General features: G+C 38.9%; 3 protein-coding genes and 1 long non-coding RNA gene across 4 annotated transcripts; all 4 read right to left on the reverse strand.

The window, feature by feature from the left end:
* Positions 1-7,349: 7,349 nt before the first annotated feature.
* adgre14 (adhesion G protein-coupled receptor E14) lies at positions 7,350-20,381 on the reverse strand. Its single transcript, XM_056454129.1, has 10 exons — positions 20,216-20,381; positions 19,619-19,738; positions 18,004-18,185; positions 17,755-17,919; positions 16,679-16,882; positions 8,644-8,876; positions 8,490-8,556; positions 8,319-8,410; positions 8,084-8,246; positions 7,350-7,514 (listed from the first exon to the last, which is right to left on the reverse strand). The coding sequence occupies exons 1-10, from the start codon at positions 20,379-20,381 to the stop codon at positions 7,395-7,397; spliced, it is 1,512 nt and encodes a 503-aa protein (XP_056310104.1). The 3' UTR covers positions 7,350-7,394.
* Positions 20,382-28,602: 8,221 nt separating this feature from the next.
* Positions 28,603-60,864, reverse strand: LOC130221585 (uncharacterized). Its single transcript, XR_008836289.1, has 3 exons — positions 60,720-60,864; positions 60,490-60,642; positions 28,603-28,630 (listed from the first exon to the last, which is right to left on the reverse strand). It is a non-coding gene; the product is annotated as an uncharacterized LOC130221585 (long non-coding RNA).
* A 23,747-nt stretch (positions 60,865-84,611) lies between these two features.
* On the reverse strand, positions 84,612-110,957 carry LOC130221586 (4-galactosyl-N-acetylglucosaminide 3-alpha-L-fucosyltransferase 9-like). The gene is made up of 3 exons (XM_056454131.1): positions 110,871-110,957; positions 109,976-110,064; positions 84,612-88,170 (listed from the first exon to the last, which is right to left on the reverse strand). Exons 2-3 carry the CDS (start codon positions 109,980-109,982, stop codon positions 87,086-87,088), a joined length of 1,092 nt encoding a protein of 363 aa, XP_056310106.1. The 5' UTR covers positions 109,983-110,064; positions 110,871-110,957; the 3' UTR covers positions 84,612-87,085.
* Positions 110,958-121,882: 10,925 nt separating this feature from the next.
* Positions 121,883-126,167, reverse strand: LOC130219681 (4-galactosyl-N-acetylglucosaminide 3-alpha-L-fucosyltransferase 9-like). The gene is made up of 2 exons (XM_056452138.1): positions 126,056-126,167; positions 121,883-123,200 (listed from the first exon to the last, which is right to left on the reverse strand). Exons 1-2 carry the CDS (start codon positions 126,060-126,062, stop codon positions 122,119-122,121), a joined length of 1,089 nt encoding a protein of 362 aa, XP_056308113.1. The 5' UTR covers positions 126,063-126,167; the 3' UTR covers positions 121,883-122,118.
* Between the last annotated feature and the right edge of the window lie 18,012 nt (positions 126,168-144,179).

Consider the following 144,179-nt stretch of genomic DNA (forward strand, 5'->3'; position numbering starts at 1 on the left):
CTGGAGTATGTTTGCTTCCAAGGCCACATGTGGCTCTCACACAGACATTGACAGTTACACTTCCTCTGTTCTGGAATATATCAACACCAATGTAGACAGTGTTACAACCCAGAAACAGATCACCACATACCCAAATCAAAAGCCATGGATGAACAAGGAGGTGCGCCTCCTGCTGAAGGCACGCAACACTGCCTTCAGATCAGGGGATGCACAGGCCTACAGCACTTCCAGGGCTAATCTGAAGAGGGGAATCAAAAAGGCCAAGCACTGTTACAAGCTAAAGCTAGAGGAGCACTTTTCCAACTCTGATCCTCGGTGCATGTGGCAGGGCATCCAGGCCATCAGCAACTACAAACCAAGCCAGTCCACCCCCACAGCCACAAATGTCTCCTTCCTGAACAAGCGAAATGACTTTTATGCCCGCTTTGAAAGAGACAATACAGAACCCTACACCAGGAACAATCCCTTAACCGACCACTCACCTATCACACTCACCTCCTCAGAAGTCTACACCGCACTGAGTCGGATCAATGTGTGTAAGGCTGCTGGACCAGACGGTACCCTCAAAGCATGTGCAGAACAGCTCGCTGGGGTATTCACAGACATTTTAAACCGGTCACTTAACCTAGCAACTGTGCCAACATGCTTTAAAACCACCTCTATTGTGCCAGTGCCCAAACACTCCAGCCCAACATGCCTGAAAGACTACCGCCCTGTAGCACTCACACCCATCATCATGAAGTGCTTCGAGCAGTTGGTCCTGGCACACCTGAAAGACTCTCTGCCATCCACACTGGACCCACATCAGTTTGCCTACCGTGGCAACAGGAGCACAGAAGATGCCGTCTCCATAGCACTGCACTCTGTCCTCACACACCTGGACAATAAAAACACTTATGCACGAATGCTGTTTGTTGACTTCAGCTCAGCATTCAACACTGTCATACCCTCTAAGCTAATGATCAAACTTGGACCTGGACATCGACGCGTCTCTCTGCAGCTGGGTTATGGACTTTCTAACTAACAGACCTCAGAATGTTAGATCAGGCCACATCTGCTCCACCACCGTCACACTCAACACTGGTGTACAACAGGGCTGCGTGCTGAGCCCCTTCCTCTACTCCCTTTTTACCACCGACTGTAGGCCTGTGAGCAGATCCAACACCATCATCAAATTTGCAGATGACACCACAGTGATTGGTCTAATCAGCAATAATGATGAGACTGCCTACAGGGAGTAGATACAGTATCTGGCCACTTGGTGCACTGACAATATTCTGCTCCTTAACACCAACAAGATCAAGGAGCTCATTGTGGACTTCAGGAAGGGACAAACAGGCTCACATGATCCCATCCACATTAATGGGATGGCCATTGAGCCTGTCTCATCCTTCAAGTTCCTGGGGACCCACATCTCAAAGGACCTTTCCTGGACCACCAACACCTCCAGCCTGGTCAAGAAGGCTCACCAGCACCTATTCTTCTTGAGGCAACTTAAGAAGAACCAGCTTTCATCAGCTGTCTTTGTGAACTTCTACCGCTGCACAATAGAAAGCATCCTGACCAACTGCGTCACAGTCTTGTATGGAAGCTGCTCTGTTGCTGAGCGTAAGGCACTGCAACGGGTGGTAAAAACTGCCCAACACATCACAGGGACTACACTGCCAGCCATTGAGTACATCCAGAAGAAAAACTGTCTGCCACGAGCACGCAGTATTCTTAAGGACACCCCTCACCCTGCTCACAGACTGTTTTCTCTTCAGGCTCCCCCAGACAAAAACCAGCAGACTGAGGAAAAGCTTTTTTCCCAGAGCTGTCTCCCTTTTGAACTCTGCCCCTCACTGACTCTTTTGCCCCCCCCCCCCCCCCCCCCCCCCCACACACACTCCTCTAACTTATACTTCTCACAATCACTGCACAATTTAACATTTGCACATTTAAAGTTTGCACATATTCATTGTACTACATTGCACTGATTCACTTATTTGAACTGTACATACCCACTGCACATGGACATTTGTAATTATGTTTATCTATCTGCACACTCCTGATTATTAATAGCATCCTGTACATGTATTCATTTATTGTAAATCTGTTCATAGCTAATACAACCTGTATATAATGTTCATAGTACATCCATCTGTAAATATTACCATAGTTTTTCTATAACTGCACTTTATAACTTATACCTGTATCGTGCACTTGCTGCTATTGCACTGCTGGTTAGACCGAAACTGCATTTCATTGCCTTGTACTTGTACATGTGTAATGACAATAAAGTTGAATCTAATCTAAATCTAATCTTATAACTTATACCTATATCCTGCACTTACTGCTATTGCACTGCTGGTTAGACCTAAACTGCATTTCGTTGCCTTGTACTTGTACATGTGTAATGACAATAAAGTTGAATCTAATCTAATCTAATCTAATCTAATCTAAAAAATACTGACCGACCAGGGCACCCCCTTTATGTCCTGGCTGATGGCCGACCTCTTCCACCTCCTAATGGTTAAACAACTGAAAACATCTGTATGTCATCCTCAAACTGATGGCCTCGTCAAACTGGTTTAACCAAACCTTGAAACAGATGCTCCGCCGAGTGGTGGCTGAAGATGGGCACGACTGGGACATCATGATCCCTTACGTGTTGTTCAGTATCAGAGACGTACCTCAGACTTCCACAGCGTTCACTCCGTTTGAACTGTTATTCAGCCGTCAACCCCATAGCTTGTTAGATGTGGCCCGGCAGCCCTGGGAACAGGAGCCAACACCACATCGCTTGATTGAACACATACGGGACATGAGGGAATTCATAGACAAAGTCATGCCCATTGTCCGGGACCATCTAGACTGCCCAATCAAGAGAATTTAAACCTAGTGACCGAGTGATGATTCTTATACCAACCACAACATCAAAATTCTTGGCGCCATGGAAGGGTTTGTACACTGTACACATTAATCTAATGAAGAGCTGGAAAGCATCCCCTGGCGGCCTTTATGGAACCACCAGTGGTCTAGAAGAACAGCTCTCAGCTGCCCAGATGGTGGAGCTCCAGGCCCTGGTTGGTCTGTTCAAGGATGTGTTCTGTGAAAAACCGGGCCGAATGTCAATCACCCACCATGACATTATCACTCTACCTAGGCCCCATCGAGTGCCAAAAACTTGTCGGTTGGCTATCAACGGAGAGATCTAAAAGATGTTGAAGTTTGGGATAATCGAGGCTTCACAAAGCCCATAGTCCAGAATAACATCCTCATTTTGATAGACGCCGTCAAACATTCAGCCCAATTGTTCTGGAGAGACCTAAAACATACATTTTTCCCTAGGCTAGGTAATATGACAATTAATAGGTAATTCCCCTTTATTTAAAAGATTACATTAAATATGTTGCATATTATTCCGTTATCTTAAGTAAAGGAAACCATTTCAGGTAAAGGAAAAGTGTTTTAGGGCATAAGAGCAAGTAATAAAATATAGGCTTATTAACTTATTATACTTATAGGCTTATTTATAGGCTTATAGACTTATATCGTTGCACTCAGAAACTATCCACAATCCATCATTTTATTATTATCATTTGATTAAAAGATTAATCAATTAAATTACATTAATTAAAAGAATTACATAAAATTTTAAAAATCCTTCTAAACCTTTTTAATTTACGATTTAAAATATTAAATATCCTTCTAATAAAGCTCTACATTTAAAATGTCATTTAAAATTTTTAAAACATCACATAAAATATATATAACATCATATAAAATCATAAACATTTGTTTAAGGCCATAGAACATTTTTTCATGCAGTTTTTTCTAATCCGTTTGTAAAGCAGCGCTGCAGGACTGGATCACAGAAAATAAGGTAGTTTCTGATGGTTTCACTTACCCAAAAAATATTCTGTTTCCACGATTTGATTAATATTGTGGTATCCAAATACATAATCAATAATATTTCAAAACTCCTCCCTTGTTTATTGTTTTTAGAAAATATCTAAAATCTTTTTTTTTAGATATGACTTTGTAAAATGAAAGTTAAAAATGGCTTGAAACGGTTTAGTTGTATTGTGAATACCTAAATTGTTATAGCTTTTGTTTGTTTTATATTGGTTTATTTAATTATTGTGATTTTATTAGATTCGATATTTGTAACTCTTTAAATAATTTCAGTGAAGCTTAGGCTATTTTATCTAGATATAACACTATTGTGTTGAGCCTACAAAAGTGGACACATAATTTGTAAAGTTGTATGTCTTTCTGTTGTTTTCATATTTTGTATTATCCCCAAAATAATGAAAGAAAGAAAGAAACCCAGCCACTAGTTGCATCGACGGAGCTGTGAATCGAGCGCAATGAAAGTTATTGGCTGCTGTGTCTTTATTGAGGTGTAAAGAATAGTATGCGTTATTAAAACATCAAGGAGGACACAGCAAAGAAATATCACTTATTAAATTAAAACTGCCTTATTATTTTATGCAACACCTTTAAATTTAAAAGGGAAACCTAAGGGTGATAATAAACAAAAAAAGACCCCTAGCCTATAAGGTGTTTTATGGAATATCTTAAACTGACCAGTAGCAATGTTATTTCTTTCTCTTATATTTATTTATTACAAATATGGAACATGGGATCTTAGGCTCGCACTGGCCCGACAATGGAAAAGTGTTTTTCTTTTTAAATAAAAAGGCGGCCTTTGCTGCTGCAGCACAGCACGATACTGCGCATTAAGAAATTTGTGTTCTCAGCAGCCACATCTGTATGTACCAACCAATCTGCAAGACCGAGTTTGTCAACTAACCCACAACCTTCCCAACACAGGTCTGTTTAACGACTCTGAGTTAAGTCTCTGCTTTGTCATCCTGGCTTGCTATTATCATTACAGAATGTTTAATTGCAAGTATATTCATAGTCTTACTGGATAAGAACTAAGATATGAGCTACAGTTAAATCACTACATATCACTATTGTAGTCTGCATTTGAATTTGTTAGCTATATTGTTGTTGGATAAATATTTTAGAACATCACAAGTATTTCAAATTGGGATTATTTATGAATAAAAAGTAATGCAAAGGATCAGGAATTTATTAAGTGAAAAAAGATGATGCAAAAATTTATTAACAGCATTAATGATTTTATCCGTTAAATAAAATATACACGATACTCTGAAAACAAACAAAACAAATAGTAAAATCACACAAACCGCATGAGTGTTGCTGTTTAAAAGAAATTAAGCAGCTTTTAGATAATGGAAAAAAATTATTTGTTGTCAAATACATTCTTATTTTTTTATTTTATCAAAAGATAAAAAGAACATATGTTTTTAACATGTTAAATTTAAGACATTTATTAGTTATAAAATATAGGCCTACAAAATTAGGCTTTAGAGTATGTAAACAAGTATGGCAGCTGTTGTTCTTAACAGCCGTAAAGTTAGGTTTTGGACAAAGTGATGATACACGGTGACCTTTCGAGCAGTGTTGTTGGAAAATTTTGTAAAGTAATATTTCTTGGCTACATTGCAGCTGAAAATTATCAATCAAATCTTTACATTGAAAAAAAAAATAGAAAAAAATTTGAAATGTGCGTTAATTTGTATAGATGTATATCCGATGTGTGGTTACCACCGGTTACCATACATTATGTGTGGTTACCACAGTGAAAACTAAAACAGGTAGTAGTAATTAATATTTTTTTACTTAAGTACATATTTCAGGCTGTATACTAAAGTCGTTTTAAACATGAATATCTGTACTTCTACTTGAGTAAAGGATATGTGCACTTTTGCCATCTCTGCATTTAATGTAATGTTCGAATATATAAAAACACCCAGACACTCTCCCATCCACACTATGGCAAATTTAATTTATCTAATTCACTCATATTGTTTATAACTGGGGGAAAACTGGAGCACCCAGAGGAAACCCACACAGACACAGGGAAACATGCAATTTCCAGACAGAAATGTCTTCTGGTCCAGCCCGGACTCGACCCAGCAACACGTTACAGTTTATTATCCAACTAGTAAGTAACACTGAATTTACAGTAAACATGAACTGAAAAGCAAGTAATCTTTACTTCAAAGTCTATAATGCAGACATGAATATTTAATAGTATCCATATGGAGTGCAAAAATGTTTTTAGTGTGCAAAATTTTGGAGAACCAAAACACTCACATATTACACAGCAAAATGAACATACAGCTTGCTAAAAACCTTTATTTTTATTAATATTTTACAGTGTAAAGAAAATATAGTGCATGTTTGTACATTTATTACACTATACCTTCAAGAGTTACCCTGTAACTACAGGGAACAATAAGAGAGCAATTAACCACTTTAATTTACAACCTGCAAATGCTGGTCAACTAGACAAACATACACAGACACAGAGACAGACAGACAGACACACACACACACACACACACACACACGCACACACACACACACACACACACACACACACATTGCGAAACGCGGAAGTTTTTTTTGTTTCCATTTGGCGTGAGTTATTATATTTCATAACACTCACCAGCTCATCCTGCTAACTAAGGCTGCATTTATTTCATTGAATACAGTACAAATTGTAAATTGTTATTGCAATATAAAATAACTGATAAGTTTCTTCTAAGGCAGCAGTGTGAAAACCTTTTTTTTTTTTTAGGTTTTTCCTTGCACCTTTATCTTACACCCGATTGCAACACATTGGTTAAGATTTTTTTTTTTTCGTAAGTTTATCACACTCACTTTCTTTCAGCTTCTTTGCTTGGGGTTGTGGAAGCATGCAATGAAATAAATATAAATTATATTTAAATGCTTGCGACTTCCTTTAGCAATAAGGAACTGAACCTATAGGAGAACACAGCAATATGTTCAGTTATGAAAATTAACAATATACAGCTTCATGTTAGTCTTACTTATTTTTCATGTTTAAATTAAGTAATACTGTTTGTATGTACAATGTAACAAGGCCTGAACAGGGTGTGGGATACTTGCCACAATGCAGTCATACAAGTTTCATCAATATTCAAAATTTACATATATAGAGTTACATATATAGCCATATATAGGTGTTCCAGTATAATTGTATAAATAATTCCTGCTTGAATAATTCTACACCCCAGTACATATAACAGCTCTTGATACAACTAAACAAATTTATATATTATAAAAAGACACTGTACTTTTCCCTTTTCATAAGTCAATAGCTAAATTTGGATTGTGTGATACTGTGTTAAGATATGGGCTATTTTTGATGTTTAAAACAATTGCTTTGATATGATGATTTGATATTACAACATTTCTTTCAATAAAATCAACTATATTATTTATATTATAAGATGTTAGATGGTGAAAGTCATAGCTGTCAAGTTTAATATGCAAATAATGATAGAATGTTACTTCATTTGCACACCCTGAATTGTACTGTCCTCTGTGTTTTCTGAGAACCAATTGAAGTTTTTGGGTTTGAGTCCAGAGCAAAGAGATGTGAAGAGCTTCCTGTACTCTTGCCTGATCTGGAAAATAATGAGAGTATTTAAACCTCTGGTTTAACATATTCACGTTTTATTTTCCAACTGATTACTTTCTGATGAAAAATTTATAAAAACGGCAAAATAGCAAAATCCTTGAGAGCACAGGTACAACATGGAAATGTTATTTGATGTTCGTTTTTATATTCAGAAGATGTATTGAACAGAGTATTTGCTCATCAGCAAAATGTCTATTTGAAGTCTTTTTTTTTTACATTAATTAGATGTTTAGAATGTCTTTAAAAATTGGAATATTCATAATTTCATAGAATAATTATAAGATTATTTAAATCTCTCGCTTAACATATTCATATCTTATTTTATATCTGAAAGACTTATCAGTCTTCTGCGAAAATGCTCATCTGCGAAAGAAATTTTGAATATTCACACAGCACACCTTTTACAGGTGTTTATTCGCCATTTGTGCACAGCAAATGTCATTTAGACCAAATTATCTTTACAATTCATCTTACAGACATACTTGTGCTACCTGGGATAGGTTTTATATATATAGAGAGAGAGAGATAACTTTGTGTTAGAGTGTGATGTCTGACCCCTTTATTGAGGACGCAGTAGATCAGGAAGATGAAGGTTCCCTGCTGGGAGTTCAAGATCAGGAAGAGAATCTCCAGCACTTGACTGCTATTAGTGAAGAAACCCAGAATCCAGGAGCAACCGAGAATCACAAACTGAGCCAGGGTTTTAAACATTATAATCCTACAAAGCAATAAAGAGTTAAATGTCCACATTATATTTACTATAGAATGATCAAATCATAATGTTTGTTACTTGGTTTGCTTCAACTGTGAAACGTCAGCGTTCAGTTTTTTGAAGGCTGAGTTTAAACTGATGCCGATGCTGATGAAGAGAATTATGTTTAACTGTAGAGTAAAAAAACTGTATTAATCACACTGTTTTCCTTATAAATAAAGATCATGTTAAAAAAATAAACAAGCTTACAGCTAGTATGACGGTAACAGGTCCCAAAAAACTCCAGATGAGGCCTTTATTCATTTTAATCCAGCATCTGTTTGGAGGAAGATGGAGTAAAATGAACACTGAACACAAACACGGATGAAGGTGTTGAGAATTTAATCATTTGAAGTAAACTCACTTTTCACTGCCATAGCTGTTGGGAACCACTACAGCAGAAATGCCTACCACAACTAGAGCAACCCCATATCCAAACACACACAGCAATCTGTTGCGAAGCACCTTCCTCTTTTGAGAGCGGATCTGGGATAGGTTCTTCACACAGATGAAGAGCAGCACAGCTTCAATAAACATCCACACAAACCCGGAGAGAAAGAGGAAGTGCAGAAGGCCTGATATCAGCACGCACAACACCTGGGGAGCATGAGAGATGGTTATGATGATTCTTATTAAAGTCAGCATGAAATCAAACTTTACAGTGATTATTTTGCTAGCTCACAATGTTATTCTGAAGGTGAATAATTCATTCATGCAAGTTAATCCACTGAAAAAAAAACAAAACAACAACAAAAACTGTTTTGATATTCAAAGTCTGACCATTTGCTTCTGCATTTGGAGTGTTATCCCCCTAAACATCAAATAGAAGTTTTTCAAAGCATCTAATTCTCCTCTGGGGTGTGTTTTCTCCTCTTTTTATATTATATACTAATGATTGGAAAAGTATATTTGACAATAGGTTCGTACTGAATTTTGTAGATGACAGTGGAATTGTGAGTCTCCTGGTAAATCCTGCCGAAATCTCATGTGCCTGTTGTGGAGGACTGTTTCTTGCTGTGCAAATTATAGTCCTAATTTAAATATTGCAAAGACTAAAGATATGATGATAGACTTTTGAAAAGACTTCATTACTGTTTCACCTATTATTAATAATTGGAGGGACAATGAACATGTGGATGAGTACAGATATTTGGAAATGGTAATTGTAAAAGTACATTCTGAAGTTAACAATGAAGACATTTGCAAAAAGATCAAACATCGTTTGTTTTTGTTAAGGAAAATTTATTATTTTAAGGTATGCTTGGTGTTGATGAGGAACACATGATATAAGAATAATGGGAACAATGGTTTATAATGAAAATAGACAAATAGAATAGAAAAAGAAACAATACACATCAAAGGCCAAATCACAATTCTATTTTTCTACCCCTACCTAGGGTTACCACTTTTAATACAAAAAAATAAGAGACGCATACTGCAGCGGGGGCCACATGCCCAATACAGGGCCAATAGCATGCCAGTGGTGGTAAATCGAACTTTAAAGTATATTTTTTTTCAGGAAAGTGTGAACACAATTTAATTTTTATTGAAATCTGGGTAAATAGATGCAGTCAGTCTTTCTCTTTTACAACTCTGCAGCACTGATATAGCTGATGTTATGTTTAATAGTGTGGTACACCTTCATTGACCTAGAGGAGAGGATAACATACTAATGAACATAATTTTAAAGGGTGGTAATATTTATTTGTCAATATTTGCAATAACACCTATTCAAACATGGAAACAGCACAAACATAAACTAACTACAAACATTAGCTAGTAAAGGTTTCATATAGCCTATTTTTAATTTAAAAATATGGAAAGTTTCAATTAGTAGTTTATGTTCTTTACATGGGCATTATGTTGTATATTAATGTATTAAATGTATTTTTTTATTAAATAAATTACATTTACATTTACATTTAGTCATTTAGCTGACGCTTTTATCCAAAGCAACTTACAAATGAGGAAAAGGAAGCAATTATAAGACACAACTATAAGAGCAGCAGTGAACAAGTGCTATAGACAAGTTTCAGGTGTGTAAAGTCTAAGAAGCTAAGCATTAGTAATTTTTTTTTTTTGAGAGAGAGAGAGAGAGAGAGAGAGAACAGTTAGTGGTATAGCCAGAGAGGCAGTTAAGATTAGGAAGGATAGTGGAGACTAAATAGTTGAGTTTTTAGTCGTTTCTTGAAGACAGCAAGTGACTCTGCTGTTCTGATGTAGTTAGGGAGTTCATTCCACCAACTGGGCAGATTGAATGTGAGAGTTCGGGAAAGTGATTTCTTCCCTCTTCGGGATGGAACAACGAGGCGACGTTCATTCACAGAACGCAAGTTTCTGGAGGGCACATACATCTGCAGAAGTGAGAGCAGATACGAAGAAGCAAAGTCAGAGGTCGCTTTGTAAGCAAACATCAGAGCTTTGAATTTGACCCGAGCAGCAACTGGCAGCCAGTGCAAACGGGTGAGTAGCGGAGTGACATGTACCCTTTTGGGTTCATCAAAGACCACTCGTGCAGCTGCGTTCTGAAGCAGCTGAAGAGGTTTGATAGAATTAGCTGGAAGCCCGGCTAGTAGAGAGTTGCAATAGTCCAGTTTGGAGAGAACAAGAGCTTAAACAATGAGTTGAGCTGTATGTTCAGATAAGAAGGGTCGGACCTTTCTGATGTTATAGAGTGCGAATCTGCAAGATCGAGCAGTTCTAGAAATGTGGTCAGAGAAGTTTAGTTGGTCATCAATCGTTACTCCAAGGCTTTTTACCATTTTGGATGCAGTAATGGTTGCTCCATCCATCTGGATTGAGAAGTTATGTTGAAGAGTCGGGTTGGCAGAAACTTCAAGCATTTCCGTTTTCGTGAGGTTAAGCTGATCTTTCATCCAGTGTGAAATGTCTGACAGGCAGGCTGAGATGCGAGCTGGAACCGAGGGATCATCAGGGTGAAAAGAGAGGTATAGCTGGGTATCATCAGCATAGCAGTGGTAGGAAAATCCATGTTTTTGGATGACTGTTCCTAAAGATGCCATGTAGATAGAGAAGAGAAGTGGCCCAAGAACAGAGCCCTGAGGTACCCCAGTGTTTAGATGCTGTAGGTTGGACACCTCTCCCCTCCACGACACCCTGAATGACCTGTCCGAGAGGTAAGAACTGAACCATTGAATAACAGTGCCTGTGACGCCCAGTGACTCAAGCGTAGATAGCAGGATCTGGTTGTTTACAGTGTCAAAAGCAGCTGATAAATCCAGCAAGATGAGGACAGATGATTTAGAGTCTGCTTTAGCCAGTCTGAGATCCTCCACGACCGAGAGCAGGGCAGTCTCAGTTGAGTGGCCTTTCTTAAAGCCAGATTGCTTGCTGTCCATGAGGTTGATTTGAGTAAGAAAGTCCAGGACTTGATTGAACACTACTTTCTCCAAAATCTTGGCCATGAATGGAAGCAGGGATACCGGTCGGTAGTTTTCAAGTAGCGTTTGATCCAGGTTGGGTTTCTTTAGCAGTGGGGTTACCCTAGTCTGCTTAAATGAAGTAGGGAATAGACCAGAGTCAAGAGATGTGTTAATTATGTGAGTCAGTGTTGGTATGACTGCAGGAGAAATGGCTTGCAAGAGATGAGAGGGAATGGGATCAAGCGGACAGGTGGTTGCATGGCTTGATAGCACGAGATTGGACACATCAGAGTCAGAGAGCTGGGAAAAAGAGGTGAGTGTGTGTGGTGTTGGTGGTGTATCTTGCGTGTTTGTTGTAGGTGCAGCAAATTGAGCACTGATTTTTGCAGTTTTGGTGCAAAAGAATATAGCAAAGTCATCAGTAGTGAGTGTGGAGGATGTGGGTGGAGGAGGAGATTAGAGGAGGGAGGAAAATGTTTTAAAAAGTAAGCGAGGATTGGTGGCACTGTTGACTTTCTGACGGAAGTATGTCTGCTTTGCAGAAGTAACCTCAGCCGAGAAAGAAGACAGAAGTTTATTTAATAAAAAAAAATATTTTTTTATTAAATAAATTGAAGATTATGTGCCTGACTTAACCTTAACAAACAAATCATAATATTATGAATGTGATCCACTTACATTGTATTTACAGAATTTTTAAAAATTACAATTTGTAACCCAGTGTGTGAAAACCAGGCCAAATCTTAGATAAAGTTAGACTGTAGCCATTCATTTCACTGTGATTTCATTTGTTGACTGAGTTGGTTTTACTCAGTTAATATTAAATACATATATTATTATTTTTTTTACAGACTGTTCTTTATTTCATGCAGAAAACAGTAAATTACAAACAATCAAAAAAAAAAATACTCCAGCTAGATATTCACAGACTGGGTCACATTTTTAGCATTATTTATCAATTAACTTAACTATTGTTGATAATGGTTACACTGTCATTACCTGTCTGCTTCGGGAGAGACTTGAGGTACGAAGAACTCTCTGACTGTGCTTTGATTTTTGTGAGCTCTGTCATTGTGGGAATGCTGCTCTCCGGAAACATGTTGTCGCACGTCTAACAGACCCGCAAGAGCCACAGAACTTGACAGACTCTGCTTAAAAGACCCGCCCTCCTCACTGGACAAAGACCAATCAAACTAACGATGACATCAAGAACTACCCAATCAAAAGTAGGAAATGAGGCATCTTCATAAAATGCGTGTGGGACGATTTGCATGAAAAGCTACTTTAAAAATATGATAAATACAGGACAAAACCAGTCCCCTATTGATTCAAAACGGGAAGGGCAATTTCTTTCTCAAATATGTGATGATTTCGTATTTTAAGGGGCAGGTGGCAACCCTACCCCTACCCATTCCCCTTGGCCCTTAAAACCGAGTGTGAAGGGGAAGGGCTTCAAAATTTACCCCTTAGAATTGGGACAGCACTACAGTACCTGCACATGTCATCATATGTCATCGCGATCTCTTGCTTTATATGAGATCAGACGATCGCAACAGCTAGTTATTCCAGTTGTTTTATTTTTTGGTATTTATGTTCAGGAAATCACTGAAGGCAACGATATCATGTTATCATAACGATCTAATGTGGCAATAAGATTGTAATACTGTGCATTTAACACAGTGGCCATATTCATCTATGTAAACACACGAAAAACAACATTAATATTATAGCAGACCCTGTAAAAAGCCCATTCCCAGCCACTAGACTTTTCTTACAGGGTATTCGAGTGTCAGAATGTTGTGGGACTGCTATTCAAGAGTATGATTATGGATTATAGATCGTAAAATTTAGCGTTTTTTATTTTAGCGTTTTTTTTTTTAAGCATGACGGTAAAACACAAAAAATACTAATTTGTGGATATCCTTACTTCTGGGTGTAACACTCCTGCTGTTGTGGCTGGTGTATTCTGCGAAATTTTCGAGGGGTAGGGGTAAGGGGAAGGGCTAAGGGGTAGAATTGGGATTGGGCCAAAGTTTCAATATAATATGTAGCGCAAAAATAAGAAAAGGGTGTAATCAAACGTTAAAACAAAGTGTCGAGCGTTTTCAAGTCAGTGCTCATATGTCAAGTTTTGGATGTTCAGGCTGGGTTACAGCTACTACTCAGCACCTGCACCAGCTGGCCGAGTGTGCTGAGGAAGACCTGATTGAAGCTCGACGTCTGCTCCATATGTTGACGAGTTAATTCCTCATGCCGTCTTGCCCTTACGAGCATGTCCTTACGCTGATCAAGGCGGTCCTCCATCCTGTCCAGCTATTCCTGATGCCTTTCATTAGATGCCTGTAACTCTGCCAGAGCTGCAGCAACATCCTTCCACCCTTTCTCTTGCCTTCAATGCAAAACAGACAGGAATGTTGGCTGTTTAAAAAACTGTTTTACCTTTGCAATGTGACTATTCGTTCAGTTATACACAGGGAAGATGTTAATATTTTATAGTATTACTAACAATCAATAAAATACTGTGCAAAGAGAGTTCGCTATAGATTTTATGTCTCACCAAATGGTACACGACGGTTTCATTTTGAGGTGATGAAGTTGGTTGTAGAGGTGTTTGTGTTGAGGTCCTTGAGGGCGAACTGGAACTCTGTCGTACACACAGACAACCTCTCATCAAGTCCCACTGTGGTTTTCAGCTGGCTGGGAGGGTCTTCAGCTGAATAGATACACGATCATGTTAATTACATAATACAGGCACACACACACACACGCACACACACACACACACACACACACACACACACACACACACACACACACACACACACACACACACACACACACACACACACACACACACAGCTCTTACAACATAGAAACACTCAATGGGAAGTTCCTTCCCTCTTGGATGTATTTGTCCTTAACAGCTATTTTTGAGTTGAAAATGCATAACAAATACATACATAAAAAGTAGTTATTCATTCATATTCTTTTCGGCTTAGTCCCTTTCAGGGCCGTGCACAGGGGGGTGACCCGGTGGCTAGAGCCACTGCCCCTTTGCCCTCATTGGCTGAGGTGCTCCTCTAGCTCAATCGCTCAATTTAGCTTACCAAATTCACCTATAGCACATGTCTTTGGACTTGTGGGGGAAACCGGAGCACCCGGAGGAAACCCACGCCGACACGGGGACAACATGCAAACTCCACACAGAAATGCCAACTGACACAGCCGAGGCACGAACCAGTGACCTTCTTGCTGTGAGGCAATTGTGCTACCCACTGTGCCACCGTGAGGCCTTATAAAATACTTATAATGTACTTATTGGTTTTAAAGCCTATCCAAGGAGGCGGCCTACAAATTAGCTTTATGATAACATTACACAAAATGGGAGATGACTTGCTGGCTAGCAAACTATCAACAGACAACATGCTTGCACTTAAGTTAAACATAGAAAGTAAATATTCTATGTTTAATAATTTAGTTTGATTTATCAACTCACCTGAAGAGTCCATCAAAGACTCCAACAGAGAGGTGGCCGTATCGATGCCGCCGCTTCTCCCCAAACTGGACGGTCTGTGTCTGTAAATTGCGTCCATGCTGTCGAACCACTTCCAGTTATTATGCTTCACACCACATTTTACGGTAGTCACTTCGCAGCTTCTTGCATTCTAGAAGACACTGATCGGCCGTCCGTTGGAACCCTTCGGCAGCCATTCTTTCAGAAACATGCTGAAAAACTTTTTCATTTCTCACCATGCCATCAAGTTCCAATTGCACTTTCTCTTCGTCGATTATGGCCAGGAAGGTTTGCAACTACCGGGTTGACCACGGTTGATTGCAGAATCCAGACATTGTTTCTGCTTTGTTTTTTAAAATGGCGCTGCTTTCTGTGTTGTTTCTTGTCTTTGTCGCACGCACAAGTGACGATTCTCTGTAACCAATCAGCGTTCAGCTGCACGTGTAGCTCAACCTTTTGGTACCCTTTTCTTGTGCTAGGTACCCTTTCGAAAGGGTGCCAAAAGGTTCCCTTTGACAGTGGAAACAGCCACAAATGCATACTGAACCGAACCCTACCGTATCATACCACTCAGTGGAAACGGGCCATTTGTACCACTTTGTGGACTCATTGGTGTACCGGTCTAGAAAGGAGGTGTGTTAAGCCGCAATGTTGGTGCGTTACTATTTTGAGAAACTGAAATAGACTGCACCATTGACCAACTAAAAGCTGCTCTAATGTCCAGCGCTGAGCGCGTTAGTTAGGGCACACTATTCGTTTGCTGGAAATTAGAATTGAATTAAACAAATCTTTGCGCTTAACAAACAAAATTAAATATGTAGGCCAATGGATGTCCTCAGTGCAGTGCGTACAACACAGTTTCCTTATCCACAAAGGCAAAGGAGTAAAGAGTAAAAGTAAAGTAAAGAGAAAGTAAAGAGGCCTAACGGAGGAGGTTCATTCTTTATCATCACACTGCAGATGGTTTGTTTAACTGTTTTCTCATAGTTTTTCCACTTACAAAGTCCGTCATGTAAATAGCAAATGTGTCATGGCATGGCGACGCAACTGACTCTTAAAGGGATTGTGAGATGAGACTCTGATTGGTTTGCTCAAAACACACCCATAACTCATTAAGAGAACAAGCACAACCCTGTTGAACCATGCCCCAGGGCACAGAGCATATTTTTCTGTCCTTAAAATAGCAAAAGTGGATTCGGACATGCCCTTAATGCTTTTGCGCTATGTGCTTTAGATCGTTAAAATAGAGCCCAACGACTGCATCCAATGCCATTGAAGTTCAACTGACATAACCTAACCTAACTGTATATTCATCTCCTTAACCATGCCCCCCTTACCTTTAGTTTGCTATGAGGGAAGGATGTGCAAATGAAAGCCCCCCTCCCAATATTCAATTTCAATTGGAAGTATATCAATAGACTGAAATAAAAGTCTCAGCAACTTTTGGTTCACACAGACTTTAAAGTTAGTGCTGAGCTGAAGGGTTTCTTCTTCATTCTCACCTGCTGACGGCGAATGAGGCTGAGGAACTGTTGTGTGAGCAGAAACAAAAGGTGAGCCAACAGCAGACTGATGCAGATGTTGATTCGGGCCACATTATTCACTCCAGGACACGGACAAAGAGCAAAGGTCAACAAGGCCAAACTGAAGAATAGCAGCCCCACGATCACACACACCACATTCAGCAGATTCAGCAGAGAGTCACTCTGAGGAAACATGTCAGAGAACACAAGTGCCAAAATCAATTCATTTCAAGGTCACACTTTATTTTGATGGTCTGTTTGTTGAATTTAAGTTAGATTGCATCTACATGCCAACTAATTCTCATTAGATTATAGGTGGACTGTTAGGTTGGGTTAGGATTAGGGTTAGTGTAAGTTAACATGTACTTGCAAAATTTCTTATAGTCAGTTAAATGTCTGTTGAAGGAGCAGTATCAACAGATATTAAGCAAACAGTCTACTAATACTCAAAAGGACCATCAAATAAAGTGTTACACATTTATGACTTATTTATGAATGCAGCTCAGCTTGCAACTGCACCCAGTCTGCATCCAGAAACCTCTCAGCTTTGTAAAAAATCTCTACAGTAAGGTGTTTGTCTCTCAGCAATTATTTTACTCACTACATTTACAGCTCTTAGAAGTTTTTTTTTTCTTTAAACAGAGAGAGAGAGAGAGTTAAACGTGGCTACAATATTTAATTTAATAATCTAAATTCAATGTTTAATTTAGTTTTTATTTTTATTTTGTTAATTTCTTTCACAACAAGGGGCAGTGTACATTAATTAACATTCCTCAAGAATGTAAATGTACCCAAATTAGCGCAAAGGCTAGTTTTTTTTTTTTTTTTTTTTTTTGGTCTTCTGTTTGCCAGATGTTATAACCCTATAAACCAATAAAAATAGAAATTCAAATAATAAACTAAATGAAATTAGTGATTTATAAGCAACAATCAAAATGTCCTTCTCAATATTAAAACTCCTCAGTTTTCTCAACAAACCTAAACATTGCTGAGCCTTTTTAAAAACCTGTGCTTTTTCAAATATGTGCTGCTTTTCGGCCCTCATGTTCTCGTACCTCTGGTGGACGGCTGCTGGTTTGCATGATGAGAGCGAATGTGGACAGATGAACACAGGAACACACAGTGAAGCTGCTGTTGGTGTTTAACACAGAACAACCATCTACAATCCACTCGCTGATATTCCAGTACACACAGTACAGGGAACCACTGGGGTCAAACTCCTGAAAGAAGAAACAAAAAACAAAAAAATGAGTGAATATTTTCAGCAGTTTTCAGATGCTAAGAAACACATTTCAGTCTCTCACTCTGATGTGTCTAAAGGTGAAGTTGACTGGTTTGCTGAGTGCAGTGTTGGTAGTTTTGGGAAGAGTCACTGAGATCACAGAGGACATCATGGTGTTAACTGTATCATTTGTTGTATTGAAGAAGTCAGCCTTGAGTAGATTTTCCATTGCGTTGTAGCCCAAAAAAATCACAGCAGCTGATCCTTTGGAATAGAAACAGATCCATAAATGCGCACAACAAAAAAGCTGTAAAGCAGGGGTGCCCAATCCTGTTCCTGGAGATCTTTTTTCCTGCAGAGTTTAGCTGCAACCTTGATCAAACACATCTGTCTTTAATTACCAAGTGCTCTTGAAGGTCCTGCTTAGACTCTATCCACACAAACATAGGTATTTTCAAAACCACTATTTCTCATGGGACTAACCCTAACCCACAAAATGTAAGTATCTTTAAATGGAAATACAAAAAACTAATACGTTGTTTACCTAATGCATAAGAGCGAAAAGAATGACTACAATAAAAATTATTCACACGCAATTTTAAGGCCTATATTTTTTCTTAGTTAATTCAGTTTATTTTTATTCATTTAGCAAAATATAAAAAAATTGTCTCATTTTTATATATTGAAAAAAATGGATAACTTATCTTCAATGTTCACTCACACATAAGCTGCATCCTAAATGGCACACTATACACTTATGCACTATGCACTTATGCACTTACACACTCAACAGCATAGTATATGTATGTAGTGTCATCCCAAATGTAACATTTTTTTACTAAGCAGAATTTCAAACCGTTTCCCAGATTATGTTTGACGGTTGGCAGATAGTGAATTAATAAAGATTAGTGAAATAAATGACCAGACTACCAAATAATACCTGCCATGAGTATAACTGCATACACCATCGTATAATCACTCTCATAGGAGTGCTTTCTCAATCCAAAATAAATATTGTAATTCAACATCAGTGCGATTGGCCCCTTCTGCTACGTGAGCAAAGTAGTGGCTGTTGAATGTGTGAAGTGTCCGACAGTCCACACTTCATATTAATGGTTAAATAAGTGCATCATCCAAGTAATTAAAGTGCACTTATTCTTTTTTAAAGTTTTCAGTGTGAACGCACTTACACTATTTATACTACAAAATTGCATAGAAGAGTGCACAGGTATGTGATTTGGGACACACCTATACACAAATTTGACCTTTGTTTTGTTTATCCTTCTGGTTGTTTTGCCACCTGACCTGACCATTTGACTGCACTCTTGGATTTCCTTTATGCTCCCGTTTGCCCCTGTTTTGACCGTTGCATGTCTGACTAAGCTCTTAAATAAACTGCACTGATCCTCACCTCTGTTGTCCCAGACCCTTATGTGACACACACACATTCTTAAGCAGTATTATGCCAAATGCTTTTCTGTTTGACCACATGAGAAATCATTCATTCATTTTCCTTTGGCTTAGCCAATTATATATCAGGGAAAACTCTGTTTATAGAATTACCCACATAGAAGTGGACATGGCCTTAATTGGCTTAGTTGTGTTTGATCAGTGGTGGAGCAAGATTGGGCATCCCTGCTGTATTTGTATTTAATACATATTTATTAACTTTTTAATTCACACAGAACTTCACATACTTGTTTCATTGTTGTTCTTGGCAATGCCAATGAGATCTATGTCAATAGAGCAATTTGTTGTGTAAAGTCGAGGGATTTCACCTAAAATGACATGTGGTCCAACCATGAAGACTCGTCCCTCTAATTAAAAACAAACAAAGAGTCATGAGCCAATTTACTTTAATTCTAGTATTAATTTAGATATTTATCTTGTCAATTAATAAATACTTAGTCTATTTCTTATAGATAAGCATTTTACACGATATAGTAAAATAACCCTTCGGGTCTCAGAACATCAAAAGACCAAGGGTTTACATTGGACATTGAACAACTGAAGCACTGCAACAAATATTTTTTTAAGGAAACATCTATATACTGAATCTAATTGTAACAATAGTATATATTTTTAAAGAAGTCTGAGTCAAGTTTTCATTTTTCATGGTTTTTGAGGTTGAATTCATCACTGGCCACCTTGACATCTGTCTAATTTGACAGACAAGTATATAGTTGTTGAAGATTAATTTGTAGTTGTTTATCACCTTTGATCCAACATTGCTCAGGATATAATATATAACCTCTTAATCATCTTGTAAAATAAATAACAGTGTCTCCACTTACCTACATCAGCAAGAGTAAAACTGACATTGGCACTTGTGTCTGTCGGCTTCACTAATGTAGACATGAGTTCCTCGTTGTTTTTTAACACACGGTTTCCATATGAGGTCAGTTTATTTGGGTTGGCTGATGATGATTCTGAAATATTTGCTGCAGCATCGAGGACCATATTTAAAAGGCTGGTCACCATCTAAATAATTCATCAAATAAATAAAGTTACATGTAAATGTCACCGTACCTTGCGTTCTTGCTCTCCTCTCCTACCTTGCATTTACAGATGACCTAGTTTTACCTGTTTTTATTTGCAATCACAGGAGCACCAATCATTTCTGCTAATTCTTTCCACCTGCCTGTTATTCCCTTTTTCCCCTATTTATAGCACGTCATTTCCCTTCATGTTTGTCAGTATGTTGTCATTTGTGTGTCTGTGCGAAGCACTCCGTTACTCACCTTTTGTTTGTGTCCAGGCCTGCCAGTGAGCGAGCGTCCCGTTGTTCTGGGTTTTGTCCTTGACGCACCCTCAGCGTTTACCCAACTGGGTTAATTTGGTTTTGTTACTTTCCCTGAGACTCGCTCCTTAAATAAAGACATTATTTTTCTGCATTTGAGTTCATCTCTTCATTGCTCGTGACAAGAACATACTGACCAACATGGACTCAGCAGAAGACGCTGATATTCGCCGAGCGCTCGCCCAACAAGGCGCTTTGCTGGGGCGACAACAGGAGGAAATCGCGGCCTCCCACCAGGCATTCGCAGAGGTGTCACAACAACTGGCTGCGCTCGCCGAGCGCCTTAATCAGCTGCAGCTTGCCCTCTCGAATCCTCCAGCAGCTCTCCCTAATCCTCCAGCGGCTCTTCCGGATCCTCCAGCGGCTGCATCGTCGGAACAGGCGATAACCCCTTCACGACAGGCAGAACCTCGACTCAACCCACCCGCCGCTTACTCTGGTGAGCCCGACACTTGTCGATCCTTTTTGTCTCAGTGTTCCCTCACCTTCTCGCTCCAGCCATCTTGCTTCCCCACAGAGACTTCCAAGGTAGCCTTTACTATAACTCTCCTGATTGGCCGGGCCAGAGAATGGGGCACGGCGATGTGGGACAACAAAAACGAATGCTGCACATCATTTAAAGCTTTCTCCGACGAACTCAAGAAGGTGTTCGACCGTTCCCCCCTGCAGACTGAGAATGCGAGAGCATTAGCGGCACTTCAACAGGCGGACCGATCAGTGACGGATTATTCCATTGAGTTCCGCACTCTGGCGGCGAACAGCGGCTGGAATGCCAAGGCTCAATGGGACCACTTCCTTCACGGCTTGGCTGAGTACGTTAAGGACGAGATCTTCTCGCTCGAGCTGCCGTCCAGTCTCGATGGACTCGTCGATCTCGCCATCCGGGTCGACAACCGGCTCGCGCTCAGGGCGCGTCATCGCAGAGGCGGAGTCAACGAGGGTTCAGCTAGGAACACCGGCGCGCTGGATGTTCTCGTGGCACAACACCCCGAATTTTCAGAGGAGGAGCCGATGCAAGTCGGAAGAGCTCGTTTGTCGGCGACGGAGCGACGCTTCCGCATTTCTAACCGCCTCTGCCTTTACTGCGGGGAGGCGGGGCATCAGGTGGCCTCGTGCCCTATCAGAGAGCGGCGTAAGCCATCTAAGGGCGGATTAACGGTGAGCACCACGAACACACGTGCACTGCCTGGGGGTCGGGCGTCACTCCAGGCCTGGTTAAATATTAAGGGTTTTGTTAAGCAGGTGTCTGCCCTTATTGATTCCGGTGCTGAAGGGGACTTTATGGACTTAGACTTGGCTAAGCGACTGGGAATTGCTATGGTCGCTCTGGATAACCCCATTTCAGCCAAAACTCTTTGTGGCTCTCACCTAGCTGTGATAACCCACTGCACTATTCCCCTCACACTCACACTGTCAGGCAATCACGTGGAGCAGTTACAGTTTCTCCTCATTCACTCTCCCACGGCCCCCTTAGTGTTGGGTCACACCTGGCTAGTCAAGCACAACCCTCATATTGATTGGGCTCTCAGCTCTGTATCTTCTTGGAGTCCCTATTGTTTGTCTCAATGTCTTGGCTCTGCATGTTCTCCCCTTTCTTCTCGTTCTATGTTACAGGAGGAGGTGAGCGTGACTGGCGTACCTGTCGTTTACCATGATTTGAGAGCGGTATTTAGTAAGTCCCGGGCTTCATCGCTTCCTCCGCACCGCCCGTACGACTGTGCTATCGACCTATTACCTGGCACTTCTCCACCTAGGGGGCGTCTATACTCTCTGACTAGACCCGAGAGGGAGGCCATGGAGAAGTACATCCACGATTCTCTAGCAGCAGGTATTATACGTCCTTCTTCCTCTCCAGCTGGGGCCGGGTTCTTTTTTGTGGAGAAAAAGGATGGATCTCTGCGCCCCTGCATTGATTATCGGGGGTTGAATGACATCACGGTAAAGAACCGTTATCCATTGCCACTGATGTCATCGGCCTTCGATCTCCTGCAGGGGGCAACCATCTTTACTAAATTAGATCTCCGCAACGCCTATCACCTAGTTCGGATTAGGCAGGGGGACGAATGGAAGACCGCCTTTAACACCCCCACTGGTCATTTCGAGTATCTTGTTATGCCCTTTGGGCTCTCCAATTCACCGGCGGTCTTCCAGGCACTCGTCAATGACGTGCTCCGGGACATGGTCAATAATTTTGTGTTCGTCTATCTTGATGACATTCTGATTTTTTCCCAGAATGAACAGGAGCATGTCCAGCACGTCAGGCGGGTGCTTCAGCGGCTGCTGGAGAATCGTCTATTCGCCAAGGTGGAGAAGTGTGACTTCCATACACAGTCGGTTTCGTTCCTGGGGTTTGTTCTGTCGCCTGAAGGATTGCAAATGGATCCTGCCAAAGTAAAAGCAGTTGCGGATTGGCCCACCCCAGACAGTCGCAAGGCGGTCCAGCGGTTTCTGGGGTTTGCCAATTTTTACAGGCGATTCATACGCAATTTTAGCCAGGTTGCTCTACCTCTGATAAATCTCACCTCCATCCACAAACGATTTGAGTGGTCCCCTCAGGCCCAAACTGCCTTCTCTGAATTAAAGAGGCGCTTTATTTCTGCACCCATTTTGGTCAATCCAGACCCATCCCGTCAGTTTGTGGTGGAGGTTGATGCATCAGAGGTAGGTGTAGGGGCCATTTTGTCCCAACGGTCACCATCTGACGACAGAATACACCCTTGTGCCTTCTTTTCCCACCGACTAACCCCTTCGGAACGAAACTATGACATCGGGAACAGGGAGTTACTGGCTGTCAGGTTGGCGTTGGGTGAGTGGCGTCACTGGCTTGAAGGATCGGGGGTTCCTTTCGTAGTCTGGACCGACCATAAGAATTTAGAATACATTAGATCTGCCAAACGACTAAATTCTCGTCAGGCTCGTTGGGCATTATTCTTTGGCCGGTTTGATTTCCACATCTCCTATCGCCCGGGGTCCAAGAACGGTAAAGCAGACGCCCTGTCACGTCTTAGTGAGGTTGAGCCCAAACCCACCTCTCCGGCTGCTGTTCTGCCACCCGAACGTGTGGTGGCAGGGGTAGCCTGGGGGGTGGAGTCTGTGGTTCTTAGAGCACTCCGCACCATCGTTACGCCCACTAAGTGCCCTAGTAACTTGCTATACGTGCCTGAGTCGGTCCGGACCAAGGTGTTACAGTGGGGTCACTCATCTGAGCTAGCCTGCCACCCAGGAGCAGATCGCACCATTGGGTTAATTAAGCAACGGTTCTGGTGGCCCTCGATAGTACGGGACACTCGTGAGTTTGTGTTGGCTTGTCCGGTCTGTGCGGTGGCTAAGAGTTCTAATCGACCCCCAGCAGGGCTTCTCCGGCCACTGCCTGTCCCTTCGCGACCCTGGTCACACATAGCGATGGACTTCGTCACGGGATTACCCCCATCCAGTGGCAACACTGTAGTCCTCACTGTGGTGGACAGATTCTCGAAGGCGGCACACTTTATTCCCCTCCCCAAATTACCTTCAGCGAGGGAGACAGCTGCCGTTGTTTTAGACCACGTCTTCCGTATTCATGGCCTCCCGGTTGACGTGGTTTCAGACAGGGGTCCCCAATTTGTGTCCAGGTTTTGGGCAGAATTCTGCCGACAGCTGGGGGCGACTGCTAGCCTTTCCTCTGGGTACCACCCACAGACCAACGGCCAGGCCGAACGAACTAATCAGGACCTGGAAAGGGTCCTGCGTTGTGTGGCGTCAGGGGAACCGTCATCTTGGAGTTCCAGGTTAACCATGGTCGAGTACGCTTATAACTCCCTCCCCGTTTCATCTACGGGGTTGTCTCCCTTCCAGTGCTGCCTAGGCTACCAGCCCCCTCTATTCCCTTCCCAAGAACCTGATGCCGTTGTTCCCTCCGTGCATTCGTTCATTAAAAGATGCCTCCAGACATGGAGAATCGCCAGAAAGGCCCTTATTCGGACTGGCGAGAGGAACAAGGCTTCTGCGGACCGCCACCGTTCCGTGCCCCCTCTTTACGTGTGTGGCCAGAAGGTTTGGTTGTCAGCCAAAGACATTCCCCTTAGACTTCCCTCACGTAAACTGGGACCCAAATTCATCGGACCTTTTCCTATTATCAAGGTGCTCAGTCCAGTGTCGGTTCGACTCAAATTAAGCCCTCAGTTTAGAAGCATTCACCCGGTCTTTCATGTATCTAAGATCAAACCTGTTCTTCGCTCCCCCCTGCAGCCCTTAACCTCTGCTCCTCCGCCTCCCAGACTGGTTGAGGGTGCACTTACATACACTGTGCGCCGTCTCCTGGATGTGAGGAGGAGAGGCAGAGGCTATCAGTATCTGGTAGACTGGAAGGGGTATGGTCCGGAGGAAAGATGTTGGATCCCAGCTCGGGATATTCTGGACCGCTCTCTCATTGACCAGTTTCATCAGGTCCATGGTGAGTCTTCAGGGAACGCCAGGGGGCGTTCTTGAGAGGAGGGGTACTGTCACCGTACCTTGCGTTCTTGCTCTCCTCTCCTACCTTGCATTTACAGATGACCTAGTTTTACCTGTTTTTATTTGCAATCACAGGAGCACCAATCATTTCTGCTAATTCTTTCCACCTGCCTGTTATTCCCTTTTTCCCCTATTTATAGCACGTCATTTCCCTTCATGTTTGTCAGTATGTTGTCATTTGTGTGTCTGTGCGAAGCACTCCGTTACTCACCTTTTGTTTGTGTCCAGGCCTGCCAGTGAGCGAGCGTCCCGTTGTTCTGGGTTTTGTCCTTGACGCACCCTCAGCGTTTACCCAACTGGGTTAATTTGGTTTTGTTACTTTCCCTGAGACTCGCTCCTTAAATAAAGACATTATTTTTCTGCATTTGAGTTCATCTCTTCATTGCTCGTGACAGTAAATGTCAAGAGACAAAAATTTGTAAGTCAATAAATAATTGACACAGATTTTATTGTTTTCTTATTAGTCTTCTAAAGACTTACATTTAAAGGAAGCTCATCATCTTTAATGTTCTCAGTCTGCTCAAGAAGATTTTCAAGACATACTTTAGCAGTATGATTCTGAAATCACAATAGCAAATGCAGAATTCAATGATTTTGATCATGTTTATGTGTAAAATTAAGGTCATTTGATCTTTGGTTAAATAAATCTACATACTGTATAGCGAGGAAAATAAGTATTAAACACATCACCATTTTTCTCAGAAAACATATTTCTGAAGGTTATGTTCACCTGAAATTTACCCTGGATGTTGACAACAACCAAAGAAATGCATAAATGCAAAAAAATAATAATATGTTATTTATAATAAAATGAAATTGCACAGGAAAAAAATAACAAACGAAGAAAGGGGGGTGTAAAAAGACAGTAAAAGCACAGCAAAACTTTTAAATGCTTTCAGAGAAAGAAAATCAAGCTGTAGAATGGCCCAGCCAATCACCTGACTTGAATCTAATAGAAAGTACAAAATAAACATCAGATATAACCAGACTCCAAATGCAGGTTTACTGAGAAAGGTCAGGCAAGCAACGGTCACAATCAGGAGCAAACAGGCGTATGCAGGCAAATCCAGAGTCGTAGTTAAAATAACAGGGGTCAGTTGTTCATACCTCACTTAAATGATCTAAGATGATTTGAAAGATCCTGGATCTATTAATCTTAATAACTGATCTTTGGCTAATTTGGTTCTTCAAACAAGTTCATGAATCAGATTAAAATGTCGGGATGAATTGATCTGAGATCGTTGCATGTGTTGTAAAGGACAGATCTATCGATGCTCGAAATCATGATCAGTAATGCAATGATTGGCTTACGGCACATCAGAGTAATGACATCATCTGATTAATATTCAGTTATCCATGTTTTTTTTTTAACTATTTTACTATTTTTCCAAGTGTATATAATTACTACTATAATGAAATATCAGCATTTTGTACATACTTTCAGTATTACTTTTGCTTGAAAAGACCCAATCTAACCCTCTTTATATGAAATAAGCCTACTCTCAAGCAGGTTTGAGCTACCAGGCCTGTTGCTATGACAACAACTCTTGGATGAGTTTTGAAGAACGAAACGATCCTGGATCATGTCAAATCATCAATAACCAAATCCAGCTAATTGAGCAATCCACGTACGAAGAATGGACCCCAGGCATGTGGACAATACAGGCAGGCAGCAGACAACATAAACAAACAAACAAGGCGAGGGTCAAAACCACAGGAAAACATAGCATGGAAAACGTGCCATAATGTTCACAAACAGTATAACAAGACTCAGCCATGAAGTGTATGTGTCTGCGCTGTATAAATAGTCTTTGTAAAGAGTTCGTAATAATTCTCTGGCTGTGTGTGTGTGCGTGTAATCAAACTGAAACAGGAACAGCTGTGTGCTCGGTGCATGACTGTAACTTGTAGTTTGTGTAATGGTGGATTTGTAGTTCATAGAGATCTGAGTGTTTGCCAGCAATCTGCCAGGATTTGATCGCTGGTGATTGTGACTTTATTCTCCATATGAGAGGTGCCTTTAAGCAGCCATCAGCCAAAGAAACTTTTGTATAAAGTGTCAAATACATTCCAGTAGTTCAGCACTTGTGTCATTCCATTATTACACATAAGTCATTTATCAGATTTTTTTTGTTTTGTTTTGCCTATTTTACCATTGGTTTAATTCCATGTCAACAGCTTTTTTACAAATATTATTCCATGGAAAAAACATGACTTGTTTAATACTTATTTCCCTCACTGAATTCAGCATATGTCTAATCTCTAGAGTTGGCTCTGCATCATGTAACAAGATGAGTTTTTTTTTTTATATATCTTTTGCCTACTACTGATCTGAGTCAACACGATCAAGTAACATTTGCATAATATCCATGCCTTTGGCCTACAAATACTCTGAATTGGGTGTTTCTTATCTCACACAGGATAGATAAGGAAAGGCCAGCTGACCAGTCAGAGCAGAGTTTGAAGTGTACTGATATTGTTACAAAATTATTTTGAAATTAAAGATGGTCACACTTTATTTTAATGCACAATTCTGACTATAACAAACCTTTAGCTAAGAATATTAGCTCAATTAACTAATAAAATTTGCTCCTTATTGTTAGTAGGGTAGTAGTTTGGCAGGATAAGGGCTGAACAAGGTCATGCTTTATAAGCACTATACAGTTATCTTAATATTTGGTAGGTAATAAGTAGGCCCACATGGAATCTGCACATACAGAATTCCGCAGATGTTTAGCCCATCATTGAGTGTAAATGTGTGTAAATTTATATTTATTCAGTTTTTAAATTAATTTCATTAATATTATTGACTATTTTGAAAATATTTATATGATTTATTTTCAATATATTTTTTTAAAATAATATTTTCTGTCATATAGTAGAGATATTATATCAGACTTGCTTTGTTTACCAAATAAAGTGGATCTAATTGGATTTGCATTGTAAACATTAAATACAAGTTTCATCATAAAATTTACAAGTTAAAATCATAAATCTGCAGATATTCAACAAAGTTCTGCACAGAAATAGCAAAAAACGTCCACAGATTCCGTCTGGCCTTATTAATAAGCCAGTAGTTAATAGTGTAAAATGTTACTTAAACTAAAGTGTTACCTTAGAAATTATTAAAATGTACAATGTTTTACCTAAACCTGAATCTAAACCTGTTGTAAGGGACTCCAACACTATATTAGGACACTTTAAAATACCATATGACCTGCTCTAAAATAGCAAACAGAGAGTTGTGCAAAAACCATAAAAGCATAAATAGAAAAGCACAGTCATATTTCACATCATCAAACATGTTTATAATGAATTTTTGCACAGCTCTTGCACTCCTATTGATAAGAGGTTATTTCCAGCTTAATTTTAGCAACTCAACTTACTGTGCATCCTTCCTGCCATGCTACTTTTAAATCTGCAATTAGAGAAATCAACAAGATTACAATAACAAAATAAAGCAATATTGACATTAAACAATTGGTTTAATGTGCTAACCAAAACAATGTAAAAAATTTTGAAAAATCTAAATTAAATGTGAAACATTTGGCTATAACAATCATTTTCAGCGAGATATTAACATTATATTTTCACTCAATTACCATTGACATTGCTGTCCAATTTGCTGTCCAATAAATATTAAAAAATCAGAACAAATATAATAGTCATGCAACTTTGGTGCTTGGACCCCTAAAATTGACAACAAGAATAGTGTTAAGTTCACTTAAAGAAATCCTAAGCAGTATCTAAGAATAAAGTAAATAGTAAATAAAGTATAAAGTAGTTGTCACGATTGCAGGTTTGTGCGCTTTCCGGAGCGTCTGTTTTGTCACGTGGGTTTGTTTTGTTTTGGTTGTCTACGTGTATTTGTTATGGTCACGTGTCATGCCGATACTCAGCTGTTTTGATTAGCTCGACAGCTGAGGTTCATTTGTGGGTCTATATCTGGGCAACAGTTCTATGTTTCCTTGTCAGTTCATTGTGTTTGCTCATGTATGTCTGTCTGTGCTCAGGACTGTGAGGAGTGTCTGCTGGACCTGATTATCGTCTGTCTGTCTCCCGGTTGCTACCACCCTTACCCCTCGTTCTCTCACTCATTTTTCCCTGTCCTGTCTGGTTATTTTGACTGTGTCAAATAAACTTTTTACTTGCAATTTGGATCCTTCCCCCGTATCTTATCTTCGTAACAAAAGTAAGAATATGATTCAAAGTGTACTTTCACAAACCACCATCCCACCCACTAATGGACCATGGTTCATTTAATACTAAAAACAGGTTTTTGAAGTAAATACAAATTTCACCACAGGTAATACAAATTTTTAAAAACAGGTACCTGAGAGGAACCTCAGACAAACACACACCAAAACATTACAATGAGAAAATGGCAGTCAGTGTTTCCAGATACACTTGAATGTTTTCAGCCCAAACTGTGCAAATACAAACTGTACAACAAAAAAAGCCTAAAAACCAAAAACAAGTAGGCACATACAGTTGGTTTTAGTTAAATATTTAACATAAAATGGATGTTCAAAACATCCAACCTGATCCCAAATGGCCAACACAATCTCACGGCAATTTGTAACTTTTTGATTTAATGAACTCGTACGAATTCGTACGAATCAGCCACTAAACTGACAAAATGTAAAATACTTACGTTTTCTTGTGAGATCAGGCTGAAATGGCCCGTTTCCACTGAGTGGTACGGTACGGTTCGGTTTGGTACGCTTTTATGGCCGTTTCCACTGTCAAAAGGTGTACCGAAACGAAACCGTACCATACCACTTTTCGGCACCCTTTCGAAAGGGTACCAAACATGAGAAAGGGTACCAAAAGGCGGAGCTAGACGCGCAGCTGAACGCTATTGGTTTACAGAGATACGTCATTTGCTTACGCAACAAGCCAGAATGAAAACAAAAAAACGCCATGTTTAAAATACACACACAGCTGAGAGATTACAGCGGAATTATATATACATATAATAACGAGCCATGGTCGACCCGGGCTCAAACAAACCTTGTCGTCGTCATGATGAACAGCCACAAAGCCATGGAGTAGAGCAGAATCTACCCTGTGCCTTGTAGTTTTTTACGAGGCAGTCTGAAGTGCGAGCGGTTTCGCTTTCTTAGTTGAGTTCATGCGCGTCTGTATCTGAAATAACAAACTTATTGAGCTCGTGATAATAACCTGCGCTTGATTATTGACATGCTTTTGAAACCCAATCCTGTCAGACACTGACAAACGCGAGAGTGAAACACCAAAAAGCAAAGGAGAAGCTGGAAAAAAGGAGCACATTATTTTTCAGCAAAGATGAACAAAATGCCATGTATAACTATTATTTTCACCTTTTGGACTAATATGAACTGGGACCCTGCTGAAAAATCCTGTTTAAACCAGCCTAGGCTGGTTGGCTGGTTTTAGCTGGTTGACCAGTCTGGTTTTAGAGGGGTTTTGGCCATTTCCAGGCTGGTTTCCAGCTATTTCCAGCCTGGTCTTAGCTGGTCAGGCTGGAAAATGACCAGCTAAAACCAGCTTAATCAGCCTGGTTTAAGCTGGACATAGCTGGTTTAGGTCGTCTCCCAGCCTGACCAGCTAAGACCAGGCTGGAAATGGCTGGAAACCAGCCTGGAAGTGGCCAAAACCCCTCTAAAACCAGCCTGGTCGACCAGCTAAAACCAGCCTAGGCTGGTTTAAGCTGTTTTTTTTTAGTAGGGGAATGATGGAATTACATTCTTAACAGAGGCTACATATGCTGCTGAAGATTACAGACACAGATGAGAGGTTTTCACTGACTGTAGGCTATATTTTGTGTTGTTTTTTAACCTAAATACGGACGAAATGTCTGCTGTGTGTAGTTCTTCTGTACTTGGTAGCATATCGAAGACTGTAAGGTGCTGTATGTGTTTATATATGTTCATTTATTTATTTAATATAATTACAGACGTTACAGTAGGCGGTTTCGCACCGTCATTGATCTGCCGTTATAATCAACTCGTGTTCATAGAAAAGTTAGTAATAAACATTTATACACAAGTATTTATGTGTATGAAGCATCTGTTTTGTGAGAAGTGCATTTCATATGATATGTGAGCGACATGTACAGCTTTATTGTAGACATTTCCTCGAGCGAGAATGACGTCAACTGAAACTTTCTGTCATACACCACGCCCACCAAAAGGGTACCCTTGGTAGTGGAAACGCAAGCCTGATAAAGGTGACCCGTACCGTACCAGTCAGTGGAAACAAGCCAAAAATGGCCCAAATTTTGTCAACCTGCTTAAGCTGTTTATTACCACCAAAATCAAATTCTAAACCCGCAGAAAGATGTTCTACAACTTTGTTCTTCAGCAGTGCTATCAAACACAATTTCTGGAGGGCTGCAGCTCTGCATAGTTTAGCTCGAACCATCTCTAACTCACACCTGCTTAATAGTCTCTAGTTGTCTTGAACTACCTTGATTAGTTGGATAAGCTGTGTTTGATTAGGGTAGGAGCAAAACTTTGCAGAGCTGTGGCCCTTCAGGAATCCAGTTTGAAACCTAGGTTTTATAAAAAGTAGACAGGCCTCTGACAATGTCAGATGTCTTTTTCATGTTCTCTCTACTTTTGAGAGATCTAACATCCCAGCAGCACTTTTCAGCTTAGACACTGAAAAACCTTTTTATAGGCTTGAATGGAGTTACTTGTGGATGGTCCTTAAAGTATTTGGCTTTGACTCTAACTTCATTCAGATGATACAAACTTTATATAGCTGCTTTCAGGCAGTGGTTCAAACAGGGCAGATAATCTCTAACTCTTTTCTAATCAAAAGTTGATCTTAAATATTATTTGCTCTTTCTCTGGAACCCTTAGCACAGGCTATAAATCAAGATCCAATGATTGTTCCAATAAGAATCAAAGACACAAGTCATAAAATCTCTCTTTATGCTGACGATATAATCCTTTATTTTACTGACATTGCTAAATCAGTCTCCAAGATTCTGAAACTTTTTTCCACATTTAGCAAGTTTTCAGGGTACAAAATAAACTGGGAGAAATCCCCATTAGTTCCAATAAATGATGCGGCAAAGAACCACGCTTCCTTCATTCACCTATCTAGGTCTATGTATTCCTCCCTGTTTTTCAAATGTCAGTTCTGAGAATTATGTTGCATTAAAGAATAAAATACAATCAGCTTTACAGCGCTGGTCAGCTTTGAAATTGATGTTAAGGGAGGATAGCGTTAATAAAGATGAATGTACTTGGATGGTTAAATTTCCTGTTTTCCATGTTACCCTTCTCTCCCCATAAAGATTATTTCATAGAACTTCAGAGGATGACCTCCAAATTTATTTGGAATAATAAAAACCCCCGAATCAAATTGGACACTCTAAAACGTGACAGGGTGGCTTATCACTGCCGGATTTTAAGTTGTACTATTGGTCATTTCGATTAAAGTCTCTGAGCACCTGGCTCATTATACAGCCCTCCCCGGCCCCTTCTTGGAAATTAATTGAAGATTCATTAGTTGCTCCTTACAGATTACAAGATTTGCTATTTTCTGGAATCAAACTTAAAAAAGCATTCAAAGAATTTGGCTAATAATAGCTAATGCAATATTTACATGGCGTTTGGTGGAAAAATTTATCAGTTACTCATCAAAATTCTGAATGCAATCTCCAACATGGAATAATTATTACTTGCTACGAGACATGAAGCCATTCACTTACTCTCTCTGATCAGATAAAGACATTAATACCTTAGAGAATATTTATGATGAGAAAGGACTAAGGACATTCCATGACTTACAGTCTTGTTTTAATATACCAGGTTTCTCATGGTTTTTATACCTACAGCTAAGATCTTCACTCAAGGCATATGGGGTTCCATGGGATAGACCCTTATCTTCTCATCCAGTGGTCTACTGGCTTGAACCCTTTAGGGGGAAATCTATCAAGGTCTCTCTTATCTATGGAAATCTTCTAAAAGAGAAATGTGGAAGTCTTGGTATTACCGTGATTTGGGACAGAGAACTTGGAGCGCTGAATCACAGCTTTGATTGGGATTTAATTTGGCAAAACATTTCACTTTCATCTAAAAATCCTGCCCACCAATTGATAAACTACAATGTAGTTCATAGAATCTATAATACACCTCTAAAACGTTTTAGAATGAAACTTATTTCTTCACCTGTTTGTGTTAAATGTAATACTGGAGCCATGGGTAGCTTTTTTCATGTTTTCTGGGAATGTCTCCCAATCTACAATTTTTGGGTTAACGTTTCCACCTTTTCCAACATTTGCCTTTTCGTATTGAATGATAATTCTTCAGTAACCCTGACTTTGAATCAAAAACTTTTTTCTCAGGATTAACAGATGCAAAGAAAACAATCATCAGTTCCTGGTTCCCTCCTAATCTCCTGTCAGTTCAGCAATGGTTATACTATTTTACAGACATTGTTCGACTAGAACAGTCCACTGCCTTAATTAATAGAGCAAAGATTTCAACAATCCTTCATTGGAACCAAATACATGACAATTTGATCTCCATTATTAAAACTTGTGATTTAAAAGTGATTTAATTTAATGACGTAGGAGAAACAATTAAGATGTCTCAGGATATAGGTGACAACAAACTATCTTTTCTTTCAGGTTTGATGTTTTACAATAATTTTAGTAGCCTTTTTTTTTTTTCTTCATTTTTGTACTTCTCTGACATTATGTAAATAGTTGTTTTTTTCCGCTTATACTTATTTACAGGTTTCTGTATGCATATATATATATATATATATATATATATATATATATATATATATATATATATATATATATATATATATATATATATATATATATATATTCATATATGTGTGTTTATTTGTGTACATATATAACTTGTCATTTTTTATTTTTGTTTCATATTGTTATCAACCATGCTATACATATTGAACAAAGTCAATGTTGAGGAATTATGCTATTACCATTGTTGATAACCAGGTTTATTTAAATCTCAATAAAGTTTAAGTAAAAAAATATATATACATATTTTTAAAATACAAATTTATTACATCATATATCATTAGGAAACAAAATTGAAATAAATGAAATAACGTTTTTTATTTCATCATTTATAACTTTAAGAAATGTATAAGAAATTATAATATTAGTTTTATAAAATAAAGTTTAAACTAAAAACTGTAACCTATTGTCATTTATTAGGCAAAAAACAAACTTAGCAGCACATTCAACTTTCCTCAGTCAGAAATTGTCCATTTGAATACTGAACAATTAAAACAATAATAATAATAATAATAATAATAATAATAATAATAATAATAATAATAATAATAATAATAATAATGTAGAGCTTGAATTTTTCTAGCAGTATTAAAATTTGGTCATTTTTTTCTTTCAACAATAGGGTCCAAGATTTAGAATAAAAGTTCCTTGTAAAATGTTTTCTCTATTTAACAACAATATAGCGAAAGATGACTTTCGTCAGATTCCGCTGGGCCTTAAAACCTTTGATGGGTTATTTTCACAATTTATGATGTCTTAGCAGTCAAAATAGGACAGATGAGCTCATGTTTGGAAAAAAAAACCTGGACCTTTGTCCATACCTGTCAACCCTCCCGTTTTTCCTGGGATTCTCAAATATTTTACAGTTCTATCCCGCTATCATCCCGTAAAAGTATTTTCCCGTATTTCTCCCGTATTTTCAGTCTTTCTCAGAAGGGTGGCAAATAAACATTAAAGAGCCGAGCCTCCCTATACGCAACCCATACGGCCGAACCACCAGGGGCCGCCCACATCTTAAATGTGAGTCTGTTATGTGCTTTCGCTTTGTTCAAGCATGGAAACACTTTGAAATAAATATAAAAACAGCTGGATTCCCTTTTCTTTTTCATTACTGGTGCCATCTCCCCTTCATTTGCAATCCTCAAAACAGTTATATAGCGGTGCATGATTGTCAGCTGACGCGCTCCATAGTGATAAATAGACGCTGTTTCCCAAACGGATTCTGTACATGCGATTTGACACAGATTTTTTCATAATCCCTTATTATGGTGGGCATAAGCCTTATTTTCACATCCCAATGTTGACAGGTATGCCTTTGTCAGTTCAGTGGGGGGTGGGTCTTTGAACCACCTGAACCCCCCTGGCTACGGGTATGCATGTGCTTAACTCTCGCTACAAAACCAGAATCATACTGAATGTTTTCATGTATTTAGGATGCATATAATGCATACAGCCACATGTTTTAATTTGAATCAAATAAGCAGGTACAAAAGTTCAAATCTGGAGCTTATCTAACAAAATAACTTACGATGATGGCCCAAAAACTAGTACACCCAAATTTATGTTAGAGAAAAATATTAAATACAAATTTTAAAAAGAGGAAAAATCAAGAAAAGCAAAAAAAAAAAAAAAGGAAAAAATGTAGTTGGAAGTTTTGTAGGTTGTAATTTTTGTTGCAATATTTAGCTTGAATTTAATTGTTTTATCTTTTAATTTCAAATTTCAAAATATGTTTGGTGATATATAAAATATTATTTTAATAAATATATCTGTTTAATAAATTCGTTTTGTTTAAATGCACTAAAATACATTGCCTATATTCACTAAGAAATGTAGAAAAATAATTTTCAAAATGGGGTGTACTGTGTGTGTGTGTATATATATATATATATATATATATATATATATATATATATATATATATACATACATACATACATACATTCAGTTGAAGTCAGAGTTATTAGCCCCCCTTTGATTCTTTTTTCTTTTTTAAATATTTCCCGAATTATGTTTAACGAAGCAAGGACAATCATCATTATACAGTAATTGCCTAATTACCATAACCTGCCTAGTTAACCTAATTAACCTAGTTAAGCTTTTAAATGTCACTTTAAGCTGTATAGAAGTGTCTTGAAAAATATCTAGTCAAATATTATTTACTGTCATCATGGCAAAGATAAAATAAATCAGTTATTAGAAATAAGTTATTAAAACTATTATGTTTAGAAATGTGTTGAAATTTTTTTCTCTCCGTTAAACAGAAATTGGGGAAAAAAATAAACAACGGGGCTAATAATTCTGACTTCAACTGTATATATATATATATACACACACAACTTTTGTTTCTGCTTACTTGATATACTTTTTTCAAAACATGTTAATGTTTAATCAGTATGTTTAAACTGTGCATGCTGCATTTCTCTCTCTCATTATGCAAGAGCATATTGGATGAAAATTGTTACCATGTTAATGAAAAACTTTTCAATAAATGAGTAAAATGCAGGTTGATGTGAACTACTGTATGTACAGTACTGTTTTTCTTTTATTTACTGTAACTGATCTCCAGAAAATCTAGAAACAGGGACTCAGCAGCTGGTCTAAAACAGGATGAGGAGCAGATAAAATCAGTAATTTTAAACATGAGTGGGATAGGAGTGTGAGCCATTTTACCAGGAGATGAGACAGGATTATTTTTCAATCTTTGGTCTGGGAGTGGGACGGGACAAGATTTCTTTCTGCGGGAGTGGGATGGGACTGGAATGAAAATCCACTCCCGTGTCATCCTCTAATCCAGATCTGTTTTTACATACTGTGACAGTTGGTTTTAGGGTTGGGGTAGGCATTAATAAAATACAATTAATAGTGTAAGGATGGCTATATCTCTCCTTAATATTAAACCCTGAAAACGGTTAAGGAGCTCCACACGAGACAGGACCACCAAATGGTCAAGCACTAAAACAATAAACTTTCTAATCTGAGAAGAAGATCAGCTAGAAAACCAGTTGTTCGGGTTGTCTCGATCATGCATCCTGAGCCCCCCTCTTTGCCCTGGACTTTACCTTCTCCACCAGAGCAGCTCACTCACATTCCACACAGAATGTTTAAGTTTTTAATATGGTGTATCTTGTGGCTTTATATTCATGTTGGGTGTCATTTTAAATCTCTCTGTGTGATTGGTAAAGTGGTCTTAATTTTACTGTAATATTTTACAATCTCCCTTATATCAGTTAATTTGGGTTTTGACTTTGATAAGATCTTTGCCAGATGCTCCACTCCAGGGAAATGGTCTTTGTATCAACTCATGACCAGGCAAGAGGCTTGGTGACGCTTTTATTGTCTTGAATTTATGATGATTTGAGTATTTAGGCAAAGGGTGCAAAAGTGTCTGTGGGATTCTGTAGGCAGGAGACCCCATTGCAGTTTGTGAGTCTCTGAGCTCTGCATCAGGACTTATATGCTGCAATGTATTTCTACACGGTCAGGTATTAATCTCTAACTTAAATGTATCTTCGAATAATTGATGTTGTACAATCTTGATTGGCTTATTTTGTTTAGTTATGTGAATTGGAATAGAAAATCTTTGCCTGACAAATAAATGTAAAATTCTTGTTTAACTCTAATATCTCCTGAAATCATTTAAATCTAGTAGATTGTTTAGGCTGATGTTTCCGCAGCTTACGACCAGGATTTGTCATACATTCAGGATCAATGGATGGAGCATGGGCACAGCATTAGAGACCTGATGATTTCTGACAATCACTGACTTAGTATAATATAAATTAGGGGGCTAAATACAACTTCCTTTAAATATGGGCAAGCATGGGGCGGCCAATTATTGCTTAAAGGAAGTAGCTTTCAGTTATATTCTTTGACTAAGCTAAATTAAACTTTTCTTTAAATATGTGCAAGCATGGGGCGGCCTATTATTATTTAAAGGAAATTAGCTTATCGGCTAAGAATCGGAACTGGCGAGGTTGTGTCCGTGAGCAGATGTAACTGGCCAGCATACTGACTCTAAGCGACTTCGGGTAAATGATGAACCATTACTTGAGAATAAGGATTTATTAGGTTAATCAATCTAAATTAGACCGAATCACAACCTATAAGGTAATCAGCTTGAATTAGATAAATCTAAAATTATTATAAATTGGAGTCAGATTAAAATTCGGAGTTGGAAACAAATTAAAATAAATCTTAATGAATAAAAATATTTCTTTTTACATGTGCTAAAAGGCTTACATGCATTTAACCTTCACCCATGCTGTTAGTTCCGTCATAGGGAAAATAGATGGGCCTTTACAATTGGTGACAGACCCTAGTGATCTCCCATAAAGTTTCAGGCGAGTGATGTCTTTCAGCGCAAGATTCAAAAGAAATGCTCCGAAAAAAGAGGTTCGAGTTTCTCTTCTTCTTCCAACTGTTGAGGTAAGTCAATTATTTTGCCTTTTTAAAGTGTTGAGGGAAAGATAAATGCATCTTATATAGACACATTTTGTAGAATGAGTCGGAATACTCAAAAAGGATAGACCAGAGACCGTAAAAATCTGGTTGGGCTTAAGAATTAGACAAAACCACATTGTTCGTCAGGGACATAATAGCAGCAGAGTGGGAGAAGAATGAAAGCTCTAAACCCAAAATTCTCAAAATCTCTTCAAGAGATTAAATTTTAAGATGGAATAACATCATCCAAATTTTATTCTGGTACTTAACAGAGAGCAGCAAATGAAAATCTAAATTCTGAATATAACTGTTTCCACTAAGGGTTGCTTATTGCACATGTTACAATAACTTTGCAACACTGCAAACAAGCAGCATTTATATTTCAAGAATTTTGAAATTTGTAATTAGATTAATTGGAAATTCTTATTGTAATCTTTGTATTAAATGTAATGAAAGTCTTCCAAGAGATACATAAAAACACTGAAAATAGTTTTTTAAATGCTGTTTAAGACTCTGTCTAAATAGCCAAAGCTGTAAGGCAGATAAGGACATGGTCAGTGTTGGGAGTGTTACTTTAAAGACAAAAGAAACAAATTATTAATTACATCACTAAAGTTGTAGTTAATTTATGTTTCCAATGGCTTTGCCTGAAAAGTAACTCGGTTACTTGATAAGTAATTTAATTACTTGACTAAAGACTAAAATTCCACATAAATTGCATGGGCAATAGAAAATAAACAATCAGGAATTTTTGTATTGTTTTGAGAAAAAGACAATATGTTTCAAATAAATGACACTATATTTCATAAATTCACATTCTATTGTTTGAGATAGGTACCACCCTACTTATCGGAATGGAGTTATATAGAACCATTAAAGTTTTATATAGCATTTAAGGCAAGTACATTATAAGTCACTGTAATTAAGCTACCTAAGAATGAGAAATAATCTCTCACTTGATTCTTTGCGAAAAGGTAATTTTAAATTGCAGTGACTATTTACTTTGTAACTAATTACACCCCACACTGGACATGATAAGATCATACATCTACAAGATGTGTATTCTGCATTTGCCCTTACGTGCCAAACTTTCAAACATTCACATATGAAGAAAGATTTACAAAAGAAAGCTCACCTAATAACAACTAAGCTCAAAATAAGAAAATTGTGACTAACCCACAAAATTCTTTAAACCGAGCAATGATTGACTTGGAGATGTGCTTGCAATTCACTAAATGTCCAGGCAATAAAGTTTACGACTGGTTTCCAGTGTGACTTGATCCTGCACTGATAGTGAACATGTAAGAACAACTGTAGCAAAGAGCCAAATCAAAAGGTGACATTCCAAAAGATCAATAAGATGATAATCAGTCATTCTAGACAAATTACTAAACAGCCACTCCAGAGACCAGTAATAAAATGATTTTAAAATTTATACTATCTTAAGGTAATATGATTTATATCGTAAGAACATTATGATATTGTATATTATCACAGCCAATAATGGCGTCCAATCTCATTAAGATTCAGCATGATTTAGGAAGGAAAAGAAAATTGAAGTGTGTAAAATGGACAAAGCAGGTGTGAAAATGAGAGTAAATGCATGTAGCAAGAAAATGAGGATCTTTCTTAATGTTAAAACATTAAAAAGAAGTCAGCAGATAGTTAAAGATGGAAAACAGTAAGTAGCTAAGAGAGGAAACGGAAAGGAAAAATAATCAAATTAATAAGAAGGAATTTCTTTAACTTCTAATAATGCAAAAATCTGTGATGAGAGAAATTGACATGCCCGAAAATTATCAACTAAACTAATCGATCTGATTGGAATGAAAATACTCTCAGTGAAAAACAACGCTGTAGCAATGGCAATAAAAGTTAACAATTGCTGATCCTGTTTGCATTTCCAAATTTGTTATATTTGTGTTATACACATTTTCATTTCCACAGAACACAATGGTATTGTGTGATACTACATGTACACATAGACTGAGTAATTCCTTAAAACATGATTTTCTTAATGTACTGTAGGTGTAAAAACACTCAGGTCTGATGTTTTAGAAGCCACAGATGCATTCTAGACCGCATGTCATGTATAAATAAGGAATTAACTGTATGCTGAAATTCATTAATTTTAAGGTACTTGTGTTTATATGTTGGATGAGTCTCATCTCCTAAAAGTGGTAAACTCTGCTATCCTCAATATAGCTGTAGTTTAAACTACAAACAGGAGTATAGAATTGCCTTGTGACTCCAGTGTAATAACTGCAGTAACTATGGAAATGCTTTCTTACAGGATTCAGCCTTAAACATTGCACTTTATCATGCTCCTTAAAAGACATTGATTTGGAAGTATTTTGAGCCAGATCACAGTCACATCTCATGCTCAAATTCCATCCTGGCTCCCTGTTACAACAGGACTAAATTTTACACACTGTCGTAAAACTTCCACCCTTTGTTGCGAGCATGTTTACACAAACACATAGCCTCAGCTGAAACACTGCCACACAGAGAACATTTCAAATCTTCACACACATAAAACTCACATTATGGCAGACTGAAAGTTCAAAAGCTAAAGAAATTTAAAAGGATATGCTCAAATTTGACCATCAATGCTCAGTTGATCTGACCTTTTGCTTTGCAAAAACATGATTATGATAATAAGATGTCTTTGTAAACCAACACAAATTAAATTCTAATTGCATGTAAGTTGATACCAATTATAAAACATGTCTAGCTAAGACCATAAATGGGAAATTAAAGTAGTACTATCTATTTTAATATAATTTGTGTAAAGGCTCAGATAAAACTGTGTTTTTTCTCTCTGCATATTCTGCCATTCAGGTTGGCGTCTGCCCAAACCTGCCTGTATTCAGACAGGACACACAGTTTGACATAAGATGGGTAATAAAGGTACTTAAAGAGGCCAATCATACCCAATAAATACACTAACACTGCCTGTCTACATGGCCTCCCAGTGTAGCGCTGGAACTAAATTTTGCAACACAAATTACAACTAAACCTTACCCATCTCATGCACACAAACACACATAACATACATTCATTACTGCAACCTCAGTATTTTTAACTGGTATATGTCGACTATCAAGGGTAAAATTATTTACATCATTCAAATCTATCATACATTATTCACTTCATACATATAGGACAATGTGGAAATATTACTTAAATATCAATTGTGGTAAACAATTTTGCAACTTTGTGGTTTTTCAAATTGCTGTGTATTGATATAGTAATGTACAGAAGACTTATGCATGGCTACAGTCACATAACGAACTAATTAGCAAAATCTAAATGAGACTACTAGTCTATTTAGATGTTCAATTCATTCATGTTTATTCATTAGCCCTGTTGCAAAATAGTAGGGCCCACTATTTTCCAACAGTGACTTTTGAAAACTCAAAATTGATAAGAACAACTAAAATCTAAAAATGCAGGCACTAGCAATTTAACAAAATTCTAAATTAAACCTGCATTGTTGAATGTGACTTTAGCCTGTACATCAGATACACAAAGAATGAGAAAAAATAACCTGAAGATTTTAAATCTTATTTTGTTTGAATTTTCATTCTCTTGTTGATTTAGTCAAACCTTAGGTCTGCATTAATGTTTTTTCAATTGAACCATTTATATAGAAAATTTTATGATTGTAATTGTGAAATTGTGTATTTTTCTTATTGATGTTATATTTTTTATTATGCATACCACTGGTAAAAATACTGGTTATATTGGCTTTTGCACCTTTCCTTTAAATTACTCTTATCAAATATTTTTAAATACCATACTGTCATTCATCATGGAAGTGAAGCATCTGGGAATTTACTAGCACTAAATTTAGGACTTATTAAGACCTTATTTACCTCTCACACTTTGAACATGGTTATTATGTTTTGTGTTTACCCATTCTACAGTGATGCAAAGCTCATTGATATTCAACTATTGCATGGTCATTCAGCTGTCTCACATAAAGTGGAGCATCATCAGTGACGTTGGTCTTCACCCTGTAAATATATGAACTGCCCTGTGAACCTCACCTTATGTCTGACGCTGACAAAGGTCTTTCCAGTGGAACTGATAATGACCTGGGGAGGATCTAATGCACATGAATGTTTCTCAAAGTGCAATGAGATTTGCAACTTGTTTGATCAATGCACTGAACTTTGTCATTCTATAGACTGAATACCACCACAGATGGACACAAATACAACGAAGCGGATGGCAAAAATGCCTGAGCAGCCACTTGAGCCCAAGCTCAACACAGCATGCCTACAACTAAAAAGACTGTGGGGTTCAGCGATATAACTCCATCTTAATGTTGAAGCTGCTTTTAATGTTGTGATTTCAGGTGATGACATTGTTTCTACAATCAACACCAACGCTCGCCAAAGCCATCCAAAAACTATGATCTTGTGGCCCCTTGAGAGACTGCTCAGAATTGCTCCAAGGGACCAGGGGAGGAAATCTGTAAGGATGGCTATATCTCTCCTTAATATTAAACCCTGAAAACGGTTAAGGAGCTCCACACGAGACAGGACCACCAAATGGTCAAGCACTAAAACAATAAACTTTCTAATCTGAGAAGAAGATCAGCTAGAAAACCAGTTGTTCGGGTTGTCTCGATCATGCATCCTGAGCCCCCCTCTTTGCCCTGGACTTTACCTTCTCCACCAGAGCAGCTCACTCACATTCCACACAGAATGTTTAAGTTTTTAATATGGTGTATCTTGTGGCTTTATATTCATGTTGGGTGTCATTTTAAATCTCTCTGTGTGATTGGTAAAGTGGTCTTAATTTTACTGTAATATTTTACAATCTCCCTTATATCAGTTAATTTGGGTTTTGACTTTGATAAGATCTTTGCCAGATGCTCCACTCCAGGGAAATGGTCTTTGTATCAACTCATGACCAGGCAAGAGGCTTGGTGACGCTTTTATTGTCTTGAATTTATGATGATTTGAGTATTTAGGCAAAGGGTGCAAAAGTGTCTGTGGGATTCTGTAGGCAGGAGACCCCATTGCAGTTTGTGAGTCTCTGAGCTCTGCATCAGGACTTATATGCTGCAATGTATTTCTACACGGTCAGGTATTAATCTCTAACTTAAATGTATCTTCGAATAATTGATGTTGTACAATCTTGATTGGCTTATTTTGTTTAGTTATGTGAATTGGAATAGAAAATCTTTGCCTGACAAATAAATGTAAAATTCTTGTTTAACTCTAATATCTCCTGAAATCATTTAAATCTAGTAGATTGTTTAGGCTGATGTTTCCGCAGCTTACGACCAGGATTTGTCATACATTCAGGATCAATGGATGGAGCATGGGCACAGCATTAGAGACCTGATGATTTCTGACAATCACTGACTTAGTATAATATAAATTAGGGGGCTAAATACAACTTCCTTTAAATATGGGCAAGCATGGGGCGGCCAATTATTGCTTAAAGGAAGTAGCTTTCAGTTATATTCTTTGACTAAGCTAAATTAAACTTTTCTTTAAATATGTGCAAGCATGGGGCGGCCTATTATTATTTAAAGGAAATTAGCTTATCGGCTAAGAATCGGAACTGGCGAGGTTGTGTCCGTGAGCAGATGTAACTGGCCAGCATACTGACTCTAAGCGACTTCGGGTAAATGATGAACCATTACTTGAGAATAAGGATTTATTAGGTTAATCAATCTAAATTAGACCGAATCACAACCTATAAGGTAATCAGCTTGAATTAGATAAATCTAAAATTATTATAAATTGGAGTCAGATTAAAATTCGGAGTTGGAAACAAATTAAAATAAATCTTAATGAATAAAAATATTTCTTTTTACATGTGCTAAAAGGCTTACATGCATTTAACCTTCACCCATGCTGTTAGTTCCGTCATAGGGAAAATAGATGGGCCTTTACAATAGGAAATTTTATAAATAATTTAAATAACTATTGTTAACTTCCGGCTGCAGCTGTATGTGATCTATAGCAGATTAACCATGTGGATGGATGATGACAGACTTCTGAGCCTACTAGTAAGCGCAGAAGCCCCATACTGGCCCATATCTATCAGCTGATAACCACACCAATTCAATCGAGTGATAACATTCGAATTGGCTGTGTTGAGTGTGTTACAACATCACTTCCAAAAAAATTGGGACTTTTGTAAAGTGCAATAAAATCTATCTTAAAAAGTATCTAGTAAAATATTATGTACTGCCATCATGGCAAAGATAAACGAAATCAGTTATTAGAAATTAGTTAGTAAAACTATTATGCTTAGAAATGTGTTAAAAAATCTTCTCTCATATAGAATTTGGGGAAAATATATAATAGAACCAGGATTTTACAGGCTAATAATTCTGACTTCAACTTTTTATATTCATTGCAAATTACACAAATGAAACTATCAAATGAAAAATACATCTTTGCAATCTTAAAGGGCACCTATGGTAAAAAATCTACTTTTCAAGCTGTTTGGACAGGCATATGTGCATGTATGGTGTATAGACCGTCATATTGGGGTGATATAAGCACACCCAGTGCTTTTTTTTTTCAATTTAACAACAAAAAAAACGATGGACCAATTGGAGCGGTTTTCAAACCGACTGCAACTTTACGTAGGAGTGCGGTCCCCCCGCCCACCATTATTGATTGACAGGCGAGTCATCATATCCTCAGTTTGTTGATTCATGTCCGCCATTTTCAGCGTAAGTCGAAGCAATATCACTAAGGGAACACCCTAGCTCTATTTTTAGATGCAAGGCTCATTGGGCTCAACACAAGATCAATATTCTCCACATTATCGCTCTAATCGGAATTATTGGTTGTATCTTTAGGTAGGTTTGTAAGCATGTGTATTTCTCATTGAGTCTACCTTATACTTCAGCCGTTTGCATTTCTCGCAATCCCAGAAGCTCCCTGTGATCTTAACTAGCATGCGTTTTAGAATTCTAAACATAGGTTTCTATCAGGGTACACTCAAGTCGACGGCTGGGCGCCGCGGACTGCTGCAGAAACCTATGTTTAGAATTCAAAAATGCGTGGCGCGACGATTCGGGACACTTCATGTTTCTGCTGCGCCACAGACAGTGTCTGGTGTGCCGTGTCGCGGCTTCGAGCAGCGTATCCGGTGCCTCAGTCAAAGTTAATTCAGTGTGCGTGGTTTTTAGTTTCTGTGTACAAGCTCGGCACTTGAAACTAGCACACAGTTGGCTGTAAAACTGTACAAAGACACATATGATTTTGTACTCTCTGCTTGGTCTGTGTCCGAGTCGTACATGTATGACTGAATGCGGATCCTCTCAGTCTGCCTGCCTGTGTTGCAAACACAGAGCGGGTGAGCTCATGGCCCCGCCCCCTTGTTACGTTGGGCGGGAAGCCGAAAATAGTCTACATGTGAAGCAACACACCCCTAAATCAGCGAACTGTGGAAACGCCCCCAACACATCACTTTTTAACACATTATAATAAAAAAATCTGAATTGTGTTTTAAACTGAACCTAAACTGGCACACTCAGAAGAACCATAATATTAATATTAAATCATAAAAAGGAGGTAAACTATGTGCCCTTTAAGTAAAAAATTTAAATTACTGTATGTTTAAAAATTACTAAATAACATTAAAATGTTTTATCAAATTGTTCAATTATATTATTTATATATATATTGTTGTTTTATCAAACTTTGTTTTATTTGACACTCTTGTTATTCGCCAAGCTTGCAACCATAGATAAAATTGTTATCTAATATCTAATTGTTAAAAAATAATATTTATTTCACTGGATACTGAGCATTTAATTGTCATTTATAAGACATTTAAATAGTCCTCACGATTAGGTTACAAAAACCGCATGAAGTTATGTTAACAAAACATTTATTAACATGCAGAGTAACTATTACTTAATGCCTGATTAATAATATATAAATGTTGATTTGAAAAGTTTATTAATCAATTACTAACTCATTCCTAATGAGCTTAAAAACCACCAACAACTCTTAAAATTCTCAAAAAACTCTTAACCTTGTAAGTAATAAAATACTTAATTTAGTAGTGAAAAAGTAATGATTAACAAAGTATGAAAATTCAGTTATACATGTGCTCTTATGCCAGGAATACAGTATTTATACTTATAAACTGCTTACTAATGTGTATTAATGTAATGTTAAAGGGCACCTATGGTAAAAAATCTACTTTTCAAGCTGTTTGGACAGACATATTTGCATGTATGGTGTATAGACCGTCATATTGGGGTGATATAAGTCCATATTTTTTTCAATTCAACAACATAAAAAACGGTGGACCAATTGGAGCGATTTTCAAACCGACCGCAACTTTACGTAGGAGTGCGGTCCCCCCGCCCACCAATATTGATTGACAGGCGCATCATCATATCCTCAGTTTGTTGATTCACGTCCGCCATTTTCAGCGTGAGTCGAAGCGATATCACTAAAGGAACACCATAGCTCTATTTTTAGATGCAAGGCTCATTGGGCTCAACACAAGAGCAATATTCTCCACATTATCGCTCTAATCGTAATTATTGGTTGTATCTTTAGGTAGGTTTGCAAACATGTGTACTTATCATTGAGTCTACCTTAAACTTCAGCCGTTTGCATTTCTCGCGATCCCAGAAGCTCCCTGTGATCTTAACTAGCATGCGTTTTAGAATTCTAAACATAGGTTTCTATCAGGGTACACTCAAGTCGGACCGCTGCAGACTTGAAGCGCAGATGTGTGTACCATGATAGAAACCTATGTTTAGAATTCAAAAATGAGTGGCGCGACGATTCGGGACACTTCATGTTTCTGCCGCGCCACAGAGAGTGTCTGGTGTGCCGTGTCGCGGCTTCGAGCGGCGCATCCAGTGCCTCAGTCAAAGTTAATTCAGTGTGCATGGTTATTAGTTTCTGTGTACAAGCTCGGCACTTGAAACTAGCACACAGTTGGCTGTAAAACTGTACAAAGACACATATGATTTTGTACTCTCTGCTTGGTCTGTGTCCGAGTCGTACATGTATGACTGAATGCGGCTCCGCTTAGTTTGCCTGTCAGAATCTGTTGCAAACACAGAGCGGGTGAGCTCATGTCCCCGCCCCCTTGATACGTTGGGCGGGAAGCCGAAACTAATTTACATGTGAAGCAACACACCCCTAAATCAGCAAACTGTGGACACGCCCCCAACATGACACTTTTTAACACATTATAATAAAAAAATCTGAATTGTGTTTTAAACTGAACCTAAACTGGCACACTCAGAAGAACCATAATATTAATATTAAATCATAAAAAGAGGTAAACTATGTGCCCTTTAATGCTTGAAACAATGAATTAATTATTTGCTAATGCTTAATAAATGATTCATAGTGTGCACATTATAAAGTTTGACAGTATACTTCTTTTTTTAAACTAAAAACAAGAAAGAATATTTTCAGTCTATGTACTTCTCTAAAATGTAATTTTTTTACAAAAAAACGGTTAAACGTATACAATTAGTATACTTCTTTTAAACTAAAAAAAAATAAAGTATACTTCTCAGAAATATGTTTAACATTGTACTTAAGTATGGTTAATATTTGAGTTATACTGACAGAAAAGTTTAAAGATATTTGTCCTATACTTGTTAATTGACTTGTTCAATATAGTTAAAAGGTCAAATTACATATTCTAATTATACTTGGCTTGTATTAAATAATTTTTTCACATAATATTAAATACTACCCCAGTTTCATAGAAAAGGCTTAAGGTTAGTCCTAGACTAAACTGCATGTTTAAGATGTTTAAACTGGAAATAACTTGCAGTGACAGATCTTAAAGAGCATATTGTAGATTAAAAAACTATTTAAAAAAAGGTAGAATCTTTGTACCATATTAAAATGTTTTACAAAGCGCAAGGGCACAAATTTTAATGAAAATGTGTCTGTTTTTGCCACTTCCGGAAGATCCACTTTTTTTTCTAACCATCCCGGTGACGTCAGATTGGGCACTTATTTGACAGGCGCATACTGTTTACAGTGAGGCAGAGGAGCATATAGCTGAAACGGTTGCTAGTTTTGGTGTAATTTATCATCATCATGGTATATTATTGCGTTTATGGGAACTGCACAAACTCCAGCCTGTCAGCATATCAAGCCCACAAATTTCCCGTTGCTATGTTGGTTCCTATGTGTTCGTGAAATAGAAAATAGTGAAAAACACGCTCCTGGATCTGTCAGTGAAAGCGAGGACTGTACACGGTAAGACAACTCCTTTTTCTTTTATATTTGTTAACTTTTAAATCAGTAAGCATGATTATTCGAGTAATTTGAAGCCACGGAATGTGTTTACGTTGGAGTATCCTACAGTACAGCACTGCTTTTAGCTTGAAACATTAGGCATATTAAATATTCTTTTTTAAACCACGTGAAAATATAAGCATATAAGACAACTGGTACCATCAGTTTGCTAATATTATAAATGTCTTGTATAGTTACAGAGTAGTGACTGTTTGCTCAGCTATGTGGTTTATAAGGCTTTGTAAAACATCTTCAGCAGTGATGCTGACCCGGAGCTGAAGGCTTTCTCTCCATGGGCCTCTCGCTCAACTGTGCTTCACTTTGGCTCACAGAGTAACCTCAGACCTTCACCTCCTTCATCAGGTAGATTATTATTTCCCCCTAATTTGATTTAATTATACATGGTATTATATGTTTACAAAAAAATAATAAAGTTCTAAAAACCTTTTGTATAATAAAAAATACCTTGTTTACATGTTTCTGTATTATTCCAGACTTTCGTTGCTTTTACATCAATGAAAGGTGGTGTACAGATGTAACAGTTTTAAAGAAGATATGCTGTCCAGATCTCGAAGCACTGTTTATTAACTGTAAGCCTTTTTACTCCCCGCGCGAGTTCTGCTCGTTTATCCTCGTCAGTGTTTACATTCCTCCGCACGCGCATGCGAGCCTGGCGATACAGAAACTAGCTGATCAGATCACGGTGATAGAGCAACAACACCCGGACTCTGTTTTAATAATTCTTGGGGATTTTAACAAAGCAAAACTATCCCGTGAACTGACAAAATATAGACAGCATGTTACATGTCCCACAAGAGACAGTAATATGTTGAATCACTGCTATACCACAATAAAGGATGCATACCGCTCCGTCCAACGAGCAGCTTTAGGACACTCTGACCATTGTTTGATTCATCTCATTCCAACCTACAGGCAGAAACTGAAAACAGCCAAACCTGTATTAAGATCTGTGAAAAGATGGACTAATGAAACAGAGCGGGATCTACAAGCCTGTTTCAACCTCACTGATTGGAGTGTTTTTGAAGCTGCTGCAAACGATCTGGATGAGCTCACAGAGACTGTAACCTCTTATATCAGTTTCTGTGAAGACGTGTGCATTCCTACCAGGACTCAACTCACATACAACAATGACAAACCATGGTTCACTGTAAAACTCAGACAGCTACGTCAGGCCAAGGAGGTTGCTTACAGGAATGGGGATAGAGCCTTGTATAAGCATTCCAAATACACACTGGAAAAGGAGATCAGAGTCGCAAAAAGGAACTATTCTGAGAAACTAAGGAGTCAGTTCTCTTCCAGCGACTCAGCATCTGTGTGGAAAAGTCTGAAAAATACATGTGTGTCGATATCCAGGTCTCTAAGTTTGATCATTAATTTAGAGGGTATGACAGTGTTGAATGCTTAGCTGATGTCAACAAACAGCATTCGTGCATAAGTGTTTTTATTGTCCAGGTGTGTAAGGACAGAGTGCAGTGCTATGGAGATGGCATCTTCTGTGCTCCTGTTACCATGCTAGGCAAACTGATGTGTGTCCAGTGTGGATGGCAGAGAGTCTTTCAGATGTGCCAGGACCAACCGCTCGAAGCACTTCATGATGATGGGTGTGAGTGCTACAGGGCGGTAGTCATTCAGGCATGTTGGGCTGGAGTGTTTCGGCACTGGCACAATAGAGGTGGTTTTGAAGCATGTTGGCACAGCTGCTAGGTTAAGCGACAGGTTGAAAACGTGAAAAGGGTCTATTACAGGGATCACCAAACTTGTTCCTGGAGGTCTGGTGTCTTGCAGATTTTAGCTCCAACCCTAATCAAACACACCTGAACAAGCTAACAAAGGTCTTACTAGGTATACTTGAAACACCCAAGCAAGTGTGTTGAGGCAAGTTGGAGCTAAAATCTGCAGGGCACCGGACCTCCAGGAACGAGATTGGTGACCCCTGGTCTATTGGCACAATTTGATTTTGTTGACTGCAACATGCTCCAAAAAAGTTGGGACAGAGGGATCCCTAACAAAGTTTATTGTAGTCTAATATTAGTATACCTATATTAAACAAAAAATAAAAACGTATATTTTCAGTATGTACTCCTCTAAAATCTACAAAAATACGTTTATTTATGTGTATACTATTAGCATACTTATTTTAAACTTAAAACATAAAGTATACTAGGTAACTCTCAGAAATATGCTTAACATTGCACCTAAGTATGCTTTATACATAAATTATATCGACAGAAAGGTTTTAGTATATCTAACTTATACTTGTTATTTGACTTGTTCAATCGTTAAAAGGTCAAATTATACATTCGACATATACTTGGCTTGTAGCTGATTTTACTTTTTGAATTAGTGGCCAAATAAAACAATTTTTTCATGTGATATTAAATACTTTTCTAGAGAAAATGCCTAAGGTTAGTCCGAGACTAAATTGCATGTTTGAGATGTCTAAACTGGAAATAACTTGCAGTGACAGATCTTGAAATACATCAGTGTCATTGTTTTGTCTCAATGTGCACACAAATAATTTGTTTCTCTATTTTTCTTTCAACAAAAGCTGCTTAAATGCTCAAATTTAATCAAGGCCAGGGGTCCGTTCTTCGTACCGCACTTAAATGATTGGTTAAGATGATTTGACAGATCCTGGATCTTTTAATCTTGATAACTGATCTCTGGCTAATTTGGTTTTTCAAACAATTTTGCCAATCAGATTAATATGTCTGGATTAATTGATCTGAGATCGCAGCATGTGTTGTGAAGGACAGATCTATCGATCCTCGAAATCATGATCAGCAATGCAACGATTGGCTGACGGCACATCAGCGTAATGACATCATCTGATTAATATTCAATTATCCGTGTGAGCAAAATTACATAAAATTCATAGTAAACGGTTTGTTAAATATGATACGCAATAACTTTCCACCTTTGTTGTGAGCAACAGGTGTTACACTCTTATGTGTCAAGAGTATAGCAATTTATTTAGTTTTACAGTTAGAGCAGATTTTCTTTATTATAGTAGCAACAGTAGAATTATAGTAGCCGGTTTCCTGATCAGTGTAAAGAATAACTGGATGTTTAAATCAATTTTGCATAATAAAAGCATTTTGATAATGGTAAAGGTGTCTGCAACTTTTGTGAAGCATCACCATCATATTAACTGTCAAAACATGTTCATGACTGCATAAATGTATTATTCCTTTTAAAAAAAGTCGCATATTGTGCATGTCTATCATACACAAATTGTGAAGTACTGAAGCGATTGTCAAGGATTGGCCAGGCTCTTCCACCAGTATCACGCCACGAGCATTTTCACCTGAGTATTAATCACACACAGCTGCACCCAATCACTCCTATTGACTATAAAAGCACACACCTCACTTCACTCATTGTCCGGTCTCGTTCCTACAAAGCGGACTCTGAGTGAACACCTCCTGGTTATCACTCCCTTTCGATCTCAGCATTTGTATTTACCCATACTCTGTTTCCTTCCAGTTTGTCCAGTGTTCCCGGTGTCCTGTAAGCGTTGTGTGTATCGTCAGTCTGTCTTCCCCGCAAGCCCTCTGGTGTGTGCATTCGGTCATCCTCAGTATCTGTCATCCCACCTACCAAAAAGGATCATCAGTTCCACCTACTTCCATCCACTTCTCATAAATTATCCTTTTATGTTCAACTGTTGGAATAAACATCGTTTAATTACTTACTCGCCTTGTTTGTCCATCTGCTTCCATAACAGAAGACCGGACCACAACTATCAACAGCATGAGCACTCATGAGCATGAGTTGGTGGACTCATTGAAGAGAGTGCTACTACCATCTGCTCCACTTCCCGAAGCACCACCATCACCGAGCACTTCTTCACCATCCACCCACTCATCCAGTCCCATGGCTCGACCAGCGCCCTACTCTAGCGGGGCGGAGGAGTGCAATGGATTTCTCTTACAATGTTCTCTGGTATTCACTATGCAACCCGAGTTATATCCCACAGATCAGTCCAAAATCGCATTCATCATCTCCCTTCTCTCTGGGTCAGCTCTTCGGTGGGCTGAAACCATCTGGCAACAGTCTGGGCCGGTAACAAATTCCATTCAGTCATTCACCAAGTATTTCCAGGAGGTTTTTGGTCGCGCGGATGCTGAAGTAGCAGCCGGAGAACAGTTATACCATCTCAAACAGGGAGCCATATCCACTCAGGATTATGCTCTTCGATTCCGCACTCTGGGTGCTGCTAGCTGATGGAATGAGCGATCTCTCCTCACAGCCTACCGGCTCGGACTAGAGCCCAGCCTCCGGTTACAGCTGGCCGCCCTCGACGACACGATGGGGTTGGAGAAGTTCATCCAACACTCTCTGCGCTGCTCCGATCGTCTGAGGGTCTACCAGCATGATCCACCACCGGTATCCCAAGCACTCCTTTGTTCGCCAGAGCCAGCCGTCCCTCCAGAACCAATGATCGTGGAATCTGGTAGACTCACAATCACTGAGCGACAGAGGAGGCTGACCCGGGGTTTATGTATGTACTGTGGTGCCGAAGGACATGTCAGGCTGGACTGTCCCATTCGTCCAGCACGTTCCTTGGTGAGTGTTCAGTTCTCCCATTGAAAAGATGCATCCTCTCACCACCAATGTCCAGTTAACTACCCCTTCTGTCTCTGTTTCAGTCACAGCCCTCATCGACTCCGGGTCAGCTGGAAATTTCATCTCGCACGCCCTCTGTCGCCACCTCCAGCTTAACACCGAAGCCTCGACGCACGTCTACCAGATTCAACCCATAACAAACAATATCCATTCCCAGGCACGTATCCATCGTAAGTGTGAACCTATCAATCTCCAAGTGGGATGGCTTCACAAAGAGGAGATTCAATTTCTGGTTCTGGAGGGTGCATCTATGGACATCATCCTAGGGCGCCCGTGGCTGGTGAAGCACGATCCCATCCTCTCTTGGGGCACAGGAGAAATAAAGAGATGGGGTGAAGAATGCAGATCCAGCTGTTTTCCCGACCTACCTTAAATTCAGAGACCCCTTACCGTCTACGTCACGTCTGTCGAAAGCCCAGTCGAGAAACAATCCATCCAGATCCCGAAGATCTACTCCGCATACGAGGACGTATTTTGCCCCAAGAGAGCTTCCCAGCTACCTCCACATCGGCCATGGGACTGCGCAATAGACCTGCTTCCAGATGCTCCTATGCCCAAAGGTAGGATCTACCCGTTGTCCCTTCCGGAAACTAAGGCCATGGAGGAGTATATTCAGGAGGCTCTGAGTCAGGGGTATATTTGCCAGTCCACGTCACCCGCTGCCTCAAGCTTCTTCTTCGTGGCCAAGAAGGATGGAGGGTTGGGCCTTGTATAGATTATCGAGTTCTAAATCAAGGAACCATCAAATTCAGGTATCCCCTTCCTCTCGTCCCTGCGGCCCTGGAACAACTCCGATCCGCCAAGGTATTCACCAAGGTGGACCTCCGCAGCGCCTACAATCTGATAAGAATATGCGAGGGGGACGAGTGGAAGACGGCGTTTGTGACCCCTACAGGGCACTACGAATACCTGGTCATGCCCTATGGTCTGGTCAACGCCCCCTCCGTATTCCAAAACTTCATCCATGAAGTCCTTTGGGAGTTCCTCCATCTCTCTGTCATAGTCTACATTGATGATATCCTGATTTACTCCCGGAGTGAGGCCGAACATCGCCACCACATTGCGGAGGTCCTACAAACCCTCAAAAGACACTAGTTATACCTCAAGGCAGAGAAATGCTCATTCCACTTACCATCTGTTCAGTTCCTAGGGTACATCATCGACCAAAACGGGGTTCGCATGGACGAGGGGAAGGTCACTTCCGTTGTCTCCTGGCCAGAACCCACAACCATTAAAGAACTCCAACGATTTCTAGGGTTTGCCAATTTCTATCGACGTTTCAATTACAGTCTCATCACCGCTCCGCTGACCAACCTACTCAGAAAACAACCCAAGAAACTCTCCTGGCCTCCCGAAGCTGCCGCAGCCTTCCAAAACCTCAAGCAATCCTTCACTCAAGCTCCACTCCTGACTCACCCTGATCCTAACCTACCTTTCGTGGTTGAAGTAGATGCATCGACCACTGGAGTGGGAGCCATCCTATCGCAATACCACGGTACACCAGCATTAGTCCATCCATGCGCCTATTTCTCCAAGAAGCTCAGCCCAGCGGAAAGGAACTATGACATCGGGAATCGAGAACTACTGGCGATCAAGCTCGCCCTGGAGGAATGGCGACACTGGCTGGAGGGAGCCAAACATCCTTTCCAGGTGATTACCGACCACAAAAATTTACAGTACCTCAAAGAAGCTAAGAGACTCCGAGCAGACGCACTTTCCAGAATTTATGATCAGTCGGAAATTGTGGAAACACCAGCCAAGATCCTCCCTGAACAGATCACTGTTTGTCCCATCACCTGGTCCGCTCTTACAGTCGTCGCCACTCCAGAATCCAGGATTCCGCCGGGCTGTCCCCCCAATCGACGCTTCATCCCTGAAAACCAACGGGTAGATCTTATTTATTCCAGCCATACATCTTTGGGCACAGGGCATCCTGGGGCCAACAGCACCCTCTCGCTGCTATCCCAAAGCTTTTGGTGGCCGAACATGGCGAGGGATGTGAGAAAATACGTCCAAGGCTGTAGAGAATGCGTCGAAGAGTCCTCGCCATCTACCAGCAGGTAAACTCCATCCCTTGTCCATCCCAAACCGCCCCTGGTCACACCTAGGATTTGACTTCATGACAGATCTTACATCATCTGAGGGTAATACCTGCATTTTAGTCATTGTGGATCGATTTTCAAAATTCTGTCGTTTGATTCCCTTGAAGGGTCTGCCCACAGCCCTAGAGGCAGCCGAAAACCTGTTCAACCATGTCTTTCGAAATTTTGGGTTGCCAGAAGATATAGTCTCGGACTGAGGACCCCAATTCATCTCCAGACTATGGAAAGCCTTCAAACTCCTAGGTGTGACCGTAAGCCTCTCGTCTGGCTATCACCCACAGACCAACGGCCAGACAGAGAGGAAGATTCAGGAAGTCGGGCGGTTCCTCAGGACCTTCTGTCACGGTCATCAAAACTCCTGGAGCCAGTTTCTGGGCTTGGCGGAATACGCCCAGAATTCCCTGCGGCAACCTACCACCGGACTTGCGCCATTCCAGTGCATCCTAGGCTTCCAACCTCCACTCTTTCCCTGGGATAGCGAACCATCTGATGTCCCCGCAGTGGATTACTGGTTCCGGGAGAGCGAGAGGGTCTGGGATGATGCTCATCACCATCTCCAGAGGGCAGTACGCAGAGCAAAGGAGGTATCCGATAAAAGGAGGATTCCAGGTCCCACCTATACTCCGGGGCAGAAGGTCTGGCTCTCCACCAGAGATATCCGCTTGCGACTGCCCTCCCGAAAACTAAGTCCCAGATTTGTTGGTCCTTTCACCATCCTGGAACAGGTCAACCCCGTCACCTATAAGTTACAGTTACCACCACAGTACAGAATCCACCCCACATTCCACGTGTCCCTTCTCAAACCCTTTCACGATCCTCTGATTCCCTCCACAGAGCCTGGCCATGAAGAGGAACCTCCTCCCCCCTGATGTTAGAAGAAGGGGCTATCTACCAAGTCAAGGACATCCTACGGTCCCGGCGTCGTGGTGGTCAGCTGGAATACCTCGTCGACTGGGAGGGGTATGGTCTAGAAGAAAGGTCCTGGGTCCCCAGATCCGATATATTAGATCCCACACTTATGGAAGAGTTCCACTCCAATCACCCCGAATTCCCAGCACCTCGAGGACGAGGTAGACCACCACGACGTCGGAGGTTTAGGCCCTCAGGAGCGGGCCCTGGGGAGGGGGGTAATGTCACAGATTGGCCAGGCTCTTTCACCAGTATCATGCCACGAGCATCTTCACCTGAGTATTAATCACACACAGCTGCACCCAATCACTCCTATTCACTATAAAAGCACAAACCTCACTTCACTCATTGTCCGGTCTCGTTCCTACGAAGCGGACTCTGAGTAAACACCTCCTGGTTATCACTCCCTTTCGATCTCAGCATTTGTATTTACCCATACTCTGTTTCCTTCCAGTCTGTGCAGTGTTCCCGGTGTCCTGTCAGAGTTGTGTGTATCGTCAGTCTGTCTTCTCCGCAAGCCCTCTGGTGTGTGCATTCGGTCATCCTCAGTATCTGTCATCCCACCTACCAAAAAGGATCATCAGTTCCACCTACTTCCATCCACTTCTCATAAATTATCCTTTTATGTTCAACTGTTGGAATAAACATCGTTTAATTACTTACCTTGTTTGTCCGTCTGCTTCCATAACAGAGATTGTACCCAATTGTATGTAAAAAGTTCATATCAATACATTTTCTCTTTGAACCACCCGATGGCGGTCTTTATACTTTTATTTTGAAGTGCAGTCTGCATAAGTTTTATTAAAAATTTATTTTTTACTTTTTTTATATATATATATATATATATATATACATATATTGTTAAAAATATATTTTTAATATTTTCCCAAGTGCATATAACTACTACTGTAAGAAAATATCAGAATTCGGTACATACTTTCTGTATTATCTTTGCTTGAAATGACCCGACCTAATCCTGTTTACATGAAGAGGACCTAATCCTGTTTGCCAGAACTGTTGCTATGACTCTCGAATGAGTTTTGAAGAACGAAACGATCCTGGATGGTGTCAATAACCAAATCTAGCTAATGAATAAATCGTGCTATCCTTGCATGAATAGACACGCGAACATTGAGTTTACTCGCTTCATTGGCACGTCAAATTCGCTTCACAGTAGACGCGGATTCGCGTCATGGGCAGGGCTTCTGTCTGCCCGGTGACTCTAGCTTCGTTGCTAAATGGCTAACATGGATTTTATTGAGAGAATAGCTGTGTTTATGTGCTTTAGGAAGGCAGATAAACAGGGTCGATTTGTTTGGAGCCGTGTCCACTAGATCCATTCAGAGGTGCAGCCAGCTCTGTGAGTTCATAAACTCCTCCAGAAACTGTACCTGGGGGATCGAAGCTTTCAGTGGTGCTGAAAATTATGCCCCTACAAGAGAAAGCTCCTGGTTGGTTAACGCGGCGTGAATGTCCACTGAAGTTCTGATTTCCCAACTCGAGCGATTCGTGCGTTAAGCACGTCAATCGTGCAAAACTTGCGCTGCTTCATTTGCGCGAATTGCATCATTCGTGCGTATCACGCTGCAGGATGTCTATTCGCGTCTTTGCATTGACTTAACATGTAAATCACTCGCGCTTGACACTTTATTCCGCGTCTGGTGTGAATGCAGCATAACATTACCAACACAACATATGACCAGCATAACTTGACATAAAACTGTTTAAAAAGTTTATCAGTGAAAATGCTAAAAATATATTTTTTGTACTTTTGTCAATTAAATGCAAGTTAAGGAGAATTGACAGATCAAAGATTCTTGATTTTTGTTGAATTTTACGAAGTGTCGCAACTTTTCTGAAATTGTTGTTGTATATTTTAAAAAGACTATTGTCATTTACTTTGTCTAGTTTTGGTCCTCCAATGAAAATATTTTGAGTGATGACAGATAATGATCCTGATTTAATTATTATTATTATTGTTTAAGAAACAGTTTCTAGAAAGGCAAATTATCATATGCATTTGTTTATATGGCAAAACATATATTTTTCACCATGAAGGTCCATACAGATTCCAAAGGCAGATACTGATTAGATCAGGGCCTGGTTAATATGTCTGAGGACTTTGAGAGTTTTACGATGTGGTCATATCATCAGTTTGTATGTCTTAGTATTTGGCCTTTGGTCACATGATCAAGAAGGATACAACATAGGTGGTAAATTTAGCTCTGGCTCTACTCCCGCTCTGATATTTTCCTGATCTGTTCCTCTCCTGCTCTAGAGTCTCTTTCTGACTCTACTCCTTCCAGGCTCTCTCTAGGGCCTACTCTCTGTTCTTTGTCTCTCTCCCTCCCCCTTTCCCCCCTCTGGTATTTTTATTGTACATTTAAGCTGGGTACAATTAATATCATATATGTTTTTATCATTTCATGTTTTATCATTTTATACAATTATTTTGTAACTTATTCAGATGTAATCAAAGATAATTATTGTCATTAAATCATTTATTTTTCAAGTATTCTGTGATTTGTTTTTGATTTATCTTAACAATTAATTGCTCTAAATTGCAATACAGTATAATCACATAATAGCAACTCTCTCCCACATTTTTAGCTATTAAAACTGCCCTTATTTCTGTTTTTTGTATAAGATTGCAGAAGGATGGTTTGACTAGAAATGTTGTTTTTCACCGTCATACTGAAAACTTTTTTAGTCATTCAGCAGAACTACAGTTCGAACGGCTGTAGTTAAAACCCATTCTTACAAGTTGAATGAATGATTCAGTGACTCTCATAGTTGTCACCAATGCAATGTAAATTTAACTATGTAATTAAAAAAACCAACACTAATACACAGACTGACATTACTGATGAGGGTTTTGTGCTGTGGATTAAAAAAAGAAAAAGAAAAAGAAACGGCTGTAGTTAAAACCCATTCTTACAAGTTGAATGAATGATTCAGTGACTCTCATAGTTGTCACCAATGCAATGTAAATTTAACTATGTAATTAAAAAAAACAACACTAATACACAGACTGACATTACTGATGAGGGTTTTGTGCTGTGGATTAAAAAAAGAAAAAGAAACGTATCAAATTAAAGACATATTAGAGTCCAGTAGCTCATAGTTAAAACAAAAGTTAAGGTTTGATTCCCGGTCCAATGTAAATTCATGATTAAAAAACGTGTTGGTTTCTAACCAACACACTAAACTCCTGCTTCTGTTATAAATGTCTTGTTTCCTCTGCTAGAAATGAAGCCAGATTCACAAGTGCAATAAAAACCTCCTTCAGCATTCAAACATTCTGCATTAGAGTCACAATCAGTGTTTTCCTCCACACATTCATCAATGTCTGAAATGAGACAGAGTCAGATGCTGTTTCTGCTGCTGATTGTGTGAAATATTTTTAAATTGATGACAGATAATTATCCTGAAAGAGTTAATGTTTTTTTTTTTTTCTGTATTGGTTTCCGTTATTTTGGAACAGTTAAATTAATGATTTAGTGACTTAATGAGTTAGTTGTCACCAATGCAATACAAAATTAACTGTAACTAAAATGCCCAGGACTAATGCAAAGACTGACATCACTGATAAGTGTTTTGTAATGTGAATTTTTGGAAAAAACATGAAAGTTTAATTAATTCATTTTCTTTTCGGCTTACCCTCTTTATTAATCAGGGGTCGCCACAGCAGAATGAACCGCCAACTTATCCATCATATGTTTTTACGCAGCGTATGCCCTTCCAGCCACAACCCATCCTTGGGAAACATCCATACACACTCATCAATACACACACTCATACACTATGGTTAATTTTAGCATACCCAATTCACCTGTACCACATGTCTTTGGACTTGTGGGGGAAACCGGAGCACACGGAGGAAACCCACGCGAACACAGGGAGAACATGCAATCTCCACACAGAAATGCCAACTGACCCAGCCGAAGCTCGAACCAGCTACCTTCTTGAATGTGCTACCCACTGCGCCACGCGTCGTCTTGAAAGTTTAATAAACATGTTAAATTCAAGAGATATTTGGAGTCCAGCAATTGTTCGTAATTAAAAAAAGGGTCATGGTTTGATTCCCAGTCCAGTATAAAGCCATGAATCAATAGAAGTTTCTTACCAATACATTGAACTCCTGATTCTGCTAAAAATGTCTTGTTTCCACCGCTGAAAATGAAGCCAGATTCACATGTGCAATAATAACCTCCTTCAGTATTCACACATGTTGCATTAGAGCCACAATCAGTGTTTTTCTCTACACATTCATTGATGTCTGAAATGAGACAAACAGATTCAGATGCTGTTTCTGCTGCTGGTCATGTGAAATGTATCATATTAAGTTTTCTTTACCTTTGCACTGAATCTTATCCGCTTGTGTGAAATTAACAGTTGGTTTAGTATCCTCTGGTATGAACCCTGTGTGACACTGACAGTACTAGCTGCCAACAGTGTTGAAGCAGCTTGCATTTTTTCTACAAATGAGTTTCTGCTCACACTCATCTTCATCTACAGCAATGACAGCAAATAAGTATATAGTCATTATATCCAGAAGTACATGTTGCTTAAAGTAGAGAGTTGTTGTCAAAAGAATAGTAATGAAGATCATTTTCTTATATCATGTCCTAGCCTTTATTCATACCTACACACTTTCCTTTTTGTTTTTTATAACCAACCGAGCAGTCTTGCATGATGATGTCCTCTATTACTGCAAACAGAAGACCTGCAAGCACAAATAAAGAATGTCACCTCTCAGTTAGTCTCTTTGGTGTAGCTCAAGCACATGTACTGTATTCCCACATAGAAAATATGTCCAATAATTGTACATATATGTAACATAGATTTTAAAATGTTGCAAAATGGCAGCATTCATATATGTAACATATTTTCCTATATTTTATGCATATATATAGTATGACACATAAATGTATAACACACGTTCGTATATAGCTAAAGGGTATTTATCCTTGTGTTCATAAAAAATATATTGATGCATTTATTTACATTAAAAAAACAATTAAAAACAGCGAGACATTCTACGACACACTATGGCAAATTTAGTTTATCCAATTCACCTATATGGTTTTGGACTGTGGGGAAACTGGAACATACAAAGGAAACATGATGTAACGGTGAGTCTGAGACCATATGCAGAAGTTTATAACAGGGTTTAGGCAGAGACATCAATGATTAAACAGGCTGAAAGTAGGCGACATGTAAGCAGTCCAATCCAATACCAAACACAGGGTTAATTCCAGGAGACATAGTAGTAATTCAGGCAGAGGATCAGTGGAACAATAATCAGTCCAAAACAGATCAAGACACACAAGGGGCAAATCCAGAAGATGTGGTGAGAAGGCAGGCAAAAGTTCAAAGCAACAATAAGCAGTCCAAAACAGAGCAAGAGGGCACAGACAGATAACGTGGTAAGGCAGGTAAACTGGCAATACTTCACAAGGAAGCATGGCCTGAGTTCTCACTGAAATACAGCAGAAAAAGGAATTGACTGCAGAGGGAGCGGAGCTGAGTCAGTAGTCGGGCAAGGACTCCCGGGAACCAGCAACCTTCTTACTGCAAAGATAACATGCTAACCACTGACACCGTGCTGCCCATTTTCGCAAGTAAGCTCATTCATTCGCAAGTTAGCACAGATGAAGGTTTGCATTTCAATTTTTGTTTAAATGAAATGTTCAATCCAATTAAACAACAGAACTACCACAATTACCACAACTCTTTCCATTTGAAAAAGTTCTTAATACTTAAGGAGCATGTATGTAACATCTCCGACCTCTGTGGTTCCCCCCGATCGCCACCAGAGGTCACCGTCACCGGACTACTAAATCCTGCTTCACTACACTTCCCAGCATTCCTTCCGTCTGATTACGCTAGCACCTGAAATCTATCTCAATGACTATTTATACTCCATCTCCACCGTTACTCATTGCGAAGTCTTGTTTTGCTCAGCATACAATTCCAAGCGTTTTCTCTATTCCTGATCTGATTCTGTGTTTTGACCCTGGACTGTTTCCCCGTTTATGTGATCGTTGATGCCGCCTGCCTTCTGTGACCCTCTGCTCAGTTTAATGGAACATTCTCTCTGTTGTATGCCGCCTGTCTCGACTGATCGCCTGCCCACGGACTTTGAGTTAAGTTTCTCCTTTGCCATTCTCGTTTGTTGTTATCTGACCCTGCCTGTACGATCATCCTACTGTGATTTAATAAAGCTGCAAATGGATCCCCAATCTGCCGACGCATCATTACAGAAGACTTCGCCAAACATTGATCCAGCAGCTGTTTATCAACTTTCGTCGGAGGTATCTTCACAAGCTAACATATTAGCAACACATCAACAACAACTGGCCCGACTCACCTCGCTCACGGAGGAATTGGTAAAAGTCATTCAAAACATGCAAATACCCAATGTAAATCCTGTTTCTCCTGCCTCTGCTCCAATACCGGTGTCAGCACCAGGAAATCCTTTTATGGCAGGCCCACGTCTAGCATACCCGGAGAAGTTTGACGGCACGCCGGAAAAATGTAAAGGCTTCCTTCTCCAATGCTCTCTGTTTATCGCGCAGCAGCCTTCGCTTTACCCAACAGAGAACGGTCAAATCGCCTTTGTCTGCTCACTGCTCACAGGAAAAGCCCTAGAATGGGCTACAGCTGTCTGGGATATAAACCGTCCAGTGTTTCCCAGTTATAAAAGTTTCACGGATCGACTCAAAGAAGTGTTTGACATTCCTGAAGCGGGAGAGGAAGCGGGTGAGCAAATTCTAAAATTACGTCAAGGAAAATCAACGGCTGCCGAATTTTCTATTAAATTTCGCACTCTAGCAGCTCAGTCAAAATGGCCTGATGCACCTCTCAAACTGCATTTTCGCAGAGCGCTGAATTCTGAACTGCAAACAGAGCTCGCTTGTAGAGATGAAAGCAAGACACTGGAGGAGCTCATTAATCTCACCATACGGCTTGACAATCTCATGCGCTCACGCAAATCACGTTTTAAGGAAAATGCATTTCTCTACCAACCCGCAGAAACTTCGGAGCCAGAGGCTATGCAAATTGGCCATACTCGCCTCACTCCAGCTGAACGACAACGCAGACTGCATAACAATTTATGCCTTTATTGTGGAGAAACTGGTCATATGAAGTCAAATTGTCCTGTTAAACCCCAAGCTCCGCCCACTTCAACGGTAAGCTCTTATTTCCAGTTCCCGAAGAAAGTTTGCTTGCCTGTGCAAATATCTTTTGTTAACCAGATCATTAACACATCAGCATTTATTGATTCAGGTTCAGCTGGTAATTTCATTGACCTAGCGTTTGCAAAAAGACACAATATTCCCCTCATGCCTTGTGTATCTGTGTTGACAGTGGCGGCGCTGGACGGCAGACCATTAGGTAATGGTCAAGTTCAAGCCATAACTGAAGAAGTGACACTTTCCATTGGAGCTTTACACACTGAAAAAATTCATTTGTTTGCCATACAAATCCCTGATAATCCCATTATTCTCGGACTCCCATGGCTCCAGAAACATGAACCAACAATTTCCTGGTCAAATGCTCAAGTCATTCAGTGGTCAGATACATGTTTTAAAACTTGCATCAAGCTACCAAAACCCCATAAAATTCAAGCAGCATCAGTTGATTTAACCCTTTCTGACAGTTCCATTATCCCTTCTGAATACTCAGATCTCCTCGAAGCATTTAGCAAAACCAGAGCCTCCCAACTTCCTCCTCATCGTTCATGTGATTGTGCTATTGATCTAATTCCAGGAACTGTTCCACCAAAGGGTCGAGTTTTTCCTCTCTCACAACCTGAGACAGAAGCTATGAAGTCTTACATTGAAGAGGAATTATCAAAAGGCTTTATCGTTCCATCAACCTCCCCAGCCTCTGCAGGCTTCTTTTTTGTGAAGAAAAAAGATGGTTCTCTTCGACCCTGCATCGATTATAGAGGTCTGAACGAAGTAACTGTGAAATTTCCATATCCACTTCCTCTAGTACCCTCAGCGTTGGAACAGCTTCGTTCCGCTAAGGTATTTACTAAATTGGATCTTCGCAGTGCCTATAACCTCATTCGCATTCGTAAAGAGGACGAATGGAAAACTGCCTTTTCCACGACCACTGGTCACTATGCGTACAGAGTAATGCCCTTTGGATTAGCCAACAGTCCTTCTGTATTCCAAGCATTCATCAATGATGTTTTCCGTGACATGCTCGGAAGATGGGTCATAGTTTATATGGACGATATCCTGGTCTATTCTAATTCCCTGGAGTCACATGTCAAACACGTCAGGTCAGTGCTCCAACGTTTAATTACACATCAACTTTATGCCAAAGCTGAAAAATGTGAGTTTCATCAAACATCCATCGCATTTCTTGGATATGTAATTGGCGCTGATGGAGTCACCATGGATGATCACAAAGTTCAGGCAGTCTGTAAATGGCCTAGGCCTACTACTATTAAAGAAATGCAGAGGTTTCTAGGGTTTGCCAACTTCTATCGAAGGTTTATCCGAAACTTCAGCACAATCGCAGCTCCACTTACCTCCCTGACGAAGGGGACTAGACGACACATTATCTGGACACAGGAGGCGGAACGTGCATTCTCCCACCTAAAACAAAGATTCTCTTCAGCACCTATCCTGCGACATCCAGACCCTGAACGTGAGTTTATTGTGGAAGTTGACGCGTCCAACACTGGTATTGGGGCAGTTCTCTCTCAACGTCAAGGTAATCCAGCTAAATTATACCCCTGCGCCTTTTTTTCCAGGAAACTTAACCCAGCTGAACAAAATTATGATGTGGGCAACCGTGAATTACTTTCAATGAAGGCAGCTTTTGAAGAGTGGCGACACTGGTTAGAGGGAGCCAAACTTCCCTTTACTGTACTCACAGACCACCGAAATCTGGAATATCTCCGCTCAGCTAAACGACTAAATCATCGCCAGGCTCGTTGGGCTCTGTTCTTTACACGGTTTAACTTCCTTGTTACTTACCGGCCTGGATCGAAGAACACAAAAGCTGATGCCTTATCTCGCCAGTTTGAAACTGAAGTACAGCCCATCCCCTCTGAACCCATCCTTCAACCAACCATCATTGTAGCACCCATACAGTGGGACATCCAAACTGAAATTCAGGAAGGATTACTTACTGATCCCACCCCCATTGAGTGTCCCCTGGACAAACTGTATGTACCAAACAACTTGCGTGACAAAGTTCTTCTACTAACCCACAACCTTCCCAGCACCGGCCATCCTGGTATCAACGCCACGCTCGAAATAATTTCTAACAAATACTGGTGGTCCTCTCTACGCTCCGATGTAATCAAGTATGTAAAGAATTGTGAGATTTGCAACGTTTCAAAAGCCTCAAAACAATTACCAGCCGGTCTGCTGCAACCCCTACCTGTCCCACAGAGACCTTGGTCTCACATCGCGATCGATTTCATTACTGACTTGCCCATCTCCAGGGGGAACACTACCATCCTTACTGTAACTGATCGTTTTTCCAAAGGATGTCAACTCATACCATTACCTAAGCTACCCACAGCTCTTGAAACCGCTGAAACACTCTGTCACTATGTTTTCAGATTTTACGGCATACCTGATGACATTGTTTCTGACCGTGGACCCCAGTTCACTTCTCGTTTATGGTCTGAATTCTTTAAAGCCCTCAATGTAAATGTCAGCTTAACATCTGGATACCACCCTGAATCCAACGGACAAACTGAGAGACTGAACCAAGAAATTAATCGTTTCCTCAGATCATACTGTCATAAAAATCAGCAGGAGTGGAGTAACTTCTTGTTTTGGGCTGAATACGCACAGAATTCCCTTAGGAAGCAATCCACTGGACTCACACCTTTCCAATGCATTCTAGGATTTCAACCACCTCTCTTTCCCTGGTCTGGCGAACCGACCAGTCTACCTGCAGTCAATGATTGGCTTCAACGAAGTGAAACAACATGGAATGAAGCACATATTCATCTACAACGTGCCATTAGAAGACAAAAGGAGCAGGCTGACAAGCATCGTCGACCACATCCTAATTATCAACCAGGTTCTTGGGTATGGCTTTCCACCAGAGATCTTCGTCTAAGGCTACCCTGTTCCAAGCTCAGTCCTAGGTACGTAGGTCCTTTCAAAATCATTAGACAAATCACACCAGTTTCTTATCGTCTAGATTTACCTGCCCAATATCGTATCTCACCCACTTTCCATGTTTCTCTGCTCAAGGCCGCTGGTGCCCCGAGAGGGGAGGATGACCTAGACGAGGATCGGCTACAGAGACCTTCCCCCCTCATCATTGATGGAGAAGAAGCATATCAGGTTCAGGAGATCCTGGACTCACGACGTCGGGGTGGTACTCTTCAGTACTTAATTGACTGGATGGGTTACGGTCCTGAGGAGAGATCTTGGGTAAATGCAAAAGACATTCTTGACCCTTCTCTCACCATCGACTTCCACAGATCCCATCCCAACAAACCAGCTCCACGCTCCCGTGGGAGACCCCGACGTCCCGTGACCGCTCACGTCAGGAGCCGTTCGCAGGGGGAGGGCTCTGTAACATCTCCGACCTCTGTGGTTCCCCCCGATCGCCACCAGAGGTCACCGTCACCGGACTACTAAATCCTGCTTCACTACACTTCCCAGCATTCCTTCCGTCTGATTACGCTAGCACCTGAAATCTATCTCAATGACTATTTATACTCCATCTCCACCGTTACTCATTGCGAAGTCTTGTTTTGCTCAGCATACAATTCCAAGCGTTTTCTCTATTCCTGATCTGATTCTGTGTTTTGACCCTGGACTGTTTCCCCGTTTATGTGATCGTTGATGCCGCCTGCCTTCTGTGACCCTCTGCTCAGTTTAATGGAACATTCTCTCTGTTGTATGCCGCCTGTCTCGACTGATCGCCTGCCCACGGACTTTGAGTTAAGTTTCTCCTTTGCCATTCTCGTTTGTTGTTATCTGACCCTGCCTGTACGATCATCCTACTGTGATTTAATAAAGCTGCAAATGGATCCCCAATCTGCCGACGCATCATTACAATGTAACACTCAAGTAAAATGTCAATCCTGAGGATTTCTTTTGTTTTGAAGCTCTTTAAAGACTAACGCATAGCTAAAGTCACAATTATTAGCTATTCTGTTCAATTTTAATTCTTTTATTTTTTGTTCAACTTCTGTTTAACAGAGAGTAAATATTTTTCAATGCATTTCTAAACATAATTTAATAAATTCCTAATAACTCATTTTGTCTGTGCCTTGATGCAGGTAATTATTATTTTACTAGATATTTTCAACATACAGTATTCAACTTAAAGTGCAATTTTAAGGCTCAACTGGGTTCATTGTATAACAATGGTTTGTTCAGTAGCCAATTGGGAAAAAATATTGCTTAAGGGGGCTAATAATATAAAAAAAACTGCTTTTATTCCAGCCAAAATAAAATAAACAGCAATTTTATAATGATACTATAATAAATAATATTAATATTAATTTTATTCATAATGATAATTTTTTTTTTCTGAACTACTGTGCAAATGTCCCTGCTCCATTAAATATCACTTGAGAAATATTTGAAAAAAGAATAAATATTTCACAGGAGGGCTTATAATGGCGACGTGGTGGTGCAGTAGGTAGTGCTGTCGCCTCACAGCAAGAAGGTAGCTGGTTCGGCTGGGTCAGTTGGCATTTCTGTGTGGAGTTTGCATGTTCTCCCCGTGTTCGCGTGGGTTTCCTCCGTGTGCTCCGGTTTCCCCCACAAGTCCAAAGACATGCGGTACAGGTCAATTGGGTAAGCTAAAATTGTCCGTAGTGTGTGTGTGTGTGTGTGTGTGTGTGTGTTTGTGTGTGTGTGTGTGTGTATGCATGCATGTTTCCCAGGGATGGATTGCGGCTGGAAGGGCATCCGCTGCATTAAAACATTTGCTGGATAAATTGGTGGCTCATTCCACTGTGGCAACCCCAGATTAATAAAGGGACTAAGCCGAAAAGAAAATGAATGAATAAATAAAGGGCTAATAATTTAGCCCTTAAATGTATATGCTAACATATATTATTTTAAATTTTAAATATGATCATATATGTTTACAAATGATAACTGTCATTTAATTTATACACATGCTCACATTTTGCTATATATCACCATATGGGTTGAAGTAAAAAGACTGAGACGATGAAAATTAGTTCTTCACACTTTCAAAGGCTGCATCTATCAGATGATTGCCTTAAGCTAAGGACTCAAACTTAACTTAAGCTAATAAACACAAACTTGTGTTAAAAATGAAATAGTAAATTTGATAACTTTAAATGTACCCAGAGCTGTGTGTTGTTTGCTTTTATGGGAAGGATATGGACCATCATTCAGCCGCAGTCTGAGGTTCATATACGTGCATTATCACCAATACAGTGGAAATGAGATAACCAAGACAGTGTAAAGCAACTCTAAAAAATGATGTGGTTGTTTCAGCCCAAATTTAGGTAACATATTTTACAGTTAAAACTATTTTTAAGTTCTAAAATATATATAAAAAGCTAGTATTATAAACAATTATAATAATATATAAAAATATAAACAAGTGAAATCAACCCTTATTATTCTGGGTTAAATAAACAACTTATGTTGTCAGATTAATATTGTATTGGACTTTTAGTTGCTGGGCTAAATACAGCCACTTAATGTCTTGGACTGAAACTTGCCACCAAAACGAACTTGACATATTCAACATAGTTGCTGAATTAACTCTTCCATAATAGGAATGACCAATGCTATCACACACCAATTTGTAGGTTTTTGATTTAGTGTTACTTTTAGTGTTATCTCATTTGTACAATTTAGTACGATTTGCTCATCCCCCAATGACAATTGGGTTAAGAGGTGAAATTTGGTGCCATGACTCCTATTAAAATCGTACATTTTTGTACAACAGTATTCTTATGAATTCATATAAAATATCTGATAAACTGACAAAACATAAAATGGTTATATTTCCTCAGTTTTAGTAAATAAAATGTTAATTAATCATTTTAAATAAACTTCTTTTCATCCCTCATTGTTCTTGAACTTTAAAAGTTTATTGTTATTATTTGTTTTTATATAGGCAAAACACGGAAAACCCATTTGGGTTTATTAAAAAAATTTAAAAAATAAATAGATGACCCACTGGCTGGATTTGTCTTGAAACAACCCTGCCATTTCATGGCACAATGATTTACCTGTCACTGGAGGAAACAATGATTTTAAAAATATTATTTATTTTTAAATAAATATGGTACCTAATAACTATAGATACATTGTCCAACCTGCATGAATTGCTCATTTTAATAAACTATAAAATCCTGCCTGCACACTATTCGGCCAAAACTTCAAGCCTAGTTCAAGATATCACCTGAATTTAGTTTCCAACCTACTATACTTCTATTTTCCCTTCAAAAAATCTCTACAAGCATCTGTTCATTGATAAAAAGTAAGACTCACCCAGACTTAGCAGGTAGATGCGCATTATGCTCAGAGAATGAAACAGACCTGCAGATGAAGAAAAATAATTTGCTTATACAGACTGCCTGCCTTTCTCTCTGATTTTTAATATTGAGGAAGCTTGAAGGAGTTTGTCAGTGCAGTCCAGCCCACGCTTTAAAAGTCATGATTGATGTAAGAAAAAAACAGGCTTTATGATGGCATGCAGAGTAGCAGTAAAGAGTTTGAGGTTCACTTACAATTTTAAATGGATATTTAATAACAAAACGATATTTCTACACTAATTCAGCACACTAATATTGATACAAATGGGTTTATTTTATTACTTAAAAGAGAATGGACACAGCTGTGAATTTCTATTACATATTTAAACAATTTATATATCTGTGCAACAGCAAGAAATGCACAACAATGCGTATTGAAATCAAATTGGCCACTTCATAAGGTACACCTTTTCAAACTTTCAAGCACACCTCTTTTAAGCATGCCACACACCAGCTTATAGGTGAAGTGGAAACAGAGTGATGAAACCAATTATGATATGGGGACGGTTAGAAGGCCAGTGGGCAAATTTAACCAGGATACCGAGGACACACCCCTACTCCTTTCAAAGGATATCCTGCAATTTTTAATAACCGCAGAACCTCAGTCAGAAGCTCAGTATAATGCGAAAGACAAGCTCAAACAAGTCAAGTGTAATCAAATTATGTGCATAATAAAAAAAAAAAATAAGTCTACTTATCCTAACAGGGTTTACTCACTTATTTTAAAGTAACTAAATGCTTTTACAGTGTGGTAAAAATGTCTCATTAACTGCATTTGAAGTGCTTTCATCAGGACATTGCCCCATGTCTCAAAACTCACCTCATACTGAAATATGACAGTGGGTTATCTAGACTCTAATGGACTCCATAGTCAGCAGATTTCAACAGAGCATCTTTCTATTGTCAACATGGACCAGAATTTTAGAGGAACGTCTCCGGCACCTTATTAAACCTGATCTGAAGGCAAGGTGTACCTAATAAACAGTTGTTGTGTGTATACAGAATATGTGTGTCTGTAGCTCTGTTCGACACAATAATTCATCCTGTTAGGAAACATGTATGCACTTGTGAACCCTTGACTTCATGCATAATCTTTTAAATAGTTTGCAATGCAATATGCTCCTGTTCATCTGAACTTACATTTCCTGTGTTTCTTCCTGTTTGGTTGTTGCAGTTTACCATATCTCTTTGCTTTATTTTTTAAATACTCCTATCTGGCCTGATGCATAAGGCTAGTTATTTATTATTTTTCAGCTTTAAAGTTGCTGTAAGTTTTTAAAACTTCTAAAGCATAAAAATACTATAATATGTTTGTAGATATTTAAGTAACATGTTAAGCGAACATGTTTGTTTAATCTGAAAAACAATGCTAATGTCAGTTATTCTCCTTTAAAAATGTGCATTCCATGTGGGTAGGTCTGTCTTTGTTTTGGTCTTTATAACCTGCCCACTGCAAGTTTAGCCAATTATATTTCAGCACTCTGGGTTGCCTTGGTGGAAAACAGCAAATTTCATTTGTCATGTGGGCGAGACCGAAAACGCAACCTCTGCAAGACAACAGCAGCTTCAATTCAATTCAATTCACCTTTATTTTGTATAGCGCTTATACAATGTAGATTGTGTCAAAGCAGCTTCACATAAAAGGTCACAGTAAATAGGAACAGTGTAGTTCAGTTTGTAGTGTTTAAGTTCAGTTCAGTTTAGCTCAGTTCAGTGTGGTTTAATAATCACTACTGAGAGTCCAAATACTGAAGAGCAAATCCAACGATGCGCAGCTCTACAGATCTCGAACCATGCAAGCCAGTGGCGACAGCGGAGAGGGAAAAAAAACTTCACTAAAGGCGGAAGTGAAGAAAAAAAAACCTTGAGAGAAACCAGGCTCAGTTGGGCACGACCATTTAAATTTCTCCGCTGGCCAAACGTTATGTGCAGAGCTGCAGTCTCAGTGGCGGAGGCTGGAAGCTGGCCTCAGCGAAGACTTGTCTGTCTCTGGAGTGTCACAGGAATCAGTGTCATGTTCTCCACTCTTCCATGACTATCAAAGTAGCTGCTCAGGATTCGGCCTGGTCCAGGATATAAAAACCTTGGGTTCCCCTTCGGATGGGGAACTCCAATGCTATGTGGAAACTTCCACTATGGGGATTTCGTCAGAATCCAATCATCTGAAAGAGTATAAAAACGGGCCAATGAAATGCCAATGAGTTGGCAGCGTCAGCGTGCACAGCTGGCGTCAATGACAATCAGTCATGCTATAAAGACGCAGCCAGTGCCATGCTCGACATCCTTTCGCTTTCAGAGCCTTTCACGAAGCTTCTGAGAGAGTCTTTGAGGGTATCTCCAACCTGTGTCTACAGAGAGAGATCGAGAAGCAGCTTCTCCCGGTCCAGAGCGCGTATACGCAGTGGCCGGTGGTCGAGCTGGGTATTTCTCCCTTGCCTGGCGTCCTTTGGGTCCGGTCCTCCAAGAGCGGTTTGTATATAGGAAAAAAGCTTTCCTAAAAGAGCAACACGGTCGTGCAGCGCGTCTTTTTCAAGACGTCACTCCGACCGTGCGTTTCTGGATGCGGTGGTTTCCTATCCCCGGATGATGGGCACGAGCACAGCGTTTCATGTCTGGGGGTCCAGCATGTTAATGCGGTGCTCGCGGACAGTGCATGCCATCACTGATGTCATGTCTGTTGCGCAGTTAAAGATCGCGGCTCGCTCTTGCAAAAGAGCCACCCACCACAGTTGTCCCCCGCACTGCGGTTGGCACTCGGGCAGATCTGAGGGTTTCAGTGGGAGTAAATCCGCCGCCCCCGGGCCGCGGACCTCTCGCTCCTCCACGCGCTCCATCCAAGCTTCAGGTGAAGAGAAGCGCTCCGTCCTTGGATGGTCGCTCTCTCACCTGATGACACCGGGGGTCAGATGTCCATCGCTGCATCGGAGGATGGGCTGTCATTGTCTGATGAGGATGCGAGCCCGCTCGCTCCCTCCCTCCGGGGTGGAGAGCGCGGCGTTAGCATCTAAAAAGCAGACGTGATGGCCGTGCTTTCTCGGGCTGCTTCGGCCGTGGGTCTGGTGATGGTTTATCCCCCAGCCCCGCGGCCGGACCGACTAGATGGGTGTGATGTGGAGGATATAAGGAGGCAAGACCTTCAAAGCCTCTCATCCCCTTCTTCCCGGAAGTGCACAGTAAACTCACGCTGTCCTGAGGGCACTTTTTTTCTGCCCGATCTGCGTGCGCTTCCATCCTCACCATCCTTGGAGGTTGGGCTGTCAAGGTCTGACGAGGATTCGAACCCGCTCGCTCCCTCCGGGACTTTGAGCGCGGCGTCGAATCCAGAAGCAGACTTTGCGGCTGTGCTTCCCCAGGCTGCTTCGGCCGTGGTTCTGGAGATGGTTTATCCCCCAGCCCCGCGGCCGGACCGATTAGAGGGGTGTGATGTGGAGGATGAAGGCGAGACCTTCTAAGCCTCCCCATCCCCTTCTTCCTGGATGGGCACAGTAGGCTCACGCAGTGTGCTGCGTGCGCCTTCCCCCTCACCATGCACGCTATGGCCACCAAGCGCAGGCGCTGGCCCGGCTGCACGAGGATGGTTCTGACCCAGGACTGAGCATGCGCTCCGCACCGCAACCGACTATGCTCTTACAAAAAAAAAAAAAAAAAAAAAACGCCGTCAAAATCCTCAGTGAAAGAGCACTTTTCCCCTCCTCCGGATGTGACAGCCCGAACACTGCCAGTCTGGGACGCTATGCCTTCCAGCTCGCAGGATCGGTGCATTTCGCCAATGGCTCATGGAGCACGAGAGAACGGTCTCCTTTCTCTCCACTCCCAGCCCCTCTCCTGGAGTTTGAGTGCGAGACGAGAACATCTCCTCTCCTGCTCTCCTGTGGGACCCCAGCGCTCCCCGGATGAGCCCACTCACTCCACGCTGCCCCGCCGCTGGCACGTCAGCGATCGTGCGGGTGGGACCATTTGCGGGGGCTCTGCCTGCCTGGTTAGCGCGGGCCAGCCCATCGCAATGGCTCATCCATACGACCAGACTCGGCTATGCGATTCAGTTCGCTAAACGGCCTCCCAGGTTCACGGGCGACCAGGGTCAGTCCTGCGTCCGCCCCTGTCTTGCGAGAGGAGATTGCTGTCCTCCTGGCGAAGGATGCAATCGAGCCGGCCCTCCAGCCGAGATGGAGCGCGGGTTTTACAGCCCGCACTTCATCGTGCCCAAAAAAAAAAAAAAAAAAAAAAAAAAAGCGGTGGGCTATGGCCAATCCTATATCTGCACATTTTGAACCGCTCCTTTCACAGGCTGCGCTTCGGAATGCCTACGCAGATGCGCATTACGCGATGCGTTCGTCCTCAGGATTGGTTTGCAGCAATAGATCTGAAGGACGCGTATTTTCATATCTCCACACTTCCACGCCACCGGCAGTTTCTGCGGTTTGCGTTTGAAGGTCGAGCGTGGCAATACAAGGTCCTCCCCTTCGGGCTCTCTCTGTCTCCGCGAGTTTTCACCAAGCTCGCGGAGGGTGCCCTCGCGCCCCTTCGGCTCGCCGGCATCCGCACGCTCAATTATTTCGATGACTGGCTGATTTTTAGCCCACTCTCGGGAGCAATTGATTATGCACAGAGACAAGGTGCTCCGGCACCTCCGCCCGTTGGGGTTTCAGGTCAACCGAGAAAAGAGCAAGCTCGCCCCCGTGCAGAGCATCTCCTTTCTCGGGTTGGAGCTGGACTCGATCACTATGAAGGCGCGCCTCTCACGAGAGCGCGCCGAGGTAATGCTGAACTGTCTGAGAGAGTTCGACAGGAAAAAAAGTGGTCCCCCTGAAATTATTTCAGAGGCTCCTGGGGCATATGGCATCCGTAGCCGCGGCCACGCCGCTCGGATTGCTCCATATGAGACCACTACAGCATTGGCTTCAAGATCGGGTCCCCAGACGCGCATGGCACGCGGGCCCACACCGAGTGACTGTCACTGCGCTGTGTCACCGCACCCGCACCCCCTGGAAAGGACCCCTCCTTCCTACGGGCCAGTGTGCCCCTAGGTCAGGCGTCCAGGCAGGCTGTCGTTTCGGCAGATGCCTCCAGTATGGGGTGGGGGGGCCGTGTGTAGCGGGCATGCTGCTGCGGACCTGTGGAGGGGAACCCAGCTGCATTGGCATATCAACTGCCTAGAGCTGTTGGCAGTGTTTCTCGCTCTGCGCCGCTTTTTACCGGTGCTGAGGGGGCAACACGTGCTGGTCAGGACGGACAGCACGGCCGCGGTAGCGTATTCCATCCGGATGGGGGGTATACGCTCCCGCTGCATGTCTCAGCTCGCTCGCCGTCTGCTCCTCTGGAGTCATATGCGGCTGAAGTCGCTGCTTGCTATTCACACCCCGGATGGGCTCAACCGTGCGGCCAACAGGCTCTCACGGCAGCTCCTTCCCCGGGAGAATGGCGACTCCACCCCGAGTCATGCGTAAGTATGCACTCCCCCCAGTGAGCCTACTTGCGCAGTTTCTGTGCAAGGTCAGGGAGGACGAGGGGCAGGTCTTGCTAGTTGCGCCCCTGGCCCAACCGGACCTGGATATCAGAACTCTCCCTCCTCGCGACGCCCCCCCTGGCGAGTCCCTTTGAGAGAGGACCTACTCTCTCAGGGACAGGGCACCATCTGGCACCCTCGCTTAGTTCTGTGGAACCCCCACGTGGGGTCCATAAGACGCGACGAGGAAGACTTAGGTAACCTACCGGTGGCGGTGGTTAATACCATCACTCAGGCTAGTGCACCCTCTACGAGGCATGCCTACGCCCTGGAGTGGAGTCTATTCACTGAGTGGTGCACTTCTCGCCGAGAAGACCCCCGATCTTGCAAGATCAGTGTTGTGCTTTCTTTCCTTCAGGACAGGTGGAGCGAAGGCTGTCGCGCTCCACACTGAGGGTTTACGTGGCCACCATCTCCGCTCATCATGATGCGTGGATGGCGGCACCGTGGGGAGGCATAACCTCATCATCCAGTTCCTCAGAGGTGAGAGGCGGATGTTTTCCCCCGCCCCCCTCTCATACCCTCTTGAGATCTTGCGGTAGTGCTACGAGCCTACGTGGGGATCCCTTCGAACCACTCGACTCAGTATCCTTGAGATTTCTGTCCTTGAAGACAGCTCTGCTGGTCGTGTTGGCATCGGTTAAGAGGGTTAGGTACCTGGAGGCATTTTCGGTCAGTGACTCGTGCCTAGAATTCGGGCCGGCCTACTCTCACGTTGTCCTGAGACCCCGGCCCGGCTATGTGCCCAAGGTTCCTACCACGCCGTTTAACAATCAGGTAGTTAGCCTGCAAGCGCTGCCCGCGGAGGAGGCAGACCCAGCCCTTTCATTGTTGTGTCCTGTTCGCGCTTTGCGAATATATGGGGACCACACTCAGAGCCTTAGATCCTCTGACCAGCTCTTTGTCCATTACAGTGGTCGGCAGATGGGAAGTGCCGTATCTAAACAGAGGTTGGCCCACTGGGTAGTGGATGCCATCTCCCTCGCCTTTGGGCCAGGGTGAGCCGTGTCCCCCGGGGGTGAGAGCGCACTCCATTACGGAGCATCGCATCCTCCTGGGCGTTAGCACGCGGCGCCTCTCTGACAGACATTTGTAGAGCTACGGGTTGGGTGACACCCAATACATTTGCAAGGTTACAATCTGCGAGTGGAGCCGGTTTCCTCAAGGGTATTAGGCAACCCTTGGTGATTGAGGAAACGATTCGGTTGAGGTGTCGAAACACGCTTGCTGCGCCACTCTCCCTAACCCGGAGATACGTGCGCTTTTTCAGCTTTGTCAGTTTAGTTCCCCATTTCTTTGGCGAACCCTGCAGAGTTCCTCCGAGGCCCCCAGCACCTGACTCAGCGGAGGAGTCAGGTGTTGGCCCGTTACGTTGTTGGCATGCCCGCTGGTCAGCCCACGTTCTGGGTATAGGTGCCTGCTATGTGTGATCCCCGCTGGCGATCCCATACGTTCACTCAGCCATGGTATAGTCCCCCCTTCTAGGGCAGGCTCGTGTCTTCCCTCCCCGCTAACCATCCTTATGCAAGGACTCCCCATCTCTGGGCTAGTCCATAGGTTGTCACCAGGTCTCCCCTCTGGGTAACAGGTGAGCTCCGCAGCGTCCTCCCTATCGGGACTGAACGCTTTCCCAACGTACTGTCGTATCAAAACCTATTTTACTGGGTTATTGCGACTCCCCGAAAAACATAACTGTTCTGAACAGGTAAGTGAGGGCCAGGGGACACGTTGGAAGACTGTGTCTCGGGGCGTTGTAGGTGCGCTCGCTCTACTGCGTGGCACACCCTTCGCCAGGGACGCAGTAAGGTTCTTTCGTTGTGGCGTTTTCCATAGATTTCCCCATAGTGGAAGTTTCCACATAGCATTGGAGTTCCCCATCCGAAGGGGAACGCTACGGTTACTAAAGTAACCCTTCGTTCCCCGAGGGGGGGAACGGAAATGCTATGTTCCTTCGCCACAACGATTGTTCCTTAGCTGTTGAGCGTGAAAGTCTCTTCAGCTAGAAAAGGATGTCGAGCATGGCACTGGCTGCGTCTTTATAGCATGACTGATTGTCATTGACGCCAGCTGTGCACGCTGACGCTGCCAACTCATTGGCATTTCATTGGCCCGTTTTTATACTCTTTCAGATGATTGGATTCTGACGAAATCCCCATAGTGGAAGTTTCCACATAGCATTTCCGTTCCCCCCCTCGGGGAACGAAGGGTTACTTTAGTAACCGTAGCGATCATCTCGTCGTTGGTCTTGGATCGAATCAGTGACTCTGCATAGTCTGAGGGCCTCGGGAAGAGTATCCCCAGGTGGAAATGGAGAATAAAGAAAATAATTAGCGTAGCTGATGTTCACAGTGTATATCAACAAGATGCATAACCTGTGTGGAAGCCCCCAAGTGGTGCAGTAAGGGTATGCTTTATTGAACAGATAGGTCTTTAATCTAGTTTTGAATTGGGAGAGTGTGTCTGAGCCTCGGACGTTATCAGGAAGGCTATTCCAGAGTTTAGGAGCTATAAATGAGAAGGCTTGACCTCCTTTACTCGACTTTGCTATTCTAGGTACTACCAGAAGCCCTGAGTTTTGAGACCTTAAAGAGCGAGTTGGATTGTAGCGAGACAGAAGATTGGTTAGATAAACTTCTGAAATGAGATGCAGATTTAGATCCAGATCAGGTTGGTTTAAATGTTTTAAATATGACATATACAAATATAACCATTAGCTGAGCCGGTTACATTGTAACACCATGTCCTAACAACACGAGACACAACAAAATTTGAGCGACATGCAATTTGACTGTCTACACCAGAAGCAACAACACAGAAACTTAAATACAGTCATTCAGAAGCACAGAACAGTGCACTCACTGCACTTCAATGAAATTACAAGATTCAGAATCTAATTATACATGTTAAACCTCTTTAACGTTATTAAAAGTACATGATGAATGACTGATACAGTATTTCTTGGTTTACACACTGTTCAAAATCACAGTTCTAACATTCAATTTTTAAAGTAAATGTTTATTTTATTTACTTTATTATTTCAAGAGGGCCATCTGTTGCTTTTAATATGGCAAGAAATATCAGGTAAAATTGCATCCAAACTTACATTTGTAGCATTTCACACTGAAGAAGCACATAATTAGTACCTGAGGTGACTGTTGCCAAGTACAGTACTTTATGCTATTGTTCAGTCGCAAGAAATAGAAATTTAAGGTGAAAGTTTGAACAAAAACTCCTTCAACATAGAAAATATTACTACTATCTATTATTGTTCAACAACTGGCTGTCAATCTTACATACTGCATTTGAAACTAAAATATTTTCAGTTCAGGCTCATTTAGGTTAACTGGTTTCATTATCAGATATTCAACCCAGATTTTAACCCTGAACCTGCATTTACTCATCTTTTTTATCTTGGTGTGAGTTTTCACTTATCAGGGTATTGCAGTGCTTTTCAGTGGTTGCTAAGGTGTTCTTTATGGTTTCTAAGTTTTATCTATTGTTTGATTGCTTTTATGTTCTCAGCCTGATCTCACGAGAAAACGTAAGTATTTTACGTTTTGTCAGTTTTGTGGCTAATTTGTACGAATTTGTACAAGTTCAGACAGACGAAATTGTACAATTTTAAAAAGGAGGCGTGGCACCTAACCCCAATCCTAAACCCATAATTTGCTATGTACATGGCAGACTTTATAAGTGGAAAAAACTGAGCGCTTCACTAGTGAGAAAACAGTTAAACAGAGCATCTGCAACGCAAGGATATTGAACGAGCCTTCTCCAGTCAGCCTTTCCTTTCATTTTCACATTCTCTCTTTCGTGGATAAGGAAACATGTTGTACACACAGATATCCATTAGCCTACATGATTAATTTCGTTTGTTAAGCACAGATTTGTTTCAAAACTATTTCTAAATTCAGTTCTAATTTCCAGCAAACGAATAAATGAGCAATAATAACAAAGTGTGGTCAAAATGAGATATATCCAAACACACATGTGGCCCATATGGTCCAAAACCTGACAGGTGGACAAATCTAAGCCTGTTTTTAATAAAGCAAATATAAATATGCATATAATAAATAATACTACTACTAATAATAACGTCATTATACAAAAGCAAAAGTCCATTATACAAAAGTCCATTAGATCGAAACACCCATGAGTCCACAAAGTGGTGCAAATGGATTTGCTATTTAAACCACGTGGTGGAAAACGGGAAAAATTAAGATTGCTTTGGTTTGAAAATAGCAACATGTCGTGGAATCACTTCTTGCGCTGGATTTATGATCAAGCAAAAATGTTTTAACTTTTTTGTCCTCGGCAAGCTGAATGAAATCATTCACATCAATAGCAAAAACACAGCAGATCAGAGTTTAGTTAATTTTGTCAGACTAATATTTTGTGAGCAGTAGAAGTGATGCACTAGCAGAATTCATTTGGCAAAACGAACACAGTTAATGTTAATGTCTGTTTGTGTATCTGTGCTGTTACTCAACACAAAATGCTTACTGTATATTGATCTTGTGTAAATTGTCTGTGGAGGAACGAATACTTTAATAATTAACTCTTAAACGTTTCATTTTAAATTTAATAATTCCTTCACAATTCACACAAAAAGCTCTATCCTTCATTTCTCTGTTCAAGTGGTTGTGTGTATTTATATCAGAGGGTGTTTATGTTGTTTAAACAGGTGAGTAACTAATAAACAGAGAGGGATCTGGATGCAGACCTGGTGCAGTGCAATCTGAGTTGCATCCAATGCTTTTTAATGGACTCACCTAACCCCACCCCTAACAGTGACATCACTCGCTCCATTTGAGTGCATTGTGTCTGGCATTGCATAGCTGAGTGATGCAATCTCAGCTTGCATCATAAAGGCTACATCTAGATATTAAATTAACATATAGAACCTATAGAAAAATAGTTCTATAACATATAGAAAAAAACAAGCAACCAAGAGCAAGAAAGGGTAAAAAGAAGCAAAAACATTCTTATAATCTTTCTTATATGACAACATCGCCCCCTTGAGGCACTAAACTGTCAGTAAGAGTAAATGTTTTACAATCCCTCTCATTTCTTGACAATATTTCCTGCCCACTTTTCATTGCCTTGCTGTAAGCACAACCACTATCCACCTTGATCCTGTAATCTGATAACATTGACTGATATGTTTATGTCTGAGAATTACATGTAGCAAGTTCTTGATCTTAATGTACACTATTGAAAATAAAAAAATCATTATTGGCATCAATGGTTCCACGAACAACCTTTAACATCAATGAAAACTTTTCATTAAAAAGGTATGTGCAGTGGGGGAAAATAGGTTCTTTAGACAATTAATTTGTTTTGCAGACTATAAAAAAGTCTTCCTTTTAGCTATAATATATGACTAAAGTTTTATTTTCATTCTGTTTTTATTTTTCCAGTTTTATTTATAAAACTGTTCAAATCATTATTTAATTTTTATATATTGTGGAATGTGGTTTGTGATTTTAGAGAAAGTGTGACATGACTATGCCAAAATTATGAATATTCAAATAAGAAAAGCCCCTCAGCACTCCCTGATAAAATATAATCCAACAGCAATGCTTTGGGGAACCAAAATGTTTATATGAAATCCCCCTTCCGAGAGAGGTCTGGAAGCAGACTGGGTGCAGCTGCAAGCTGAGTTGTATGCAATAATTTTAATGTACACATATAACCCCAGCCCTATCCCTGTATATCTCAGCTTGCATATGCAAGTTTTCATCCAGATACTGTTTTTTCCTGGTACTTTTGTTTTCAAGATCTTTAGTCCTCCATTCAAATATATTTACAACAAACTGATCATTACAAAAATATCCAATTACTAACAAACATTTCTATAATTATGGGCCTATGTTTTGTTTAATTTGTGATTTGCAGATAACCTGGTTGGTGATTTGTGGATGGTATCCCATCTGAGATGTAGGAATTTGTCTGGAGGACTTGCTGCCTTGTTCTTTGGAGTTTAATTTATACCATGAGCTCAGTTCACTATATGCATACACGACTGATTTCCATTTACACTGACTTTGTCTGTTTTAAATATAAGAAATAAAAAATCTTTAAGAAAATATCCCCTAAATTACACCACCACCACCTGCCTGAACTGTTGATACAAGGCAGGATGGATCCATGATTTCATGACGCCAGATTCTGACCCTACTATCTGAATGTTGCAGCAGAAATCAAGACTCATCTGACCAGGCAACTTTATTCCAATAGTCTTTTGTCCATTTTTGGTGAACCTGTGTGAATTGTAGCCTCAGTTTCCTGTTCCTAGCTGACAGGAGAGGCATCCAGTGTGGTCTTCTACTGCTGTAGCCCATCCGCCTCAAGGTTGGACATGTTGTGCATTCAGAGATGCTCTTCTGCATACCTCGGTTGTACCAAGTGTTTATTTGAGTTACTGTTGCCTTTCTATCAGCTAAAACCAGTCTGGCCATTCTCCTCTGACCTTTGGCATCAACAAGGCATTATTTTCTTTTTTCTGACCATTGTCTGTAAACCCTAGAGATGGTTGTGCGTGAAAATCGCAGTAGATCAGCAGTTTCTGAAATACTCAGACCAGCCCATCTGGCACCAACAACCATGCCACATTCAAAGTCACTTAAATCACCTTTCTTCGACATGCCGATGCTCGGTTTGAACTGCAGCAGATCGTCTTGACCATGTCTACATGCCTAAACGCATTGAGTTGCTGCCATATGATTGACTGATTACAAATTTGCGATTTGCGTTAACAAGCAGTTGGACATGTGTACCTAATAAAGTGGCTGGTGAGCCAGTATACATATAAACAATTTCTTTACTATTGACCCAGCCCGTTAATTTTCATTACAATTTTGAGTCGGTTGTAAAAGACTAATCAAATAAATCTTCCACCATTATGTGCATGTCTGTTTATGGGAGTACTTATCACAAAGAACACACCTTTATCATATTTGCTTAGACTCTGCAAACTCAGAAGATAGTCACTGCAAAGAAGAGAAGCGTTTCAGCAGAATGAAGAAAATTCAAATAGAAGTATACAGTATTTGACATTGCATAAACCCAAAGAACAAACAGTGAACAAAGACCAGGAGTCAGAGATCCAGTTAATTCAAGAAAAATGTAATGAAGTTTTGTCAGCTTCGAAAACAATAACAGTCTCAAAACAATAACAATTTATTCTAACAGAAGGTCGCTCACTACAAGGTCGCTATGCCATAGAAAACTTCAGGCTGGATGAAACATAGATAACCATACACAATCTACACCTATAGCCATAGGATTTACATTCATATCTATGATGATTATTTATTTGACAAGAAACAAACGTCAGACATACAATAAGACCAAGACCAACCCCTATGAGAAGCTTTGAAATACAATGAAATTACAAATGTTAACAGAATTAAATACATTTCTAACCTGAAGTAATATCAGCGTTGCCGCTATCATGGACTCTCATCAACAGTCGAGGTCCCAATGACCTCTTGATTTGTCCTTGTAACCCTGTGTAAAAAATAACTTGGGAAACAGAAAGAGGAATCGACACACATTAAATTACAGGTTTACTTTGAAGAGGGACAACACTAAGGTCAACAAATAGTCCAGGAAATTAAACACCGATTCAAAACTTTATCAATAATCATTAAAAAAAAAATCGTAAATGATATATGCTAATATACATTGGAGCGGCCATTGATCCAGCTACCTCTCATTCAGTCTAAGTAAAGTACAGTATTTTGTCACATCACATTGATTAGGGATTCAACCATTTTAAGAGCTTTCTCAATCATGAATGATTTCCAGTGCACTGAAACATTTGCTCCCTTAAAACCGTTTGCATGTGCTTGGTAGGCTAAATTGCGTTGGTCAATGTTACATCGGTGCTCTAGCTAAATAACCTACAGCAATTTCAACACTAACTGGCACTGTTTTGGAATTCCACTCCATACCTCTCGCTACAATATACAACAATTGTAAACACACAAAAAATACAGACAATATCTTTTCCCTCCAGGGCTGCACTACAGTTCTCTGGAACAGAATAAAACATTCAAACCTTTGACATGACATGACCAAACTAAACTAAACTAAACTAAACTGAAAATAATCAGCAACAAAACATCAAACACTGGAACTCTTAAAATCATGTCATTAAATAATTTCTCAAAGGGAGAATTCACCTAAAATACGTTTCACTATTTACTCAACCACTTAAGTGGTTACAAAACTTGACAAATTTATTTTATTTGTTGAACACAAAAGAAGATATTCTAAAGAAAACCTGAAACCATTGACTTCCAAAGTAGGACAAACAAACAAAAGACAATAATTACAGGTTTACTATCTTTAGTGAAAGAAAGTGTGGTGGAAAATTCTATTTTATTTTTAATAAAACATTGATTTATATTAAACTTCTCTTTCTTGCTATAAAACAATGGTCTTAAACACAATTCCTAGAGGGCCACAGCTCTGCAGTTTAGTTCTAACCACCTCACACCTGCTGAAGCCTGGTTTATACTCGACATGTTTACTAGTTCAAGATTGTTGATTGTAAAAAGTTTATGTTAAAAAGTTTGGAAAAAACTGAGGGATAAGTTTGTTAAAGCCAAAAGAGGCTATGGCAAAAGTGGACACCCAGGTACACAATTACAAAATATGTTTTTCCACCAGTTATAGGTTTTACACTGATGTATATGTTACAATTTTGATTTTAAAACAATTGAATAGTTACAAAACTAAAATGAATTAACAAATTATTCTTTGACAAGTGGAAAGGAATATTTGAACCAATCAGTTTACAATATACTGATGCCATGTTTTAGGCTTTACTGGTGATAATGGTCAGGAATGCTGGACCATTATTGTCTTTTTAGCATAGGTAGAGAACAGAAACTAGCCAGACAGTAATGTGTGAATTGTGGAGCGGGCTAAATCTAAAAAAAAAAACATCTGTATTTATTAGGTGCTTTTATTCTTGCCATAAAAAATAAAAATAAAACAAAAAAAGTATATATATATATATATATATATATATATATATATATATATATATATATATATATATATATATATATATATATATATATATATATATATATATATATATATATATATATAGAAATATATCATTAATATTTTAATAAACTTCAATAGGTTAAACTGTCTGAGACATGAACAAAAGCAAGTGATGCAATAAAGTTTGATTTTAAAAATCTTGAATGGTTACTAAAATCTTTATAATCATTAAAATAATTTATAAAAATAATAAAAATAATTAGTTAATCTTGAATGATATTAATGATATGATATAGTTCCGGAAACTTTCTACTTCTCTGTTTATCCATCTGATTTTACTTTTTTATTTTAATTCAGTTTCTTTTTACCTCCTCCTGTCATATTAAAGAATATCTCAACGGCAAACACATCAAGTATAAAATCCTTGTCCGTTTCATGAGGTGTGCACGTACTCAGTGGAGGTCTACGACGCAGCACTGGGCAAAAGTATAAATCAGACTTCAATAGTCTCTAGTAGTCTTGAACACCTTGATCAGCTGTGTTTAATAAGGGTTGAAGCAAAACTGTGCAGAGCTGCGGCCCTCCAGGAATCGAGTTTGAGACCTTTGCTATAAAGATGATACGATGATAAGATGATACAAAACAAATTTTATAAGAAGGGTCATTCAGAAGGTGGTCATCTGATTTTAAACATATCTATTCAATAAGTGTAAACCCTGGCTCTAAAATCTAATGCTCTAAAGAGAACTGGATGTCAGCTGTGACAAAGTTGGCCTTGAAGCAGGGGAAAGAAGATAAAAACCTAGTGTCTGTTTAGCCTGTGTGTCACATTCTGCAGCAACTGTTGTTCCTGTATGACTGTCGGACCTATTCTTTTCAAAGAATAAAATCTTTTTGTAAGAAAACCTTGTCAGACTTTGTCTTTTGATCATTAAGAGTCTATCTATTTGAAATTGTTATGACAAAAGCAAGAAAAAAGAAGGTTTAAAACCAGCCATGATTGAGTAAATAAAATCATTTGACTTTTTAAGTGAACTGTCCCTTAAAGACTAATTTATACTTCTATGTTGAGTGCAGGTGGTTGACATGTAGCCTTTACACAGTTACATAACCTTCGTCATACTCCTCTCAAAAATGTAATTACACATCACAATGACAAGACCTATGGTTGGCTGGCTTAGTACACCTGTGAAAATGTGGGCGGGGTGGGAGTGAGGGTTTATTAAGTGATAACTCACACAGAGGTATTCTAGATCAGGGGCGCCCAATCCTGTTCCTGGAGATCTACTTTCCAGTAGAGTTCAGCTCCAACCCTGATCAAAAACAACAACAGCTAATAATAATAATAATTCCTTACATCTATATAGCCCTTTTCTGGACACTCAAATTGCTTTTACACATTTTTGGGGGGAATCTCTTCATCCACCACCAGTGTGCAGCATCCACCTGGATGACGTGATGTCATATTGATGGCCATATTGCACCAGACTGCACACCACACACCAGCTGATTGGTGGAGAGGAGACCAATTATGGTATGGGGATGGTTAGGAGGCCATGCTGAACAGAGGCCAGTGGACAAAGTGGGATTTTTAATGACCACAGAGAGTCAGGAGTCAAGATTTAACGTCTCATCCGAAGGACGGCGCTAGATTCCCCATCAACATACTGGGGCATTAGGACCCACACAGACCACAGGTTGAGCGCCCCCCTGTTGGTCTAACTAATTCACCGGCAGCAACCTAGCTTTCCCATGTGGTCTCTCATCCAGGTAATGACAGAGTGCAACCCTGCTTAGCTTCAGTGAACAAACATGTGAGAGTTGCAGAGAGCTATCTGCCGGCAACTAAACCAACTGAAGCCGCGGTCACACTACACATTTCGCTCCATTCATACACATGCGAATGCGGCAGATTGCACATTTAGATGTTCAAGCTTGGTAAACTCTGATGTGCAAAATCATATCACGTGACTGTATGAGACCAATGGAAGATCAAAAGAAATCTCTCTGTACAGAAATTTAAAATATGGAGCAATCGCTTGCTTCATCAATGTTGTTTTATCCCGCCACTTTTTGCAGCGTTGTACAACAGAATTTCACAAGCACAAACTCTAGTGTGACCACAGCTTTAGTAGGATCTGAAGGAGCACTTGCTAATTAAAGACAGGTAGGTTTAATCAAGGGCACAGCTTTTGTAGATGAATACTTTTAGTTTGAATTTATTTCATGATTAAATATGCTAAACTTTTACTGGTTATTGGTACTTTCATTCCTGAATGAGTGCAAGTTTAAACCACTTTTACATGAGCATTCCACACAAATCCACCGGTTGGAGCACAGAAATCCCATTGCTAAATACGTGTTTTAGAAGTCGAACCACTGAATTATAAATTCTCACAACAGCATCAGCTACATTCATAGGGTGTGTAGTAGGATACAGCAATCATTCTATGCTGAAGTATAAATTGGGTTTTAGATGTCAATCACAGACACTTATCATAGAAAACAATAATGGAAGCAATGAGAGGATTGTAATTCCACTCCCTTTAGTGGTAATATTTACTGGATTTGATCAACCATCTTGGCAATAGCACCACCAATTATTTCATAGAAAGGACATATTCGACCATTGTAACAACTCAAATGCAAAACCCATCCCATTTAGGTCCCATCATTGATGGCATCCCAGTACCAATTGTTAAGGTTTTTAAAAACCTGGTAGTCTTTTTTTGTTCTTATGTACTGACAGGCACGGCAGGCATGCTCTTCAGGATAGCTAACAAGTTTAATTTCAAAGTGTTTTCTCCACTGAAAATACTTTTTGTATTCGTCAACATTCTTGTCCAGTGACAGCAGGTGTTCAGCCAGTTTCTGAGGGCTGGAGAAATCCTTCACGTGGATGAAAGCATCTTTAGGCACAAATCTCTCATATATGTATCTTGGAGCCCCAAGAGCCACCGGCACTGATCCGAGATTGAGAGGATTGAACAGCTTTTCTGTGATGTAGTCGTAGTGAAGGTTTGTGTTCTCAAATGACAGATAGAACTTACATCTAGTTAATGTTTCCTTGTACTGTGTATCACTTAATGGTTTCCCAAAATGTCTCCCAAGAGCAAAAATGTCAATGTGTTTTTTTAGCTCATTAAAATAAGCTACCCGTTCATGCCTCTCATTCCAGTTGCTCACTATCCAGCAAACTAATTTATCCTTTTTGTCCAGAACTCGTGGGAAAATCTTATCCTCAGTATCTTTACTTTTAAAAATAAATTGTTCACGGAGCACAATATCAGCATCCCGTCTGTAATTCAGCGTCACATTAAACAGGTTATCCAGACCGTCGAGTCGTCTTGTGTTTTCTGGGGACTCAAAGTGCATCCATATCCATTTCTGGAAGAAAGGTCGTGGCTTTGTGGGTAAATTTGACAGGTCATTTTTAATGTCTCTGTGATTTATCAGTACTCCATGGGCCTCATCATAAAGCTCTCGATCTACAGTCAAGTGACAGCCATCTATATTAAATTTTTCACTGCAAGAATTTAAATCAAATTTTCTTCCAAATGGCCAAATCCATATGAGCAGGATAGTACTGTTTTCCAGAGGCTTCTCTTTCAAAGTTGTACAAGTCGTGGTGTATGGCAATGTGTTATAATAAGGGCTTAAGTGTCCAGAATACACTAAAAATATGTTCAATCCAACAGAGATAAAAAGAACCAAATATATAGGATGAAATGCTGATGTGTCTTGATCTGTGGAGAGAGAGAGAGAGAGAGAACAATTCAATATTAAATCATTTACCTTGAAAACTGGTTCAATCACATTCCCAAATGTACTGACACGCACTTGTGTTGAGCTTGTTCAGTTTGTTCTGGAACAGAACTGAGATTGGCAGCAAGACATAAATAAGACCTGGCTATGTGCTTCAAGAAACACAAGCTTCAAAATTTACCCCTAAGAAACGGGACACCACTATGCACAGGATATCACGACTGCTGTAATTATTCCAGCAAAATGTTTTAATTTTAGCCTTTTTTAAAGCATGGTGGTAAAACACAAACGCGGTTATAAATATATTAAAACGTGCTTGTTTGTTGTAAAAATTCGTAATAATGACAAAAAATACTAAATTGTGGATATCCTTACTTCCGGGTGCAGCCATGCTGCCGTTGTACGGTAGCTGATGTATTCTGGGAAATTTTCTTACCCCTTGGTTTTGAGTGTGGTCCTGAAAAATCTCAGTTTGTAGGGCTGTCTACCTCTTCCCCTTAGCCCTACGCCTTCAAGCTAAAGATAATTGGGACACCCCTACTCCTTTACGGGAACATGCAAAACAAGGGGTAGAATTGGGATTGGGCCTAAATAAACAGAAAAAAACTTTACAAAGAGACTACAAACAGCAGGAAAAAAAACAACAGGAAAAAAATGGAAACACTGGAAAAACACCCAGGTGGGTGGTGGTGAAGAAGCGGATGAGACAGAAGTAGCTTTGGCAGCCAACCGAAGTTGACAGGATGAGAGTTGGATCAAGAATCCTGATAGCAAAACAACAACAACAATGATTTTGTCACATTTTTACACTCATTTCAAAGATGAAAAATAGACACAAAGAGACACAAATTCAAAATGTACTAACCTCAATTAAATAACTTATGAGAAACAACAACTTAAGAAACAACAACTCAAATTAGATCAAAACTAAAACACTACACTTATACAGTTATTAGAAATGAGTTATTAAAACTATTATGTTTAGAAATGTGTTAAACAAAATCTGTTGAACCGAAACTAGGGAAAAAATAAACAGAGGGGCTAATAATTCAGGGGGACTAATAATTCTGACTTCAACTGTAGATGCTGACTAGACAGCATGATTATTGGACAGCTGTGCCTTAGGCTGGCCACACTAAAATGGACAGTTTTATCATATTGCTGTTGCCTGTCCAACTAGCCTCACAACCACAAACCACTTGTAAGCACACCAGCCCAAGACCTCCACATCCAGCATCCTTACACACACTTCAGGGGCATAGATTTAGCATGGATGGAGGGGACGCATCCCCACCAATATCCATCAACTATTGAAACGTCCTAATGGATTCGGATTTCTGCCTTCCAATCCATCCCAGCATGGATCAACGTTTATTGTTTTCTCATTACTTTATTAATATAATTATTTCAACCAGTATTTAATCTTAAAATGATTTTGACTAATGAATAAAGTTAATACATTGTTTAATATAATATAAGAATGTTCAGTGCATTTGCCTGTCTCTTTGTAATTCTATTTTCAGGAGCTACCAAACCAGGCCAGAGGTCATGGAGACCTTAAGTGGGACTAAAGGGCTTGATGATTGAAAACAACTGCTGTCCTATTTGTATTGCTATGTGTTAATACTGTCTAAAGTGATTTTGATATTATTATTATTATGTGTTAATTCTGTTTAAAGCGATTTTCCCCTTTTATTCAAGATAGACCTTTGTGTAGTAAGAAATGCAGTAAGCAGTCAGAATGTAGATTATACCGGTTTTTAACCAGTTTTGATAAAGACGACTGAGTGTACACTCAGCATTGGATAAGAAACAGATTGTACTTTGAGTGTGTGTGCGTTCTATTGGATTGTGGATCCTTTCACAGGTCTGGGGTAAGCACTAAACAAGTCTATCTATGTTTTAACCAATCAGGTGAAAACACCTATATGTATGACACAGATAATGACATTATGTGAGAGTATAACTGATGTTGATTTATGATGGTAAGCAGAGTGGCCTAGGAACTCAATCAGAGTGTTGAAGCTGGCTTTTGCTGATGAAACTGCAAACTATTTTCAGTAAACTTTATTTATATGAATCTCTGACTCTAGCTCTTCTTCATCTGAAGGACTGGTCATTCTTTGGGTTAAAACTAAATTATCTCTACAGTGCCCACCAATAATTTAATTAACTTAAAAAAATTGCGCTGTCAATATTAACCTGGACATGCAGAAAGGGTTAAACCATGTTCTTTCCTCGAGTCGGACCACCCCAAACACATATGAACATTGCGATTGGCTGAGCCTTTTCCTGCTGTTATGTGAGAGGCTCAGATACAAGCAGCGAGCACCAAAACTGCGCAGTTGAATTTGTGTGAAGGTGTGTGAGGTGTGTGACACACGCAAGTGAGGATGGTGGCAGCAAAAAAAAAAAAAAAAGTGGACATAAGAAGCTTTTTTTCAAAGAAAAGGCTAAGTCACATAAACTCAAGTTCCCTACTGAATGAGTCCATCATGATAATGCTGTTAATGCTTGTGTCCCCCCCCCCCCCCCCCCTCGCTTAACGCAGCCTATCATTATAGATGACTGATATAGTGAATAATATGCTCTGACTCTAAACTAACTGCAGAATAAACAGCTAAATGTAAAAGTAGAAATATGATATCTGCCAGTTCTCCTAATCCAGGGGTGTCCAAACTCAGTCCTGGAGGGCCGCTGTCCTGAAGAGTTAAGCTCCGACCCTAATCAAACACACCTGAACCAGCTAATCAAGCTCATCCTAGATATAGAAACTTCCTGGCAGGTGTGTTGAAGTTATTTTTTTTAAGTCAAATTACTCTTCATAAAAACTACTCAGAGTACAAATTACTTTTTTAGCTGGTGGTATTGGTGGAATTATTCATAATTGCTGAATCAGACAAGATCCATGCAATAAAACACATTTTACAAATTACATTTAACGATACTATAAACACTTTTGAAACTGTGTAAACAGCATTAACTGAACTGTCAGGTGTGGTTTATATACGAATCAAAATCAGAGCATCCAGAGGAAACCCACGCCAACTTGGGGAGAGCATTCAAACTCCACACAGAAATGCCAACTGACTCAGCCGGGGCTCGAACCATCTCAACCTTCTTGCTGTGAGGCGATAACGATACCCACTGCGCCACCGTGTCACCCACCCCTAAACATACATATACATATATAAAAAAATAATAAAATGTCACAATAATTAAGTTGTAAGTCTTCTTACCATTATGTGTTTCATAAAAACACTTTTGTAACTTTGTAAACAGTATTAACTTATCCCAGTGTTATGGGATAACAAACGGCAAGGTCCTTACTACATGGACCTACATACTAACATTTATCATAACAGTTTACCTTCTGAACCTTTTGTTCAGTTTCAGCTTTTATGATGGATGGAAAAAATCACAGAGGAATTATACAAATTAAATTATAGATTAATCAGCCTGTATATATTTTCCATTTATTACATAAAACTTACAAGGAAAAAAACAGTATGCCTTGCTAATATACACTTAAGATATTAAAACAAGTACACAGTAAGCAATGAAATAAGAACAAATAAACAAATTAGAAATTATGGATTAATATAGTCTGTATTACAATGATGATGGATTTACATGTTCTTGTGATGATTATCTAAACAAAAGCACGCCACAATTATTTTACAAAAACTATGTTTAGCTATTGTCAGCATAAGGACAACAGAAATATACACAACTAAAAATAGACTCTTTATAATTTCAGATGATACCTCTCTTATCTGTAAGATCAATAGACAATTTAATTAGAAAAAACACAAATGGCACAGCAGAGGGCAGTTTTCATCCACTTATTTTTATGTGCTTCTTGGAAATGCTCATAAAAAACGGTTGATGGAAACGCCATGATATGCAGAAGAAAATATTGATGCAGCTTCTCGTATCGCAGCAAGTTCTGTTTTTACTTTTGATATTTGGCGCCAGTTAATCAGGAAGTGACAATTTTGTTCTCTTTGACTTGTTGGACAGAAATGCTGCTTTATTCGCGCGTCTTTTATGCGATATTCCAGTTTTGGGCATACATTTAATTTACATTTTTAGATGATAACATAGCTATTCACACTGCATAAGCACAACTGTCCACTTTCTTTCCTTCTTCTGGGTGTGGCCATGGGCATTCATCTGCGTTCTACAGATTCATTATTGCTGTCTTGATTTTCCATCGATAATTTCCATTGCCAATCAATAATTTTGTGACTGTATGATGATGGTCAGCTCACGTAAATCTGCAGTACCTGAACTTGTTTTTCGGTTCAAATAACGTACCAGGCTTTTCATTGGTCCATTAAGATGAGATTTTTTTTATTGGCTACTGAAATGCTGGTCAGTGGTTGAAATATGAATTAAATTACAGTACTCCGTAACGAATTGTGATTTTAAAAATAACAAAGTTTAATTAATTAAGTCAGCTTAATTTGTACACAAGTACAAGTAAAATTACAGACTTAAAATTATACTCATGAAAGTACAAATACCCCAAAAATGTACTTAATTACAGTAACGTGAGTAGTTCTAATTCGCTACCTCCACCACTGAAGTCTGGTGTTGTCTATGCGTTCCAGACTTCAGGTTGTAATTGACTACAAAGAATTTGCAACCAAGTATTGAAAAGTGAAAGTTTGATTTATGATTATTATGCTGTCCAATTACTTTTGGACCCTTAACAAGTAGGAGGCACATATGCAAACTGTTGTAATTCCTACAGCGTTCACCTGATCTGGATTTAAATACCTTCAAATTAAACCTGACAGTCTACAGCTAAAGCACATCTTGTTCGTCCGTCTCATTTCAAATCAATTGTGTTGGTGTATAGAGCCAAAAATGTTTTCTTGTGTTGTGTTGAATTGTGTTGATGTCCAAATATTTATGGACCTTATAAAAAAAAAAAAAAAAATATATATATATATATATATATATATATATATATATATATATATATATATATATATATATATATATATATATATATATATATATATATACACAGTTTTAACCCATCCCCACCACTGCAACAGTTTTTGCACATTTGCAGACACATTCTTACAATCACTCCATTAAAAAATACATTGTTTACATCTCAGGTCTTCTCTGTGTTTAGCCAGCTTGTGCCTATAAGTGTGAAAGTCTCTCTGGTAGCCATAATCTTTCAGTAATGTTTGGCATTATCATACAGTATGATTGCCATTTATCTGAATGGCTGCTGTTAGCTAAGCTATCTTACTAAATCGTGTTTGCTACTCAAGGGGGGAAATACAATTGTTTACAATAGAATCCTAATTCAGTTTTTGAAGAACTCTTTTATTCCAGTGTCAATCAGACTGTTGAACACTGATCGATAGTGTATGTAATTCTTTTGTATGTTGACCTATTTTTAATTGTTATTATGTTAGAACCTGCTGATGTGCTGTGTGAGTCCACAGAAAATTTCCCCTTGAGGGACAATAAAGTATACAAACAAACAAACAAACAAACAAACAAACAGAATCCTAATTCAGTTTTTTTTGTCATGTAGCTGACTCTCTGCTGAGGATTTCAGGCAGAAGCAGCAAACTCCCATGAAGCACTTTTTGCCAGTGAGTGAGAGAGCAAAACAACAACTCTTTTTTTGTTGCATATGCACTGGACTTATTTCACACAATGTACTACTTTTGCTCAAATAAGTGCAGATGATGCACAGCTTTATTTGCCCTTAAAACGGAAAGATGCTGGGTCCATAACGCCATTGTTGGACTGTCTTAGGGACATTAAATCTTGGTTGGCATAAACATTTTTAATGTGCAATGAAGAAAAGACAGAAGTGGTGGTATTTGGATCTGGGGGAAGTCAGGATTGTCTGGATCCTGATTTGTTAAACCCTTTTGTGAAACCTAATGTAAAAAACCTGAGTGTTATTATGGATAGTGACTTCAAACTGGATAAACAGATTAATTCGGTAATTATTATTATTTTTTTTTCAGTTGAGGCAATTATCCAAATTAAAGTCTTTTTTTTTTGTCTATTAACGACTTTGAAAGAGTTATACATATTTTATATCTTAAATATATATTTCGACTCGGCAATTATTGTAATGCCCTCTATGTGGGTATTAGCCATACCTCCATTACTCGTCTGCAGATGGTGCAGAATGCTGCTGCTTGCTGACGGGGACACGCAAACGGGAGCACATTACACCCAAACTTGCTTCTCTTCATTGGCTTTCTGTACAGTTTAGGATACATTTTAAGATTCTAGTTTTGGTGTTTAAATGCCTAAATGGACTTGCACCAAGATACTTGTCCTCGTTAATCCAATTGTACACTCCATTAAGGGCACTTAGATGTGCTGATCAGCTACTTTTGGCTGTTTCACGTTTATGGAGTCGAAAAGATTATATGAATATCAGATTGAATTTCATGAAATTAGGCTTTATTAATAAAATGGTGTTTGAGTGCCCCCTTGTGGTTAATAAATTGCAAAAAATTGTGGGTATATTGTCCCTTTGTGCTTACCGTAGATTCACAGAGATCGGTGTGACTGTTAGGGGTAATGGCAGCTCGTGTCTCTCTCTCTCGTAAACAGATAAAAAAGGATAATATAAACAATTTTATATCACTTCAGTGATCGAAATAGATGTGTATGTTGTGTGAATAATACGCTAGTTCATGTTTTGAACATCACATTGCTAATGCATTTTAGTGTTGTATACAATATCCAAACGAGAGAGTTTTTGTATTTGTCACTTTTAGAGAGAGCTGAATGTGAATCCTGCACTTTCCTGCATTACATATTTTGGTTTTATCTCAGGTATGTTGTTTATAATTGTGTTATGTTTTGAATTTAAGAAAATGTTTACATGTAGATTCACAGAGATCGGTATGACTGTTAGAGAGAGAGCTGAATGTGAATCCTGCACTTTCCTGCATTACATATTTTTGCTTTATCTCAGAGAAAATAAATCAGATTTCAGTACAGTGGTGGACGGCCTCTTTCATTGAGTTTAGGTCTGAGTGAATATGGACGGGTGTGTTCACACGCACAAGATTAAAAATCAGGGGGGACCGTGCCTTTGCAGTGGTTTCCCCCTAACTTTGGAATATTTTGCCTCTCCATGTTAGGCAGGCCGCAACCCTTTCTGTTTTTAAATGTAGTCTGAAAACCCATTTTCACTCTTTGGCTTTTAATACCATATGAGAGTCTTATGTCTGTTGTATTTGTCGTTTGTTTTAGATGGTGTATGTGTGTACAGCACTTTGATAAGCACTTGTTGTTTTTAAAAAGCGCTTTATAAATAAACTTTGACTTGACTAGTTGCAATACCTGGAAGCTAAAAACATCAAAGTTCTTGTGTGACCAGCATACTTGGACATGTCACCCAATGAGCATATTTGCGATGCTTTGGATCCCTAAAATATGACAGAATTTTCAGCCACAATCAACAATCTGATCGACTTCAAGAGGCAAATGGTAGTCACATAACAAACTGACTGGTTTTCTGACCCTCAAAAATTGGAGTTAAAACAAAAGTGTTGCATTTATATTTTTGAGTGTATAATGAAAATGTATATTTGCATATTGTCTGTATTGTATTGTGGATATTTCCAAGGCATGTGTAATTTAAGTTACCATTAAAAAGTTATAGGTACAGTTATATGTTTGTTTTAGATTGGGCTATTGCACCAGCTGTTGTCATATGCTACGTTAAATAAGCTTGAACTTCGGAATGCAGCAACATGTGAAACTTTTCACAAGCTTGTTTTTTTGGTCTGGGATATATGAAGGAAAGCCAATTGGGTATAAAGTTCAGTGTGACTGCAGTTTTATTGGTGAAAATGTCTATTTGTAGATTTCAGGCAGAAATTGCATGTTTAGTGAATGAGACACAATATATTATTTAATATAAATCAATATAATACAACATACATACAATTTAGTAAAAACTGTGAGAGTAGCGTTGCAGATATTAATGATTACCAGAATAAGGATGATACATTTAGAAGCTGTCAGAGAATTACACAATTGCTGTATCATTAAATGTGCAATAAATGATTTACGCGATTGAGCAGTATCTGCTTTAATGGATGACCATTGTCCAGCAGACTTTGTCTCCAACTTTTCTGGAAGTTGCCCAGTAAAGAAAGTGATGAGCTTGCTCAAGTGTGTGTAATTTGGGTAGGAGTGTAAAATTTAAGTACACTCTCAGAAAAAAATGGTACAATGTCTACCAAAGAAGGTACAAACCCTTGTCACTGGGGCAGTACCTTTTCATGGAACAGAATTGTACAAGAAGACAAAGAAACAAATTTGTACCATTGCAGTTTGTACCTTTAAAGGGCACCCATGGTGAAAAATCTACTTTAAAGCTGTTTGGACAGACATGTGTGTAGATATAGTGTATAAATTGTCATTGGGGTGATATAAACACACCCAGTCCTTTCTTCAAATTTAACAACATAAAAACGGTGGACCAATTGGAGCGGTTTTTAGACCAACCGCAACTTGACATAGGAGTTCGGTCCCCTCGCCCACCGAATTGATTGACAGCTGTGCGTATCAACATGTCCCGGTAGTCACGTGTATAATCATATCAACAAGACCAGACGTGCGCAAAGCAACCGGGAATAAAAGGTCTGTTCAGTTTGCTAGGATCATCAATCATCATCAAATGTGATCAAGAGTGAGTTTTACAAGTTTAAAATGTTTAAAACAGTGCATGCGTGTAATGAATTACAGCAATTTACTTGAGCTTTACTTCATCAGCACAGCTGTGTATCAGAACAATTATAAAGGAAAACGCTTCAATCCCAGTTTGTGGACGTTAAATCAGGTTTATTTTGTACATTAACATAACAGATATCCATACAGCAGTGGGGATTAACCTGTATCCTGTCACATATGCGTGCAGAGTGCGAAGCTAAACATGCGCGCTGTCTCTGTCTCTCTCTCTCTCTGTGTGTCTGCGCTATGTGTGTGTGTGTGCGCGTGAACTTTGTAACGACATTGCGTGTGACTCGTGGTTGCAACTCACAAAAAATGCATCAAATACTCATTGGTGAAGTTCTTACTGTAGTATTTCTCACAAATACAACATGAGATCTGCTTCCTGAGGCAGCCGAGGGTGGCGATTGAGGCATGTTGCTGACAGGCACGTGGAAACGGTGGGCGGGGAGGACTAGCCTTAAAGGCCCAGTACAAAAAAAACAGCAACCAGGTTTTACCGACTGTAATACAGACACTTCAGACAGCTATAACAAATACTCTGATGCTTGTTTTGAGCTGAAACTTTACAGACACATTCTTGGGACAAAAAAAAAAGACTTATCTTAAATCTGGAAAAAGGGGTAACCTAGGTGCCCTTTAAGGACATGGTTTGTACCATGGGAAACCAAAATGTACCTTTGGTTTTTAAAACCTGCAGATACAACATTGTACCTTCATCATAGGTACAAATCTGATCCATGAAAATACCACTACAGTGACAAGACACTTAGTACCTTAACAGTGTCAAATGTGTTCCTTCAAGAACTATTTAAAGGCGTTTTGCTATATCCAAAATGTGTCAATTTATTTTCAGTAAATATAAAACATCAAATACATTTTTAAACAATGTTTTTTTTTTAAGTTTCTTTTTGTGTAAATGCACCTTTTCCATTTACAATAAAGAATAAAAAATACTTTAACATAAATCAAAAGATCTATTTTTTGCTAAACATTTCACAACACTTTTCACAAAAATGTTATTGAAATACATTCTCCAATGTACAATATAAAACCTTTTTTTCTCCAATTTTCACACAATACCTTTGCCACCACTTTAAATTTCATTTAATTTACTTAATTTTAAAATAGAAATATAATTATGCAAAAGTACAAGATATGCACAATGCTTGATTAATTTTACAATACTAAAATGTCTGCATGAACACTTTGCATATGCAGGAGGACGTTTGCCAGCTCACGTGTGTTGTGGAAAGCAAATGTCAAAAGGTGCGGATATCAGTAATGAAAATGTTTTTATGAGAAAATGCTTAACAAATGTTTATTAAAATGCCTTAAATGTTTAGTTTACAATACTGTGGAGAGGAAAGCATAATCAAATGGCCAATGATAGGGAAGAGCATGCTCGGAGACTGGCGGCTAGTCAGCGGGCCAATCAGAAATAATAAATAACACTTGTTTGTTTAAGTGAAAGGGCTGAGAGATACCTTCTTAAGGAGAGAAGCAGCAGCCTGGGGAAGAGAGAGAGCGCACGCACGCACACTGAGAGCTACAGTGTTTTGCCATTATTCTTTAAAAATAAAGACTATTATTTACCTTATATGGCTGACCCTGTCTTTTTCCCATCCCACAAATGTTTTTTTTTTTACCAGTTGTTTTGTTTTATAGAACTTAAAGGGCACATAGGTTATCCCTTTTTTTCATATTTAATATAAGTCTTTTTTGTCCCCAGAATGTGTCTGTAAAGTTTCAGCTCAAAACACGCATCAGATTACTTATTATAGCTGTTTGAAGTGTCCATATTATAGCTGAAAAAAAGGTTTTGCTGTTTTTATGTACTGGCCCTTTAAGGCTAGTCCTCCCCGCCCATGTGCCTGTCAGCAATTGCTGCCCTCGGCTGCCTCAGGAAGCAGATCTCACGTAACGTGTGTGAGAAATACTACAGTAAGAACTTTAACAATCAGTATTTGATGCATTTTTTTTGTGGATTTGCAACAATGAGTCACACACAATGTCATTACAAAGTTCACGCACACACACAGCAAGGACACAAACACATAGCGCAGACACATACACACACACAAACGTAGCGTAGACATACACGCACACAGATAGCTCAGACACGCAGACACACACACACACACACACAGATTTTTTTTTTTGAGATTTTAACAAACTTTATTTTGCCTTTTTAAAAGGAAACACAATCAGCAAAATATCGTTAAAATATTTTAGTTACACCTTTTTTTTTCTTTAAAACAGTTCAGAAAAAGATACATTTTCTCCTATAACAGTACACATCTTTCCATCTGAATCCCAAATATCTTTAAAACTTTCAATATTGTCCATCAATCTATAATAATTAAATTCCAAATGTATTCTAGCCCTTATTATACATTTAAAAAACAATAAAACATCTAAATCAATGCTTTGTTCTATTTTTTTCTTTCTTGTTATGTAAATTGTTATTTTCGCTTGTCCTACCAAATAATTTAACAGTTTACAAACATTTTTCTTTTTTTTTCCAATTTTCACTCCAAAAATGAAACAAACATCAGAGAAAATTTCTCCAAACAATTCAAACAATTCCTTTAAAAACTCAAATAATAAAAACAGTCGTTCACATTTAAGAAAACAATGAAAAATTGTCTCTCTAAAATTACAAAAAGGACATAAATCTGTAACATCAGAATTTAAAATAGACACAAAAGCATTTACAGGAACAATACCATGGAGTATTCTCCATTGAATATCTCCAACCCTTTTTGTCAATGGTGGCTTATAAATTGCTTCCCATACTGGCATTATTTCATCTTTAACTTTCAAAAAATTTTCTCCAGGGTGTGTCAATTTTATTCTTTAGTTTTCCTTTGTTTAACACTTTAACACAGAAAGAATAAATACATTTTCCACCAACAGAATCAAAAATAATAAAGCGAACATCACTTTTAAAAATCCAGTATAAAAGTTGAAAGTCCTCTTCATCCATTTTTGGTCTTACGCATATATTAGGAAAAGAGTCAGTACATTTAGGCAATTCGCTTCCTTTCATCCAGTTTTTGAGTTTTAACTTTTCTTCTTCTGATAAAGAGTCCCGAAAAACTGTTAGAATTTGTCCAATTTTCCTTAAAGAATGAATACCAAGTCTTTGTGCTACCGCTTTCACATTATTTAGATTTGGACCTGCTAGCATTGCCAAATCCTTCACTTTTAAAACTCTAGCTTTGATGAAGATATCGTTTATTCCTACAAAATCATCTTTTTTTAAAAAACAATTCGTGATCCATGCACAATTGGTTCTTCCAATAACCAAAACAATGAGGAATTTTTGGTAAACATTTTTTTCCTTTCTACAAGACCCCAAGCTTTGAAAACACTGCAATAAAAGGGGAAAAAACTCTCACATTTAAAACATTGGTATCCAAAAGAAAAATTGTTTGTTTTAATCCCAAATTTCCAAACTGTTTTAAGATATGTTCAGTTAACACTCGCCATGGAACTTCCAATTTTCCATATAAAAACTTTTGCACAAATTGTATCCTAAAAGCAGCTTTTCTACTTGCCAAGTGAACCAAACCTTGACCTCCTAATTCTTTTGATAAATATAAAATATTCTGTGGTATCCAATGTAATTGATTCCAAAAGAAGTCAACAAGCTTTCTCTGAACTTTTATTAATAAATCAGCTGGAGGTTCTAAAACTGCTAATTTATGCCACAATATAGAGGCTACCAAATTATTATTAATCAAAGCTCTACCTCTATATGATAGACATGAGTGAAGCCATTTCCATTTTTTCAATTTTCCATCAACCATTTCTTCAATCCCATTCCAATTTTTTTCCTCTATAGAATCATTCCCTAAAAAAACACCCAAATATTTAAACCCTTCACTAACCCAGTTTAGACCACCTGGTAACATAGGCTTTTCATCTCTCCAATCTCCTACTATCAAACCTGAGCTCTTATTCCAATTAACCTTAGCAGATGAAATTTTACCAAATTCATTTACTATTAATGTTGTCTTCTCAACATCATTTTGATTTTTAATGATAACAAGGACATCATCTGCATAAGCAGAAGTAAACACAGGTTTAAAATTATCATCAATATTTAACCCCATCAATTCATTACGTAATCTATTCAATAAAGGCTCAGTGGCTAAAGTATATAGCATTCCTGATAGGGAGCAACCTTGTCTTATTCCCCTATTTACATTAAACGATGCACTTAAGCCACCATTGACCTTCAACATACTCTGAATACTTCCATAAAGAACATTAATCCTATTTAAAAAAGCAGAAGAAAAATTAAAAGCTTCCATTATTCTCCATAAATATCCATGTTCAACTCAATCAAAAGCCTTCTCTTGATCCATTGAAAAAAGGCCAAAATTAAAACCAAATCGTTTAGAGGTATGAATTAAATCTCTTATAAAGTGTATGTTATCAAAAATTGACCTCCCTGGAACACAATAGGACTGATCACTGTTTATTGTATAATTCATTGCATTTTTTAACCTATTTGCTAAAGTTTTAGACAGAGCTTTATAGTCAGCACATAACAAAGCAACAGGTCTCCAATTTGCAATATCTCTCAAATCTCCTTTTTTTGGTAGCAATGTTAACACTGCTCTTCTGCAGCTCAAAGGTAGTTGCTCTTTAATAAAACTCTCATTAAAAACTGCCAACAAATCTGAACCTATAATACTCCAAAATGTTTTATAAAATTCTATAGGAATTCCGTCAATTCCTGGAGCTTTACCACTGGCCATACTCATCACAGCTGAATGTAGTTCAGGTAAGTTCAACGGTTGTTCAAGTGCAGCATTTATTACAGCTGGTACTTCTGGAAGACCTTCAAAAAACTTTTGTGTAATATTTGGATTTTCTTGATACTCAGAAGCATATAAACCTGTATAAAAATCAATCGCTCTCTTCCTTATTTCAGCAGGCTCTGTCAAAACCTTTCCATTATTATCCCACAATGAATGAATTATTCTACTGTGTCCATTTTTTTTTTCAAGACTAAAGAAAAACCTGGTTGATGTGTCCATCTCGTTAAAATTCTGAAAACGTGACCTTATAAGTGATCCTTGTCCTTTAATTCCAAGAAGTTCTCCTAAAAAATCTTTTTTCTTTTTGATAAATTGTAAAAGTTTTTGATCTCGAGTTGAATCACTTAACACTTGAAGTTTTATTATATCAGATTCGACTTCTATTAATTTAGCAGTATTTCTGGAAGTATTAAGAGTATATTGTTTACAAAATTGTTGAATATTAATTTTCCCCACATCCCACCATTGCTGAATTGACTCAAAATTCTTTATGTTAATTTTCCAATTATTCCAAAAATGCTTAAAACTTTTCTTAAAAAAATTATCATTTAATAAGGAAACATTTAAATGCCAGTATGCACTTTTTATTTTAATTGAATTTATAAAAACCACTCCACATACTAATCCATGATCTGAGAAACTAACTGGAGAGATAGCACATGATTTAAAAACCTGTAAATGATGTTTATAACAGTAAATTCTATCAATCCTAGCCATAGAGATATAATTTTCTCTGTAATGGGCCCAAGAATATTGTCTAAAATCTCTATGTTTCTCACGCCATACATCTGCTAAATCAAAAGCTTCAACAATACTTATTAACTTATTTCTTGAAGCCATATGTGATTCAACATGATTTCGGTCTAAATTATTTGTTGTGCAATTAAAATCTTCAGCTAAAAAAAGAAAATCTTCAGAGTTACATCCTTCTAAAGTATTAATTAATTTTTCTAAAAAAATCATTCTTTCTCTTGCAATAACAGGAGCATATACATTTATTAAGATGATTTTTTTTCTTCATATCTTGCAGTGACTTTAATTAATCTACCAAATATAATTTCCTCTATTTCATAAGACAAGGGTGAAAATGATCTTGAAAAAAGAATGGCCAAGCCAGCACTGTTAGAGCTTTTATGACTCATTATAATAGTGCCATCCCATTCTTTATGCCAATCAACCTCATTATTAATACATGAATGAGTTTCTTGTACAAATGAAATGTCAATATTTTTTAATTTAATTAGTTCAAAAAAAGAAGCTCTCTTTTTTACATCTCGTGCTCCATTTAAATTTAGTGAGGAAATCTTAAACTCTGCCATAATCAAAAGAGAGATGGCTATTAAGATAAAACTCACTATATAGCTTTGCTTATTATTGTGATCCTTCCAAATCATCTTTTTTTATTTGTGCTTTCGTCTTTTGAACTAATTTCCAGAGACGATATATTTCAGTCTCAACAAGTCCATCTCCACCCACAATTTGCATCACGTCTCTTGCAGATCCGATAAAATTAGCTAGATTTGGAAAGAAATCTTCTACTACCACATTTCTTTTTCCCTTTGTTACTTGTAGAAACCTACAAAATTTGTCCAAATCAGACTTCTCTTCCTCTCTTAATTTCAACATTGCTTGTGTAGAGATTTCTTTTTCATTTTCAGATTCTGAAGAATATTCAATCTCACTGCAAACACCTGTCTTAGTCATATTTTTGATCTCCATTTGTTCTTTGATGTGACTCTTTTTTGGATTTTTTTCATTATGTGCACTTTTTATTGCTTTTCGCTTAGTGTTTGGTAATTCAAGATTGGGTTCAGTAATTTCCATTAATTCTTGTTCCAGAACAACATCTTCAACCTCTTTTACACCTACTGTTGTTTCTTCATTAATCTTCTCTGTTGCATTGGGTTGTGTAGCATTTATCTCTACTTCACTTTTATCTTGTTCGTTTTCATTTACATTGATTTCTGCAACTGAAGCACTGTTGTTTTGATTTTCGATTGTATCTGGTTCTTTTTCTTTTACTTTCTCTGGACAAAATCTAAACAAATGCCCTTCTCTATTGCAGTTGAAACACTTCATTGTTTCAGTTGTGACGAAGATTACATAATCGAACCCATCGATCGTAAACTTAAAAGAGAGATTAAGCTCTTCGTGTCCTTGTTTCAACACCTTAAACACCTGCTGTTTAAACGACACAACGTGTTTCAACAGTGGTGATTTACATCCTACCGGGATCTTTTTAATTGCTGAGACAATTTGTCCATAGCACAACAATTCTCGTTCTAAAACATCGTCTTTTATGAAAGGCGGAACATTCGACAACATAACTTTCCTCGCCGGATTTATAAGAGGAAAAACCATTGTATATGCGTCTTTCACTCCAATACCTTGTTCTACAACCTTGTTCACCTTATCTATTGAATCCAAAAAAAGAACCATCGCGTGATTCATTCTAGAAGCAGATCTTATGCTTTCATATCCAACAACTTGTTCGACCGCAAGGCTACATTCTTCCACAGAACAATCAACTCCGACCGGCACTTTGATTCCATGCCGTTGAGTTAGCTGCTCTAACCCTCCACTTTCCTTCACCCCTGCCATAATGGCTAAAAAAAATTATATTAACTTCAACACAATATTCCAAAATACATTAAGCAATAAACTAACCGTGAAAGTTGGGAAAAAACACAGTCGCTCTCACAGTCACGCTTCACCCGCTCCACAGACGCACACACATGCGCACGAGAGAGAGAGAGAGAGAGACAGCTCGTTAAGCTTTGCAGTCGTTTTGCACGCTTATGTGACATGATACTGGTAATATTCACTGCTGTATGGATATCTCTTATATTAATGTACAAAATAAACCTGATTTAACATCCACAAACCGCGATTGAAGCGTCTTCTTTTATAATTGTTCTGTGCTGATTAAGTGCATCTGAAGTGAATCGCTGTAATTCATTACACACATGCTCTGTTTTAAAACATTTTAAACTTGTGAAACTCACTCTTGATCACGTTTGATGATGATTGATGATCCTAGCAAACTGAACACACCTTTTATTCCCGGCTGCTTTGCGCTCGTCCTCTCTTGATGATATGATTATACACGTGACTACCGGACATGTTAATGCACGCAGCTGTCAATCAATATTGGTGGGCGGGGGGACCGCACTCCTACGTAAAGTTGCGGTCAATCTGAAAACCGCTCCAATTGGTCCACCGTTTTTATGTTGTTAAATTTGAAAAAAAAAGGACTGGGTGTGTTTATTTCACCCCAATATGAAAGTTTATTTACTATACTTACACACATTTCTATCCAAACAGCTTGAAAAGTAAATTTTTCACCATAGGTGCCCTTTAATAATTAATGTTTATAAGATTTTTAAACATATGCTTTTGAATGATGATTGCCTTTGCAGTATTTATTTATTAGTATTTATATTTATTTTCATAGATATTGTAATAAAGAAGTTGTCCACACTTATGTTCCTTTTTATGAGAACAATTGTGTACCTTAATTTCAGTTGTACCATAAAAGGTACAGAACAAACTGTGTAAGGTACAACACTGTTCCACCTACTATTTGCACCACCATGTACCTTTTTTTTCTGAGCGTGTAGAGTAAAATATGCAGGACAGTTGCCTTCCACACTAGAAAGCTCTGATTTAGAGTGGTATGTGGCAAAATGCTATTCATGTTGTTTTAACATTATGGTTAAATTGAACCGATTTGTGCCCAGATTTCTCTAACTGGTTTCACACAGTCTTGTTAATAGTCTTTTACAGTATATGTGGCAAAATTGTTTTATCCACCATTCAATGTAACGTTTGAATAGAGGGAGACCATTTGACATTTAAGCTTAAGACATCTACAATAGATCAATTCTTATTCATAAACAAATTTATTATGTAAAATGTGGAAGACCACACTGCAGGCAAATGTGGCCCGAATCAGATTTTTTTGCCCACATGCATGTGACTTAGATCTGTTTTTATCTTGACAGTGTGAACAGCCAAAACTGCATGCAATCTGATCTTTTTTCATTCAGATTTTTGCCACTTTGGTATTAAATCAGACACAGATCTGATGTTTTGCAACGTGTCGCAGTGTGAACGGTTATTTAGGATTTCATGTGACTTTTACATAATCTTTGAGCTACATGCGTCATCATTTTATAATGCAAACATCATCTACTCCTCAGTAGGCATGGGCCGGTATAAGGTTCTGACGGTATGAAAACCTTTAAAAATATCACAGTTTCACGGTATCACGGTATTGTGATCACTGCTCTTAAATATATTCTTTTTAAATGTCTGGGTAAAAAACTAAAACTTTTTTCCCCATTGAACACAATATATTCAATTTTTTTGAAAGATTTATGATATGTTGGAGCAGTAAACATGTCAGGCTATATAATTCAAATGAATCATTGACTTTTGCTGTCTGCTGTTCATTTGTTTCAAAAACACAGATTTCTTTACAATTTAAAATGGCATCTTTGGATATTTTTTCTGCTGGAGATACTGTTGTCCTAAAAAACAACAACAAAAAAAATGTAAATAAAACATCTTACACATACCTTAGGAACGGTATTACAGAAAATTTTGGCGGTTTTAAAACCTTGACTTTTCCAAACCACAGTATACCTTGAAAAGGGTTATTGTCCCATGCCTACTCCTCAGCAGCATAGAATGGCACACAGAAAATTGGCTGTTCATTTTGAAAAAAAAAATTAATTAAAGAATTACGCGAATGCGTCAGACCGAAAACGCAAGCTTATGCGACAAGTTTTCGCAGTTCACTGTGTTGGAAAGGTCAAGCTTGGTGAACTGGCGAAATCGCACCACATGATTGCGTGAGATCAATCGAAGATCAAAACATGACCTTTAAACTTAAAACACCAATCGCTCGCTTTTTTAATGTCTAATCATCTTGTTTAATCCTGCCCCATTTCGCAGCGCCGTACAACAGAATTTCGCAAGCACAAACTCTCGTGTGACCGCAGCATAACACTGCAAACAGAGGTAAACCAACTCCACCTTCACAACTCAGTCTGTGGCTGCTCATTAACCTTTGATGAGTTCACTACATCGGTGGTCAGAAAGATATGCACCGCAGTTGTCATAAATCACAGTCGATCAGTGTTTTAAATCACAAGAGAATTATTTTAGGTTTTATATTGTGAAATACAGGGCGACGCGGTGGCAATAGTGGGTAGCGCTGTCGCCTCACAGAAAGAAAGTCGCTGGTTCGACTGGGTCAGTTAACATTTCTGTGTGGAGTTTGCATGTTCTCCCTGTCTTGGCGTGGGTTTCCTCTGGGTGCTCCGGTTTCCCCCACAAGTCTATAGACATGCAATTATTGTGCATAGTGTATGTGTGTAAATAAGATCGTATGGGTGTTTCCCAGTGATGGGTTGCAGCTGAATTGGCATCCGCTGTGTAAAATATATGGCAGTTCATTCTGCTGTGGCGCCCCTGATTAACAAAGGGACTTGCTTACTTCATACACAATACACATTGTGTGCATAATTAGACATTTTGTGCTGTCCGTAACTGTACTTTGGCACATGCGGGTCAGTTTAGGACCATGAACCATTCACACTGCAAATCTGATATTAGCCACATTCATAACAACAATGTGAACAGCTATGCAAAAAAAATCAGATATGAGAAAAATATCAGATTTCAGCTCTAAGCCTTGCAGTGGGAAGGTAGCATAGGGCACATTATCTCATACAGCATATATGAAAACACAAAGAACATTTGTCTTTGTGAAAACACACAGTAGTTGCCCCAAAAGACTACTGTACATCACAAAGTTAAATGAAAACAGTTGTTTAAATTGAACTAAGATTTTGAGAGATTTATTTTGTTGTATTTCAGTCTTATTTCAGGCCATGTCCACATATGCACAGGTATCTTTGTAAAAATAAAAAGGTTTTACTCTTTAATTTTAAAATATATATTGTCCTCACATGCACAGTTTTTCAAAAAAAAAATGTCAGTACACATCAAAACACCCTATAAAGCACTGTCAAGAGCATGCCAAAGCAACAGAAGACAGTATATTCCATACTCAATATACTCCAAGTAATGCTGGCCACATCAGAAGCCACAAAAAGGGTGTGTAGCACTGCATTCTGACAGCTCTGTTCCAAAATTAAGTGGAATTACTGTCTATGTATCACTATACACGTTACAAGCTCTGTTAGCACCGGTATTAGCAGAAGTATTTTGGTTATGTCAAATATTACGCAGATGAGCATCTTGTAAGCAACTGTGCTCTTTGCGCACAATCTAATGATGGTGCAGACAACCAAAAACTCTGGTTTGGCTGTCTAAACAAAAAACAGATATATATGATTTCAGTGACCAGACATTGCATTTTATGTCAACAAAAAGTCAAAACAAGTAAAAAAAAAAAAGAAAAGCTGCAGTTGTGTGGTGGTTGAAAATTATGTTTTTCTTCAGTGATTTAGTAGTTCATCAGTAATGTTCAATCAGCACTCTACTCCAGTATTATTTCAATACTATTTTTTGGGACTAAATACTCTTAATTGAATAGTTGAATTTTACTTTGAGGATTTTGCTGTGTATCAAATTTTGTATAATACAGTATAGATATTAGTTAAAGGGTTATTTTAGGTGGGATATAATGAAAGCAAAAAACAATAAACAAGACTGATTTATTAACCTAATCACACAGTATTCTCCATTTTTCTATCATTATTTTATTTATTGATTGAATTATGAACTTGCAAATTATATAAAAAAAAAAAAACTATAGCTCTTTTAATTGATTTGTTTTGTTTGGATGAGTCCTTCATGATTATATAAATATAAATTAATATCTAATATATTAAACATGAAATCATTTTTAGTGAAATGATAAATGCCTATGTTTGGGAGGGTTTCCATTTTGTATCCTGGACCCAGGGCTAGGAATCGGAAAACTTCATGTAAAAGGAAGGATGTCAATTTTTTTTTTCTTTTAAAATCTTTTTTTGGTTGTTTGCTTGCATGCCACTGAGAAATAAAACATGGATAGTGTGTTGAACTACACTCACCGGCCACTTTATTAGGTACACCTTTCCAACTGCTCTTTAACACAAACTTCTAATCAGCCAATCACATGGCAGCAACTCAATGCATTTAGGCATATAGACATGGTCAAGATGATGCATGATCTGCTGCAGTTTAAACCGAGCATTAGAGTGGGGAGGAAAGGTGATTTAAGTGACTTTGAATGTGGCATGGTTGTTGATGCCAGATGGGCTGTTCTGAATATTTCAGAAACTGCTGATCTACTGGGATGTTCAAGCACAACCATCTCTAGGGTTTACAGAAAATGGTCTGAAAATAAGAAAATATGCAGTAAGCCGCAGTTCAGTGGGCGCAAATGCCTTGTTGATGCCAGAGGTCAGAGAAGAATGGCCAGACTGGTTCGAGCTGATAGAATGGCAACAGTAACTCAAATAACCACTCGTTACAACTGTGGTATGCAGAAAAGCATCTCTGAACACACAACACGTTCAACCTTGAGGCAGATGGGCTACAGCAGCAGAAGACCATGCTGGGTGACGAGGCCATCCTGCCTTGTATCAACGGTTCAGCCTGGTGGTGGTGGTGTAGTGGTGTGGGGGATATTTTCTTGGCACACTTTGGGCCCATTAGTAGCAATTGAGCATCGTGTCAACGCCACAGCCTGAATATTGTTTCTAACCATGTCCATCCCTTTATGACCACAGTGTACCCATCTTCTGATGGCTACTTCCAGCAGGATAACACGGCATGTCATAAAGCGTGAATCATCTCAAACTAGTTTCCTAAGCATGACAATGAGTTCACTGTAGTCAAATGGCTTCCACAGTCACCAATTCTCAATCTAATAGAGCACATTTGGGATGTGGTGAAACAGGAGATTCACACCATGGATGTGAAGCCAACAAATCTACCGCAACTGTGTGATGCTATCATGTGAATATGGACCAAAATCTCTTGTTGAATACCTTGTTGAATCTATGCCACGAAAGATTAAGGCAGTTCTGAAGGCAAAAGTGGGTACAACCCTCTACTAGTAAGGTGTACCTAATAAAGTTGCCAGAAAAATGGCAATTATAGTTGCCAGCGGGTTTAAATGGGTTAATTGTCAAAGCAATAACATTTAAATAATGTAACATTTAAAGAAAAAAAAACTTACTTAACATGGTTCTGCTGGTGTTTTGTAGTTTACTTAGGATGTTTTCTGGTTGATGTTTCGCTCAGGAGGCAGGAATCAGAACCAAGAGCCTTTAATTAAAGTCCAGAAAAAGGATCAGCACAATAAACATTACAGTCAAATCACAGGGTAGTGCTTAGCATAATGTGCTTCACATTTGCATATGGATAAACAGACATATGACAGAGAGCAGTGCCTCAGAACCTGAAAGTCATCCTCACATGGGGGGGAAACAATCCACATAAGAATCTGACATATGGCAGTAATCTTATATGCAAATGGAACAAATTACATTAAAAGTCACAATTTTTGGATTCACACATATAAAACGTATACCAGCGAAGTGTATTTCGAAATATTGTAACGGCAAACAAGCTAAATTAATTCCAAAACATACTCGCAAAAAATTCGCTGTGATGTGAAAATTGAATACAGTATGTGTAGCCTTTATAGACTATATAACAAATATTATTAGAAGTAAATATTAATCATGTTCATTAGAAACCCTGCTCTTAATAATAAGGTTATTACTAATAACGTTAATCATTAACGCTACACGACAAACAACGCGCTCACACAGAAGTCTAATCCGTTATCCCAGAAGGTTTTCTGCGTCATCATTACATCCTGATGTATCGACGGTGTAAACTATTACAGACTAACTAACCACTATTAACACTAAACGATATACAGTAAATACTGCTCAAACATTACCATATAAAACGCAGCATCAACCAATAATAACTGTCATAACTGAACTCAAGTATAGTACATGGTAAACGACTGTCTTCTGCTTTCCATCACTAATTATCATTGCCACTATGTGAAACTTACAATATATTCAACTTGACTCTCATAGAAATGCGGAAATACTTACATTTTGTTCAGACCGTAAGCTGTGAGGTTTTTCAATTTTCAGTAGACACTTCAGATGTCTCTGAAACTGAAAGTGAGTGACGCAAACACTCACTAGCGATCTGATTGGTTGTACTTTTTTAACAGTTGCGAAACGCATGTAGATCCACTGGAGGGAGAGAGAGAGAGAAAGAGAGAGAAAGAGAGAGAAAGAGAGAGATCTAGTCTTTTTATTTATTTATTTATTTTAATTATTAACAAGAACCAGCATGTATAGTTTTCTTATACAATAAAATCACTTTACATTTCTTAACAAGAATGGAATAAGTGAGGTAAAAAAGAAATTAAGCAAATTAAACTCAGCATCTTTTAATGAGCGATCCTTAACATAATAACCAAAAATCACATGTTTATAAGATAAGGAAAATGATTTTAAAATATTATGAGCAATAAAAGCTTCAACATTTATCCAAAAAAGTTGAGTATATTGGCAAGACCAAAATAAATGTGAAATAGTTTCATTAAAGCTTTCGCAAAAACAGCATTCATAACTCAATATCAATTTTAAATTTGAGATCTAGTCTTGTTCTCTCTCAGAAAAAAAGGTACACGGTGGTACAAATAATGTTCCTTAAGGAACAGTTTTATACCTTTGTAAAAGTTGTAACTTATATGGTAAAGAGAAGACCTGTAATGATACTGTTCTGTACCCTTTACAAAAATGAAGGTACACAATAGTTCTCATAAAAAAATACATAAGTGTTCTACAACTTCTTCTTTATTACAATATCTATGAAAATAAAAATGACTGGAAAGGCAAAGGGATTTTATGAATAATTTCCATATTAAAACATAAATCATTTAAAAGCATATGTTTAAAGAAACTCACAACGTTGAATGATTAAGTTCTATAATACAACTAGTAAAACAAAACTATTGTAAACTAAACATTTAAGGCATTTTAATAAACATTTGGTAGACATTTTCTGATAATTGCATGCTCATTATTGGTATCCGCACCTTTTGACGTTTGCTTTCCACTACGCACATGAGCTGGCAAAAGTCCTGCATATACAAAGTGTTCATGCTGACATTTTAGTATTGTAAAAGGAATCAAACATTGTGCATATCCTGTTACAAAACTTTTACTCTATTTCTATTTTAAAATTAAGTAAATTAAAAGAACTTTTAAGTGATAACAAAGGTGTTGTGTAGCAAAAAAATTGATCTTTTGATTTATGTTAAAGTATTTTTTATTCTTTATTGTTTAAAAATGTATTTGATGTTTTATATTTACTGAAAATAAATTGACAAATTTGGATATAGCAAAACTCCTTTAAATAGTTCTTGAAGTAACAAATTTGACACTGTTACGGTACTAAGTGTCTTGTCACAGTAGTGGTATCTTCATGGATCACATGATGAAGGTACAATATTTTATCTACAGGTTTTAAAAACCAAAGGTACATTTTGGTTTCCCATGGTACAAATCATGTCCTTAAAGGTACAAACTCTTAAGGTACAATTCTGTTCAAGAAAAAGGTACTGCCCCAGCGACAAGTGTTTGTACCTTCTTTGGTACAACATTGTACTATTCTTTCTAAGACTGTAAAGACACCGCGGTGCCTGAAAATAGTTCATTTTTAAGTAATCGATGACAGACTTTTCAGTATACACAATAGCCTGCTGTAAATAGGTCCACATACTGACATTTTATAAAGGAAAGAAAAAAATAGAACAAAACAAAGGGCATCACACACAAATATTAAATTATTTCATTAGACACATGCTATAGTTCTTCTGGCTTTTTGATTAAAAAACAAAAAAACTTTATAGAGTTAAAATTAACTTTAGCGTTGTGTAAAAATGTCCAAAGTTGGGGTTTAGTACTCCATTTAGATAAGATTGTAAGTTTACCTAACATTTGAAAAAAACGATTTAGTAATAAACATTGTATTTTCTAACAATAAATCTAAGACTAGGGACAATTAATTTAACTCCTAAACATTGTGATATTTCAGACCAAATCAAAGATCAACCGAAACATTCAAAACACAAATGCACATATTCTTTTACACAATTATACCAATGGAGCACTTGTAATCTATATCCAGATGAAAAAGTTTTATTGTTTCTTTAACAGAATATATTCTGTGAGAAATTTTAAAAGACATTGGTTGATTGGTTCATTTGTAATATATTGCTAAATATAAGAACTCTCCGAAAATGTTGCCACTCAAATGAAGGAAACATATTAGCCCAAACAAATTTACAGGGAAGTGGAAAGATAATAACAAAAAGAGATTTAATCAACTGGTTACTGGAGTTATCATTATATCATTACTTATCATTAAGTCAATTTCATGTAAAATAGATGTTTTAGAACTTTATATTTGTGATCTCTGAATAAAGATTTTTATCAGAGATGGAATTTATAAACTATTTTAAGTAAAATATTACATTTAAAGTAAATCCACAGTTTACAATACTCAAAAACTGCCCATCCGGATTCAGTAACTGGCTAATAAAATATCAGAGTCAAACAAATGTATAAAACATTACATATGTTTAATTTTAAAATATTTATATGGGAATATATGATTATAGGGGATGCGCCTTAATTTTGTGTGCAGTGTAGATTGAGGTGTTGGGTGCTATTTGAAACACCGTTGAACTCACTGTGTGTAAAGAAATTGGCGTGATAATCGCGTGTAGCCTATGACGTCTGTATTTCTCGCCCTGGTACCCGCATCTAAATGGCCCTTGTTATTAAAGTAAATAAAGTATTTCTCTTTTGTACATTACAGCGTGTGTGGTGTTTTTCTGACGGACATACATGTCAATAAGGTTCATTACACTGGTGGCAGCTGTGTGGTTAAGCAGCAAATTGATTATTTGAAAACTTATTGACATTTTGTTCAGTGTCCGTCAGGATGTCAGAACCACAGTCGGAAGGTGCGAGCGGCAGTAACACCGTGCATGTATTAAATGTTGACATTCCCATGCAGATGAATGCTGCACCCCGTCCTGTTTTTATGCCTGAGACATTCACAGGGACAGGACGCGAATGGTCAGATTGAGCAGATCAGTTTGAGATGGCTGCGGGGCTAAATGTGTGGGATGATGAACTTAAATTAAAGTTTATGTCCCTGTTGCTTTCTGGTTGTGCACGAGATCTTTATTGTGGGTTGCCTGATAAAGCTTGGCGAAATTTTTCACAATTAAAGTCAGCAATGAGCAAATTCTTAGAGCCGTGTGAAAGTGCTGATTGGAATCGAGTAAGCTTTTCTTCTCGTAAGAGGCAGCCGACTGAAACGGCACGGGAGTTTGGTAACTCTCTAAGACGCCTAATTATGAAAGCATACCCCTCTGTAGATAGCACTACGAGAGATTTATTGGCTCGAGATCATTTTATCGCCAACATAGGTAGCGCTGATACACGAATTCATTTGTGCAGTGTTAAGCCAGCCACTTTAGAGGGCGCGATTAACCTGGCGTCCGAATTGGAGTCAATTAGAGACCTTGAAAGAAACGCAACCCCCTATGATGGGAGAGGTAAATGAGCCACAGTCGGGAACAACAGGGGTATATTTGGTTGGCAAGGTTGCGGGGGGTGGGGGTGGGGGGGTGGGGGGGGGCATACACGCCTTTTAATTGATACAGGAGCACAAGTATCAATTGTACCCAAACAGTTCTGGGTGGAAGCGACAGGTGGAGGAACTGATTTAAAGCAGTATAATGGCAGTTTGTCAGTGGCCAATGGGGATAAGATGGATGTAGTGGGCAGATGGACAACGACTTGTCAATTTGACTCTTTGGCTGTAGTAACTGATTTTGTAGTGGCAGATATTAGTTCTGGAGAGGTGTTATTGGGGATTGATTTTTTATTAAAATTTGGGGCTAAAATAGACCTGAATGAATTATGCTGCTATTTGATGGGGAAAAAAATTCTTTACAGTTAGAAGCGGATTTTGCAGTTTCATCACTGCCAGTGGTAGTTCGTGGAGATACCCGGATACCCCCACGCAGTGAAATATTAATTCAGGGTTCAGTTGAGGGAGCACCATCAGGAAAAATAATAGGTATGTTGGAGCCCGGCCATTCTTTATCCCGTCATTGTGATGTGTTGGTAGCACGTGTAGTATGCTCAGTGACTGCTGGAATTATGCCAGTTCATGTGATTAACGTAACTGAAGAGGCACACACTCTTCGTGACGGTATTGGGATCCTGTCTAAAAATATCGAAGTGGGGGAAGGGGCAGAAGAAGTAGAGCAGGAAAAGTATGTTGGGGCTTCGTGGTCGGGGGGTGCCCTGATCTCCCATTTTGGATGCTTACCCCCTTCCTAGGATAGATGATGCCCTAGATAGTCTAGCCAAGGCTAGTTGGTTTTCCACACTTGATTTAGCAAGTGGTTATTGGCAGGTGGAGATTGATTCAAAGGATAAACCAAAAACAGCTTTTATAACACGACAAAGCCTATTTGAATTTAATGTTTTAAGTTATGGCTTATGTAACTCTCATTCTACTTTCCAAAGATTAATGGATCTTGTTTTAGCAGATCTTCAGTGGACCACTTGTTTGGTATATCTGGATGATATTATTGTCTTTGGAAAAACATTCCAAGAACATCTAGGGCGTTTGGAACTAGTTTTTAGGAAGTTACATGAGGCGAATTTAAAGGTGAAACCATCTAAATGCAATTTATTTGCAAAGCAGGTGTCTTATTTAGGGCACATAATTTCATCTGAAGGGGTTTAGGCGGACCCTTCAAAGATTGAAGCAGTTAGGGGGTGGCCAGTCCCAAGAAATCAGACTGAGGTGCGTGCGTTTTTGGGCTTAGCCTCATACTACCGTCGCTTTATAAAGAGTTTTGCTGAAATTGCTCGTCCACTCCATCAATTGACCGAAAAAGGGCGAAAATTTGATTGGGGAGATGACTGTCCATGAGCATTTTTGGCCCTTAAGTCATGCCTTATATCAGCACCAGTTTTAGCATACCCAGACTCTGCAAAACAATTTATATTGGATACAGATGCTTCTGAGGTGGGAATTGGGGCTGTGTTGTCCCAAGCAGACGGAGGGGTAGAGCGAGTAGTAGCTTATGCAAGCCGGTCCCTTACAAAGCAAGAACGTAAATATGCAACAACAAAAAAGGAATTATTGAGTATGGTAACATTTACAAAACATGTCAAACATTATCTTTTAGGTGCAGAGTTTGTGTTGCGTACGGATCATAATTCTTTGAGATGGCTACATAATTTTCAAGGAATCGAAGGACAGCTTGCTCAGTGGTTGGAACAGCTAGCAAATTTTCAATATAAGATTGTTCATAGGCCAGGTAAGCAGCATGCAAATGCCGATGCCTTATCGAGGCTGCCAGCCTGGAACTTTGTTTCAGATGAGATGGTGGATAAGGGTGATAAGGTGGGTTCAGAGTCTTGCCCGGTTAGAATTGTGCATGTGACTAGTTTGACTCCAGAAACACTGTCTACAGAAAGTGTGGAAGATGACCTGATTAAGTTACAAAAGGAGGACCAGGAGCTAAGTCAGGTGTTGCAATTACTAACAACTTTGGAAGATCGTGGGCAACTTAGAAACTATTCAGAGGTGCAAAAATTTGCAGTAGTATGGGATCAGCTTTAGGTACAGGACCAATTATTGGTTCGTATTCCTCTACAAAACTCAGATGCAGCTGGTAAAGTGCAGGTGGTGCTTCCAAAGTGTTTGGTACCAAAAGTTCTTACAATGTTGCATAATACAGCTACTGGGGGTCATTTAGGAGTACAAAAACTGCAAGGAAAAGTTAAAGATCATTTTTACTGGCCAGGTTGATTTGCAGATGTAAAAAGATGGTGTAGTGGGTGTTTAGAGTGTGCCTCACGAAAGCTTCCATCTCGTAGTCCTCGAGCGCCACTGTGTCCTTCATTTGCTTCTCGCACTTATGAACGTATTGCTTTGGATATATTGGGACCACTCCCCGAAACGAGGGATAAAAATCGGTATATTTTGGTGGTAGGCGATTACTTTTCAAAATGGACTGAAGCATTTCCTCTACCAAATCAAGAAGCACAGTCTATAGCTAAAGTCTTAGTTGAGGAGTGGGTGTGCCGTTATGGTGTCCCTCGAAGTCTTCATTCTGACCAGGGGCGAAATTTTGAGTCTTTTCTTTTTCAGGAAGTGTGTAGGTTATTGGAGATCAATAAAACCCGTACGACCCCTTACCATCCTCAGTCAGATGGACTTATTGAGCGTTTTAATAGGACTTTGCTATCCATGTTATCACTTTTTGTGGATAATAATCAACAAAATTGGGATTTGTTGCTGCCGTATGTCATGATGGCTTATTGTAGCAGTGTTCATGCAACCACTGCATTTACACCTTATAAAGTGGTGTTTGGAAGGGAAATGGTACTGCCTGTTGACATTATGTTGAACATGAATTTTGAAGAGGCATTTGATTCTCCTAATGAGTTTGTACAACGAATGGCAGAGAATTTGTCTACAGTTGTAGAAGCAGTACAGCAACATCAGTTACAGGCTTCTTCTCAGCAGAAAAAGCTGTTTGATTTCAGGTCTCAAGTACAATATTAATCAGTGGGGGAGCTTGTTTGGGTCCGGAATAGAGCTAAGAAAAAGGGTGTGTGTTTTAAGTTACAGCATAATTATAAAGGCCCTTTTAAAGTGATAGAGCGACTGTCTAATGTGTTGTATCAAATTCAGCCAATAAAGGGGGGTGCGATGGTAGTGGTTCATTACAATCGTTTAAAACCATGTGTGTCTCAATTTATTTCAGAGCGGTTGGGGGAGGCTAACGGCTCTGGGCAATCACCACTACAAACATTGGTTGATCAAGCCACCCTTCTTAACCCCTCCCTGGAGGTATCTGAGAGGGGACAGGATAGAGAGGGACAGTGCATCTCTGTGGGGGATGGTGACGTGGGTCATCAACCAAATTCACCATTTCAGTTGGTGTCACAGACTGAGTAATCGTTGGAATTGACAAGCGTACCAGTAAATGATAGTGGAGATGATGGGAGAGCGGCTGCAGTGCCGAGTGCAGAGAATGCTCGCCCTGTGCGACTGAAGAAATTACCAGCATGGGCTAAAGATTATCATCTTCACTCGAGGACGAGTTCTTCTGAAGGAAGGGGGAATAGTGTGGAATGTTGAGATCGCAGGACCATGTGACTTTACTGAGTGGATTCACCTGTGGACCACTTATGATGAGACTCTTTAAAAAAGGTGTGCGGGAAAAAGACTCGAGCTCCGAGGTGGTGAGTTGTGGGTTCCGCTGAGCTGTCTCTTTCGAGGGCAATATGCCCTCTGGAGATGAAGATAGTTAGCTAGACAGGGCATCCTATGTGAGATAGTTGAGTTAAGGGGGGATAATAAATGTTTAGCTGCCCACTACCTCGGTTTAAGCCTCTCTTTTGACCCAGTCATATGTTGGTGGGTAAATCATGGAGTCTAGCCCCGCCTTCTCCACATTTTATGAATGAACTGACTGAGTATCCTGGCCACGCCTCCAAGCAGCGGACAGACGAATCTTACAATGGGCCTGTGTGATCGTGGACGTGCGCCCTGTCCTGCTCCGTGTGATAACGCTGGTGCCTTTCTCCTTAGCTGGGTCTCAAAGGCTGTGTGAAGGAAAGTCTTTTTAAACCTTTATTTGTGTTTATGTCTGTTGTACGTGGACTGTGTTTGTGTGCGTGAAAGGTGATTAGTGCGGGAGGCGGGTGAGGGGGATATATGATTATAGGGGATGTGCCTTAATTTTGTGTGCAGTGTAGATTGAGGTGTTGAGTACTATTTGAAACACTGTTGTAGTGATGTGTTGAACTCACTGTGTGTAAAGAAATGGGCTTGATAATCACGTGTAGCCTATGACGTCTGTATTTCTCGCCCTGGTACCTGCATCTAAATGGCCCTTGTTCTTAAAGTAAATAAAGTATCTCTTTTGTACATTACAGCGTGTGTGGTGTTTTTCTGACGTACATAAATGTCAATAAGGTTCATTACAGTATCAAGCCTATACTGCATACTTGCTACAAGTGACAACACACCTAAACCATCCTAACCATCACTTTTTTCACAACTGAACAGCAGCATAAACATCTATGATCACCTCAGGTACTGGTTATGCTTTATTTAGTGTTAAATGCTACAAATGTGAGTCTGATTATCATTGTGTGTAACATTGATTGCCATACTGCAGCGACAGTTTTCCTCAGATCTTGACAACGAAGTAAACAGGCTGTAGTTTGAACTGTAAAAAATATCAGTCACTCAGCATTGACTTTTAATAATGTTAAAGCCTTACCATTTCATTGAACGCACTATTCTGTGCTTCTGAATGGATGTATTTAAATGTTATGCAACTTGTGCAGATAGCCAGATTGCTTATCTGGAATGTTGTTTGGGCATGGTGTTACAAACCTGCTCAGCTAATGTAATATTTATACTTTTTGTGAAGTAAAATCACCTCACGTAGATTTTTAGAACTCTGAATCTCCATCTCATTTTGGAGATTGCTTTTGTCCTCCAGAGGTTGCGTTTTTGTTGATGCAGTTGATACATTGATGTAGCCTTCCTGACCGAAAGGAAATACTGTTTGTTTTCCACGAAGGCAACCCTTAGTGCTGAAATATGATTGGGTGAACTGACAGTGGGTGTGTTATAGAGACCAAAACAAAGACCGGCATACCAAATCCGAATGAGGATTTTCAAAGCAGAACAACTGACTTTAACGTTGTTTTTCAGATAAACAAATATGTTCACTTGGCATGTTTCTTAATGGTGCTGTAGGTGATCTGCCAAAATGCTAACCAGTTAGCATAATATCTTTGAAATACAATCCCAAGTCGTCCAAAGCTCCACCTCCTGATATCATGAACACACACATTGAAGATAACAGAGAGAGACCCTCTAGATCATGGATGCTCAACCCTGTTCCTGGAGATCTACCTTTCTGCAGATTTTAGTTGCAACCCATATCAAAAACACCTGCCTGTAATCATCAAGTAATGTTCGGGTACAAATTAAATTGGTTCAGGTGTGTTTGTCAAGGTTGGAGCTGAAATCTTCAGGAAGGTAGATCTCCAGGATCAGGGTTGAGCACCCCTGCACTAGATCATGTCATTCGCCAGTTAGAAAACTTTAAAGTACTTTATAATACTACAATTGTGATAGAAAAACTGTATTATATCTAGCACGTTTTCAGTTGTGTGGCAAGCAAAACTTGTCAATGTGCAATATTTCATGCATGCAAGGATCACAAGTCTCACTCTCACGCACTTTGTCCTAAAGCAACTACTGTATGCTTAGTGGTTGGCCGGCCAAGTGCAGGAATTACGCTTATTACTAAGCCATACTTACATTCTATTTCAGACCGAATATTCAGAGTAGCACTGTAAACAATATAGGAAGCGCGTCACAGGCTTTCATTGTTCAAAAATGAACCAATGTGAATATAAAACCTCAGTAAAGCAGGCTAGATGGAATAGTGCTATTTACTGAAGTTTTGTTGTTAACTAAATAAAAATCTACATTATCGATGTTTTAAAATGTCACTTATGAAATTGAAAATAGTCACATCAATCTTTTGCTGGAAGATTTCAGTGGACAACACTTCCGTGCATGTAACCCTTTCATAAAACAACACAATTTACATCAGCTTTGTGACTAAAATACTTTTAAAACATAACATTACCTGTCTGAAAGAAATACATCAGCTATGGTGTCATCCTACCTCCAGCGTGCAAAAATAACTCCAATACTGATTCAGGATTTTAAAGGGCACCTATGGTAAAAAATCTACTTTTCAAGCTGTTTGGACAGACATATGTGCATGTATGGTGTATAGACTGTCATATTGGGGTGATGTAAGCACACCCAGTGCTTTTTTTTCAATTTAACAACATAAAAAACGGTGGACCAATTGGAGCTGTTTTCAAATCGACCGCTACCTGACGTAGGAGAGCGGTCCCCCGCCCACCAATATTGATTGACAGGCGTGTCATCATATCCTCAGTTTGTTAATTCACGTCCGCCATTTTCAGCGTGAGTCAAAGCAATATCACTAAAGGAACACCCTAGCTCTATTTTTAGATGCAAGGCTCATTGGGCTCAACACAAGAGCAATATTCTCCACATTATCGCTCTAATCTGAATTATTGGTTGTATCTTTAGGTAGGTTTGCAAACATGTGTACTTATCATTGAGTCTACCTTATACTTCAGCCGTTTGCATTTCTCGCGATCACAGAAGCTCCCTGTGATCTTAACTAGCATGCGTTTTAGAATTCTAAACATAGGTTTCTATTAGGGTACACTCAAGTCGACGGCTGGGCGTGGCCTTTGGTTTAAATTCAGCTTAAATAAATTATTTACAACCACTTAACGTAAAAAAAAATTGTAAATCCAAGGAATCATCTTTGAATAATTTTTTTCAGTGTACAAAGACACAAATGATTTTGTACTCTCTGCTTGGTCTGTGTCAGAGTCGTACATGTACGACTGAATGGTGATCCTCTCTCTCTCCTTCTCCGTCTGCCTGTCTGTTGCAAACGCAGAGCGGGTGAGCTCATGGCCCCGCCCCCTTGTTACGTTGCCAGGAAGCTGAAACTAATTTACATGTGAAGCAACACACCCATAAATCAGCGAACTGTGGACACGCACCCAACATGACACTTTTTAACACATTATAATAAAAAAATCTGAATTGTGTTTTGAACTGAACCTAAACTGGCACACTCAGAAGAACCATAATATTAATATTAAATCATAAAAAAGAGGTAAACTATGTTCCCTTTAAAAAGTTTGGACAGGTGAACGCGGGGCATGCATGCAGTCAAATGGCAGATCTGCATGAGCGGCTGCAGATGTATAAATCTCCATTTGTTGACAGACAGTTTGGGCTACTTGTCAGAATTATGGGAATTGTCAGCCCCACAAATTTTAATTTGATGAACATTTTTAGTCTTATACCAGAATATAAAAATACATGAAGATAGTAAATGTAAAAAATAAGGAATGTAAAGAGACTTTCAACCAGCACAACAAAAAAAAAAAAATTTTTGAAGACAATCACCTACTACACATTTAAATATTTGCAAACATATTACGGTACTTCTATTTAGAAGAGTCAAAAACTTACATATAGCAACTTTAAGAACTTTTTGTAAACTTTTACAAAATGATGCTGACCAGATGTGTTATCTAATATCTTGACAGAAGCAAAACAATAGCAACATAAAAACATCCCTGTCCTTTAGATTCCATCATTGATGGCATCCCAGTACCATTTGTTAAGGTTTTTAAAAACCTGGTAGTCTTTTTTTGTTTTTATGTACTGACAGGCACGGCACGCATGCTCTTCAGGATAGTCAACAAGTTTAACATCAAAGTGTTTTCTCCACTGAAAATACTTTTTGTATTCGTCAACATTCTTGTCCAGAGACAGCAGGTGTTCAGCCAGTTTCTGAGGGCTGGAGAAATCCTTCACGTGGATGAAAGCATCTTTAGGCACAAATCTCTCATATATGTATCTTGGAGCCCCAAGAGCCACCGGCACTGATCCGAGGGTGAGAGGATTGAACAGCTTTTCTGTGATGTAGTCAAAGTGAAGGTTTGTGTTCTCAAATGACAGATAGAACTTACATCTAGTTAGTGTTTCCTTGTATTGTGTATCATTTATTTTGTTCCCAAAATGTCTCCCAAGAGCATAAATATCAATGTGTTTTTTTAGCTCATTAAAATAAGCTACCCGTTCAAGCCTCTCATTCCAGTGGCTTACTATCCAGCAAACTAATTTGTCTTTTTTGTCCAGAACTCGTGGGAAAATCTTATCCTCAGTATCTTCACTTTTAAGAATAAATTGTTCACGAAGTCCAATATCAGCATTCCGTCTGTAATTCAGCGTCACATTAAACAGGTTATCCAGACCGTCAAGTCGTCTTGTGTTTTCTGGGGACTCAAAGTTCATCCATATCCATTTCTGGAAAAAAGGTCGTGGCTTTGTGGGTAAATTTGACAGGTCACTTTTAATGTCTCTGTGATTTATCAGTACTCCATGGGCCTTATCATAAAGCTCTCGATCTACAGTCAAGTGACAGCCATCTATATTAAATTTTTCACTGCAAGAATTTAAATCAAATTTTCCTCCAAATGGCCAAATCCATATGAGCAGGATAGTACTGTTTTCCAGAGGCTTCTCTTTCAAAGTTGTACAAGTCGTGGTGTATGGCAATGTGTTATAATAGGGGCTTAAGTGTCCAGAATACACAAAAAATATGTTCAATCCAACAGAGATAATAAGAACTAAACATATGGGATAAAATACTGCTTTCTGACCTGTGGAGGGAAAAAGAGAGAAATTCAATATTACTTTATTGTCCCGAAAAAGGATAAAGCACATTTCCTTATGTTCTGAGAAGCTGTGTTGAGCAGGTTACTTTTAAAAGATAATTAGTTATTATTAATAGTAAGTTCTCAGTTAGTATCTGAGTTACATCATTATAGAAGTAACTAATTACTAGAGAAAGTTGTATTGTTACTTTAAAAAATATATATATATGTGGAAAAAAACTTTATATTGAATGAATTAATTATTATTATTATAAAACATATACATGTACACTATTCTATACTATTTTATTGTTGCTGTTGGGAAAAGTGAGAAACTCCTATCAAATATATTGCAATTTTGGTAAGTATTATTATTTCTATACTGGAAAAATAAGATGGTTTTTCAAATGCATTGGACAAATAAGTCTAAAAATAAATTATGCTTATTAAGAAATGTAACAAAAACAGAAAAGAAGGATGGATGGATGGATGGATATAATTTTAATGTTACCACAGTACAAACACTTATTTTATTAACTCTTATTTGATTGGACACATTTTTACATCTTCCAGTGGTTGAGTCATTCTAGAGGTACATTCTAGTTTGAGGTTAAGCAGCCTTTTGGGAACTTGTTATTAACCTTAATAAATAAACTGCTAGGGTTGTGTGTGTGTGTGTGTGTTTGTGTGTGTGTGCGTGTGTGTGTGTCTCTGTGTCATACACTTTTATCATTCTAATTCCTGTAGTGCTAGATTAGACTCTAATTAGAATATATTTTCTGAAATGGCAAAACCTAAAAAAATAAAAAAAAAATAAAAAAACATTCCCAGTTTCCCTAGTGTAAAAGCCCCTTTAATTGAAGGTTGAACTGACTGAAAGCTATTCAATCTCCTACTTTAATTTGGCTTTATTCATTTTTCTTTTTTGTTGACAATTATGTTTTTTCTTTTCTTTCAATCAGTTAAAGGTATCATGAAACAAAAGTTAAGATTTTCCTTTTTTTCTGCTATTGTGACATACATCCCCTTGAAATGGTTCTGAAAAAAAAAACAGGGTGGTGCATAATTGCATTCTTTGGGAACTGATTGAATTGTTGAAAAATTGGTTGCTAACAAAATAAAGGAAGACTGACGAATGGATAAAGTCAGTGCAGAAGCAAGACACCTGCTGCTTTACCTGCTCTAAATGAATTCCCTGTAACAAGAAAGTGAAGAAAAGTCATTTCTACGGTTGAGATATTTGATTACAGTTTATGAGGGCAAATGCATTTTTACAAGATGAAGTGCACAGATACATCACTGATAACAAGAACTACTACATACATATGCAAATAAGAAGAGTACATTTAATTTCACAGCTACTTTAAGTACATTAGAGTTTTATGTTACATGTAATTTTGCCAAATAATGTTGCATATTTACAAAAAAATTATCATAGTATTTCCCACAATGTTTTTTTTTATTCTGAAGAAAGTCCTATTTGTTTTATTTTGGCTAGAATATTTTTTTAAAAACATTTTCACCTCAACATTAATATTAGCCCCCTTAAGCAATATTTGCTTTTGATTCTTTACAGAACAAACCACTATTATACAACGACTTGCTTAAAGTTGCCCAATTTGAACCTTTAAATGTCACTTTAAGCAATATACAGTATATAGCAAGGGTGCTCAACCCTATTAGAGATCTACCTTCCTGCAGATTTCAGTTGCAACCCATTTCAAACACACCTGCCTGTATTTATCAAGTGCTGTTCAGGTCCTAATTAATTGGTTCAGGTGTGTTTGATCAGGGTTGAAGCTGAACTTTGCAGCAAGGTCGATCTCCAGGAACAGGGCTGAGCACCACTTGTATATAGCATTCCTTCAGTTTTATGTGTGTTGCCATGACAGTGTTATTAGTTTTGTGAATGACGTTGAATGCCTTATTAAAGCTACGGTCACACTGGGCTTTGTGTGTGCGAAATTCTGTCGTACGGCGCTGCGAAAAGGGGCGGGATTAAACATGATGATTAGACATTTAAAAAAGCCAGCCATCGGTCCATGTTTTAAATTTCTGTCCAGAGAGGTGCTGTTTTGATCCTCGATTGGTCTCACGCAGTCAAGTGGCGAGATTTCGCAGGTCAGAGTTCACCAAGCTTGAACTTTGCACTGCTGCAACCTGCGAAACTCGACGCATGACCCTGCGTTTCCGGTCTGACGCATTCGCGTGCGTATGAATGGAAGTCTATGGAAGGAAAAGTCAAGTGTGACCGCACCTTTAATGTGTGTCTCTGCTTGTTCATCACATGACTTTCATTTTATCTGTGTAATAAAGGTATGATGCGTGGATGTTAGTGCTCACATTCAAGCAACTAAGCATATAAGCAACTTATATTCAACAATTACAAATACTGGAAACATGTATTAACACACACACACACACTCACAAAGTAAAGACAATGCAGTAGGAGTAGGGGCAAAACTTTTTTGTTTCAAATATAAAGCTTATTTTTTCAGTTCTGTCTTTAAGAAGCTTTCCAAGATATCAAAATATTTCCACAAAACAAAAGACGACCAACATAATTTATTAATATAAATTAATGAAATGGCTTATCAACATATACAGTTTTGTTACAATTGTGAGAATAACCAGAAAATATCAATGAGAATTAAATGGAAATGATGCCATTATAAGTATGTGTGAATGTATATGCTTTCAGGGAGTAACACATTAGCTGAATAATGTACAACATGCTTCACAAATTATCTTTCAAGCTCAGCTAGATTTACTTTAACTGAAAGTGTTAGCAGATTTTAAGCTTTACATTTAAATTTAAATTAAAAACAAGCATAAGAAGTAAAATCAGTATGCAGACTTACTTGACATGGTCCTGGTGGGAATGTAACTTGATCCAGTATAGATTAATGAAACAATGAAGAACAAGAGATTTACTTTTCTGAAAAAGAGAAAAGACAAAGCTGGTTTTGAGTATACAGTGCTGTTGAAACACTAGTAACTACAGCAAATGCTGCTATATGTGTTTTATGGGAGGTTCTTAAAAGACAAGGTGGTATGGGTGGTATGTCATTGAAAGAAACAACTCTAGAACCTGATATCTACATAACATTTTAAGAGAGCAATAAGCTATTTCTAATGAGTGTGACAGAGCTATGATTTCATTAAGAGTTGAAATCATAAAAATAAAATGCAGTAAAACATAAACAAATATGTGTTTTTAGATTTGATAAGATATAATCGGTTTGTAGGATAAAGCATCATCATGGGTTGTTTTTGTGTAACCAAAATAAAAGGAAAGGAATGGTCAAACCACAAACGAAATGAAACCACAAACATTTAGGTAACAACTTGCCAAGCTTGTCAGGTAACAACTTGCCAATCTTACTTACAAAAAGATAGTAATACTACTACTACTACTACTACTACTACTAATAATAATAATAATAATAATAATAATAATAATAATAATAACAATAATAATAAAAACAATTATATAAAAGTAATCTGGATAGAAAATGGCAATGTAAACAGTATTCATCCATTTCTGCTTTCAGTCACACATGTTTGGAAAAACTTGAGGGTGAATAAAAGATTTAAGCTTTCAAGGTTTAATATTACCCAAAAGGTCTCTCTTTATCTCTCTTTTATTTTTCATAAAAGGCTCTACAGTTTGTGTCCATGATTTCATGTGTTATGTACTAGTGCAAGTATACTTGTCTTAAATTTTTTTAATTGTATTATTTAATTTTTAAATAACCAATCATTCTGCTAGATGAGACTGTTTCGTCCCTGGAATGGAACATGTAAATTCTTTTGAAGCTGGACTGAAACAGCAATTGGACCTCTATTCTTTCAACTATAACAAAAATAAATAAATCTCCATCGTAGCTGTCCTCACTTGCTCAGCAAAAATGGTTGATTATCTTGTGCACAAGATTGAACACAGACAATAATAGTTCATATGTGCTATAATTTTTTTTTTTTAAATAGCACCTATTTTACCCATTTTACACAATGTAAGAAAAGCCTTTACTGTCTCCAGAATATGTCTGTAAAGTTTCAGCTCATAAAACCCATCAGATAATTTAATATACACTCTAGAGTCTGCCAATTTTGGTGTCTGAGTTTAGTGTTGCTGTTTTTGTAGCCTGTGGCTATAAATGCAAATGAGCAGCTTCTCCAGGCCCACCGTTCCCACATGCGTGTCTGCTTCTCATCATGCCTTATGTCAGACAAACAGCAGTTAGTGATAGACAAAATACAGCTCATTAGTAAAAAATACCAAGTAAGTTTATTTCATGTATTTGTCTATTCAAGCCTTTCTGAAACGATGAGTCACACACAAACCTCATTTGCAGTACACACACATTAGCGTTTCCTGACACCATGCGGCCATGGTGGTTATAGCGGTTAGAAATTACATAGCGGTCTTTATTACAAAGATGCTATGTTTAAAAACATTTTAAACTTACAAAACTTTAAAATAAAAATCTCAGAGAGTTGGAAGAGATATTTCAATGTCAGGTTCTTTGCAAAACACTGTCCTGTGGACATGTGTATACATGATATTATAAAAACATGGCGCTTGTCCGTCAATTCGGTGGGAGGGAAAAACCACACTCCTACATCGCATTGTGGTGGGCCTTATAATCACTCGCATTTAGTCCTATTTTAACGTCAAGAAATGAAAAAAAAAAAGATTTGTTGGGTTTATATCACTCCAACATGACAGTGAACACACTATACATACACACAGTTTTGCACAAACAGCTTACAAAAGCTGATTTTCATCAAAGGTGATCTTTAAAAAAATAAATATTTTCAGTGTTATCATTTTAAATATACATACAAAATTGTCAGTGATTTAAGGTGCAGTATGTAAATTTGACACCCGGTGGTTGAACTAGGTATTGCACTGTTGGATCTAAATAAGCACAAGCGCAGGTTGCCAGATTGAGGATAGAAGAGAGTGATTTAAGTCGTGTTCTAAATAAAAGAAACGGCACCCGATTTAATATTTTCCATAATAAAAGGAGTTTTTGTTCTAACCAACACCTCAAATTGTTATATTAGACACGGCTTCCATTTCTCACAGGTGAACAACAGAAAACTATGACAATGATCACCTCAGGTTCACCTCATGTGCTTTATTCAGTGTTAAATGCTAATAAGTGTGGTTTATTTATGAACTAATTTCGAGAGGATCACGTGCTTATGATCAACACGGCTGGCTCCTCATTAGCTCCGTAATGTGACCCATCAGATAATTACGGAAGCATTATAAATAACCAGAGTTTTTCACTCCAGTTATCTTCGTCTTGAAGCTCGCTTCCTGCTACAAAACACTCCAGCATCGCACCATTTAACCCATCGAGGCGGAAGAACAAACAAACAAACAAACAAACAACAACTCCAGCCAGAGCCCTGCTCTCCCTGAGAATTCAGCCGCAGCCTCGCCAGCTATCGAGCCTGGATTCCCGCAAAACGTCGTCCCACAAGCTCTTACACCTACTACTTCAAACTGCATCACACAAACGCAGTCTACAAACTCCAACTAAACTCAAGACGTCGGCGATCCAAGCCATGAAATTAAGCCAAACTCTCACTGCTCTCATAGCAGTGCACCCTCGGTAACGTATATAGCACGCTTTAAAAGGAAGCCTCGCGAAAATAACTTCTCTCCAACAAAGACTAAACCTTTTATAAATATTTTGGAAAACAAGATTCGTATGACTAGAAAGATTTCAAACTAAAAACTCACCCTTCAAGCCTCCCGCCCGTCCACAGATCCATAAGTATTTGACTGCAAGGATCCAGGCAACATAATCCGTAAACAATAGTCCACGACATATTCATACGACGATAAACATCGCTGTTATCATCCAGTCTAGTCACCGGCGTGCAGTAGCGTCTTCCACACAAACACTAGTATTCGGTAAACAAAATGGCCGCTGATCTTTTGATTGACACTCCATTGAGCCAATAGCGGAAAGGAGAGGCGTCACTATCCAATGAGCTCTAAAACTCAATACGGTTCTGCCCTCTCTCGATAAATTATGAATGAACTCCGCTGTAAAAGACTTCATGAATTAATCGGGCCAGATATGCTTGCAAATTTAATCATGTAAGATTCCTAACATGTTATTTAAACATGGATTAAAGTAAAGCCCATAACAATCATTCCATTAACACAGTTTTTACTAAGTGGTGACTTTTAAAGTTCATAGTTAGATGTTGGCATTTGATATATTTAATTTAAATAAATAAATAAATAAATAAATAAAATGTAAAAAAAAAAAAAAACTCTGCCACATCTGATAGCCATTTAACTGCTGAGAAGATTATTACCCAATCAGCGAGATACATTCACCACATCAAGTACAGAAGTCCAATTGTAATACGCCAGTGACGCATATGTCCATACACAAGTGTCACTTTTAACCTTATATTGGCACATCGGTCGGAGGTAAAATGGCAAAGAAACAAACTTCCCGCTTGACTGCTATGAAAAGGAGCCAGACATTTCCGATAAACGGAGTAATGCTTCATCTATTAACTCGGCGTTAGATACATTCGCATTTTAAACATTATATATCACTAAGGGGTTAAACTCCACTCCACCACTCAGTCTTCAAGAGGTACTTCCAGGACCACCAGACAAGCACACCCCAAATCCTCAGCTCTGCTTCCATCTGCCATCCTGTGGGAGACGAATGCCCACACCTACCATCCTCGCACACAGCGACAACGAAGCTCACAGTTGCCCATACCCTTATTAAGATGCCTCGCATGGATTTCAGCTAAAACTGTTTATTATGTCTGCTCTACATCTACCATGTTGTAAGATTTAATTTCTGATTCTCTCTCATTTCTCATTCTAGAGATCATGACAGCCGGCCCCAGAAGCTGACCTTCATCCAACTCATTATATTCCACATCCATTCCAAATACAATCACACTCTACACAAAGAATACATTTCCACTCAAACAGCCCACATCCACGATGCCATTTTTACACTAGCCGTTTTGGGTTTTGAGATACTCCGAATTAACATCAATCTCAATCCCACAATCCACCTCACCATATCTGATCTGACACCATATCTGATCTCAAACATTTCAGATGTGTTTTTAGGTACAAGCACAACTTGAACTATCCCATACAGCCAGTCATTCTCGTTCACCACAGCCCAGACACATTTGGGAGTCATCCCAATTTTCAATTGCCGCAGCAGCGACGCCCTAATACAAGCTCATATACACTTACATGTCCAATACCACTAGCATCACACTGCCCCGCATTAATACAGCAGTAAATGCTTCCACACATTGCCTCCATACTGACCCTCCGCAGCAGCAGAGATGCTCCGCTGAGCTACACTCACCCACAGTACCACCGCAACTGAGTGACACTCTAGCTAAGCCCTTATTCACTTTCATCTCTATATATCACTACTGACAGTGTTTAACATTCCTGTGGTCGCACTCACAACTCTCTAATACCGACTACTACTGCACCTTGCAACAGCAGAGGAGCTCCGCTGAGCTACACTCACCATAGCACCACTACAACTGTGGTGACGCTCTACCTGAGCCCCTATTCCTTTCAACTCCCTATGTCACGACTGGAAGTATTAATATTCTGTGGGAGCACTCATAACGCTGTAATACTGACTACCACCACACCTCTGCATCAGCAGAGACGCTCAGCTGAGCCTTATTCTCCCTCTGCACCAATGCCACAGCAGTGACACTCTGCCTTAGCTCACATACACACTTCCATTTAGCCATTTACTACCGACATGCTGCACAGCACATAATACACTTCTGGGGAAGCGTACTTGCCCTCCGATATTGACTTCCACCGCACCTCCGCAACAGCAGAGAAGCTACGCCGAGCTTCATTTCCCTTCTGCACCACCACCGCAGCAGCGACGCTCTGCCTGAGCTCACATACGCTTCCATTTAACATACCACTACTGACACACTCCCTAGCACTGCTACTGCAGTTTAAATGCCTCCGCAGGAGCGTATTTAACCGTTATTATTGACTAGCCCCCCATTACACATAGCATCCTCTTCAAATGTATACACGCATTACGCTAAGGCTTCAGTGTTTCCACAGCTTGCACTCACAAGCATGTTCACTCTAGCCTTTTACGACATATTGGATGCTCAAATTCATAACCATTCCATCCACCCCACCATCTCTGATTTAACTTTGCTTAATGGATGGTTTCTTTATCCTGCAGAGCAAACAGATCAAATCCACAATGGCCACTCATTTACATTTTGATCTCCCCACTCCCATTTCAAATCCTTCTAGCATTCCTACAGCTGAGCAGATCCCAAGACCCCAACCCTTCCTCCCCACTTTACTGATAACGCTAACCGTCCAGTAACTTTATTCTGGTTCCAAAAACACCTCAAAGTAATACTACTCCTTTTACTCCCTACCCCCTTTCCAGCGTTGAGTTTCTCCGCTACTTTTGTTTTTTCAGCGTCGAGTTGCTCCGCTACTATCTCTTCTTTCTAGCGTTGAGTTCTTCAGCTATTCTCATCTCTTCAGCCTAAGCATCATTCTCCAAGATCTGACTCCCCCGGAGTCAATCAATTACCCCGTTCCCCCCCTCCTCCCCCTTACCCTGGCCAATATACATCTTTCTTGCTTTCTAGCGTTGAGTTCCTCCACATCTCCTGTTCTAAATTCTCTAGCGTTGAGTTTCTCTGCATCTCCTTCCCTTCCTTCTAGCGTTGAATGCTTCCGCTCTTTCCTCCACCCCCTCCCTCTTAAACCACCCCCCCCCAACATCTTTACTCCATACCCCCTTTCCAGCGTCGAGTTTCTCCGCTACCTTTTTCTTTTTTAGCGTCGAGTTGCTCCGCTACTATCTCTTCCTTCTAGCGTTGAGTTCTTCCGCTACTCTTATCTCTTCAGCCTAAGTAACACCATCCAAGGCCTGACTCCCCCGGAGTCAATCAATTACCCCCACCCACTTCAATTGACATCTTTCTGGTTTTCTAGCGTTGAGTTCCTCCACACCTCCTGTTCTATTTTATATAGCGTTGAGTTTCTCCGCACCTCCTTCTCTTCCTTCAAGCGTCGAATGCTTCCGCTCTTTCCTCCATCCCCTCCCTCTTCCACCCTCCCCAACATCTTTTACTCCCCAACCCAATTTCCAGCGTTGAGTTTCTCCGCTTCTTTTCTTTTTTAGCGTCGAGTTGCTCCGCCACTATCCCTTCCTTCTAGCAGTAAGTTCTTCCGCTACTCTCACCTTTCCAGCCTAAGCACCACCCCCCAACTTACGACTCCCCTGGAGTCTTGTCCCTGCCCACCTCCCACAGGAGTCTTCACCACCCCCTCCTTATTTAGACTCCTGCAGGAGTCTAACCCTTCAGCTCTAACTCCCACGGAGTCAACCCCAGAGCTACGACTCCCACGGAGTCCCCCCCGCTCTCTCGCCCAGGCCAATCCGCATCTTTCCTACCTTTCTAGCGTTGATTTCCTCCGCATCTCCTGTTCTATATTCCCTAGCGTTGAGTTCCTCCGCATCTTCTTCCCTTCCTTCTAGCATTGAATGCTTCCGCTCTTTCCTCAAACCCTCCCCTTACTACAACTCCTCTCCTCTAACTCCCAAACCCCCTTCCAGCGTCGAGTTCCTCCGCTACTTTCTTTCTTCAGCGTCGAGTTTCTCCGCTACTTTACTCTTTTCAGCATTGAGTTTCTCTGCTACTCTTTCTATATTCACAATAGCATCACTCACCAACCCTGACTCCCAAGGAGTCTCCCCATGCTCAGACTCCCCCGGAGTCCCGCTCAGCCCACCTCCTACAGGAGTCTCCACCACTCCCAACCCTCCCCAGACTCCTGTAGTAGTTCAATCCTACAGCTCTAACTCCCACGGAGTCATCCCCAGAGCTCTAAGTCTAAGACGATACTCCACCCCTACGTCCAGTAGATTTTCTTTTCTTTACCTTTCCAGCGTCGAGTTCCTCTGCATCTTATTCTCTTTTTCTCAGCGTCAAGTTCCTCCGCATCCCCTTCACTTCCTTCCAGCGTTGAATGCTTCCGCTCTTTTCTCCACCCTCTCTATAACCCCTCTCCCCTTCCCACTCCCTAACCCTTTCTCAGTATTGAGATCCTCCGCTACTTTTCTTCTTTCAGCATCGAGTTACTCTGCTACTTTCCTATTTCTAGCATCAAGTCCCTCTGCTACTCTCCTTCCTTCTGCTAGGCACCCTGCCCAACCCCATTCTCCCCCCCGAACCTGACCCAGCCGCTCCTAAGAGCACGCTACAACTTCCCTCCTGCAGGAACCTATCTCCCTTCAATTCATATCCAGCAGCCGGATATGGCGCTGACCTCTCGCCTTTTGGGGGGCACTTCAATACGCGGCCGCTGTCCCAAGCTTTAAAGCTTTTTTTGGGGAGTTCTCGAGACCTTCCTGAGCTCGAACTCCCCTCTCGCCGTTCTAACGGGAGGGAGCCCCGGGCTCGAGGATATTACGAGCTCAGGGCTCTCTCCTGGGACAGCATGCCAAATACGCTTTATTGATTATCAGCTAAGTGTGAACTCTTGAAGTGTGGTTTATTTATGAACTAATTTCGAGAGGATCACGTGCTTATGATCAACATGGCTGGCTCCTCATTAGCTCCGTAATGTGACCCATCAGATAATTACGGAAGCATTATAAATAACCAGAGTTTTTCACTCCAGTTATCTTCGTCTTGAAGCTTCCCTCTCCTTCCACCCCTACTTCCTCCCTCTTTTTTCCGATAGGGCGACATGGTGGCCCAGTGGCTAGCACTGTTGCCTCACAGCAAAAACACCGCTGGTCCAACCTCCTATCAGGCTGGTTGGTGTTTCTGTGCGGAGTTTGCATGTTCTCCCCGTGTTCGCGTGGGTTTCCCCCGGGTCCCCCGGTTTCCTCCCACCGTCCAAAAACATATACCATAGCAATAGATTAAACCAAATTATCACCGAAAACAACCCTAGTTTACACTTCTCACGCGGCGACAAGCAGGGGAGTTCTCGAGACCTACCTGAGCTCGAACTCCCCTCTCGCCCTTCTAACGGGAGGGAGCCCCGGGCTCGAGGATATTACGAGCTCAGGGCTCTCTCCCGGGACAGCATGCCAAATACGCTTTATTGATTATCAGCTAAGTGTGAACTCTTGAATGTGAGTTCAGTAGCTCACAGTAGCTCACCTCAGATCATGATATAAAATAACTAAACACATATGAGTGATTCAGCATCTACATTTAATAATGTTAAAGAGGGTTAATGTGTATTAAATAGATTATAAACCTTACCATTTCGTGAGTGAATGCATATTCTGTACTTCTGAATGGCTGTATTTAAATTTCTGATGTGTTTCATCTAGTGCAAACAGCCAAATTGCTTATCACTGCGTATCTCGTCGCGTGTTGTTAGGATACGCAGTTATGATGTAATCTGCTCACCTAAAGTTTACATTTGTAATATTTATATCATTTGAAATTTATAACCACCTCATGTGGAACTGAATCTGCGTCTCATTTAAGAGTCCGCAACTGTCCACCGAAGGTCGCATTTCGGTCACGTACGCATGCTTTCAGAACCTTTCTGAATAATTGAATGAAATATGCGGTTTTCCACCAAGGCATCCTGGTGTGTGAAATATAATTGGCTAAACTGGCATCCGGCAGGTTAGAATTACCAAAAAAAAAGACAACGTTCCGGCATGGAAAACACACTTTCAAAGCAGAATAACTGACTTCAGCATTGTTTTTCAGATAAATATGTTCACTTGGCATGTTTCTTAAATATCTGCAAACATGGTATTATGGTATTTTTATGCTTTAGAAGTGTCAAAAACTTACATACAGCACCTTTAAAAATCAGCAACAAAATTAATTAAAACATATTCACAAGGAACTGTTTTTTGACTATTTCAGTATTTGTTTATTGGTAACATGGTGGCAATTCAGTAACATTGTGACTATTTAGACAATAGCTAGTTTGCATCAACCTATTGTTATGCACATTTTGGGCTATCGCATAAAAACCATGCTTGATAGAAATACATAAAGATAAAATGTGCATAAACTATGATAGAAACACATTCACCAAATAAATTCCAACATGCCATCAAAAAGTCATGTGGTTTTGTTTAAACAGACCTTATGATAACAGAAATGGTACAGTGACAGGTATATTTGGTTGAATAAAGAGGAGGCCTAATGTAATATATGAGAACGATGTGATGGCTATTTGTCTGTCATCAAAGTGGTTCAGTATTTTTACCTCCCAGAACTGCCTTGAGGGTCTAAGCTACACCATGTGCATTGCATTTCGTCATTGCATTCTGAGGTGCAAATAGTTTATTACTGTATAAGAGGAAAAAAGGCTCACAGTCATCTGTTACCACAGCAAAGTTCATTTTCTTTATGACGCCACTGTATCAGGAAATTTGGATTTCCTTCTCTTTGGTTAAAAATAATGCTTTATTTGCAAATAATTTAAGTAATAATCCAGATTTGTGCATAGGTTTTATTGCTTCTTTTGACAGAAGCAAGTACTTTTTATGCTTTATTCTAATTATTATTCTATTATACTTTATACAAACGTCTGCAGTCAACTCTCACAATAGACCTTATGCAAGGTAACTTTATTTATTTTCAGTGAAATGTCATGTCACTATTTTCAAAATCAATGATCTACACTGCCTTATTGAGACACCCTTTAAATTAAGTCACAAACAGACACAAAACACTGCATCAATATGCATTTTGCTGCACCACATCTTTAATATTCAATCATTTATTTTAACAGTTTTTCTTTGGACAGACAAGCAGTGCTCTGTGCTTAGCTGCTTCTACTCACTGCAATTAAACTTACAAATTTTTTTATCTAATTTTACAGTTGAACAACTAATGCTTAGGTCTATTGAATTAACTCAATTCTAGTTATATTCTAAGCTATACAGACGTATTTTATTGTAAGGTCAATTGGCTTAACTCTTAAAAGTTTAAAAGATTTTACTGGAGGAGCTTGAATAACTGGTTCATAGAATCAACAAGAGGACAATATATAAAATATGAGTCATTAGTTTCTCATGAACATGTTGAAATACTCTCCTTCCTTTTAAATGAATCATGACAGCAGACATAAAATAAATACTCTGAGCTACAGTGTATACAGTGGTGTGAAAAAGTGTTTGCCCCCTTACAGAAAAAAAATATGATGATAAGTAAACACATCATGCAGTCTCTAAATTAAGGTTTTTAATATTAAGAAAAAACTAAATCCAAAAGTACATAGTACTGTGTGAAAAACTGCTTGAGATTTCAAAATTCAGCCAAACTGCGATGCGAAAAGGGGCAGGATAAACCAAGATAATTAGACATTTAAAAAAGCGATTGGTCCATATTTTACATTTCTGTCCAGAGAGATTGTTTTGATCTTCGTTTGGTCTCACAAAATCATGTGATGCGATGTTGCAGGTCAGAGTTCAACAAACTTGAACTTTGCAACGCAGCAAACTGCAAAACTTGTCACACAAGCTTACGTTTCTGGTCTGACGCATTCGCGTGCGAATGAATGGAAGTCTATGGTGCAAAAATTCTTGTGTGACCGCAGCTTCAGAAAGTGAAGAGAAAGAAATAAGAAATACAAATTGAAATCTACCTGTCTGGAAAAGGTTATGAAACCATTTCTAAAACATTGGAATTGCAGCTAGCCTAATGTGAAGGTTTAAGGCTGTTCTGCTGCTTCAGAATCTGGAAGACTTTCTGTGATAAATGGAACCATGAATCCTGCTGTATACCAAAAAAAACAAACCCTGAAGGAGAATCTCCAGCCATCTGTTAGTGAAGTCAAGCTAAAGTGAACTTGGGGTTTGCAGCAGGACAATGATCCAAATCACACCAGAAAGTCTACTTTTGTATGACTAAAGAATGACAAAATGAAGACTTTGGAGTGGGTTAGTCAAAGTCCTGATCTGAATCTAATTGGGATGCATTGGCATGACCTTAAAAAAACAGTACATGCTCAAAAATCCTCCAATGTGGCTGGATTACATAATTTTTTACAAAGAAGAGTGGGCCAAAATTCTGCCACAGCACTGTAACAGATTCATTGCAAGTTATTGAGTTGCAGATTGGCAGTTGTTGCTGCTATGGGTGGGCCAACCAGTTATTAGGTTTAAGGGCCAAACATTTTCACACAGGGCTATGTGGTTTTATTTATTTGTTTACACTACAATATGTAAATGACTTTAACTTTCCTGTCGCGTTCGGGTCTAATCTGACCGATTTACAACTTAAATCACTCATAAATATTGTGTTTTACATCCGATTGCCTTAAGGCCTTATGATATCCTCCACACTGTGCATTTGAACATTTAAAAGTGATGATAATTTCTTTCGTTGAATTTTGAGTGTTTTAATCAACCTTGTTACACCTGTGGTGCTCCGGTCAAAAGTGACCGCCATAGAAAATGAATGGGTATTCAGGCTATATTCATTCATTAGACAGAAAACATCCCCATGCACACTACCCCAACTCACTCACTCACTCACTCACTCACTCACTCACTCACTCACGCACTCACTCACTCACTCACTCACTCACTCACTCACTCACTCACTCACTCTAGACTGAACAATGTCTTTTGCAGGTACACATCTCTTTTGCAAGCTTATGTGCTGATCCTCCAGCCTGATCTCAGAAGGAAACATAACTATTTTACGTTTTGTCAGTTTAGTGGCTAATTATATGAGTATATATGAGTTCAAAATTGTACAAAATTGTACGATTTTTAAAAAGAGGCGTGGCACACAACCCCACCCTTAAACCCAATCGTTATTGGGGATAAGCAAATTGTACAAAACTGTATGAATGAGATCATTCAAATTCATATGGATTAGCTACTAAACCAATAAGTTATGAATTGCCATGAAAGTGTTAGATCCTCCAACGTGAATTAACTTCCTGATAAACCAGTGTATCATATCTTCACAAACTAGGTGTCTTACGTGAATCCATCTGTGTGTCTTTCGTCCTTTCTTTCTTTTCTTATTTTATTCTTTTTATTTCTCTCTCTCTGGAAGGAAGCAGAGAGAAGGAATCTTGTTCTCTTTCTTTCTTTCTTTTTTTATTCAGCCAATCTCCGAGTCTTGCAGGAGCACTATTAGCTTAGCAACAATTATTATATTATATTAGACGATTATTATCTCGCTCAAAAATGACCAAAGTATAACTAGTTCTAATTCTGTGTCAATGCTCACCGTCTGTACCCTCAGTCATAATTCCCTGTATTAGTTCACTTGAAGGACTGAAAATTTGATCACTCAGAACACAGGAAAGGATAGCATTTTGTTTGTGCTTTGCTGGTTGATAAATCACTCAGATGGATTAAAATTTCAATTTGGTCAGACCCTGTGATAGTTATTTTAGCAAGCTGTCTATTAGTAATGAAACAAAGTATTTCTGTCATCTATTGTTCTTTTTGTAAAACATTTTCAGTGCCTAATTTTATTTTCACTGCAGTTATTTTATGTCTAATTCTGTAAATTCATGTTAAACACTACAAAGTAGTGACATTGTTCACAGTTAAAGAATGTTGAATAAAAAATTGGTGGAGAAAAATGATTTTTGTGCTAATATAAGAGCAGTTAAAACAGACCAGTCAATTTTGAGCGGCAACACTAAAGTAAGAGGCAGAATGTGAACACGACAGGAGGGTTAAGCAAATAAAGTCCTCTTAAGAAGCATTTCCGGATATTTGGTGTGCATGTAAACCAGGACAACAGGTTATTTCAACAAGATTTTTGTCCTCAGCATATTCATACAATATAACCATGCTCATTTTCAAGAGATCATTTTCCAGAGTGACCAGTCACTTGAAGAAAACAAAAATGCCATAATCTTGGCCTTTGTGTTAAAAAGCCAGCACCATTCCTTGCATAAAATTCACTGGAATAAAACACCTTAAATCTCTGAAACTCTGAGCAGAGGATGGTTAATTCACCAGATTTTTTTTCATATTTTCATATTTGCCAGTGGTCTAAAATAGTCATTATAAAAAAATAACAGTTTTAGTTATCATAGTTTAATTAAAACTACTATTACTTTTATTACTTTTGCTAGAAATCTCCATTGTGAGCCATAAACAATGTTTCTTTTACTTGAGCTCTTTGATTCTAGATTTCTAGTTTTTCCTATCAGCTTGTACCAGTGCAGTCTTTTTGGCCTTAAAATAGTACTGTAGCATCTGTGTGTGCTAAACAATCGCAGAGAGGAATATCCTAGAAAAGACATGGGCAGAGATATTGTTGTGCCTGCGCTTTTTGAATATGCATTTGTAAGGGTTTCCCAGCCAGTCACAATTTGTATGGGAGGAGAAATTTAAAATAATCACACAATGCAATTTACTTCACATTTAATGCCTGTAAAAGCATATCTTATTGTTCACCATAGAACAAATGTGGCATTCATTAACATTTCTTATCAATTATCTTACAGTAAGAGAAGAGAGAGAATGATATAGAGAGAATGATACTAAAAGACACAACTGATGCACTCTCTTGCCAGTGTTTCCCTGTGTGATTTGTTATCCCTAGACCTGAACTCTCACATAAAAACAGTCATGTATGGCCCACTGTAAGGGTACACAAAAGGCGCATAAGCTGATTGCATGGGTGATGTCCAGGTCAGATTTTTTTTTTCACTTTTGTATGTAAACTTTTTTTGTCATTATTGTGTAGTCACTTGTTTTATTTTAAGCTTGTCCATTTTGTGCAAATGCCTATTCATTGGCCAATAAATTAAATAAATAAATAAATAGATAAACTTATCTATTACAGATAAACTATATTTGTAATAGATCTTTCCAATCTGGTAAATTTCCAAATAAAATGAAAATTGCAAAGGTAATTCCACTATATAAATCTGAAGATAAACAATATTTTACAAATTATAGGCCAGTTTCTATACCATCTCAGTTTACAAAAGTTCGAGAAAAACTCTTTGTTGACAGGCTTAATAATTTCATAGAAACGCATAACCTTTTAGCTGATAAACAATTTGGTTGTAGGAAAAATAGATTAACATCTCTGGCATTAACAGAAATTATTGAGGAAATTACTAATAAGATAGATAAAAAGGAGAAGATAGTTGGAATTTTATAGATTTAAAGAAGGCATTTGATACAATAAATCATAATATATTGGTAAATAAATTAGAAAGGTATGGTATTAGAGGAGTAGCCTTGGACTGGATCGTTATTTTAAAAATAGGCAACAGTTCGTAGAAATTGACAATCATAAATCATCATATCTAAATATAAAGTGTGGCATACCACAAAGATCAGTTTTAGGTCCAATATCGTTTATTATTTACATTAATGGTATGTGTAAGAAGAGTTGTTTAAGTTTATTTTATTTGCAGATGATACAAGTATTTTTTGTTCTGGGCATAATTTACTAAAACTTATGGAGATGATTAAAACAGAAATTAATAAATTGAAATTATGGTTTGACATAAACAAATTGTCATTAAATAGAAGTAAAACAAAGGTTATGTCATTTGGGAAATTAAAAAGTAGTTATAATATAGATTTACATATTGATAATGAAGTTATAGAAAGAGTATACACAAAAAAGTTTATTGGTGTTATACTAGATCATAAAATTAGTTGGAAACCGCAAATAAATAATGTGATATCAAAATTAGTTAGATTTATCCTGGACAATAAGTCAATGTATATATTATATAACACACTTATGTTGCCATATATGAGTTAATGTGTTGAAATATGGGGGAATACATATAAATCTAATTTGCGATCTGTATGTACAATTCAGAAAAAAGTAATTAGACTAATAGAACATGTGGGGTATTTGGAGCACACAAATCCTTTATTTTTTAAATTAAATATACTTAAGTTGAATGGTTTGGTTAAATTTAAAACAGCACAATTTATGTTTAAAGCTAGGAATAAACTACTTCCAAAATGCTTACAAATGTTTTTTGAAGAACGACAAGGGGGATATAATCTAAGAGAAGAACTAAATTTTAGGAAGTTGAAAACAAGAACAACTTTAAAAAGTTTGTGTATGTCTGTCTGTGGTGTAAAACTATGGAACAGTCTAGATCTGACTCTTAAAGAGCCCATATTATACATGAAATAGGGTCATATTTAGGTTGTAAGGGTCTCCAACAACAGTCTAATATGCATGCAAGGTCATAAAACACTTTTATGGTCTTATAATCTGCATTTATTTTTACCTAATTATCCCAACGACTCCCATATGAATCGTTCAGCGATTCATTTGTTCCCAACCCCCTCCTCAGCACGAAGCTAATCTGCGCTGATTGGACCGATGACAGCCTGCTGCGATTGGTCGACAGTGACAGGCTTCAGCACGAGACAGAGTGAAATGCCCAGCTGGTAATCAACTATATAAAAGTAGTCACAGTGCACACGCGCTTCATAGTGTAAGGCTTTTTTCACACACACACACAACCCTCCTCAGACGAACTGGGGAGATCGACGCGAGTCTCCTAGCCTCTCCCTCTCCCTCTCTCTCTCTCTCACACACACACACACAACGCTCCTCAGAAGAACTAGGGAAAGCGACGCGAGTCTCTCTCTCTCTCTCTCTCTCTCTCTCTCTCTCTCTCTCACACACACACACACACACACACACTCACACACACACACACACACAAAACGCTCCTCAGAAGAACTAGGGAAAGCGACGCGAGTCTCCTGTCTCCTAGCCGCTAGGCGTCACAAACTCGACCTGTTCTTTTCTCTCTCTCTCTCACACACACACACACACACACACACACACACACATCACGTTCCTCCTCAGAACTAGGGAGATCGACACCTCTCCCGTCTCCTAGCTTACGATCGCCATAGCAACGACAAACGGCAGTGGAACGCGAGCTCACAAAAGCCTTTAACGTTAAATTCGTAAACAAAGCGGCACGCGTCACGTTTTTAACGTGGCTTACATGTGATAAGAGAATATAAAGAGTAACCGCGTGTACTGTACCAGGTTAACAAGTAACAAAACACAATAAATACATAATTTGCAAGTTAAACGAGGCAACAATTTTAATCGCACTTACTTACACTAGTGAATAAACCTCAACCACTGACTCTTCACAGTTCACAACTCATCTTTGGGTAGAGACTGTCAATATTATCCATCTGAGCACAGCATGACTTCATTCGACCGGCGGCGTCTGTGTGTGTGTGTCTAGTGTTTTTTCTGTGTTAGTGGGCGGGGCCGCAGGTTTCAAATCTCCCTGGTTTGCACGCGTAACTACTGGCGAGGCTTGTGTTTCGTGGCTGCGTCATCGCGAAACACCTAATGACTCGTTATCAAGACGACTCGTTTGAAGCACTATGAGTCGACTCTTTTATAGATGAATCAATAGTTTTAAACACTGTACACTTACAGATTTAAGCCTTAGCTGGATATTTCACTTCACTTAGAGCTGTGTTACACACTACATGGAAGGGCATTTTCAAAAACCCATAATATGGGCTCTTTAAACAATGTCAGGATAATAATCAATTTAAAAAGTTGTATAAAAATATATTATTAAAGGAATATAATGAAGAAAGTGATTGGAAAAAGTATAAAAAGAGAAAGGTATGGAAATTTTTATAATGGATATTGCAGTACAATGTTTTTTTTCTCTGGGTTTATGTTACAAAATATAAAGGTACAAATGGAATCAAACATATAGTTTGTCAAAGATGCCAAAAGGATAAAATATGTTTCATGTAAAAAGAAGAGATAAGTAAAAGAAGAAATAAGTTTAAGTAATAGACGAATGATGTATGTGGTAATGGGGTGGGAAAATGATAAGCTTGTGCTTCATCCCACTCCATTTTCGACCATGTTGAAATGTATTTTTAGTTAATGATATTTTGTGTATGATATTTTGTTCGAAAATAAACTAAATCAAATAAAAACATACATTTATATACATAAATTTAAATAGTGTACCATTGCAGCTTTCATTAAATAGCCTACGACAAGATTATTCTTAGATCTTGAGGTGGTGGTTATTTAAGACTACGACTGGTGTTCAAGAGTCAGTTGGGTTGGGGGGAGGGGGTGGTTGTGGTATGTGGGGCTTTCTGTAACTTGCAGGGCCCAATGCACCTTGTGTGGTCTGCATATAGGGCAGATCGATACCGCTTTATTATAATGGAGGAGTCAACAGACAGGGGTCAAAACAGGAACAAAAAAGTTCCATATGGGGTAATCCACAAGATTAATCCAAGTAACAGGTGAAGGTCAAGGCAAAGAGTAAAGAATCATAAAACAAGAAACAGTCCAAACATCAAAACAGGCAAAAAAAAACAAAACAAAACACAAACACTAGAAACATCCATGACACAATACAACACCAGCTTCACTTAGAGATTATAGAATCTCGAGAATATGTTAAGGGTCGCCCAACCTGTAGCTCTACTGATGTCTGTTAGAGAGGCAACGGGTCCTAACAGCCAGGATGAGGTGACACCTCTAGAAAAGTGTGCGCTCACCCCTAGGGGACACAGTTTACCTAGAGTATTGTTCAAAAGGCTGATGGCATCCAGAGCCCATATTCAGTCCTGCCACAGCACCACTGCCAGCAGCAGAGCATATATTCACTCCTGCCTCAGCATCACTGCCAGCAGCTGAACCACCATTAACTCTTGCCACAGCACCAGGGCCCACATTCACTCCATCAGAATGTCTCCCATTGAGATCCATGTGGCCAAAAATGCAGAAGAACATGTACAGACAATGAGGAGAGGCATTAGGTGATCTGCAATAGTTACTGGAAAATGGAAAGGTTGGCCAGCTACCAACAACAAACATTTGTGTGAACAGAAACATGGGTCGGCATAGCAGGTCTTTTATTTACAGGCTAAAAAAAAAACACCAGGTCCCACAGCAAGTGTGTAAAACCTTTTTTTGGCTGTTTTG

This window comes from Danio aesculapii, chromosome 3 (genome assembly GCF_903798145.1).
Source record: "Danio aesculapii chromosome 3, fDanAes4.1, whole genome shotgun sequence".
NCBI classification, from domain to species: domain Eukaryota; kingdom Metazoa; phylum Chordata; class Actinopteri; order Cypriniformes; family Danionidae; genus Danio; species Danio aesculapii.

What these genes read in the sequence shown, in the direction of transcription:
- adgre14 (XM_056454129.1), bottom strand. Translation starts at nt 20,381, where the DNA reads ATGGTCCTCGATGCTGCAGCAAATATTTCAGAATCATCATCAGCCAAC. An exon ending in CTGTTACCGTCATACTAGCT is followed by an intron (nt 8,411 to 8,489) that starts GTAAGCTTGTTT and finishes TTTACTCTACAG; the next exon opens with TTAAACATAATTCTCTTCAT. An exon ending in ACTGCGTCCTCAATAAAGGG is followed by an intron (nt 7,515 to 8,083) that starts GTCAGACATCAC and finishes ATTATTTTCCAG; the next exon opens with ATCAGGCAAGAGTACAGGAA.